Source organism: Spermophilus citellus (genome assembly GCF_964194105.1).
Source record: "Spermophilus citellus genome assembly, chromosome: 9".
Taxonomy (NCBI): Eukaryota; Metazoa; Chordata; class Mammalia; order Rodentia; family Sciuridae; genus Spermophilus; species Spermophilus citellus.
The window spans coordinates 119,168,356-119,290,251 of NC_138191.1; the positions used below are offsets into that span (position 1 = coordinate 119,168,356).

Genomic DNA, 121,896 nt, shown 5'->3' on the forward strand with positions numbered 1-121,896 from the left:
ACACACACGTGTACACCAAAGGGAAAAAAAAGTTTATAAGGGCCAAAGAAGGAAGATGCATCCTCCGGGGAGCCAGAGAAATCTTTCTGGAGGGGGGCTCTTGAGTTGAGGTTCAGTTGAGTCCATCTGTACCGTGGAGCTAATGGGCTCTACTACAGAGGACTCTGGTGAGAACTAAATTATATTAAGACTATAAGTATTAAGTGAGGAACCTGACACACTGGGAGGGCTAAATAACTCCTACCAACTTGTTCACTCCTTCCTCTAATAAGTACTATTTGTTTTATAATTTAAAAAAAAATTCCTTTAAAGACTTCCCATTGATCACACAATAAAGTCCATTTGTTGTTGTTGTTGGCAGTGCCAAGGATCAGACCCAGGCCTGGCACATGCACAAACCAGGCAAACACTCCACCATTGAGCTATATTCCCCAGGTCAAGGTCCAAAATTCTTGATATGCCCTGTACAATTCTGCCGAATCAGTCTAGGGCTTTCTTCATTCAGCTTCAATCTTTCTCATGTTCTCCCTGATCCTTCTGTCTCTACAAGGTTTTTTTCCTTTTTTCTTTTTGTTTTTGGCAGTACTGGGGATTAAACCCCGGACCTTTTGCATGCTAGGAGAGTTCTTTACCACTGAGTTATAGCTACAATTCTTTTTTAAATTTTATTTTCAAAAAGTTGCCGAGGCTGGACTCAAACTTGTGATCCTCCTGCCTCAGCCTCCAGAGTCTTGGGATTACAGGTATATGCCACTGCACCTAGCAAAAAGAGTTCTTCCTCGACATGTGAATTTGGACACTCAGAAATGAGACAGAAGCTCAAGTCTCTGTTCCAATAGGAGCCAACTGTTAGGTCAGAGGTGATCTGGACATGGGAGGAAAGAATTTCAGCTAAGACTTTTTTTTTTTTTTTTTTTTTTTTTAGGGCCAGGAGATCACACAATCTTGAGAGAAGATGGGACATTCTGGCACTATACTTAAGCTTCTCCCCAAAGAGGGGAAGAGGCTTGCCCAAGTTCTCCAGCCATGTGAGTGAGAACCTATGCTGGCCACTGCAGCTGTTGCCTCCAGCCTCAGGAAGAAAAAATTAAGGCAAGAAGTTGTAGGTCTCTGGCACAAAGTATTGACACTAGTGCCAGAGATTTAAAGGTCTGAGGTTCAGGCTTGTGGGACCTCAAACAAGTCATTCCCCCTGTTTGTAATAGAGAGTCTTAGATCAAGTACTCTGGAAAGCAGACTTAGATGGAAATTTGCATACAGGAGATTTACTGGGAACAATATCAGAGGACAGTGAGAAGCAGGGCTAGGCAGAAGTTGGGTTGCAATGCAGCTGCAGTGGAGGGCTCAGCTGATCTGACAGGGGATTCTAGAGCTGGAATAATCTGTCGGAATTGTTTCAAAGGAAGGCAAAGGGTCCAGGCCTTTCTTCATTCTCCTATCAACAAGTCATTGGAAGCAGACTATCTGGAGGGCATAACCATGAGTTAGTTTGCTCCCTTCAACCCAGGACAGTTCCCAGAGAGGGATTCAGGTCTTTCAGCAGCCAACACCCTCAATGGAATGGGGATGTGGGAAGGAATGTGTGCCCTAGACTGCTTGACACCCAAGCACCACTACAGAAGAATGCAGATGAGCATTTCTAACTGTTCAGTTTCATGAAGCCTTCAGGTTCCAAGAAGGTGCTTCAGTGGGTGGAAATCCTCTCTTCTTGAATGTGTTGTAGCTTCTGCAGAATCTAACTTATTTCCTTGAAAGAGGTCTCCACTGCTAGGTCTTAAATGTCCTCAGAGGCACCTCATTGCTTTTTTTTTTGGGGGGGGCGGTGCACAGGGGCACTTACCACTGAGATATATCCCTAGCCCATTTTTTTTTTAATTTTGAGTCAGGGTCTCACTAAGTTGCTAAGGCTGGCTTCAAACATGTGATCCTCCTGCCTCAGCCTTCCAAGTTGCTGGGATGACAGACATGCATCACTCTGCCTCACTCATATCTCTTGTGGGGTGCTCATCACAATTGTAATGTAAATAATTTGCTGAGTAAGGATCTAATATCTGTCTCTGCCACTTGACAATAAATCCCAAAGAAGCAGGAACCCTGTCTCACTGTTGCATCTCCGCGGTCTATAACATCTGTTGAATGAAAGAATATTAGAGAAGCTGTTAAAGATACACATTTCCCAGCTCTGCCTCCATACACTGATCCTCCAGGAGACTCTAAAGCACAAAAGGCTGTGAACCATTTCTCCAACCCACCTGCCATGACTCTGGTGAATGTTTGAAACTTGCCGGGAGACTCACCCAGCTTGTTTTCCTACTCACTCTCAGCAGCCCTCAATCGAAGCATATCTTCAAAAGCCAGACAAACAAAAGAATGCAGCCACTAGCAGACTTCCCACAAACTCCGACCTGGGTAGATGTGTCCTGGTCTTAAGACTGCAGGCTTCAGAAGTCTAAAACGTATTATATTCAATCTGTATCAGTTCTCAATTTCATGTGCAAATTGAATTGAACATGATAAAAAGTAATGCTGACTAGTTTGGAACAAAAGCAATGCCACATAGAAAACCCTGGAATCAGACTGATAAAGGTTCCAATTCTACCTCATTTGCATAATCTTTGGTAAATTTCTTCCCTTTTTGGGGGGTGGTGGTGGTGGTGGTGTACAAAGGATTGAACCCAGGGGCACTTTACCACTGAGCTACATCCCCAGGCCTTTTTATTTTGAGACAGGATCTAAATTGTTGAAGCTGGCCTTGTACATGTGATCTTCCTGTCTGAGCCTCCTGAGCTGCTGGAATTACAGGTGTGTGACACTGCACCTCGTATGGCAAATTTCTTAATACTGAATTGCTCACCAGTACGAGGCAGAGATCCCTGAACTGTGCTAGGCGGCTTTCATGCATTAATTTTTACAACCTTCCTGTAATCTGAAATATAAATTCCTTTCCATACATAAGGAAATTGAGGAGAGAGACCTGAAGTAACTTGCTCACAGTCAAGGTATTGGATGTCAAAGCTGGAATTGAATCTAGGTCTACCTGCTAAATTGATGTTCCCTAGATCTCTCTCATCTATGGTTCCATTTCCACATCTGTACAGTGGAAAACACCACTCCTTTCTCAAAGGGCTGTTGTGAAGATTAAATGTGAAAACATTTGATAACAGCCACACTCCACAAATGCTACCTAGAAAAGAAATGGAAATATTTTATTCCAATTTTTGTGGTTGAGGAGCCTCAAAGCCCAGTGAAATTAATTAATAGCCTCCCCACCCAGGGATACAAGTGGCTAAGTCAGAGCCAGAATCCAAGCTTTAACTCAAAGTCTGATTCACTTTCTCTCACACTCTCAAATGACTTTTGAAGGAAAAGCCAATGTATAGATATACTGCAAAAATAAAAAGCTACCTCAAGGGAAAAGTGAACTTGAGAGTCAATTGGGGGAGGCTTCCAGTAAGGTCTAGTTTTCAGTTTATGACTGTAGTGTTCAGAGCAAATGGGAAGCCAGAATAAGCTTTAGCTTAGTCATGATGTGGTTTTCCTGATGAACTTCTTAGTTCCTGGTGCCCAGAGAAGTTAAGAAGCTTGACTAAGGTCACACAGCTATAAATGGCATGGGCACAATTTAACTCCTTAAACCTGATTCTGTCTCCTTGGTGCCTCTAGAAAGGGAAGGATGAGAAGCAGATCATAATATGGTAGGGTGGGGGACCTCCAGTAGTAGGAAAAAACAAAACAAGGTGAGATGCCAAAGCCTCAGTGTCAAACAGATGGATCCTGGCATCTCCAATGACTAGCTGTGTAGCCTCAGCAATGTCATTTCACCTCTGAGTTAATTCCCTTGCAAGACTGTGGCAAATTCAGAGAAATGGCCTCCACATATCCACCCCAGGGCCAGGCTTGGTTGAAAATGATGTGGTCATTGTTAGTTCACCATGCCAGATCAGCTAGAGTTGGGTGGCAGGGCTGGACACCCAAGCCACAGAAGTTAAGACTTTCAATGTCAACAATTCCAACCCTGCAATCAATGACACAAGTAATCGGCAGGGCAGCGACTGTCAGGTCAGGTCCATGATGCAATCATAGCTCTCTGCTTGTGTTAGGAGATGAACCCTGGCCTTCAGAAAATGGAAAAACAGTCCATTAACAATGAGTACAAAACAAAACCTTGGTGAACTTTTATTTCTTACCATATGTAACTGTTAACAAGGTCAAAGATTTCTGCACTTGAACACTGGATACCCTTCCCACCCAACCCAGGAGACAATAACAGAGGCATCATGTCCCCTCTAGAACTCAAACCCCCATGCTGGGCCCCTTTCCCTCTGGCCCCCCTTCTTTGTGGGGAGGGCTTTCAGGCCTTAGGGGGTGCCCAGTCGCTTTCCCGTGCCTGCACGGGTATGAAATGTGGCACACTGGCAGGCTTCTCTCCTGCCCTGCCCCAGGGAGGAGGGTCAGAAGCAGCAGCATGGTGGCCCCTGCCTTTCTCAGGTACCTCCAAACTGGATCAAGAGGAGGCACCTACTGCTAAGAAGGGCAAGAGAAGCCATAATTCACAGTTGTTTGCTACAGAAAGTGCCTGGGATTAGTCCTTGGCTGCTTCTGCCTCCAAGCAAACCTAAAATTTAGGAGAGGGGACAGATCAGACGCCAGGATGGGGGTGAGGGTCCTTGGAAGGCAGCCAGGAAAAAACAATTACAGGAATGGGGGTCCCCAGAGGACTTTGTAAGATCTTATAAGAAAAATCAGCTTGCTGTTGACAGGTTGGCCTGAGATCCCAGGGCAAAGCCTCAGACACTGGGGAAACTCAAACCCACCCCTCCGTCTGCAACTGTGGTGGTCAAGGTGGCCTGGCAATGTGGCATGGTCACCCAATCAGTGTCAGGGCCCAAACAAGAACCCTGGTGTCTGCCTCTCTTACTGAGTCTCAGTGCCACCTCAGCCACCTAGAAAGGCCCCGCTTTTTGGCAAATATCCTTGGCAGAGCTCCAGCCTCTACAGGCAGCACAGCCTAGAGTGAAGAGGCTCCCTCTGCTCCTCCCAGATATCAACTGTGGCTCCAAGGGTGAGGCTGAGAAGAGGACTGGCCTCAACCACAAAGGACCCAAACACAGAGAATCTATCATCAAATACTTCTTCTTCAGAAGGCAAAGTGACCAACAGTGGCTCCAAATCTCCAGAAACAGTTCACTTCCAAAAGGTTGGGTCTGGCCTCTCTCCTGGGGTCTCCCACCTCAAATCATCGGAGAAAGGCATACAAGGGCAAAGAAGGTAAGAGAACTAAACTAGGATTCAGGCAACGAGGGTACCAGGGGTCTCCATTCTGCCCAACAGAAAAGGCTTTTGGGGAACAGGGCATACAGGCCAGCTGTGACCCTGGCTTTCACATTAATGGGTGTTCAAGTGGGAGGTAATGAACTCTGAGAATGATGGGGGAAAGAAGGCAAAGCTGCCTGGAGTGTTAGTCCCTGGAGGTCTTTGGCCCTCTCTCACAGGGGCTAGGCCAGGGACTTCCCAGTCCAGGAAGGCCACAGCACTTGTGGTGCCTGGGGCTCAGCCTGCTGGCACACAAGTCCGAGGTTGGCACATTTCCCTTCTATGCCCTCTGCCTCTGGGGGGCAGGGGAAGGAAAAATGCATAGCCCCTTGGGATCTCCTAATCCTCTTCCAGTTCCCAGGGACAGAGCCGAGATCCCAGAGTCAGTGCAGTGATCCTGTCCATTCCAGTGAGAAAAAAAGAGGGTGTGGCTCGGGGGCTGCACATCACACAATCCCACCCTCAGCGGGGTGGGGATGGGCATGGAACTAAAAGGGTCCCAGATCTGTCTCCAGATGGAATTCTTCCAGGGAGGAGGGTATCCCCAGGATCAGCTGCTCCAGGTATGGTTCCTACGTGGGAGGGAGTCAGGTCATGTAGCGGGTGATGGCACGGAGGGCATACAGCAGGGCAGCTTGCATACGGGCCTCCAGGAGTAGCAAGTTCACATGTACCTGGGATACAGAGCAAGGCTTGTTAAGGGATCCTCTACCCTCCCAGACTGCCACTATCCCTGACCACTCACCTCACCCTTCCCTTTTGCCACAGAGATGTCCTGACCTTTGATAGTGCTCTGAGCAATTTGGTACAATGACCACTGAAGAACTTCCAGTGCATTCTTCCTTATCATGATTAACTTCTTTATCCCACAGGGCTAAACAAGAGCTACTGTGCAGGATCAAGGGTTTACAATATATCTTTTCATTTCATCTTCCCAACAACCTTGATGGTGGCAGAATTGATTCCCATTGTAAAGTGGGAAAGCTCAGAGAGGTGAAGAGACTTGCCTCAAGTCACAGTGTTATGATTTGAACCTATGTCTACCAGCCTGCCACTGAGGACGCTGGGTGAAGCTGGTACCCGTGTTTCCATTTTACAGGTTTGTTAGCAGCTGAGGAGGATGTAAACTCAAGACAACATGCCCAGGTATCCCACCTCCCTGCCCTCTCTACTGGCTGGGCCCGTCTACCTCCATCCTGCTCCTCCCCATGGGTCATACCTTCTCTGAGTGGCGGAAGTGCCTCCAGAAGTGGTTGTACATTCTTCGGGTGGTCTTCTCTGGGTAGCAGGCTACTGTCTTGATATAGACCTTGAGGTTCCGTTCCAGGAGCTGGTTCACCTCCCCATAATCATAATCATCATATCTAGAAAGACCAACAGCATTGCTCATCCTCTGTTCCCAAAAGGAAAGCTCATTTCCCACCCCCACCCCATAGAAAGAGGAACAGAGAATGGAGAGAAAAGGCAGAAGGTAGGAAGCAACAAGAAGTCCAGTTCCTCTTAGAAGAAGTTAAAACCATATATCACAGGCCAACAAACTTGTGGGGGACCAGTCCAAGGAATGCACAGAGAATGAGCATGTTGAACTGAGTACCACCAATGTGCCATGTGACCAGGTATTCATGGAATTCTCAGAACTACTACACACTACTGTGATATACAGCTTTATATACAATACACTGTACTCATGAATCCCACTTTGCAGATGAGAAAATTGACACTCGAGGTGTCACTTTCTCTAAGTCAGACAGCAGGGAATGGGTTTGAAACCCAGCTCTGTCTGTCTCCAAGGCTGAAGTCACACTGAGTCACAGAGAAAAATTTAGAAGCAACGACCATGTTGGAGAGTGAAGACTCCTAAACCTGAGGGCCGGGAAGAAGCTACCCTTCCCACATTTTAAAATGCCATCTTGCCATCCCAGAGATGAAACTCCATAATAGTCATCAAGAGGATGGCCCAGTAGGTATAGCTCATTCAATGAAATACGATTTATAGCTACACAGAAAAACAGTTTTTCTTTTTTTAATATTTTTTTTTAGTTGTCAATGAACCTTTATTTCTTTGACTTATTTATATGTGGTGCTAAAGATTGAACCCAGTCGCTCACACATGTAAGGCAAGTGCTTTGCCACTGAGCTATAGCCCCAGCCCCAAGAAAAACAATTTTTCTACAAGCAACATGTACAGCAGAGCCTGTTTTTTTTTTTTTTTAAGTTGTAAATGGACACAATGCCTTTATGTGGTGCAGAGGATCAAATCCAGTACCTCACACATGCTAGGCAAGTGCTCTATCACTGAGCTACAACTGCAGCCTCTGGGGATAATTTTTTGATACTCAGTATAAACAATTAAATGAGAAAAGCAAGAAAAAAATCATGTTTACTGAACTACACTAATGTTTTTAATATGAGTAAAATATGTAAAAGGAGTAGGCAAGAAAATGGCAGCAGATCTTGTTTTTGTAAAATTATATATATCTTGGTTATTTGTGAATAGAAAAAAAAAAAAAAACAGAAAGTATCTTATGGTAATAAAAGCAGGTGGTGTCATGGATATTTTTTTTTCCTCCAGTGCTGGGAATTAAACCCTGAGCCTCACTCATGCTAAGCAAATGCTCTACCACTGAGTTACTTCCTGGGCCTTATGTTTTCTAAATTTTCTAAAAATCAAGGTCTTATTTCTCTTTACAAACATCCAGTATATTTTTTTAAGTGAAATAGCCACTATAATTTGAACTATATAAAAGCAACTACATAAGAAAGAAAAAATAGCAGAAAAACATCATGGGATATGGATGTGGTTGAACTGGGGTAGCAGATTTTTGAGAAATTTCTTATTTCCTTAATTTTTTTGTTGATTTCTTTTTCATCATGCTATCAGAGTAACTTTTTGTTTGTTTGTTTTCTTGGCAGTACTAGGAATTGAACTCAGACTTTGAGCAGGCTAGGTAAGTGTTTTACACATTATAGGTGTGTGCCACAGCACTGGCTTTTTTTTTTTTTTTTTAAATAACAAAATAATTGTTCTAGGTTTAAACCTGACAAGTAATATCCTATCTAGGATTTATCTACAAGATCTTGTGTAGCCAGGCGTGGTGGTTCACACCTGTAATCCCAGTGATTTGGGAGGCTGAGGCAGCAGGATCGCGAAAGTTTGGCGCCACCTTCAACCTAGTGAGGCCCTAAGCAATATAGTGAGACGCTGTCTCAAAGTAAAAAATGAAGGACTGGGGATGTGGCTTTGTGGTTGAGTGTCCCTGGGTTTGGTCTCTAACCAAAAAAAAAAAAAAAAAAAAAAAAAAAAAAAAAGCTTACTTATAAAGCCTAGTTGGTGAACATGGTATTTTTAACATTGAAAAACTGCAAACAGGGCTGGGGATGTAACTCAGTTGGTAGAGTGCTTGCCTTGCATGACAAGGTCCTTGATTCAATCCCCAGAACCCGCAAAAAAGAAAAACTGCCAATAATCTAAATATCCAACAACAGGGATATGAATGAATAATTATATATCCATAACAGAATACAATGCACTGGTTAAAAAACATTAAGAAATTTATTCATACTGATAAGAAATGTGGTTCATACTACATTATTAGATGTGAAAAAAATCAAACTGCAGAATATATTGACTATTATGCCATTCGTTTAAAAACAACAAAACAACATCTACTCAAAAGTTAAAAAAGAGGACCAGAGATGTAGCTCAATGATAAAGCACTTGCCTAGTAGGCACAAGGCCTTGGGTTCAAAACCCAGCACCATTAAAAAAAAAAAAAAAAAAAAAAACAGGGCTGGGGATGTGGCTCAGGCGGTAGCGCGCTCGCCTGGCATGCGTGCGGCCCGGGTTCGATCCTCAGCACCACATACCAACAAAGATGTTGTGTCCGCCGAGAACTAAAAAATAAATATTAAAAAAAAAATTCTCTCTCTAAAAAAGAAAAATTTAAAAAAAATCAGAAAATATTTAGTAAGCAACAAATGCCATTTAGCATGGTGTACTATACAGATAACCACCGTTAAATAACATTTTCCATGAACAAGCATTCAGAAAAAAAGGAACAAAAAGAAGATTTTGGTTGGTAAGCTTCTTTTCTTTCAAAACATTTTGAACGTTTTCCCATGGCAATATAAATAGATCTCTATATTCATATTATAATATTATAATAGTTGCATATTTCCGTTTTTGTTTTGTTGTTTTTTTTCCCCAGTGCTAGGAATTAAACCCAGGGCCTTATACCATTGGGTTATATCCCCAACCCTTAATTGCTGTACAATATTTCACTAAATGGCCATATCATTATTTAAAGTCCCCTATTGATGGGTATTTATGTTGTCTTTATTCGCTATGAGAAAATCTGCTATTCAGAATGGAAATATAAACTTAACTCTCTCTAGTGACATGGACATATATGTGTATGCTATATATGTAACATGTTTATGTATAGTTATCTCAGCAGGTAAGATTAAAGAGTTTCATTTACAAGGTTCAAGAAAGAAAATGAGCACTCCTATTATCTCTTAAAATTAGTTAAAATTAATTAGCTTTGAAAAATAGTAAGCAGAAAGGAAAGGCAACAATAACAAAAGCAATAAGAGTGAGCTCAGAGAGAAGACTTGTGTGTGCATGCCCTGACGGAAGGACGTGTGCTCACCTGATGCCGAAGACGCAGTGGATGTAGTTCCAGATGGCCCTGCGGAGCATGGAGGTGTCCACGCCACTGTGCATGGCGATGGTGTTGTAGGTGAGGCTATAGGCTGCCTGGAACTTCTCATCCAGCAGCTGCCCACCCTCAGGATACAGCCGCTGGATCAGTGAGTAGCCATGGTCTTCCCAGGTATAATCCTGAGGAATATGGGAAGAGTTCAGTTGATAAGGGAGACTTTGGAGCACAATGTTGGCCAGAGACCCTGTCCTCTAGACCTCTAGAGCACACCTTGCCTCTCCATAATGTTTATTTCCTACGCCACAAACCTAACATGCTGCTTGCTCTAGGCCTGAGAAACCAAGGTGGATATACCTCAGTGATGACTTTCTCCCTGTGATCAGGACTCCCTGAGCTTGGGGAATAGATGGGTCCCTCTAGGATACATGGGGTCCCCACTGCCTTTATGGGATCTTGAGTGGAGAATGTACTCAACTCTATAACCACTCAAACCATCTGTCCCTTGCCTGTTCATAATCTGAAGCAACAACCATGAAGGCATTACCTGAGCACGGAAGGTGGGTGGGGCCTGAGCCCCTCGCCGAGTGAAGTCTTCATATCCAAAAGTGGGGTCTTCCACAAAGCACAGCATGTCTGGGTGCGGAGAGGGCTCCAGGATGTCAGCTGAGGACCATGTCAGAAAGAGGTCACCGTGAGGTCGAGACATGGAGCACAAAGGGCTCCACTCCTGATTAATCATCAAAGGGGGGCATGGGGAGGCAGAGCAGAGAGCCAGAGAGAGTCCGTCGCTAGTGAGTGGGAGCAGGACTTCAGCTGGAGCCAGGCCTGGGGGAGGAAGAGGTAAGGCCCCCAGTAACACTAATGGTGGCAGTTCCATGGGGCTGCTCACCCTAGGCCAGGCTCTGGGCTTAGCACTTTGTTTCAGTTACTCTACACAACAAACCTGAAGCTGGCAACAGGAAGTGACTAGTCAGTGGTCACACAGAAAGGCTAAAGTGATGAGACTCAAAGGCAGGTCTGAACCCAAGGCCCATTCTTGGAACCTCTTGGCAAGGAGGCTGAAGGGTGGCAGCCTTTAGAGTTCAGAAAACACGATAAATGGAGGAGTCCACTCCCACCAGATGGTGAAAGAAGGGGCAGCCCATGGACCCTGGGCTACTGTGATCCTCTACCTGAGGGAGTCACCAGCAGGCTCTCCGACTTCTCCAGCTCAAAACGGCTCTCCATCTCCTCCTGGGAGGCTCCTTCATCCCGCAACAGGCTCTCCTGCAGCTGCCTCATGCGTTCCATTAGAGCTTCCACATCCCGGGCAGACTCAAAACCCTGAAGATGGATCCAGTAGTCACCATTTCTCCTCCCTCGCCCTGTGGAAAACTACTCACCCTTCCCACTTACCAGGACTGCCTGGATGATCGTAATGGACTAGGGCAGCCTCCGCGCCAGCCACTGAGCTAGACAAATCACGTGGCCTATGCTTCCCAAGGGGAAGTTTATAAAGCTACAGCAGAGACACGTATTTTCCCTAAGCAGCTACTCCCTCAGAGATAATTTTCAAAGCATCTGTTTTCTTCTTCTTCTTTTTTTTTTTTTTTTTTTTTTTGGTGATGCTGAAGATGGAACTCAAAGCCTCATGCATGCTACGACTGAGCTACATCCCCAGTCCTTCTTGATTTTAAGACAGAGTCTTGCTAAATTTCCAGGTTAGTCTTGAAATTGTAATCCTCCAGCCTCAGCTTCCCAAGTAGCTGGGATTACATGAGTGTACCACTATGCCTGGCTCAGGGTTATTTTTTTTTTTTTTTGGTGGTGGTTCTGGGGACTGAACCCAGGGCCTCGTGCATGCAAGACAAGCATGCTACCAACTGAGCTACACCCCCAGCCCATCAAACTTTGTATTTTTAAAGTGTTAATACCCACAATAAAAGTCCAGTCACATGATATTTCACTGAATCCTCACAACCCACTGTAAGTAGGGGTCTTGATTCTCATTTAACAGACAAGGAAGCTGAGCTTCAAAGTCAAATAATTTTCTGGGCATGGTAGAACACAGTTGTAATCCCAGTGGCTTACGAGGCTGAGGAAGGAGGATCATAAGTTCAAAGCCAGCCTCAGCAAAAATGAGGTGCTAAGCAACTCAGTGAGACTCTGTCTCTAAATAAAATACAAAATAGGGTTAGGGATGTGGCTCAGTGTCCCCAAGTTCAATCCCAGGTAGCTCCCCCCACCAAAAAAAGGTCAAACAATAACTTTTCTGTGGCCTTTCAGCATGAGGAGTTAAGAAAGTTATGGCTTCCATTCAAGGACCAGAGGCCACAACAGCCTTCTGCCCCACTAAGACCCAGAACTGTAACTTACCCCAGAATTGTTCAGTGGGTCCCCACTTGGAGGGCTGCTTTGCTCACTGGGGGGTGATGGTGCCAGAGGGGCAGGACTTCCCTCTGGATCTCCCTCAGGAAGGATGCCACAGCCAAACACGAAGGAGGCCAGTGAGTGGCAGTGAGTGAGTAGGACCAGGGCTTGGATGAGTTCGGCCAGAGACCAGCTATGTTCCCCAGTCTTCAGCAAGGCCTGGAGGGGAAAAAAGGTCAGATCTGCTCAGTGTCTGCCCCTGGGTTTCCTGCCCAGCCCCAGCCTGGCCACTGGGCTCCCTCAGGGCCATGCCTCTCAGCCCACTGCACCTGGATGTGCTCCTTGGTGATGAGCCACGGCCGATGTGCCAGTAACTTGTTGATTTCGCTAAGTTTTCGCAGCTTCTCCGGGGCCCGATGGAGACCCAGCAGCCACTCAGGGTCACCACCAGTCTGCAGAAATTCAGCCATGTGGGAGCCCACCAGGTAAGAACACTGGTGGCGAGCAGCAGCCTGTGGAGAAGGTTGATAAAGTCTGGGTCACCCTTGTCCTTCTGGGCTGTGCTCAGGGTGGGTCCCCCTTAGAAAGAGATAGTGTAGGGCTTATTTTTGCCTAAGAGGCAGGAAATTCAGGTCATGCTCTACCACCATCTTGCAAGTCACCTGACCCCTTTGTACCTCAGTTACTCAATCTACAGACACTAGTAGACGAAGTAGACACTAAAGATGTATCTAAAGATGCATCTATTCAAAGCCTAAAGTGTATGGATAGTTGGACAAAGTGATATTTTCCCCTGTCATCTATGATATAAACTCAAGAAGTCCCCAGCAAAGACATTCAAATACAGAAGCCCCATGAGGACATCCCTACAAGCATCTGGCCCCAGACAGGCTCACCATGATGGCAATGTAGTGGCGCCAGGAACTGGCCAGGGGTCCATCTGTGTGCAGCAGCAGATAGTGTAAGCGCCAAAAGCTGCTGAGGTAGTCAGGGTGCAGGCCCATCACCACGGCAAGGTTATCCACCCGCCCTGAGGACATCAGCGCCTCCAGTCCCAGGTGCTGCTCAAGGCTCTCAGTCCCCTCCCGAAGAACCTGCCAAACAAAGAGAACATGGTTTCCCTCCTGTCTTTCCCATCTGAGACCAACATATCCTTTGTGGTGCGTTTATAATAGCAAAAGACTGAAAACTACCATCATATCCAAAGAGGGAATGGGGAAGAAAAAATATTTAATTGATTAAATATTTATTTGGTACTTTATATAATAATAGATAAGACTTATATAATGGTCATTATCTGCCAAGTACTGTTGAAGTACTATGAACTTACTTAATCCTTACAACAACTGGGCTGGAGGTGTAGCTCACTGATAGAGTGCTTGCCTGGCATGCCTGAGGACTTGGGTTTGATCCCCAGTACCAAAAAATCTAAGATAAAATAATCCTCACAACAATGATAAAACTGAAGTTATATTTTCTCTTATTTTTGTGTTGCCAGGGATCAAACCCAGTACCTCAGGCATGCTGGGAAAATGCTTTAACACGGAGAGCTACACACTAGCCCCTTCCCCATTTTTAAACAGGAAAACTCAGGAACAGAGATTACAAGTATGGTTTTGGAGGCGAGGTTGTAGCTAAGTGGCATGCACAAGGTACTGGGTTCCATCCCAAACAACAATAGTCATCTCTCCTGCCTTCATGGAGTTTCTGTCTGAACCTTCATGGAGTTTCTGTCTGAACCTGGCAAATATACCCAGCCAACGGTGGAGAGGTGAAAACAGTTCACATTTCCTGAGCACTCTGTCCATGCCAAGTCCACAATTTTGAGCTTTCCCTGCATTATCTCTTCGAATTTTCAGAATATTTCTGTGAAATGAATCCTATTATTTTCCCCCCACTGACAGATGAGAAAATCAGAGAGGTTTTGTTTGTTGCTTGAAGTCACAGATCTGGTAAATGACAGAACCAGGATTCAAACCGAGATGAACTCCATAGCCTATTTTGTTCCTTTATTATAAAAGAGGCTACAGATACAAATAATCATTGTGTGGTTGCTCGCCTTACATTTACAAAGGAGGGGGAAATACAGAACTTAGGGGTTTGTTAACAAGTCCTTAACCATTTGGCCCACACATTTGGGAGAACAAGAGGACAGGAAATAAAAACTTATTCCTCTGTACTGAACGCTGAAGAAAAATGAGCAATCAATTTTTAAAATTTTCTGTGTGTTTTGAGGGTAATTCCCCCACACATATACACTAGAATGTAAGCTCCGTGTAGACAGATTTTTGTCTATTTTATTTTCTAGCCACAGTTCGTAAGATGATGCATCACAGATTAATAATTCAACAGATATCTGTTATATAAATGAATGGGTGGGGGCTGGGGTACAGTTCAGTGGTATAGTGTTTGTCTAGCATTCATGAAGCCCTGGGTTCAATCTCAACACTACAAATTAATAAGTATAAATAAAAATGAATGAATGAACAAACTCTGTAGGTGAAAGATGTCTCTGTTGTATTATAAAGTGAAAAAACAAAACAAATGAAAAACAAACTGAAAGCTATGATCTTGGTTTTCTGTACAAAAGTAACTATCTGTATAGAAAAAAAAAAAAAGCCTAAGCTGGATGGGGTGGCACATGCCTGTAATTTTAGTGACTAAGATGGCTGAGGTAAGATGATTTCAAGTTCAAGATAAGCCTCTACAACTTAGCAAGATCCTGTCTCAAAATAAAAAAGGGCAGGTCAGGGCTGGGGATATAACTCAGTTGGTAGAGTGCCTGCCTCACATGCACAAGGCCCTGGGTTCAATCCCCAGCACCACAAAAGGCGGGGGGCAGTTCAGCAGTAGAGTACCCCTGAGTTCAATCCCCGATACTGGGGGGAAAAAATCCAGAAAACAGTAGCAAATGGTAAATGATTAACAAATATAATGACTTGTGTGGGGGGTGTAATTACAAGACACTAGAGGTTTCTGACATACTGGAAGTTTTAAAATAATGAACATACATTACTTTAAAAACAAATCATTTTTTGTAATAGACATACAATCAAGGGTGAGAAGATACACAGAGGTAGTTCTATTTCATTAAGAAAATAGAAGCATTGATCTGGGAAGCTAAAGTATGAATAAGTTATATTACTTTCTCCAAGCCTGCTCTTCCTCAGGAAAATGGTGTTGGTAGTGCCTGCTCCACAGAGCTGTTTTGTGTGTAGATTCAAAGCTGCAAGTTAAGGGATAGGAAAAGACCCTGATCCACAATGTCTCATGTCTTTTCTTTCCAGGTACCAGATTTCTAACCCCTTCCAAGCTTACCTCCTCCACTGGGATGAAGGCGCTGGGCCCTCGGCCTCGACGAGACCGGCTCTCCTTCTGTTCCTGGGAAGAAACACATAGAGGTTAGCTGGAAGAAGGGAAGACAACGAAGAGGACTGTTTGTTATCTCTCCAACCTCCTCCTAAAACCATCTTTCTGGTCTACTCTGCATGGAGGAATCAGGTGGAAAATTTGTACCCATTTATTGGATGGTGAACAGGTAAACAGGAAAGAGGGCTCATCCCAGGCTGAATTGTTTAAGAACTGGGCAGGGACCCAGGAGCCCCAGCATTGCTTGGTGGGAGGGATCCAGAGAAAAGAAATATACAACCACCATGTTGGACATCTCGGGACACCACCATCTTAGCAGCCCCAAGAACACATATAAAACTCCCCATAGTGTGTATCCCAAAGCCAGTAATCAAATACCCTTGATGCCTATGAAGCAGCTTCAGTCCCTCTCATGATCATTTGACTACTACCACTACCTCATATACAACTATCATCTACTATCACCCACAACCCCACCAATTGTCTCCTGACCTCCATATCCCACCTGCCCCTAGTGATCCTCTATTCATCAGCCAGATTTTCTTTTTTGTTTTTTTAATATATATATATATATATATTTTAGTTGTCGATGGACCCTTATTTAATGAACTTATTAATATGCAGTGCTGAGAATCAAACCCAGTGCCTCACACATGCTAGGCAAGCGCTCTACCACTGAGCCACAACCCCAGCCCCAGACTAACTTTCTGAGTGTAAATCTGATCAATTATCTTCACCCCTTCCATGGTCTTCTAAATCAATTAGTGGGCCAGGCTCACCACCCTCCCTCTGGCTGTTCCTTTTGCAGAGCTTTTTTGGGAATACTAGGGATTGATCCCAGGAGTGCTTTACCACTAGCTACACCCTAGCCCTTTTTAATTTTAATTTTATTTTTTAGGGTCTCACTAAATTGCTGAGAGACTCTCTAAATTGCAAAGGTTGGCCTGGAACTTGCAATCCTCCTTCTTCAGCCTCCCAAGTCACTGGGATTACAAACGTGCATGGCCCAGCTTACAGAGCTCTCTCATAGTCCTTCAGGGACTAGAAACATTTTTCTGACCCTCATCTATGACCCCACAATCCCCAATGCTTTTGCTTCTAAAAACACTGCCCTCTGATGGTCTGTTTTAAGTTGTTCTTCTTCCAGATCATGTTTTGTGGAAAGGAGTGCTGGGTCATTCACCGTGCTCTGTGAATGAAAACAGAAAAAGCAGAGAGGCATGGAGGGAATCATGGCAGGTGATACAAGGCAGATGGTGGTGACTATTCACTATGATGGTATTTGAGCCTCTGTAGAAACCACCGGAATCAGCCAGGCATGGTGGTGCACGCCTGTAATCCTAGCAACTCAGGAGGCTGAGGCAGGACAATTGTAAGTTCAAGGCCAGCCTGAGCAAGTTAGTGAGGGTCTAAGCAACTCAGCAAGACCTTGTCTCAAAATAAAACATAAAAAGGGCCAGGGATGTAGCTTGGTGGCAAAGTGCCCCTGGGTTCAATCACTAATATCAAAAAAAAGAAAGAAAATTAATAAACCAGAATCACACACTCACTAAATCCGCTTCTCCTAGTCCTAGAGATGGGGTTCAAGAAGGATACTTATTTTGTTAATTTAAGGGGGACTAATCACAGACTTTGGAAAAAATTTACCCAAATAAAAAGTGATGCCTTCATGGGCTGGGGCTGTGGTTTAGTGGTAGAGCGGTAGAGCACTCGCCTAGCATACATGAGGCACTGGGTTCGGTCCTCAGCACCACATAAAATTAAAATAAAGATACTGTGTCCACCTAAAACTAAAAAATAAATATTAAAAAAGTTATGCTTTTATTGGAGAGGGAAAGTTCCCCAATCCTCCCTTCTCCATTAAGTTCTAGATTTAATATCTTAGGTGTCCAGGAACTAAAAACTATACTTGAACCTTTTTTTTTTTTTTAAGTTGGTCAAAAGCCCCCTGAAGTCTGGAAAACCACAAAGGAGAAACACTATTAGACCAGGAAGTCCCAGATGTGGCTACCAATTATGCCACTAATTTGCTGTATGGCTCTGGGAAAGTTATGTACACTCTCTGGGCCTTAATCCTAAACAAAGAAAGGGGCTGAGCTGACTGTTCAGGTCCTTTTCAGCCCAACTTCTAGGAACTATTAGGCCAGGTGTCCAAGGCCAGCATACTGACCATCATCAACCCCAAGCACTCCCTTTCCAGCTTCCCTCCTCCCTCACCAGAGAGAAAAAGCCCAACAGCTCTGTCTGGAAGATAAGGACTGCTGACTCCACAAACTGAGCCTCCCCTCAGGGAACCTGAGGAGAGATAGAGAACCACAGAAGGGAGGGCAGAATTGAGATGGGGTCATAGAGGGCCTCCAAGAGGTGCTGGGTAGAACCTGGGGAAACTCCAGGTTTAACTCACTCACTCCAAATTCTGACAAGGAAGAAGGTGTACCCCTAGATCTTTAAATGATGGGTCCAGATCCATCAACATTTTTATGAATAATGATGATGATGATGGCAATGATAGATAATGTACAGTATGGAGTACATGTAAAACTCAGGGGCTTTGGACATAAATTGCCAGAGCTCAAATGACAGCTTCATTTGTGAGCCTCAGTTTCCTCACCAAATAATAGCATTAGTACCTACTTTCACTATGTCACCATGGCAATTAAATGAGAGAATGCCACAAGGCTTACCACAGCACCTCTATCACCATAAGCACTTAATAAAAATCAGATGTCATTAACCTCACTGCTATCCCAAACAAGGGTTTCTTAGTCCAAACAGTACATCAGAATCCCTTGAGAAGCTTTTTCAAAAAATATCAAATGCCAAGGGATTGGGGTTTTGGCTCAGTGGAAGAGTGCTCATCTGGCATATGTGCAGCTCTAGGTTCAATCTTCAGCATCACATAATAAATAAGTAAATAAGTAAATAAAAGAAAGTATTATGTCCATCTCCAACTGAAAAAAAAAATTTAAAAAAAATTATCAATGCCAAGGTCCCACCTCCAGCAGTTCTAATTGCATTGGTATGAGGTGGGATCCCAGCAAAATGTACAGCCAGGGTGCAGACCATTGTTTGCACCTTTTATTCATCAGTGTGTCAAGCATAAAGCACCATGCTAAGTGTTTTCCAGGTGGGACTAAAATTAATTTGTTCATATGGGGAGGTGACCTTTGTGCTCATATCTAATCAATGAGAAGGCAGCAGGGCCTGTAAAGACACAAGGGACCAACCAGCACTCCAGACAGAGGTGAAGCCCTTAAAGCAAGACGGAGAGATTGGGCTCTACAGCTCTAATCCCTAAAGGCCTCCCCAACTTTGACAGCAGGGGAAGGCCAAGGGACTCAGGCAGGACAACGTTCACTGCCAAGAGATGACACCTCCAAATCAGCCCTCCATTCCCTGGAGTAGGGAGTCAATAATAATAATGATGATGAAGAAGAAGAATAGTAGGTAACAATACTGCTTGCCATTATTTTAGCATTGACTTCAGAGGCACTTCCTAGACATAAAGCCACTTTTTGGGTCCCCATTTTACAGAGTAAGAAGGCTCAGAGGGGACAAGTCACTTTTGGTCATTCAGTCAGGAAAGAGGTAGGAGATCTGGCAAACAGACAAGTTTCCTAAAATACAGGAACAATATTCCCCATTCTCTAAATCTCTCAAGGTCTCAAGAGTTACAAGACTTTTGCATTTGAGGTTCACTAAGAGAGAAAAGCTCCTTTTGTCTACCCCCAGACCCAGGGACAGGCTACCCCCAATCACAGCACCTGTCATAAAGTTTCTCACCTCAAGGCACACACTAGATCTTGTTCACTGTTGTTATCCCAGTGTGTGGCACAGAATAGGCCAGTGGGATTTTCTATGATGACCCAATATTTTTGATGGAATGTGTTATATCTGCATAAATAAATAGGATAGCTAGTCACTGTGGCTGGGCATTCCAAACATGACTAGAACAAAAAGTCCTGAAATGTTTACTTTTATTTAAATTTAAATAACCACACATGGCTAGGGGCTTCCATACTGAAGAACACACATTCAGCACACCTGATAAGGGCATGATTCTACCTGCACTTTATAGATGGAGAAAGGGAAACCCAGTGGGGGCAGGTCACTTGCCCAAAGTGACACAGCCAATGTGGAGCAGAAGGAGAACCAATAGGGGCTATTATAATTTATAGTTCTAACTCTGGCATCACAGGGGGCAGCAGGAACATTGAAGTCAAACAGCACTCTGGGAGACCACTCAACAGGAGGTCCTCAGACCAGTTGTGAAAAAGGATAATCAGCTCAGACCTCAGTGCCTGGCTCCTAATGCAATCACTCACTAGATGTTAACTTCTGTATTTGTTCAGCTATGTATAATGCAGGTTCCATCTAATCTTCATCAATCTGAGGGTACACAAGGAAAGATTAAAGGTCCAAATGTTAAGCACCAGAGGACAAATGATCAATCTGCAATGTGAACCCAAGTAATACCTATGGCATCAAAGGGCCTTTATATTCTACCATACAGCTTCTGGAAGTGGCCCCAGGCCTGAATATTTAAATGCAGCTCAGTCTGGCTTCCCAGGGTTCTATCCACTACCTGCATTGTCTTCTTGGAGTGGGCCAGCCTTTGTTCTTGGTAGGCAGACCCTGGGAGCATTGAGATTCAGCTACAGATTCTTATATATGCTAAGTTTCTACCAGCAGGGAAGGGGCAAACACTCCCTTCCCACCCCCAGTCAGCTGAACTCAGATATTTCCCTCTGTTTACACCTGAGAGGAAGACAGCACAAGCAGCCCAACCTCCATCCAGCTGTGGGGTGTGTTTGTGTGCATGAGTGGTGTCACACACTTGCATACCCACCCTGTTCTGGGTGCCAAGCTAAGTGTTTGACACACCTGAGCTCACGGATACCTCCCAACCACCCAGAGGGAAATAGATGTTCTTGTTTCTTCTTTAGAGACAGGTTACTGAGGCCCAGAAAGGCCCTTTCCCAGCTGGGTACAACTCAGATCTGACTTCAAAGCCTGAACAGTTCAAGAAGGTCAGCTAAGCCAACAAGGGGCAGATAATTGCAAGCATTTATGAGATGCACAGAGCAGGCTGGGATGAGACCTGCAGTTATGAAACACTTAACTGTTCCACATAATTGCACCCAAAGCTCCTATAATGGAGAAGAGGACTGGAAAAGGCTGTGCAAAGGGACTTCATTTGGTGGGGGAGGAAAAGCTTCCTCAGAGGAAGTGATGTTTGAGGAAGTTATTCTAGAGCCTAACAGAGCTTTGTATTACTAGTATTAGAGTGAAGCAGTGGGAAGTTTTTGGAGAGTCTCATATATGAAGGTCTTCGCACCCTGAAAGGGGGTGTGTGGTGAAGTAAGTTAAGGGGCTGTTCCTTAGGCCTTGAGCATCAGGCTCTGTAAGATCAGCACACTGTTGTCTTCTAAAGATTCCACTAAAAACAGATACCTTCTCAAGTCCTCTTTTCTCAAGGGAGAAGAATACATAGAAGCTGGGTGCTGTGGCACACACCTGTAATCCCAGCAGCTCAGGAGGCTGAGACAGGAGGATCAAAGCCAGCCTCAGCTAAGCAACTCAGTGAGACCCTGTCTTTAAATAAAATATAAAATAGGGCTGGGGATGTGGCTCAGTGGTCAAGTGCCCCTGAGTTCAATCCCTGGTACACCCCCCCCCAAAAAAAAAACCCAAAACAACAAAACAAAAACTACAGGCATCAGCAGCTTTTCCCACTGCTGAAAAGTGATTTCCTCCAAAGGCCACTCCCTCAATGTCTACTCAGACTAAGAGTACCTAAGGTACTCTTTCTTTTCTTCCTAGACCACTCTCTAAGCACAGTCCCAGAGAGCAATGTACTCATTCTTTTTTTTTTTTAAAGAGAGAGGGAGAGAGGGAGAGAGGGAGAGAGGGAGAGGGAGAGAGAGAGAGAGAGAGAATTTAATATTTTATTTTTAGTTATCGGCGGACACAACATCTTTGTTTTTGTATGTGGTGCTGAGAATTGAACCTGGGCCGCACGCATGCCAGGCGAGCACACTACCGCTTGAGCCACATCCCCAGCCCAGCAATGTACTCATTCTCACCTCAGGCAGGAGGCAACAGGCTCAGGAAGCCCCTTACAAGTCACTCTGAAGAATGGGGAATGTGTGACCACATTCTGACAGTAGCCCAGGATTTGGGGTGCAGTTCCTATGTTCAAGTCCTATACTTGGTCCTTTGCTCATATTCTGAGTTAATTCTCCCAACAACCTCTTAGAGATACCATCAATCCCCATGAGAAGAAACTGTACTCAGAGAGCCATCATTTGGCTAAAAGAACACAGAGAATTAAGTGGAGGGCTGGGACCAGACTGGACCATTGGGTTTTTTTTGTTTGTTTGTTTTTAAAATTTTTTAGTTGTAGATGGTCACCATACATTCATTTTATTTATTTATCTATTTTTATGTGGTGCTGAGGATCAAACCCAGTGCCTCATTTGTGCAAGGCAAGTGCTCTGCCACTGAGCCACAAGCCCAGCCCATCACTGGCCCATTCTAGTACCCAGGTGATCTCAATAATAACATTATTTCCATGAACATTAAAGTAACTCAGCTGTGAAGAGGCAGAAGAGGTCATTCCTCTAAATGGGGCTCCTAAATCATGGTATGAAAGGGTAAGGTAACTAAAAGAAAAAATGGTAGCAAACCATTCAGAAATCATGTTACACAGAGCAGAGATTTTCCCCAGGTCACCCCCTTTAAGACTAGAACTCTACCAACTCCCAGCAATACACCTCCATGATACCCCAGATTTGGAAACTGAAGAACCAAGCAAAATTCCCTGTAGTGCCGAGCCCACTCCAAAATCCTAGGCCAAAGAATGAGGTACTCTATGGGGTTAGTGAAAGAAGCCTCAAGCCCCTTCTCACCCTGGAAAAGGGGGCTATAGTGTAGCTTGTTTTGCTGTTTTAGAAGACTCAAAGCTTCAAGCCTGCTATCTAATAGGTGCTTAATAAATGATAACATGTTCATTATCTCCACTGCTGGTCGCGGGTGAGATGTTAAATTAGGTCCGACCTTATTCTTGCCTCCCCACAAAACCCCTCCACGCTCTGTGGGGGCAGGAGGAGAGTCCCTGCTAAACAAACTTCGAGGACCCCAGACCACTTAGCAGGGAGCAGCCTAATTAGCAACAGTCTTCTTCGGGAACCCTTCTCCCAGCTTTAGCTGCTGCTGCCGCCGCCAGCCAACCCCCCAGAACACCCGCACCCCGTTTCAAATCCGAGGTGTGATGAGGGCAGGGGAAGGAAGTCGACCTTAGCCGGCCAGATCCAGGTGTCCCATTCCCCAAGGCTCGGAGCCAGGACATCCCAGAAAGTCCTCTGCTGGCCTGCCACCGCCGAGAGACAGGGAATCTGCGGAAGGGGGCGGGGAGGAGGAGTGGCGGGGCTGCAGCGGCAGGGATTTGCCTGGACTTGAAGACTCTCTCGACAAGAGCCCAAACCCGGGAGAGCCTCGAGAAGGCTTCCCTCTCATTGGCCAAGGAGTCCGATGAAGCCAGGGAGGGCTCCGCAGCCCCGGGGGGTAGGGGGAGTGGAGAAGGGAGGAAGGGAGGGACGAGGGGAGGGGAGGGGAGGCCCAAGGCTGCCGGTTGATGCAACCCTAGTCCAGGTTTACACGCTCCACTCCCCCTTTTGAGCCCGGGGGGCGCACTGACTTAGCTCGGGCTAGCCTGAGGCATGGACGCGGCTCAGGGAAGAGTGTCGTCGATCCACGGCAGCTTACCTCTCCGGTCCCCGGGGCGCCTACGCCGCCCCGGGAGAACGGCAGATAGCCCTGGAGCTCCGCGCGGCACTCGGTGTCCGCAACGATCATGGTGTGTGCACCAGCACTCAGTCGCGGCTCGCCGAGATTAGAGCACGGGTGGGGTGTCTCGGACGGACGCACGCAGGAAGCTGGAGCTGGGAGTTGCTGGGGGAGGTTCGAGAACCCCAGGGTGTCTCTCGGGGTTCCAGAACGCTCGGGATCCGGAGACGGCTACTGCTGTGCTGGACTCTTCTCCCAGGCTGGCTTCTGGAACAGTAAATGGCCTTGGGGCCCTGGATTTGGTCGAGACGCAGGGGTTCTCACGGCCTGAGGTGCCTCGGAAGTCCGCAATAGCCAGCGCTGCTCGCGGACCCAGCGCTCCTCAGCATCCCCTCCGCGGAACTGCAAGCGCTCGTCTGGCTCTGACACCAGCAGCGCCTCTCAGCTCGCTGCGGTCCCCGGGGGAGGGCGGGGACACAAAAGCCCCGCGGCACAGCCAATCAGATGCCTGTTTCTCGGGAAGGCGGGGGCAACACCTCCCTCTGGAGCTAACTGTTCCTCCAATCGGCATCGGACAGCGCCCAGGAACTCTGGGAGCTGTAGTCGGCCTCCGACGAATGCTGCAAACTTTTGCAAGAGGGGTTAGTCAGATCACTGGCAATACCAGACAAGACTGACAGCCAACAGAGTCATTAGGGTTGCATGATGAAACGGGACTTTACCGGGCTGGACCAGACAGCCAGGTGTGAAATCCCTCTCAAATGAGTTCTTTAGCTTTTCAGTTCCTGGAGCGACGGGTTAGGGTTGGGAGAGGTTTGGCTCGTCAATTCCAGCGGTGCTAATTACAGCGTCGAATACCAGATATTTGGGGGCCAAAGGTCGCCACCCGCTTCCCCCAGACCCCGGGGAGGACTCCACCTCCAAGTGTACCAGACACAGGGAATCCACCTTATTCGTGGAGTCTCTGGAAACGCCTTCATGCACTAAAATGCCACTGGCAACCTCACGTCTAATCTCGATCCCTATTGCTGCCATTTCCCCCCTCTTCTTTGGTGCCTCCAGTCCTGTATTCCACACTTGCCACCCTCTTTCTCGAAACTTTGTAACAAGGTGTTCTGCTGGGTTTATTCTCACTTCTCCCTCTGGCCACTCCTTCTCTGACTCCTCTTTATGTTCCCACTCCCTAAAACGTGGGTGCTCCCCTAGTTTCAGTTTTTATCACTCTTCTCTCCACACTTCTCTGATCTCATCCATTTCCTGGCTTTCAACTCTCCTTTTGCAAGGAAGTTGCCTCTACCAGCACCTTAGCATCTCAAGGCCAAATCTCCTATTCACTTTTCACAGTTTCTTCCTTCACTGTTGTCTTTTGAACCCTTCTCTTTATTTCAATTTTGAAAGCTCTTGTTTATTCAGACTGGGAATCCTGGCAGGGGCCAGAGTGAACTAGGCCTCCCAGGTCCCCTTAGGCTTATGATTCCAAGATGAGCCTCTGGTGTGTTCTCTTGATTCCAGCTTCTTGGGAGAAAGAAAATAATCTCACCTTCTCCTAAGCTCCCTCTGCACTTGGGTTGGGTCTCTCATCACTTTTCACACTCTACTTTGCATTGTAATTTTCTGTGTATATGTCTTATCTGACCTTTTAATTATAAGCTCTTGGAGGGCAGGGTCCACCATTTTACATCTTTTTTTCTCCTGTTCTATGCTACCTAGCACAATGTCCTGACAATAGTATGCCTGTAGTCACTGAATCTTCCTATGAATTAAGTACTGTGTGAGCTGAGGAGGTAGCCCAGTGGTAGAGAACTCTCTTAGAAGCAAAAGGCCCTGGGTTCCATTTCTAGCAAAACACACACACACACACACACACACACACACACACACACACACAATCACTCTGTAATGTTAAATGTCCAGATCAAAAAGCTTCCCTGGTTTCTCATCAGCTACAGAATAAAGACACCCCCCCCCCAAGATTGATATCAAGGCCTGCCAAGATATTCCTTACCTTACTTTTTTGGCTTTCTCATCTGCCACACCCATGCTCCTTGTTTGGCCTTCAAACCTTTCTTTTAAGTACTTCTCTATGCAAATCTCTGCCCATTGAAAGTGTATCTGGCATTCAATGCCTTCATTCCTGTTTGTGGCCTGAATGAAGCCTTTGTTCAAATGCCATTTCCTTGCTTCTTCAGCTCAGCTGAAAGTAGTCCACCCACTCCTCAACACCTTTTTCTATCTCTCTTTTTGTTTTCTTTTCTTTTGGTGGTAGTGCTGGGGATCAAACCCAGGGCATCCTGTATGCTAGGCAAGTACTTCACCACTGAGCTAGATTCTCAGCCCATTTTTTCTAACTTTTTATACTGTTGGTCTCCAAACTTGACTCATTATCATGTCTATATGTCTTGCCCCTTTCCTCCAACTAACAATGGAATATCATTGACCATTTATACAAAGTGAGGGAACTTCAGCTCAGCAAGGTAAAATTGCTTGTTTTGTTAAGTTCACACAGTATTGACTTTTGACCGTACTAGGCTGTATTAGAATTCCTTTAAGATAGGAACTGTGTTGAATTGTCTCTGTCTTTTAAGAGAGTGGTCCTTAACACTGCATGGTGGTAGTATTTCACCACCTCACCACTACACCACCTCAATAGCATAAAGTGAGTTTTCTTTTTCTTTTTCTTTTTTTAAAGAGAGAGAGGAGAGAGAGAGAGAGAGAGAGAGAGAGAGAGAATTTTTTTAATATTTATTTTTTAGTTCTCGGCGGACACAACGTCTTTGTTGGTATGTGGTGCTGAGGATCGAACCCGGGCCGCACGCATGCCAGGCGAGCGTGCTACTGCTTGAGCCACACCTCCAGCCTCTTTTTCTTTTTCTTGGTGGAACTGAAGGTTGAACCCAGGGCTGCTATACCACTGAGCTACATCCCCAGCCCTTTGTGTTTTCTATTTTGGGACAAGTTCTCACTAAATTGCCCAGACTGGCCTCCAACTTGCAATCCTTCTGCTTAGCCTCCTGAATTGCTGGGATTACAGGCATGTGCCAGGCAGTGGTGCTGAGGATAAGACCAGGGACTCAAAAGCAAGCAAGCATTCTACCACTGGGCTATATCTGTAGCACCCCCAGTAAATATTTCTTAATATATGTGATTTACTCTTATAGAATCTGCAGGGAAAAGACTGAATTGTTCCCAAATTTTTACTTTCAAAGTCAGTGATTTTGTGAAAAGGAAAAGCAACAGGATTGATATTCTAAATTTGGTGATTTTTTGTAAACCAGTCTCCAAGGAAGGAAGGAGGAAGAGGCACAAGCATTAATATTTACTGAGCTTCAGTAAAAGTCCGGCATATATCCATTGTTCTATGTAACAAGGCATTATGTCCCCATTTGACATATGAGGAAACTGAGTTCAAGAGGTATGTTGGTTAAGATCAGATAATTAATGTTGAGTAGGTATTCAAACTCAGGATGACTCTATAGCAGAAACTCCACCACACTGGTGATGACAGAAGACTGTGAATATGTAAGAAGCATGCTGGCACATGTAACTGATACTTAAAGCAGATATATTAATTGAGAGTGAGAAACATAACTGTCAAGTGGCCTATAATTGATGGGCCAGCACATCCCTTTTCCAGAGAGTCTTCATGAGAAGCTAAGTTATCATCTGAAGATGGCGAGGGCAGCTGAAATCTAAGCAAAAGAACCAGCGAAAAGATGAATCACTGAACCGGCTCTACTCAGAACAAACCTGCTCTTTCCCTCCCTCCTTTATTCAGTAAATATTTATTGACCATCTAGTGTGTACCAGGTGCTGTGCTGGGCTCTGGAAATCCAGCCTTGAATTTATCAGTTTGCTGGGGCTTGGTGGGGGGCTGGTGATAATGGCAGGGGCACATTCCTCCCCTCCCCCACACCTTATATTTTTGGTTCACTCAAGATTTCCTCCTCTTGTTGCCATACTCTCTGACTCTTGCATCAGCTATGTTAAGGCCACTGATTGGCCAAAGCTATTTTTATTCCTCAATCACATTTCAGTCCTGAAGCCACATCTAGATTAGATTTGAAATGTTTTTGAGATTTCTTCAGCTTCAGATCCAGTTTCAGATTATGAACCTAATGGGATTCTCATCTGTTCTGTATTTAGTTTTGCTGAATTAATTTTCTCTCTCCAGTTCTGGCATTATAATTACCTTGTACTGTGACCATTCCAGGGGTCATGATTCATCACCCCAGAAGTCATTTTCTGAGCTCTTCGTATTGTTTTCCTTCCCCAGATTCCAATCTCAGAACACAATTTCTGCCTGGGGAGAGCTTTCAGAGAAAAAAACTCTACTCCAGTGGGTTTGATAAAGCCAAAGGGGACACACCTGCCAAAGCTTATTCAAACATTCATTCAATTACTCATTAAGCAGGCACTGTGTGAGGTGCTGAGTGAGGTCCTTCCTGCATGGAGATGACAGGTCCTGAGCTGTTAAGCCTACAACCAACATTGAAACTGTCCCTCAGAGTTGCACATCAGGAGGCAAGTTGTGGTTACAGACTCTAGGGAACAGAGCCAACTGTCTCCTAAAAGCACTTCTCAGGAGTCAAGCAACTCAAGTGTTAGTTTTCAGTCTTTTCGCCCAAAGCGATCCCCACCACCTCATCTTAGAGTCTGTTTATTCATCTGTAAAACAAAGGAACTGAAATGAGCACCAATCTTTAAGATCCACTGTGGAGAGAGCGGGTGTTGGGCCATGCATATAACTCGCTCTCTTCGATTGCATATCAAAGACAGAAATCTTCAAGTTTGGAAAAGTTCAATCCTCTTAAGAAAGAAAATGTGAAAACTAACCCACTGGATGCTTTCAGGCAATTTGCTGAAAAGCTCAAATTTAGTTTTGTCGGCGGAGTGAGCCCTTAGCGCCCCCTGCAGGCCGGACCCTGCTACAGCTTAGCCAGAATAGAAAAATCGTAGGGTTGGGGGTGGGGTGGGTGGCTGCAGCCCCAAACCGGTTTCAGTTTATTCGTTTGTTAGGTCCCTTGTCAAGGTCTTCAGTTCTTGAAAAGAAGCCAGGCAATAGCTAAGAAAAGCTCTGTGGTTACTGAAGAGTCTCCTGCTGCCAGCAAGGACCTCTCTATTGTTTTGGCATGTTACTGAGGAATATTGAACTCAGGGTGCTCTAACAATGAGCTACATCCCCAGAACCCTCCCTCCCGCTTTGGTCTCGTTAAATTGCCGGGGCTGGCCTCGAACTTGCCATCCTCCTGCCTCAGCCTTCTGAGCCCTTGGAAATACTACCACCATGCAGTGTTAAGGACCACTCTCCTAAAAGACTGCAGCCTAAGCAGACTTCCCATTGTTTGGCTTACTCCCTCATCCTATAAGCAATAAGCCTCAGGTACAGAGAGAAGGAAGAATTTGCCCCAGCTCCCCGAGAAACCTGCACGCAGGGCTGGGAATGTAGCTCAGTGGTAGACTACTAGCGTTGCATCTATGAGGCCCTGAGTTCAATCCCCAGCACCACAAAAAGGAAGAACGAAAGAAAAGTTGCCCACAGAGACGAGACTCGAATCTTGAGGTCCAAGGGCACCTATGCCTTAATAGGGTGCCCTAAGAACCTCACGTTTCCGGAAAGAACAACTTGTCCCTTGCTCTGTTGTCCCGCCCCTCCCTCCAGCCGCCACTCCCAAAAGCTCTAAACATCTCAATTCTCAGAGAGCAACCATGAGGCCTGTTCCTGGCTCTGGCTACAGAATGTTCCACTTCTCCTACCCCTCAAAAACTTCCGTATCCCGCCCCCACCGAAGGCTGGATTTGAAATCAAGGTATTGGAGTCTAAATTTTCCCAGTTCTAACCTGTTCTAGATGGGTGAACCTGGACAAGTCACTCCACCTCTCTGAACCTGTTTCCTGTTGTGTCAAACAGGGCGATAAAGTTTGTCTCCACGGGGGTATTGTACGGATGAGAGCTAAGGTTTGACTCGGATTTAAGTGCTCCATAAGTCGTAATTATTATTTATAATGTTGTGACTCTTTAAGGATCTAGCTCAGCGACTGACAGCCAGTGGGTAGTCAAGATAACTATTAATATTTTAAAGTTTGGAGTATGGATCCTGGCATTTAGCAGGAGCTGAATAAACTTGTGGCTTTTTTGTTTTGTTTTGTTTTGTTTTGACTCAAGGACGCCCAGCAGGTTTTCAGTCCTAATGTCTTCTCAATGAAAGCAACTGCACTTACTTTTTGCTCAGCAACAGGCTCCTCTTACGTAAACCACGGGGGCCAATGAGGATGAAGGTGGGATGGGTTTTTCTAGCAGCCAATAGCAATCTTCAGCGATGCGCAGGATAGGCTCCTGCAGGGTTTCCAGGCGTCTTACTTACCCAAGCGATCTCTGTGGCTGTTTGAGGGACGGGGAGTGTCTCCAGCTTCTCCAGGGTCTGCCCATCAACCGGACTCTGATTGGTGCAGACCTTGGCAACTCGCCTCTCCCTCTGTCTTCCCAGCCCCGCCTCTGCAGGAAGCATCCAAGACTGCCCTTCAATTCAGGACTGCTTTTGTTTGTTTGTTGTTCTAATCAGTTATAAATGACAGCAGAATGCATTTCAACTCATTATGCACAAATGGAGCACAATTTCTCATTTCTCTGGCTGTACACGTAATAATACATAGGGTAATAATGTCTGTCTCATTTCAAGACTACTTTAAAACAATTTTTTTAGTTGTATATGTACACAAACTTTTATTTTGTTTATTTATTTTTATGTGGTGCTGAGAATTGAACCCAGTGCCTCAACACTTATTAGACAAGTGCTCTACCACTGAGCACAATCCCAGACCCCAAGACTTACTTTTTAAAAAAAAAAAATATTTATTTTTAAGTTTTGGTTAGACATAATATCTTTTTTTTTTTTTTTTTTTTAAAGAGAGAGTGAGAGAGAAACAATAAGAGAGATAAACAGGGAGCCTACATCCTGGGAACAAATCTTTACCCCACACACTTCAGATAGAGCCCTAATATCCAGAGTATACAAAGAACTCAAAAAATTAGATAATAAGATAACAAATAACCCAATCAACAAATGGGCCAAGGACCTGAACAGACACTTCTCAGAGGAGGACATACAATCAATCAACAAGTACATGAAAAAATGCTCACCATCTCTAGCAGTCAGAGAAATGCAAATCAAAACCACCCTAAGATACCATCTCACTCCAGTAAGATTGGCAGCCATTAAGAAATCCAACAACAACAAGTGCTGGCGAGGATGCGGGGAAATGGGTACACTTGTTCATTGTTGGTGGGACTGCAAAATGGTGCAGCCAATTTGGAAAGCAGTATGGAGATTTCTTGGAAAGTTGGGAATGGAACCACCATTTGACCCAGCTATTCCCCTCCTCGGTCTATTCCCTAAAGACCTAACAAGAGCATGCTACAGGGACACTGCTATATCGATGTTCATAGCAGCACAATTCACGATAGCAAGATTGTGGAACCAACCTAGAAGCCCTTCAATAGATGAATGGATTAAAAAAATGTGGCATTTATACACAATGGAGTATTACTCTGCAATAAGAAATGACAAAATCATAGAATTTGGAGGGAAATGGATGGCATTAGAGCGGATTATGCTAAGTGAAGCTAGCCAATCCTTAAAAAACAAATGTCAAATGTCTTCTTTGATATAAGGGGAGTAACCAAGGACAGGGTAGAGACGAAGAGCTGGAGAAGAAGAATAACATTAAACAGGGATGATAGGCGGGAGGGAAAGTGAGAGTTAAGGGAAATTGCATGGAACTGGAAGGTGAGCCTCAGGGTTATACACAATTACATATAAGAGGAAAGGAGGAGTAGGAGAAAAATTATATAAGTGGAAGAAACGATTTATAGTAGAGGGGATGGAGAGAGAGTAGGGGAGGGGAGGGGAGGGGAGGGGTGAGGGGACAGTGGGGAATGGGATAGACAGCAGAATACATCAGTCACTAGAAAGGCAATTTGTAAATCAATGGAAATGTAACTGATGTGACACAGCAATCTGTATACGGGGTAAAAATGGGAGTTCATAACCCACTTGAATCAATCTGTGAAATATGGTATAATAAGAACTATGTAATGTTTTGAACAACCAACAATAAAATAATTAAAAAAAAATTTATTTTTAAGTTTTGGTTAGACATAATATCTTTTTTTTTTTAAAGAGAGAGTGAGAGAGGAGAGAGAGAGAGAGAGAGAGAGAGAGAGAGAATTTTTTTTTTAATATTTATTTTTTAGTTCTCGGCGGACACAACATCTTTGTTGGTATGTGGTGCTGAGGATCGAACCCGGGCGGCACGCATGCCAGGCGAGCGCGCTACCGCTTGAGCCACATCCCCAGCCCTAGACATAATATCTTTATTTCACATTTATGTGGTGCTGAGGATTGAACCCAGTGCCTCATACATGCTAGGCAAGCACTCTACCACTGAGCCACAACCCTAGCTCCCAAGACTTTCTAATTCTTACTTTGTTCTTCTTCTTTTAAGAAGATATTTGGTTTTAGCTTTATATTTCCCTTCCAAGTTGTAAATGACATAACTATTGCAGAAATCTTGGAAAATACAGAAATATATAAAGATTAAAAACCCAAAATATTTCCCTTTTTTAAATATTTTTTTAAAATATTTTACATTTTAGTTGTAGTTGGACACAATACATTTATTTTACTTATTTGTTTTTTTGTGGTGCTGAGGATCGAACCCAGGGCACTCCATCGTTGAGCCACAACCCCAACCCCTTTTTATTTCAGTTTTAAATTTTTTTCTTTCAGGCTTTCTGCCCTTAGCTAGTATTTATTGCTGTTCATTGCTCTATTATTGTAAATGTGAAGAACTGGCAGTGACCAGAATGCTCATCAAAGGGGTATGGTTAGAGTGATAAATTGATTTATTACACAAAGAAATAGAAGGTAGCTGTATATAGACTGAAATAGAAAGCGTGCAGGACTTTTGTGTGTGTGTATGTGGTACTGGGGATTGAACCCAGGGCCTTATGCATGCTAAACAAGCACTCTACCAACTGAGCTATACCCCCAGCTCAAGTGCGCAGGATTTAGTGTTAGGTTAAAAGGAAAAAAAGTTCCACAATGATTCATATAGGATGATTCCATTGATGTACATGTGGTTTACACAGAGGAAACAAATCTGGAAAAATGTGAAGTTTGCTGATGTTGTGGATTAAATTTGGAGCAGAGGGAAATGGAGAAGTTTCAAGACTATATACTTCTTTAATTTAAATGATAAGATTATTACTTTTCTGGGGGGTATCAGGGATTGAACTCAGAGGCACTCGACCACTGAGCCACATCCCCAGCCCTATTTTTTGTATTTTATTTGAAAACAGGGTCACACTGAGTTGTTTAGCATTTTGCTTTTGCAGAGGGTGGTTTTGAACGCAGGATCCTCCTCCTTCAGCTTCAGGAACAGCTGGGATTACAGGTAAGTGCCACTGCACTGGCTTATTATTATGATTTCTTTTTTTTCTTTTTTTTAATATTTATTTTTTAGTTTTTCGGTGGACACAACATCTTTGTTTGTATGTGGTGCTGAGGATCGAACCCAGGCTGCATGCATGCCAGGCGAGCGCGCTACCACTTGAGCCACATCCCCAGCCTCTGATTATTATGATTTCTAAAGTTTTTTTCTTAATTGATGATAGATCTTTATTTTATTTATTGAAGCAGGGCCTCAATTATTTGCTCCTCCCAAGCCCCCTGACTCTTTAATTTTTTAATGGTTCTCACTGGTGCTGAGAATTGAAACCAATGCCTCATACATACATGCCACAGTCCTGCCCCTGATTATTATATTTTTAATTTAAAAACTATGTGGGGGACCTTTTTAACTGTGTGGGGGACCTTCAAATCTGTTTTTAAAAGCTGTAGGTGGGCACAATACCTTTATTTGGTGTTGAGGCCCCAACCCAGTGCTTCACATGTATTAGGTGAGGGCTCTACCATTGAGCCATAGTCCTAGCCCCTATCATATCTTAATTTTACTACCAAGACAGAATCAATGTAATGGTTTTTGCTTCCCCCTCCCTCCTGTTCTTGTTCTGGGGATTTTACTCAGGAGTTATATACTACTGAGATTACTACTGAGCTACATGTCCAGACCTTTTAATTTTATTTTGAGATAGGGTCTTGAAAGGAAAGGAAGACCCACAGGAATGGGAATCCTGAGGGTTTTTGGTGGTGCTGGGGATTGAACTCAAGGCCTTGTGCACATGAGGCAAGCACTCTACTGCCGCAGTCTGGCTGGGCACAATTCAGGAGCCACTTGTAAAAAGAAACTAACTTTATTTTTAGAACTACAAACGCCAAACAAAACAGCTCCTCAGGAAAAAACCCTCAGAGCCCAACTGCCACCACCGGCTTCTCCAAGCCTCTCACCCCCACACAAACCTCACCACCTCCCACAATCCTCCTGCTCTTGAGGCTGATTGGCTGGGTCGTGTGGGCGGAGCCAAAGAAGTCCCCCAATGAGCAGCTCCGTGGAGGAGCCAATCAGCTAGATGTTGCTGGGGCCGCTGTGAGCCAATCATCAGCTGGCAGTCTGAAGGGCAGGGAAACAGCCCAATGAACATCACCACAGAGGAGCCAATCAGCTAGATGTTGCTGGGGCTGCTGTGAGCCAATCATCAGCCGGCAGCTGGAAGTTTGCTGGCAGCTGGAAGTTTGCTGGGGCCCCTTTGGCTGTGGCTCTCAACACTCTACCAATTGAACTATATCCCCAATCCTAAAATAGGGTCTTGATAAGTTGCATCTGACTCGTAATTTTTTTTTTTTTTTTTGGTACCAAGGGTCACTCAACCACTGAGTCACATCCCCAGCCCTATTTTGTATTTTATTTAGAGATAGGCTCTCACTACTGAGTTGTTTAGTGACTCACTGTTGCTGAGGCTGGCTTTCAACTCAGGATCCTCCCAATCTACTGACTCTTAATTTTTTAAAAAATACTTGTTTTTTAGTTATAGGTGGACACAATATCTTTATTTTATTTTTATGTGGTGCTGAGGATCGAACCTGGTACCTCACGCTGAGGATCGAACCTGGTACCTCTGAACCACAACCCTAGCCCCCTGACTCTTAATTTTTATTGGTTGTATAATGCTCATGTGCATTATAATATGTTCATTAATCTTTATTGCTAGATATTTAGATTTTTTCTCCCAATTTTGTCATTATTTTACATAAAGATAAAATTCTTATATATAAAAATATTATAATATATCCCTGATTAATTAAATTCCTATAAGTAAATTCAAAAGTTGAATGCTATGCACAAATATAACCAAAACTCCTGATGGAAATTATAAAATTTTATTTTTATTTCTTTCAGTGCTTGGGATTTAATATGCTAAGCACCCTATCACTAAGCTATACCCCAATTCTGCTTATAAAACTTTTTTTTTTTTTAGAGAGTGAGAGAGAGGAGAGAGAGAGAGAGAGAGAGAGAGAGAGAGAGAGAGAATTTTTAATGTTTATTTTTTAGTTCTCGGTGGACACAACATCTTTGTTGGTATGTGGTGCTGAGGATCGAACCCGGGCCGCACGCATGCCAGGCGAGCGCGCTACCGCTTGAGCCACATCCCCAGCCCAAAACTTAAAAAAGTTTACTTCTGGGGACTTTATTAATGCCTCATATGGGTGCTTGGTGGATGTGGGGGAGGAGAGTACAGAGCTGAATCATGCTTGATATCTGACAGCCAAGATCAAACAGGCAAGGACACAGAAACAAATATAAATAGCTCAGGTACGCAAAGGCATCTGAAAATACTCTGACCAAGTCACTACCACACACAAACCTTTTTGCTTGTATTGTCCAGGTTGAAGTTGGACATGTAATGGATCATAATTTGGCCTGCTAACATATATTTTTTGGTCCTCTATGTTTAAAAAAATTGAATAAGTTGTTAAGATTTAAAAATTGGGATACTTCACATTAAAATTCCTAATTCATGACGTTTCTTAGAAAACAGGAAGATCTGACATCAGAGTTTGAGTACCACCAACCATCAGCCAAAATGAGTAAGTGGGCTTGTCTTCTCCAGTTCTCAGTTCCCACTGAGACTGGAATACTAGACTCATTTACATTATCTAGCTGGCCTCTGTAGGAACAACTATACAGGGGGCTGGGCATGTACCTCAGTAGGTAGAGTGCTTGCCTCATATGCACAAGGCTCTGGGTTCAATCCCCAGTACTACGGAATAAAAAAGTGAAAATGAAGCACAAGACTATATTAAACCCCTCTAGTGGCTTGATTTTTTTTTTTTTTTGTGGTGCTGGGGATCGACCCCAGGGCCTTGTGCATACACAATAAGCACTCTACCAATTGAACTACATCCCAGTCCCTCACCTTCGCTTTCTTGTACACTTTTTTTTTTTTTAATACTGGGAATTGAACCCAGAGGCACTCTTACTAACTACTGAGGCACATCTCCAGCCCTTTTTATTTTTTATTTTGAGACAGGGTCTCATTAAGTTGCTGAAGCTGGCTTTGAACTTTTAATCCTTTCTTGTATGGCACTATGCCTGTCTCTGCTACACTTTTTTCTTTAATTTCTTTCTTTCTTTTTTTTTTTTTTTTTTGGTAGTTCTGGGAATCCAACTCAAGGCCTGGAACCTGTTAGGCAAGAGCTCTACCACTGAGGTACAACTCCAGTGCCAGCCCCCTACTTTCTTGGGCTCTTGCTCACCCTCTCTGACACATCCTTGCTCAAGGTCAAAGTGTAAAACCGTGGCAGAATGGGGAGTAGAATCAGCATTTCTGTTCTTACTCTCAAGGCTCTTTTAACTACCTTATTTGGTAGTTAAAATAAACACTCATTAACTTTTTTCTTTCTTTCCTTTTTTTTTTTTTTCCTGAAGAAACACGTCTAAACTCTAGGGCCCAAGGAATCCTCCTGATTCAACACCCCCGCCCCCAGGTAGCTGGGAATATCAACCGGCTCCACTGCACCCGGCTCTAACACTCATTAACTTCAATGTTGTTTTTTCTGGATAAGACCAGGCCAAAGTCAGCTAGTTTGCATAAAACTAAATGGAATAGAATGTCCAGAAGTAGAAATTTTGCTACTAGTTATACAACCTCACATATTACTCTCACCATTTTTTTTTTTTTTTTTTTTTGTACTGGATAGAACCCAGGGTACTTTACCACTGGGCTACATCCAGAGTCCTTTTTATTATCTATTTTGAGACAGGGTCTTGCTAAGTTGGTTAGGGACTTGCAAAGTTGCTAAGGCTGGCTTTGAACTCTGGATCCTCCCTCAGCCTCCTAAACTGCTTGGATTACAGGCATGTGCCACCACACTTGGTGCCATCCCCTTCTTTTTTTTTTTTTTTTTTTTGGTACTGAGGATTAAACTCAGGGGCGCTCAACCACTGAGCCACATCCCCAGCCCTTTTTTTTTTTTTTTTTTTTTTTTTATTCAGAGACAGGGTCTCACTGAGTTGCTTAGTGCCTCGCTGTTGCTGAGGCTGGCTTTGAACTCATGATCCTACTGCCTCAGCCTCCAGAGCCACTGGGATTACAGGTGTGTGCCACTATGCCCAGCACCATCCCCTTCTTTTTTCCTTGGTCAGTTACATTTCTCCCACCATCAGGTTCCTTTGAGCCCCAGGTCTGGATACTGCATCTGCCCTGTGTCCTTCCCTGGTATTCCATATTTGTTTCCATTGGAGCACTTCTCACATTATTATTTAATTCTCTGTTTAATCATTTGTCTTTTCCAATAGGCTATGGATGCTATAAGGAAAGGAACTATAATTATTTTGTGATTGTATTCCTAGCGTATACCCAGTGCCTGGCCTATAGTAGATGCTAAAAGTAAATTTATTGAATGTAATTTTTTTTTTTTTTTTTTTTAGAGAGTGAGAGAAGGGAGAGGGGAGAGAGAGGGGGGGGGGGAGAGAGAGAGAGAGAGAGAGAGAGAGAGAGAGAGAGAGAGAGAGAGAATTTTTAATATTTATTTTTTAGTTCTCGGTGGACACAACATCTTTGTTGGTATGTGGTGCTGAGGATCAAACCCGGGCCGCTCGCATGCCAGGCGAGCGCGCTACCGCTTGAGCCACATCCCCAGCCCTATTGAATGTAATTTTAAAAAAACTGAAAATGAACTCTGTAGGATATGAAACAATGCATGTCCAAGAACAGGAGAATGACCCAAGGATCCTGTATCTGAGAATTAGGCAAAATTGGACAAGCTGAAGAGATGCTACTCCTAAAATAGAGTATACTGCTTGGCAAGCAGGGTATGGACTGAATTTTAGTCTTTCCTGGCCCCTTTATTCTGGGGTCTTACAGGGTGAACAAACTGCTCAATGATATGCAGCTGAACAGTAGTTCTTTTTTTTTAACATCTTTATTTTTATGTGGTGCTGAGGATTGAACCAAGGGCCTCGCACATGCTAGGCAAGCAGCTCTACCGCTGAGCCACAGCCACAGCCCCTGGATAGTAAGTAGTTCTTTTCTTTTCTTCTTTTTTTTTTTAATAAATTTATTTATTAGGTTTTTTTTGGTGGTTCACAACATCTTTATTTTTTATTTTTATGTGGTGCTGAGGATCCAACCCAGCGCCCCGCACATGCCAGGCAAGCGGGCTACCGCTTGAGCCATATCCCCAGCCCAACAGTAAGTAGTTCTTAACTCTGGTCACATATTGGGAAAACCTAGGATGCTTTTTGAAAATACCAACACCCAGGCCCCAATCTTGGAGATTTTTTTTATTGTACTAGGGATTGAATTTAGGAGGAAGTCTACCACTGAGCTACATCCTGAGCTCTTTTTATTTTATATGATTAAACTAATGGAATTGTCATGGGAAAAGAGTTTATCTCTAGAAGAGGATCTTGAGGAGAGGCGGGAACTAGACTGAGGGGGTCCTCCTCCTCCTCCTCTTCTTCTTCTTCTCCTTCCTCCTTCTTCTCCTCCTCCTCCTCCTCCTCCTCCTTCTTCTTTTCTTCTTCTTCTTTTTTTAATGCTTTTGAGTACTGGGAAGTGAACTCTGGACCCTTTACCACTGAACTACATACATCTCCAGCCCTTTTTTTGAGACAGTGTCTTGCTAAATTGCTAGGCCTGGACTGAAACTCCCAATCCTCCTGCCTCAGCCTCCCAAACTGCTGGGATTATAGGCATGCTCTTCTAAAGGAAACTTGGGGAGAAGTATGGGAATATATATAAAGATGACATTAGTTTGTTGATCTCAAGATGGTTTATGGTGGTCTGGTTATTCTCAGGATCCTTAGGCTGAAGTGGATTATCTGATCAATATATAATGCTGGAAAATCCCCTAAATTATAAGTTTCTCAGAATATTGTATCTCAGGCTGGGGATGTAATTCACTGGTAGAATTCTTGCCTAGCATGTGTAGGACCCCTGGGTTCAGCTCCTAATACAGAAAAAAAATCATATCCTGCTTAACTGTTTAATATAGTTATTGGTGAGCTAATTAATAGCACAAAAGTTGGGTTTACAGATTTTCCAGAAAATTGGGAGTGACAGGTCTGGAAAAAAATATATGGTACTTTAAAATTTTATTTCCTTGTCCTTCCTTAAATCTCTTTCAACCTATTTTTCTTTCTGTCCTACCTTAAAATGTACATATTTCCCAAAAATATCTTGAGATTTAATGAGCAAATAATTATAAAGTGCTCCATAAATATAAATTTCTGTGCAATTGTTAAATAACTTCATTGTGTAAAATTCCTTAGAATTCTTTAAAAAAAAAAAGCACCTCAATGATTTTGACATAGATGGTTTAGAAACTTCTTAGAAGTATTTCTTAGAAGTATTTCTTCTAAGAAATACTCTGAGCTCTGCCTTTCCTGAGTCTGGTTTGCTCAAGTTTTGAGATTCTGTGAGATAATAGCCCCTATTCTTCCAATAAATTGTTTTTTCTCTCCTTCTTAAGCCAACCAGTGCTGGGTTTTGTTATATGTAAATACAAAGGATTTTAACTAATGAAATAACCAGTGTAGCCTTTCCTAGGTTTTATTCCATACAATATTGTTTAAAATGTTAATATGTTTCATAGAACAATTTTGGCCATATTTTTATCTTTTTAATTTTAAAGTAGCATTGATATTAAGAACTAGTCTGGGGACTGGGGCTGTAACTCAGTGGCAGAGCACTTGCCTAGTATGTGTGAGGCACACACACTGGGTTTGATCCTTAGTACCACATAAAAATAAACAAATAATGGCATTCTGTTCATCTATAGCTATAAAATAAATAAATAAATAGTAAAAAAGAACTAGTCTGGTCATATCACCCTGAATGTGCTTGATCTCAGAAGTTAATCGGGGTTCTGGTTAGTATTTAAATGGGAGACTGCCTGGTAATACTGAATGCTATAGGCTTTAAAAAATATATAAACATGTATAGTGTTGTTATTATTATACAGTCATCTTTCAGTATTGGGAGATTGGTTCCAGGGCCCAAAATCCTTGAATGCTCAAGTCCCTTATATAATGGTATAGTATTTGTATATAGCCTATACACTCTTTCTTTTTTTTTTTTTTTTTTTTGTAGTGCTGAGGATTGAACCCAGGGCCATGTGCATGTGAGGCAAGCACTACCAACTGAGGTATATCCCCAACCTCTCTTTCCCTACATTTATTTATTTTGGCATTGGGGATTGAACACAGGGGCACTTAACCACAGAGCCATATCCCCAGCTCTTTTTATTTTGTATTTTGAGGCAGGGTCTCACTAAGTTGCTTAAGGTCTCACTAAATTGCTGAGAATGGCTTTGAACTTGCAATCTCCTGCCTCAGCCTCGAAACTACTGGCATTACATGCATGCACCACCATGCAGGGCTTGAGTTTGTTTTTTCCCTACAGTTGGTTGAATCCTGGAATCCTGAAATGCAGGTCCTCATACATATTGAGGACCCACTATACTTAGTAATCTGCATTTAAAAATGTTGTTTGCCCAAGCATGTCAGCAGATTCTGTAAGAAATTGCCTGTACGACAATGATCCTCAAACATCAATGGCTATCAGAACTAACTGGAGGTTTGTTAAAACTAATTTCTGCTGGCTGGGGTTGTGGCTCAATGGTAGAGCACTTGCCTAGTAAGTGAGAGGAACTGGGTTTGATCCTTGGCACCACATAAAAATGGATAGATAAACATATAAAAAATGTTGTATCTGTTTAAAAAATAAATTTTTAAAAAGAACATTAAAAATAAAAAAATCTGATCTCTGGGTTCCCCTCTCCAGTTTGGGGGTAGAGTTGGGGCTGAGAATTTGAATTTTTAACAAAGTCCCAGGTCAAGGTAATGCTGCTGGTTTCGGAAGGATTGCTATAGTGTTTTTCAATTTTGTTTGATTCTAAAGAACAACCTGGGGTGCTTCTGTATCCTAGGTGAATCTTATGACCTGTGCTGTGTTGTTTGGTTATTGGGCCATATCACACAAATTATTTTAGGGTTTTCACATGTATTGTTACTCAATATGTGTATCTTACTTTTATTGCAACATGAGAAAAATTAAGCACAGGTATGTCATAATAAAAAGACAAGAGTTACCATTTTCAAAAGTATTTTTAAATTAGTCTGCTCTAAAATTACTCTTTTCAACAATTCAAGTTATGTTCATCTTCACTTTAAAGTTCCAACTTTTCTTGCTTTGTCCAATCATCAATAGATTTTTTTTTTTTTTTTTTTGGTGCTAAGGATTGAACCCAGGGGCTAGTGCATACAAGGCAAGCACTACCAACAGAGCTATATCCCCAGGCCAATAGACTGATTTTTATCTAATATTTTAAACTTTTCGGTTTTGTAATGTTGTTTAAAAAAAAAAAAAGCACAATGTATGAATTTAGGATTTTTTTTTTTTTTTTTTCCAGTGCTGGATTGAATTCAGGGCCTTGAGCATGCTAGGCAAGCACTTTACCCAACACTACATCCCCGTTTTCAGTGTGATCATTTCTTGTGGTTCATCTTGAGGTCATATTATTGCTGGCATTCCCACATCCCAAGTATCTATAAACCTCCCATCAGCAGATTTCAGTGTTCATGTGCAAGTTTAGGTTTTGAAAACAACCATCTGATATCTTGTCTGAACAAGCTAGGTCAATGACTTTTTTTTTTAATAATTTTTTTTTTTTTTAAAGAGAGAGAGAGAGAGAGAGAGAATTTTTTTTTAAAGAGAGAGAATTTTTTTAATATTTATTTTTTAGTTCTTGGCGGACACAACATCTTTGTTGGTATGTGGTGCTGAGGATCGAACCCGGGCCGCACGCATGCCAGGCGAGCGTGCTACCGCTTGAGCCACATCTCCAGCCCTCAATGACTTTTCTTTTGCCATTTTATCACACAAATGGCCCCAAAGGTCTTTCTGTACTATGGTCTTGAAACAAGAAACTCATAATTCTGGGTAAATGATGCATTGAACTGGTAAATTGAAAATGTTTTACTAGTGGCCCAATGTCATCTCAAATTTTTTTTATCTAGGTAAGTTACAAGTTTGTATATTTTCAGTCTTATGATCTAATTTGAGGGATGAAGCTTAGTGGTAGAGCTGAGCAAGTTCCTGGGTTTGATCCTCAATACCATAAAACAAACAAACAAAAAGGCTTGGAAAGGAGTCAAAAAAACTGGATACTAGTCTCAACTCCAAGGTACTAAGTGACTACAGGCAATGCTGTACATGTTATTATTTTAGTTGTCTCCATTTGCAAAATTAGAATGACTAGTTCATGAATACTTTTAATCCATTTATAAATGCAGTATTCTATTACTGATGCTTCGTCTTTTGAAATTATCATCCTTCTCCATTCTCTACATTGCTCCTGACTTTTAAAGCTTCACATTTTCTGTGAGCTCCCTGTTGCAGGAGCCAATCTAATTCAATCATTTTAGGAGATACATGGAGTCTTTCCCTCTACCATGTGTCTCCTAGAGAGAAGAAGGCATCAAACACAGTTCGATAATGACCATTTATTATCTACTGGCAGCACACAGAACAATTAAGTAAACCAGAATTATGTTTATGTAGAAGTGGGCAATGATATATGCCATTCTATGGGGAACTGTGTGCACTTAATCATCATTGTGTAGATGTTTAATCTTCTGCTTATGCCGCTCAATTTCTTTCTGCAGACGTTCAATCTCCTTCTTATGATGACTGATCTCATCTTCATGATGTTTCTTCAAGATTGCCAGTTGTTCTCTAGTCTTCTCTCTGTGAGGACACAGTGGCTTCAGGTGTGATTCCAATTTTTTACCCCAAAGAGATTTCTAAGCATAACCTTTAATACCTAAGGTAAAAAACCAGGTGTCCCAGCTGGACATAGGGGTATGCACCTGTGCACCCTCCCAGTGGCTTGGGAGACAGGAGGATGGCAAATTCGAAACCAGCTTCAACAACTTAGCAAGACCCTGTCTCAAAATAAAAAGGGTTGAGGATGTAGATCAGTGATAAAGCATTCCTGGGTTTAATCCCCAGTACAAAACAAAACAACAAAAAACAAAGACAGGCATCCCAATCCCATAGGAGTCGCGTTGCCATCCTCTTCTACCCATAACCCCCACTAGTCAAATACCTCATCCTAAATTAAGGTACATCCACCTTAAGGAGGATCATCAAAATGATTCAATTTTCCTGGTGCTAATGCCTAAAACTTCATCATTATAAACTATTCTTTTCAAATTCTTTGTTAACTAGAGAATTCTAGAAAGGTATAACATTAGTTTCTGATACCTTATCAGAAAAACCACCCTGAGAGTCAGAGGCCCTTTTTTCCCCCTTTCTTGTGGTACTGGGGATCCTACCCAGGATGCTACCACATGGAAGGCAAGCACTCTACCCCTGAGCTATATCCCCCATGCTTTTAAATTATATTTTGTTTTTATTTATTTATTTTTATGTGGTGCCGAGGATCAATCCTAGGCCCTATATATGAGAGGCAAGCGCTCTACCTCCGAGCTTCAATCCCAGGCCTTAAATTATATTCTGAATCAGGGTTGCCAAGACTGTCCTCCAACTTTCTATCCTCATGCCTCAGTCTACCCAGTAGCTGGGATTATATTATTATAGGTGTGGGCTAGCTTGCCCAGGAGGAAAAAAAAGGAGCAAAAAGGTGACAAAGAAGGTATAAATATCCATTAACTATCCCAATTTGACTAGAGAATGCATGGCTCACTGTAAAGTCCAAAAAAGAGAGGATCTCCTGCATGTTTAAGTGTTCAGCAGTTCAATTGGTTCTCAAGAAGGGAGAATATAAAAATGTTGGTATGGCCACATTTAGGCCTGTTTTCCTTAACTGTAGAATGCAGAGGCCCAGGGTTGGGGCTGTAGCTCAGTGATAGAGCACTTGCCTCACAGGTTCGATTCTCAGCACCTCATAAAAATAAACAAACAAATACATAAAGATATTGTGTCCATCTACAACTAAAATAAATAAATAAATAAGAATGTAGAGGCCCAATTAAATGGTCTCTAAGGGCTGGACCCTGGCTCTCTGGTATGGTGTTGTGATTATTCTACTCATTTTTGGTATCGGGGCTTGAACTCAGGGGCCCTCCGCTACTGAGCCACATTCCCCAGCCCTTTTGTGTATTTTATTCAGAGACAGGGTCTTACTGAGTTGCTTAGCGCCTCGCTTTTGCTGAGGCTGGCTCTGAATTGATGATCTTCCTGCCTCAGACTCCGCAGCTGCTGGGATTACAGGCGAGCACCACCACACCTAGCTGGTCTCCAATTTTCCATCCTTCTGCCTCAGCCTCCCAAATTGCTGGGATGACAAGGCATGTGCCACGGTGCCCGGCCCCATGATAATTTTTTAATACCTTTATTTTTTTTGACCTTTATTTTATTTATTTTTATATGGTGTTGGATCGAACCCAGGGCACTGTACATGCTAGGCGAATGCTCTACTGCAGAGCCACAACCCCAGCCCTAATTCCTTTATTTTGTTTATTTATTTTTACGTGTTGCTAAGGATGGAACACAGGGCCTCACATACGCAAGGCAAGCGCTCTGTCACTGAGCCACAACCCCAAACCCTAAATGATAATTTTTAAGACAAGGCACAGACCTAAAAGAAAAAGAAGCAAAATTAATTCCTTGCTGCTTCTCCCCAGTGTGAACAGACGTCAAAGATAACGCAGGGGCTGGGAAAGAAAGTAGATTAGCCCAGTGCACTCCTTACTCCTAATTTCCAGCCCAGGGTCTGGCCTGGGCTGAGAAGGGCAGAAATCTGCAGCATGGGTGAGCCCAACCATGAGCAGGTGCTACCAATTCCTAAAACCCTCTCAATCAGGCGCAGATAGAGACGCACAGGGTCTAGAAATGGCTGAGTGGGACTGAAGGTTCAGAGAATCTAAGGCGTTTAGAGTAAGGGAGAGAGGATGAAAAGTGGGTGAAGCCTGAGGGAGTCATCTTAGAGGGTCTACAAGTAATGAACAGTAGGATCTAGACACCGCGCTAAGAATCTGGAGGCGTTTCGCACCACACGGGGTAAGGAGGGTCACCGCAGGCAAGGAGATGGTAAATGGCAAAAGAGGAGTTGAGCCGCGGGCTAGGAATTCTGGAGACCCGTTGGGAATGGCTTGGGTTTGGGGCCCTGGTGCTGTTTCGAGAGGTCCTCGGATCGCGCTCTAGATGGCAAAAGTCCGGACCTCAATTGTCACGGTGTAATGTATTGGGGGTCCGGGTTTTCTGGTGAAGGATGGGGCACCCCAAGGCACCAGGTAGGGATGAGTGGGGCGACTGAGGCTTAAGAAGGATGGGAAGGCTCTGGGATTGTTAGCGCTGGACTTGGAACCCGGTGGGCCTCACCGGAAGTATCGTTCCTCTTCAGCCCGCTCTCTCTTTCCGAAGGCCCCACCGGCTTCCCGGATCGCTCCAGCGCTCCTGTCAACATCCTCGGACTGCGGAGAGAGACCCGGATATTGGTAAACATGCAGAAAGGAAGAGACGATCCGCCCACAGGGATAGGGCGGCAGAAACTGCCGCAGCGTACCTGGTCCGAACCAAAGCCTCGGGTTTGCATGGCTCTCATTCCCAGTACGCCGAGCCGCGCCCGGGCCGCCAACGCCGTGCCTGCCATTGTTACTAGCGCCGCACCTCTCCGCTCACTGGCTTGGCCGCTTCTCTCTACGCGCTAAGCTCGAGGATGCCCAAACAGCCAATCTATTCGGTGACGGGGCGGGACGAACATAGGAGTAACGAATCAGGAGAGAGAGGAGGCGGGGCTCCTGAAAGAGCAACTGCAAATCCAGAGAGAGGCTGGTCTATTTTTAGCCAACCTCTAACCAGGGTTGAGATGCCAAAGGACTGGAGAACACTGATAGAGCAGGTTGGATAAGAGGGTAATAGTGACTAAAGCCGAAATTTCGGTTCTTGGACCCAACGGACTGAGGCGTGGCATCTGCCCTTACCACGTACTTTCAGTCCTAAAGTCGATATTACTAAAAACTCGAAGCGTCCTTTTCCTCTTTTCCTGCTGGCATCGATAAAATGGGGAGCAGGAGGGTTTAGAACCTATTTCTAGGATGCTGAGGTCCAGTACACCGAACTCCAACACGCCCCGATTTAATACACAAGAAATCATGTTTATCTCGTAGGAGGTTTCAGTGTTCTCTTGTTGCGTTGACATTTCAGTCACAAGTCCCAGCTTAAATTTCACCTTCTTGGAAATCTTTCCTGACCTCCTCAGTCATTCTATGACCAGCGATTCTATCACATCCCCCTATTTTGTGCTTTCTGTCTCTCTCTACTTCCACATTTAAACTTGTGAAGTCATCAGGGCCTTAAGTAGGTAGTGAATTGATATTTGTGAACTGTGTTAATATGCTGTTGAACAGGCTTGATAACTGAACTTTTTGGTAATGTGGTTGAAGAATAGAAAAGCACATTAGTATGAGTCTAAAGAAGGCTTTGCCTTGACTTTCCTTCCATCTAATAACGTGAACAAGACAACAGGAGTCTTTATCTTCATGAAGTTCACAGCCTTTGCCTATGTCGTTTTCTATCTCTGGGCCCAGTTTCTTTTTCCTTTAGAAGAAGAGAAAAATGAAAGTGTCGGGTCAGATTATCTATCTTATTCATTATTGTGAAAAAACCTGTGTTCTATGAAATAGAACTGGTTTTTATTGACCATCTTTTGGTTGGGTAAACGATAGCCCTGGTTTATATGCCTTCAATGGGAGGAAATAGCTGCTGGGCATATTTTCAAGTGTATATTACAGATAATTTAAGAAAACCTGCAGAGAAGGAAGGTTGGAAATAATAATGTGTGTGTGTGTGTGTGTGTGTGTGTGTGCGCGCGCGCGCGCGCGCGCGCATGCCAGGGCCTCACACATGAAAGGCATCTACCCTGCCTCTGTGCTATATCCTCAGCCCTTTTTTTTATTATTAATTTTTTTTTTTTGAGACAGGGTCATTGCTCAAGTTGGCTAAATTGCCTAAGCTGGCCATGAACCTGGGAATCTTTCTGCCTCAGTCTCCTCAGAAGCTTGGGATTACAGGTGTATACCACTCCTCCTGGTGGAAATAACATCTTGTGAGACCACTATCTAGTTATAATAATAATTATGTGTGTTTCTAGATGAGTGTCGTGTGTCATTCCAGTTTAGAACTCTCTAGTTCTCAGATACTGCTTTTTTTTTTTTTTTTTTTTTTTTTTTGGTACAGGGAATTAAACTCAGGAGCACTTGACCACTGAGACACATCCCCAGCCCTATTTTGTATTTTATTTAGAGACAGGGTCTCACTGAGTTGCCCATTGTTCGCTGTTGCTGAGGCTGGCTTTGAACTTATGATCCTCCTGCCTTAGCCTCCGGAGCTGCTGGGATTACAGGCATGTGCCACTGTGCCTGGTGATACTGCTCCTTTTTGATCATCTCCTAGGCTGAACGTCCAATGGGTCCAATGGAAGATCTTGCTGAGCTTGTGCAAGAGATCTATCTAGGCACTGGGATGCCATAATATAGAATAAATAAAGGAAAATAACAACTGTTGGTGAGAATGTGGAGAAATTGGAACTCTGATACATTGCTGGTGGGAATGTAAAATGGACCAGCTGCTGTGGAAAAACTCTTAGTGGTGGCTCAAAAAATTAAATACAAAATTATCAGGCTGGGATGTGACTCAGTGGTAGAGTGCTTGCCTAGCATACATGAGGCCATGGGTTAAATCCCTGGGATATAGCTCAGTTGGTAGAGTGCTTGCCTCACGTATCAGGTCCTGGGTTCAATCCCCAGCATCACAAGAAATAAAAAAAAATCCCCAGCACTACAAAAATATAGAGTTATATAACTGAACAATTCCCCTTCTAGGTATATATCCACCCCCTAATTGAAAATAAGTACACAGCCTACTGTGGTGGTGCATGTCTGTAATCTCAGGAAGCTGGAGCAGGAGGATCACAAATTAGAGGCCAGCCTGGTCAATTTAGTAAGACCCTGCCTCAAAATTTCTCAAAATTAGAAAGGGATGGCTGGGGGTGAAGCTCACTAGTAGAACACCCCTGGATTCAATCCCCCAACCCCCCCCCCCAAAAAAAAATGACAGACAAGTGGTCAAATAGTGTACATGCCTGTTTAAAGCAGCAATGTTTCACAAGAGTCAAAAGGTGGGAACATCCAAATGTCCATGAACTGGTGAACAGAAAAACTGTGGTATAAAAATGCTATAGTGGAATATGATGCAGCCATAAATGGAATTCTGATACATAACAGACTTTGAATAAACTTTGAAAATATTATGCTAAATGAAAGGAACATATACAGAGAAGTCTCATATTGTATGATTCCCATCTATGTGAAATATCCAGAATAGGTAAATTCATTGAAACAGAACACATCAGTTGCAGTCAAGAACTGGGGAGGAGGGGAATGGAGAGTAACTGCTTAAAGGATACCAAATCTCCTTTTGAGGTGATTATTTTGAAAGTAGATGAGGTGGTGGTTGCACAACAGTGTCAATGTACTAACACCCACGGAAATGTTCACTTAAAAATAGCCAACTAAATGTTGTGTGTGTTTCACCGCAATTCAACAATGCGCACTTAAGGGCTGGAGCCCTTTAAGGATCGCGACTGGGTGGGGGAGGTGGGGCCAGAGAGGCGGGCTTGTGAGAATCACTTGAGGCAGCGCCTGCGCAGAAGGGTCACGTGGTTGCTGGGCCGGGGAAATGGCGGCTTCAGGAGAGAGCGGGGCTTCGGCCGGCGGAGGCAGCACAGAGGAAGCATTTATGACCTTTTACAGTGAGGTGAACACAGAATGAGGAATACTGAAGCTTGGAGATCCCACTCGGGCCTTTTTTCCCAGTGGACGGAGGCAGTGGATCTCCTGGCTTGGACCGTTGGCCGGCTCCTCCTGTCCGGCCTTTGGGGCAGCGGGGTCTGGGGGTGTGTGCGCGCCTCTGGCAGCTATAGCTGCTGGGGGAATCCCCTTGCATTGTACGAGTGATGGGTGCCCGACGTTTGGAGGGAAAATACAAGTGTGGCCAGCGAGGTGCCTGAGCGCGGGCACAGTGCCCTAAGACCTGGAGGCTTGGGCTGGCAGAGATTGGGCCCTTAGTGGGGGTGACTTAGCTGTCTTATTCTAAACAGAAGCCATGACTCCTCTGTAGTGAGTTGTATTTGTGATTATTTCTGTGGTTCATCAACACTAGGCACTGCATCATGACAGGTAGGCATTACATTCTCCCCCCCCCCCCCATTTTGCAGATAACAAACCGAGGTGTAGGGAGGTGAAGTAATTTGTTCGGGATCTTATAGCAGGTAACAACTTGGTGTCAGGACGGGAGCATGCTTGGTCCGAGCTTTATTTACTATTGCATCTCCAGCGCCTAGGGTACAGTAGATGCTTGCTAAGTATTTGTTGAGTAAATGAATGAATATATGAAAGAAAAACATACCGTTTGGACTCAAAGGCCCTCAGGTTGAAGTTTTGCAAGGCAATTAACTTGATTTGGGTTGAATTCTTTCAGGGCCTTAATCTTGACAGTCATCAGTTTACATGACTATAAAACAAGGAAATTAATATTAAAGCAAGAATTTTCATTAGAATTAAGGGAGTTAACATATAAGAAAGGGTTTTACAAAATATAAAGCACAAGAATCTTTCCCAGAATTAAATTAAAGCTGAAGATGGGATCTCTGTAAGAGGGTATGGATATGAGGAAATAGTTGTGAGCTAATTAAAATTGTGGACCATGCCTCATTTATCTTTTATATCTGATATTTGTAAACTTTTTTTTTTTTTTCCTTGTGGTACTGGAAATCGAATCCAGGGCCTTGTGTGCTAGGCAAGAGCTCTACCACTGAGCTACATCCCAGCTAACTCTGGGATTTGTAACGGCACTTGTTACATAGTATCTTCTTCATAGTATTACATTTAAAATCATGAATTAGCACATCCTTTTTAATCTGTCCTTTTGAAATACTTCACTTGAGTGTAAATATATACAGGTCCATGCCCTGATACTAAAGTTTATTGACTTCTAATGACTCAGCAATTATATTGGGACTTGTTTTACTTACCATCTTTTAATTTAAAAAAGTAGCAACCTTTGTTTATTTGAATCGGATGGGAGAAAGTGCCTAAGGAAGGTCTTCAGTCATTAACCACTATATAATGAGCACTTGCCATGCACTACTGTTCTGTTTAGGTTCTGGGAATATGGTAGTGAATTACAGGAAAAGATCCTGTCTTCATAAAGGTTGCATTCTGTAGAGAAGGACCGTAGACATATACAGTGTAATATGTAAGTAGGAATAGGGTTATGAGTATAAGTATTGTGAGGAAAATAAGTCTGGGAAAGAGAATTAGAGAGTATGACAGGAGTGATCCTTCTGTTTTAGAGTGAAGAGAGAAGATGGTGAGAAGGAATGGCTTTTTTATGTTATTGAAATTCTTTCCAACCTTGTTTTGACCATAGATGGTATAAAACATACTAGAAATTCATTCTAGCCAGCATTCCAACCCTGACAGTGGCACCTAGGATGTTTCCTCAGGACTACCTAGTGTTTGTTCTCCTTGGCATTGTCTTCCAGACAGGGATTTTTGCTAATTCTGTTAGAGATATGTGGGAGGAGTTATTTGCTCCTTCCCTTGGGGTTATTAATGCTGCTTATAGTTTATGATTCATTGTAACCATTATATTTTTTTAAAATAAAAAGTTGTAAATTAAGTGTGAACATATACAAGTGAATCTTTCATCATTAGAGTGGAAACTGAGGGTGGTGGTCATGACTTATTTATCTTCAAATCCTTTTTTTTGGGGGGGGGGAAGGCAGTGCTTGGGATTGAACCCAGTGTCTTACTCTTTGAATCTTTTTTTTTTTTTTTTAAAGGGAAAAAGAAGTTTGATGCCAGTTCTAGAGTCAAACTGCTGGGATAAAAATTCTACTTTTACAAAGTTAGGAAAAAGTTGGTTAACCTCTTTAAGTCTATTTTCTTATCTGCAAAATGGGGATAATAGTAATACTTATCGAGTAGGATTATTTAGATTAATAAATACATGTAAAATTATTATGTTATTGAAATTCAATAAATAGTAGCTGTTGTAATTATTCCTCAGTGTTTAGCAAAATATCTTGCACATGATAGATGTATAAATAATTGTTTGCTGAACATGTTACTGAGTATTATGTTAAGATAACTTTGAGCTTATTATTGAGGTTACTAATGAATTGTTTAATCCTCTTTAGGTGAAACAAATAGAGAAGAGAGATTCAGTTCTGACGTCCAAAAATCAGATTGAAAGATTGACCCGTCCTGGTTCCTCTTATTTCAACTTGAACCCATTTGAGGTGAGCTGATTGATGTTGCCATGGTCTCTCTGATATCTGCAGGCAGACTTATATCAGAACACACAGTTAATTTGTATCTGTTGGGATTCAGAAAATTCTGTAGTAAAGAACTTTATGCAGTAGGTAGGTTGTCTTTGAACTTGAGTAGTTTTACTGTGATCACAGTTAGGCAGCATGTTAAAGAAAATGAGATGGTCTTTGCCTTTGAAATGTTCTCCATTATCTTTTAAAAATTTTTTTTTTTCAGGTATAGATGGATACAATACCTTTATTTGTTTATTTACCTTTTTTTATGTGGTGCTGGGGATCAAATCCAGTGCCTCTCACATGCTAGGCATGTGCTATACTGCTGAGCCAAGGCCCTATCCCCTCCATTATCTATTAGCAACCAAAATATACAATATTTTCAGATGTAGAGGGGTAGCTAGCCTTAAAAATTTAGGGTCCTTGATTTAAACTACTCGTAAAACAAGGTGTGTAATTCCAGTGAGTAGGGAGGCTAAGGCAGGAGCATCACAAGTTTGAGACCAGCCTTGACAAATATAGGCAAAAAATAGAACAAACAAGAATAAATAACTGTTTAATCCCATCTAAGAGATATAGTCACTCCTGTTAAACTGTTTTATTTAAAAATAGGATCATACACTTCATAGAATTTTTTAGAGGGAGCTAGAGGAGCTGAGAATTGAATTCAGGTCCTTGGTAATGCACTTCGTCACTGACCTATAGCCCTAGCCCCAACTTTTTTTTTTTTTTTTTTTTTTTTTAAAGAGAGAGTGAGAGAGGAGAGAGAGAGAGAATTTTTAATATTTATTTTTTAGTTCTCTGCGGACACAACATCTTTGTTGGTATGTGGTGCTGAGGATCGAACCTGGGCCGCACGCATGCCAGGCGAGCGCGCTACCGCTTGAGCCACATCCCCAGCCCCCAGCCCCAACTTTATGCTATATTATATTGTTATAAAAATATTTTCTTACAACATTTTTTTTGAGAATTTTTTAATATTTATTTTTTAGTTACCGGCGGACACAACATCTTTGTTGGTATGTGGTGCTGAGGATCGAACCCGGGCCGCACATAGGCCAGGCGAGCTCGCTACCGCTTGAGCCACATCCCCAGCCCTCTTACAACATTTTTTTTTTTTTTAAAAGAGAGAGTGAGAGAGAGAGAGAGAGAGAGAGAGAGAGAGAAATTTTTTTTTAATATTTATTTTTTAGTTCTCGGCGGACACAACATCCTTGTTGGTATGTGGTGCTGAGGATCGAACCCGGGCCGCACGCATGCCAGGCGAGCGCGCTACCGCTTGAGCCACATCCCCAGCCCTTACAACATTTTTAAAAAGTTTATTATATTTAATAATTTCTTTATTGTGACAGGTTCAAACTAGCTTCTAACTGTTGATATTTATAAATAATTTTGAAGTGAATATTGTTATATTCATAATATTCATAGAGGGAAAATCTGAGATACGTAATGGGGTGATGTTTACATTTAACCTATTCACATTCTCTGTGTACTGTAGTATATATGCTATTTAAGTGGTCATTGTACTATATTGTTTAGGGGATAATGACAGGAAAAAGTCTTTATGTTTAATATAAATGCAGTTTTATTCTGAATGTTGTGTGTTGTTGTTTTTTAAATATTTTCTTAGTTGGGGCTGGGGATGTGGCTCAAGTGGTAGCACGCTTGCCTGGTATGCGTGCGGCCCGGGTTCGATCCTCAGCACCACATACCAACAAAGATGTTGTGTCTGCCGAAAACTAAAAAATAAATATTAAGATTCTCTCTCTCTCTCTCTCTCTCTAAAAAAAACAAAAAAAAAAAAAAAAGAAAAATATTTTCTTAGTTGCCAATGGACCTTTATTTAATTTAATTTATTTATTTACATATGGTGCTGAGATTTGAACCCAGTGCCTCACACATGCTAGGCAAGCTACAACCCCAGCTGTTTTTCTAAATGTTTTTGATCCATATAGTTGATTGAATCTATAGATGTAGAACCTGTGACTACAGAGGGCTAATTGTCATTGGCATTTTCATCTGTTTGATGAAAAGTGACAGATTATTGGGGACCAATGTAAAGGCTAGAATTTTAGTGCGCTAGTAGTTGATATCATTCTAGAAGTGGAACCAACTGCCTCATAGCTCTTGTTCTGAGCATAGTAAGTAGTTCTGAATATGTGAAGATAGATATGTTAAAGTTGCATCCTCAGGAAGGTGTGAGGTTATGTTTAGGCAAGATTCTATGACTGTCCTTTAGAACTATTGTCTGTTATGTTTCATATGAACATGTCAGCTACTTTGTATATGTGTTAGTATATGTGATTGCCTTACAAAGTTGCTTTTTTTTTGGGGGGGGGGATGTTGCTGTTGATTGAAATCACTGAGTTATAGCTTCCCAGCCCTAAAGTTACTTTTTGATTCAGAATTATGTGTTATTAGCCCATTAGAAAAATCTGTGACTTCTGTTTTTTAATGTAGTACCTCTTGAGACATTAAATGAATCAGATCTTCTACAGAGGTATGCATACTGGTCTTTTTCTAGTTAGAGGAGACACTGCAGTGATGGCTGTCCTCAAACTTTTTTTTTAATTGGTACCAGGGATTGAACTCAGGGGTGCTAACCACTGAGCCACATCCCTAGACTCTTTTTTTTTTTTTTTTTTTTTTAATTTTTGAGACAGGGTCTTACTAAGTTGCCTAGGGCCTTGCTAAGTTGCTGAGGCTGGCTGTGAACTTGCCATCCTTCAATAGTCTTTACTGAGCAACAGATAGAAACTGGGAAAGTTAGATTGGAAGTCTGAGAGTTTTATTGCAGAAATCTCTATCTAGGGAGCATTGTTCATGTGTTTTTCTTTCCTACCTGCCATTTCTTTCTTTCTTTCTTAATTTTTTTTTTTTTTTTTTTTTAATGTGGTACTGAGGAACCAACCCAGTGCCTCACGCATGCTAGGCGAGCACTGTACTACTGAGCCATAACCCCACCCCCTCCTTCCTACCATTCTTTATTTGGACACATTTCTTTAAGCCATTATGTAAGCATCTTTCTTAGGAATTCTATAGTTGTTACTATTATTATTTTCATTACTGGGGATTGAGCCTAGGGATACTTTGCCACTTAACTACATCCCTGGCCTTTAAAAAAAATTGTTTTGAGACATGGTCTTGCTAATTTGTGGAGGCTGGCCTCCAATTTGTGATCTTCTTGCCTTAGTCTCAACTCACGGGGATAACAGGTGTGCCTGGCTCTACAATTATTCTTTTTTTTTTTAAATTTGGTACTGGAGATTAAATCCAGGCGTTCTTAACCATTGAGCCACATCCCCAGCTCTTTTTATTTTTTATTTTGAGACAGGATTTCACTAAGTTGCTTAGGGCCTCACTAAGTTGCTGAGACTAGTTGTGAACTCACGATCCTCCTGCCTCAGCCTCCCCAGTAGCTGGGATTATAGGTATGCCACAAGCCCAGTTTCTGTGATTATTCTTAATCTAAAGGCCCTCCCTCCACTTCCTTAAGGTTAGATGTACTCTGTCCTTTGATGCTCCTTTTGAAATTATAAGGATCTACCAGCCAGATCCATAGACCTTTTCTGTTTATCCTGTTCAGTATTAGGATTTCAAGGTATTTATTTTACAGGACTCTGGAACTTACACATTATTAGCAGGTCATGAAGTTCAGGTGTGAACTAAGACCACATTCCTGAAAATACCAAAGGAGACTACTGTAATTGAGTTCAGGAACTTATCTGAATGCCACAGTAAAGTCTTCTTCCTGCCCCACAGTGTGATGATTTATTAGCTCTTTGAGGTTCAATACACTGCATCTCTCTCATTACTATATCTCCAAAGCCTGAAGCACAATGGAGTTACAATAAACCTTTGCAGAGTTGGAACACACAAAAAAAGTGTTTGCTTTTTTTTTTAATCCCAGGGATGGGGATTGAACCCAGGGTTCCACATATACTAGGCAAATACTCTACCACTGAATTACATCCCCAGCCTTATTTTTATTTGAGACAGTCTCAATAAGTTGCCCAGGCTGACCTTGAACTTTTGATTTTCCTGCCTCAGTCTCCCAAGTAGCTAGGATTATAGGTTTCATCTCTGCTCCTAGCACCTCTTTGTTTTCTTAGAGCCATACTAGCAACCTGGTGTTACTCATTATTGTCAGGATTACTTTTTATGTTCTACTCTAGAATCTTATGTTCTACTCTATCTCGCTGTCTTCAGTGCTTCTGAAGTTTGTACTGAATATAGAAAATTGATTTCAAAGAGGTTTGGGTGACAGGTGTAAAATATTTATTTTCACTATTTAATGGCTACTTTCAACTCTTCAAGACTGAGGGTTGAATTAGTTTTGTGTGCTTTTGGTGCTGGGGTTTGAACTCAGGGGCACTCTACCGAGCCCTCTTTATTTTTTGAGACTGGGTCTCATTCTTTATTTTTTGAGCTAGTCTCAAACTTGCAGTCCTGCCTTAGTCTCCTAAGTCACTGGGATTTTAGTTTTGAAGGCAATTGGTGAATATTTGTTGCCAGTGATTAGTGCATATATGATATAAAGTTGGAAAAATAACTTTTTGTGTGTGTCTGTGGGGTCTTTTTTCTTTTTTCTTTTTTTTTTTTTACCATATGTGTGAAAGCAAGCTGTACATATTCTAACACTTCATTACTAAATACCTTAGCATGCATCCCAAAACAAGAACACTTGGGCTGGGTTGTGGGTCAGTGGTAGAGTGCCTGCCTAACCATGTGAGGCACTGGGTTCGATCCTTAGCACCACATAAAAATAAATAAAAAAAAGTGAAGGTATTGTGTTCATCTACAATTAAAACAAAAACCAATAATACTGTCCCAAATAACCACAATACTATTACCACACATAAAAAAAAAACATTGATTAAATTATATCATCAGGCATGTCTGATGCAGTATGCCTGTAATTCTAGTGATTTGGGAGCCTGAAGCAGGAGGATCACAAGTTCAAGGCCAGCCTCAGCAACTTAGCGAGGCTCTAAGGAACTTAGTAAGACCTTGTCTCAAAATAAAATCTTTAGAGAATTTTTTTTTTTTAATATTTATTTTTTAGTTCTCGGCGGACACAACATCTTTGTTGGTATGTGGTGCTGAGGATCGAACCCGGGCTGCACGCATGCCAGGCGAGCGCGCTACCGCTTGAGCCACATCCCCAGCCCTCAAAATAAAATCTTTAAAAAAGGGCTAAGGAAGAATATAGCTCAGTGTTACAGCGTCCCTGGTTTCAATCCCAGTATCGTTAAAAATAAATAAATAAATAAATAAATAAATGACATCATCCAGCATATAATCCACACTCAAATGGCCCCAGTTGTCCCCCAGATCTCCTGTATAGCAATTTTATGCTTTTAACTGACCCACTATAGTAATTATTTTTCTATCTGTGTGTATCCCATGACATGCTACAAATCTCAAATATACACCATAATATATATATTTTAAAAGAACCTACCAAGATTTATGGAGTACATTTGGCATGATTAGTTCTAAACTGTAATTTTTTTTTTAGAGACCTTTTTGTGAAGATGAGAGAATTTCCATTTTTTATCATTCACTTTGGACACCTTTTAGGGTCCTTAAGCTTTTTCCCTAAAACCAATGCTTCTCCTTTGAATATTTTTGTATGTAAAGTTAACCTCCCCTTGTTGGTAATCTTAAATGGCTTTGCTCTTCCCATTGAGTGACTCCCAATTCTGTGTGTGTGTGTGTGTGTGTGTGTGGTGTGGTGTGGTGTTGGGGATTAGACCCCAGGTCCTTGTGCATGCAAGCAAGCACTCTACCAACTGAGCTGTATCTCCAGCCCCCAAATCTTCTTCCCTTGGGAAGATATCAGTGGGTACACTGACTCTTGAAAAATTTTTGTTTTGAAGTAGTTGGTCTCACTTCTCCCTTATCCTTGATTGTGTGCCTAGTATTTGAGAATGGGTATGCTCCTGTTATACCTTTTAAAAGTCTGTTAATTTAAAAGCCAGGTGTGCACCTGTAATCCCAGAGACTCAGGAAGCTGAGGCAGGAGAATTACAAGTTTGAAGTCAGCCTTGGCAACTTGGTAAAACTCTGTCTCAAAAACAAGAAAGAGCTAGGACTACATAGCTCAATGGTAGAGTGCCTCTGGATTCCATCCCCAGGATTAGGAAAAACTAGTTTATTAATGCAATAATGATTATTCTGCTTCATTGCCTACTCGTTGTTATGGCTGTTGGTGGACTATATATTTTAAAATCTTTATATTACTTGTTGCCAGGTATTTCTAAGACCCTGCAAGTGTTTGACTAAACTTAGAAGACCTTTTTTCAGTTTTGATTTTTCTGTTCTGTATTTTTATTTCAAGACTTATTTTCATTTTTTCTCTTTGCTTTCCTTATTAACCAATCCTCATTTCTACTAACTTTGGAATGTACTTATTTCTACCTCAGTCATCGTTCCTTATGGGTCTGTCTCAAACTCTACTATGATACAGATCATATGGGACTCTTGTTAAAATGTTTGTTATAATTTATTCAGGCCGAAGTGGGGCCTATTCTTCAGTATTTCTAACATTCTTTTTAACCTCTGCTTTTTTGGCACCATCCTCAGGCCCTAAATACCAAATTAACATGCTATGTGAAACCCATGAACTGCACTACGAACTCATCTACTTATACCACTCTCTTCTGTAAAAAGCACTTACTATAGCAGTTAAAATATGTGCCCCTGCTAGGTGAAGTGGCACATGCCTATAGTTCCAGCAACTTGGGAGGTTGAAGCAAGAGGATTGCAAATTTGAAACCAGCCTCAGCAACTAAGCAAGACCCTGTCTTAAAAATGAAAAAAGGACTAGTGGTAGAGTGCCCCTGAGTTCAATCTCCTGTACCACCAAAAACAAAAATAAAAACAAAACAAAAAAGTTCCCCCTATTTATTTTTGCATTTCTAGTACATATGAATATATTCAGGTAGTAATTATAAGATGAACATTTGAATGAATGAGTATATTTGTGGTGATGGGGTCAGAGTCCTTGATAGGGAATGTCAACACCAGAACGCATCAGGTTAGAGAAGAGTGATGAAATTTGTTTTTTTTGAAACGGTGTTGCTCAAAAAATATAGATGTCCCTGTCATTTGTCTGTACTCTACCTCTACAGAGTTGGAATCAGACTTTCCTAAAGTGGGTCCCATGTATTGCTCACAGGTTTCCACAGTGATTCTCATGTTCACTCAGGGTTGAGAGTCATTGGGCTATGTAAATTACAAAGTGACCTTTTCTTACTGAGATGAAAATCAGGTAGGGTGTAATTTTTTTCTCTGAGTTGCTGTGCTTTATTTACATTTGTAAAGAATAAGGGGAGGTGGGATGGCTGGTACTTAACAAATGAAGGAGAAATATATTTTCTCATGATATAGAAATGTCTCTAAGGCTATGGAGTAGCTCAGGGGTTGAGTGCTTGCCTTGAAAATAGATTCTACTTTCCAGCACCACAAAAACAAAACAAAATATGTCTCTGGGTGTAAGGTAAATCATTTTCTGATGGAAAGTTAGCATTATTTAATTGAGAACCTTAAATCAATATAGCTTTTATTCTGTTACTGACTTGATCATTTGTATTTCTTGAGCAATTTTTAGAACTATGTGCCAGTCAGTGTTCTAGAACAAAGGGTACTGTTCTAAATGCTGATTATAATTTTACTCTGTGTGTGTGTGTGTGTGTGTGTGTGTGTATGTATGTATGTGTATGTGTGTTGCTGGAGATTGAACTCAGGGCCTTGTGCATGCTGGGCTCTACCACTGACTGAGCTATATATCCCAGCTCTATTAAATATAATTATTGGCTACCTTTCAAATATAAATTATTTAATCTTTTTACATTTTTGATTTTGACTCTTGCAGGTTCTTCAGATAGACCCAGAAGTGACAGATGAAGAAATAAAAAAGAGGTTTCGGCAGGTACAATACTATTTTCCTGTAATAGAGTTTGAATCTTTTGAAAAATCTGTAAAACATATGATTCAACCTGATACTTTTGGGCCAAAGTTTAAACTTTTTTTTCCCACAACTTAAGACTAGATAACTGTTCTTTAAAAAACTCATAATGATAAAAGATATTAAATAATTTAATGACTTTAGCTTACCTGTGAATAGAATGAATTTTATATCCAAAGAGAATCTCTCCAGCCCCTTAATTTAAGAATAGACTAGTAGAATTTATATGGAGTCATGCTTACTAAATCCCCTGTCTTCTAGGAGAGAACACATTAAAGTGATTCATAACACCTTTTTATCTTTAAGACTTCGATCTTCAGGGGCTGGGGATGTGGCTCAAGCGGTAGAGCGCTCGCCTGGCATGCGTGCGGCCCGGGTTCGATCCTCAGCACCACATACCAACAAAGATGTTGTGTCCGCCAAAATCTAAAAATAAACATTAAAATTCTTTCTCTCTCTCTCTCTCTCTCTCTCCCCCCTCTCTCTCACTAAATATATATATATATATATATATATATATATATATTAAAAAAAAAAAAAAGACTTCGATCTTCAATAATTTTTTTTAAAGAGACAAGGATCTGCTTATGTTACCCAGGCAGACCTTGAACTCTCAGGTGATTTTCCTGTTTCAGCATCCTGAGTTGCTGAGTTGCGGGTGTGTACCATGGTGCCTGTCTTATTTTTCAGTTTTATCTCCCAACTTACGTAGATGCCTAAGAAATACCTGGTTTAACATTGAGAGTGCTTTTAACTGGAGATGGGGTCTCATTGTGTTGCCCAGGCTAACCTTGAACTTGTGATCTTCCTGCCTCATCCTCCCATGTAGCTTGAAATTGCAGGTGTACATTACCTTGCCTGACTTAAAGTTCTTTTTGAAAATTCCCCAGGAAAGTAGATCTACCAGCCTCTGATTCTTGGCCATTCTTATGTTTAATGACTTGAACTACAAAGTTTTATAGTAACTTTTTTGAAAATAGTCTCAGTTTTCACAGCTGAATAACCTAGGAGTTGAATGATGATATTCCTTATAATTTATCTTTGCAAATAGGGTTTTCTATTTTATTATATTTATTTTTTAAATACATTAATCATATTTTAATTTCATGCCAAGGATACTTCAAAGTTAAAAATTAGTCATTTTGCCAAGATATTTGCAATGTTATCTGAAACTGAATTCATTAACTATTACTGAAAAAAAGTGCCTGGATTTCTTTTTTCTTTTTTCCCCCCACATATTTGGGCTTTCTGTTTTATACTTTTTGGTAACCTTCCCTAACTTCTTTGATGTATTTCATATTTTAATAGTACCTAACCAGTCTGAATGTAATACTTCAGTTTTGTATGATATGCTTGTTAATATTCAGTATTATATTTGCTTCTTCAGTGAATTTTCTCCATATTGCTGACTCATAGTCATCTTTTGATCTACTGTTAAGCCAAAATTGTTTTTATCTTTGCCTGCTCAGTCATTTCCCATTATATAACTCTATAACTTTTTTTTTCTGAGCTCTACTCTGCACTTAAATTTGACTTTTTTTCCTTTTCCAAAAATCTTGTTTCCTCATATAATGCATTAGCAGTCTTTTCCAATTTAATAAGCAAGCATTCAAGTCCTTAATCTAAACAGCTTTTTATGTATTTAAGAACTCATTAAGAGTCAAGAATTTTTATTGAATTATTATATGGCCTTACAAGAGAGGCATTGGAGCTGTATGACTTTAGTTTAAATCTTGACTGTATCACCCACAAGCAGTATGAGTGAACTTGGGCAAGTTTCTTTAAACCTTTATGCCTGTTACTTTCTTTGTAAAATTCATGAATAAGTATTTAAAGCACTTAGAATGTCTTGGTGTTTATCATGTCTTCTTATATACTATTGTCAATATTTACGAGATGCTAATTTCTTTACTTATATTAATTTCATTCATTCAACAACCCACTTAGATATAGGTACCTAATATTCTTCCATTTCTAGAGCAGGAAACTGAGGCAGATAGAGGTTAGATGAGTGACTCAAGGTCTCATACTAGTAAGTGATTTAAGTTGGAAATTAGACCACAGGATTATGGCTCTAGTAATGCTCAATTTAGCTTTATATTCCTCTCCCGCCCTTTTGTATAATGGCCTAATTTCCCATTTGTTTTTGTTCCTTAACACAGTTCCTTTGTTTGAAAAAGTTGGGTTTTGTCTGTCAATAACATTATGTCAGGTATCTTAATTACAGATGTCTGGAAGAATCACCTGTGTAAGTTTTCTTTATTTTTTTCACTTTCTTATTATGAAATTTTTTTCCAAATATTTTTTTTAGTTGTTGATGGACCTTTATTTCATTTATTTACTTATATGAGGTGCTGAGAATTGAGCCCAGTGCCTCACACATGCTAGGCAAGTGCTCTACCACTGAGCCACAACTCCAACCCTTATTATGAAAATTTTATATTTTAAAAAGAAAGAACAAAAATACTCATATACCCAACATCTATGTCTAGCATTCACTTCATTAACTGTATATCTTTGAATCATTTGTAAATTGCAGACACCATGATGCTTCACCCCTAAATACTTCAGTATATATCCCCCCAAAATAAAGGACATTCTCTTGTACAACTGCTTATCTCATCTAACAAAATTAACAATAATTCTTTATTATTATCTGAAACCTGTTGTAATAGAGGTTTACGAAGTCCAGGTGCCAGATATTCAGGTCAGGGGGTGGAAAGTAGACATCTGTATTTTTGAAAAGATGTTTGTAGTGTAACTGGAACTGAGACTCACTATTTTATATTAGGGGTTCTTTTAGGAAAAGTTTCTTTTAGGAAAGATGATTTCTCAGACCTGCTTTGTCCCCTCAGTGCTCAGCATAAGGATCAAAATGGTACTTTTTGATATCCCTCTTCCTCTGAATTTTTATAACATCTTTGTGTTAGCCTTCCATTTGGTCTCAGATTTGCGTATATGTTTTCCACTTGTGCATTTACTTTTTGAATTTTGTTAAAGACCAATATTTTGGGGTATTTGATGAGATTTGTCAAAATTTTAAAAATGCTTCCTACTGAGCCTTTTTTGGTCATAGTATCTTAAGCATTTTGTGTAGTAAAGGGAATACAATGCATTCCAAGAGTTACTAAATGTTTCTCTTATTGATGATCCTAACTTTTCTTGTAGTTGTCCATATTGGTGCATCCTGACAAAAATCAAGATGATGCTGATAGAGCACAAAAGGCTTTTGAAGGTATTTGTAAATTTACCTGCTTCTGAGTAATATATTTTCAATGCTAGGAGCTAACTGTTCCTTGTTCTGAAAAAGAATGTTATAGTTTTATTTTCTGGTCATGAAAAGGCTGTGGATTTCAGTAAAACAGTTGTTTAATGTTGCTGTTTAAGCAGTAGACTTTGGGGGTTGGGAATGTGGCTTAGTGGTAGAGTGCTTGCCTATCATGCATGAGGCCCTGGGTTTGATCTCCAGCACTGCAAAAAAAGAAAAAGTAGACCTTAATATTGTTAAAACTTTTATGTGCCAACAAGACTGTTATTGCATAGGATATTTTTTTTTCTTTGAATATAAAAATATTTCCTATTTTTTTATATTCAATCTCTGAGTTTTAATCTAGATCTGGTGTATTTAGCCTTGAGGGTGTACTAATTTTTTTCCAAGGCTTTCAAGGTTATTGTTATAGATCAGTGCTTTTAAAAAAAAATTAGTTTAACAAGTAAATAATTTAACAAAGTAGGGAATGCTTTTAGACAGCACAAGTCCATTTACACTGCCTGAGTATAGTTCAGATTTTCAGAGGGTGTTTGCAGAAACAGTTAATTTCAATGTTTTGCATTAGCTGTGGACAAAGCTTACAAGTTGCTACTGGATCAGGAACAAAAGAAGAGGGCCCTGGATGTAATTCAGGCAGGAAAAGAATACGTGGAACACACTGTAAGTATTTATAGTGCTGCTGTGTTTATAGGAAGTATCAGCAAACCTTGGGCACCATGTAGGAGGGTAAATGTAACATAGTAGTGCCTACCAGCATTACTTCTGACTACTTATGTGGTCTCCACCACAGATCTGTTGTAGTGAAAAATAGTGTGTGCCTAAAGCTAAAATTCACCCCAAGAGAAGAGCTCAGGATAAGGAATGGCTAGGATACTGCTTCTCTCTTTCCCAAACAGTCCTGTGTTGTGGACAGAGCTGCTCATTACATGTTGCCACATTTCCGTTCATAGTAGAAAAGTGATTCAGCTGTGTGATATGATGCTTGATTCTTGATTTTTGTTCTTGTCCCTGTGAAGGGCTTGGAACGTGGACTTGAGAAGTGCTGGCTAGGAGATCTGAGTAAAGTTTTTTTTTTTTTTTAAAGAAGGTACATATTCATGTTAATAACAGAGTTGGAAAGGACTCAGTTGAAAGAAATTCAGATATGGCTGGTGTTTTTTGTCTTTGTTTTTTGCTTTTGGGGAATTTTATAAATCTTATAAGTGACGGGAAGAGGCATGCTTGAGGTAAGAAAGGTCTTTAATGTTTTACTTGCTGGAGCAAGAATCTCAAGGCTGTTATAAGAGCTGTTTCAATGGTGAGTGAATGTGGAATGTGACCTGCCTTTTGAAGAGCTTTGGAGTCTGAAATAGAACTTTAATAATAATAATAATAGGAGTCTGAAATAGAACTTTAATAATAATAGTAATAATAATAATAATAATAAAAAAAAAAGAAGAAGAAGAATTCAATTTAGATGAATAAAGTAAATTTAAAGAAGAGATGAAGGACCATAACTGCATCCCGCTGGTCATGTGTTGGAAATGGCACCTGTAGGTCCAATCCTAGTTAGATATCAGAAAAGTGCATGACCTTTTCTCCTTAAGTCATTGTAGTAGTTAAGAAACCCTTCCTTTTTGTATTTTACCTGTAAGAAAGTCACCCTTAGACTTCTTTACCACAAGGTGGCAGTAGGGCCTTTCAGAGCTTGGAATGCACTTGACTTGGATGATATAATAGGTTATTTAATGCAATGGTATCAATCTTGTGTGAATAGGTATATTTGATTTTTTTTTTAAGACTCAGTGGTGGCTAAAGTGATAAAAATATAAGTTAATGTGATGTAAAAATTATTGGTTTCAGGGAGTTTCACAGTGAAAAGGAATAAGAATGTAGTTGTAGAAATGCTAAAAAAAATCCTACTTACACTTATGCCACAATTTTGTAGCTTCTTCTAAAACGTGACAAGCAGTGTTTTTGTTGTTGTTGTAGTTTTTATTACTGTAACTGTATAACCACAAGTCAAGAAAAGTAAACAGGTAATCTATTCAGCGTAGCAAAGGCTATGTGGATCTGACTCAGTCTTAGGAGTTGCTGATCCTCCAGATCCTCTCTTATCCTTTCTGGTAGATTGGATTTTAGATGAGGTTAGAGAAAGGACCTAATATTCCTAGTTTTCCTTAGTTGCATTGCTAAGTTTTTTGTTTGTTTTGGTGAGGGGAGGCTTGCTGTTTCTTACTGTAAACTTCCTGTTATGTCTATATCTACAGAAAAGTGTACACATCAGATGTGTGCAGCTCATTGGTAATCTCAAAGTGTGGGTGCTCATCTTCTGATGAAAAAAATTCTTTTTAGGTAAAAGAGCGGAAAAAACAATTAAAGAAGGAAGGAAAACCTACAAATGTAGAGGAAGATGATCCTGAGCTGGTAAGTTAGATATGAGAAAAGCCACTCTATCTTGTTTGATTGGGTGCACTGATTGGTGGGTTTAAAGAGAGGGAGGCCTGAAAAAGATGCATATGTGCTGTAAACATTTTAACTTAAAATGTTATAATTGTACACTGAAACATAATTTTACATTCATTCACCTTACTCTGATGAAGGACTGTCACTACTACTTTGGGTGTACATCTGTTGACTGGAGTTTGCAGTTGACTATTGTATAAGCCACGCACACCAAATATTATCTACTTTTAATTTCTTTTGAAGTATACTGTAAACTTGGTTTCTTTTTGAAGCAATCCAATAAATGTGATTCATTTTTTAGTCTTTTCCAGATTTCTTGTATGTAATTCACCAGCAATTACTTTTTAGAACTCAAGTGCAATGGATCTTTCAAAGAAATAAGCATTTATTTTATAACTATATTCATCAATTTCTGAGATTTAAATCCCTGTAGCTATTATAATAATTATAGCTGTCGTAGAAAGCTTTGGGAAGAATATAGCCAACCCTTGGTAACAGTTGTCTGTCTGTTGGTCCTGGGTGTTCATGGTGCTTCAGGTGATGCTTTGCAGAGAAAATAGTGGGTTTTAGATAACCCATGGATTATTTAGTGGACATTGGTTAAGGGAGATTCTACTTTTTTCTGGGGAGGGGTGTTACTGGGGATTGAACCTAGGGGTGCTTGACCACTAAAATATAGCTGTTTTTATTTTTTATTTTGAAACAGGGCCTCATTAACTTGTTGGAGCTGGCCTTGAATTTGCAATCCTCTTGGCTCAGCCTCCCAAGTCACTGAGATTACAAACTGCGCCTCTGCACCTGGCTTTTTATTTATTTATTTATTTTTGTGGTACTGGAGATTGAACCAGTTGCTGGGATTACAGGTGTGTGCCACTGCACCCAGTTATTCTTAAGAACTCCTGAAACTAAAGAATTAAAAGCTGGTGGAAATCTGGGTATGGTAACATCCCTGTAATCCCAATGGCTCGGGAGGTTGAGGCAGGAGGATCATGAGTTCAAAGCCCGCTTTAGCAATTTAGTGAGACCCTAAGAGATTCAGTGAGATCCTGTCTCAAAATTAAGGGGAAAAAAAAAAAAGGCTAGGGATGTGGCTCAGTGGTTAAGTGCTCCTGAGTTTAAGCTGGGGTGGTGCATGCCTGTAATCCCAGTGGCTGAGGCAGGAGTTCAAAGCCAGCCTCAGCAATTTAGCAAGATCCTGAGCAATTTAGACCCTCTCTCAAAAAGAAAGAGAGAAAGAAAGGAAGGAAGGAAGGAAGGAAGGAAGGAGGGAGGGAGGGAAGGAGGGAAGAAAGGAAGGAAGGAGAAAGAAAGCTAGTGGAGAGGGAATTGTGTGTTGTTTTTATTTTTGTTTTTTAATACTTTTTAGTTGTAGATGGACACAACACCCCAATTTTACTTTACTCCTATGTGGTGAGGATCGAACTCAGTGCCTCACCCATGCTAGGCAAGTGCTCTACCCCTGAGCCACAACCCCAGCCCCGGGACTAAGGTTTTATTAATACCTTTGTGTGATAAGGGCTAGGTCACTTACTTTCACTTATTTCTCTGTAATTTTTATAAATTCTTTAAGGCTGTTATATAATTCACTTAAAATTTTAAAAAAATATTTATTTTTTATTAATTCTTTGGTGCTAGAGTGCCAGGGATGCTTCACCATTGAATCATATCCCCAGGCCTTTTTCTGTTTTTATTTTGAGACAGAGTCTAACTATTGCTTAGGGCCTTGATAAATTGCTGAAGTTGGCTTTGAACCTGTGATCCTGCTGCCTTAGCCTCCTGAGCTGCTGGGATTATAGGCATTCCCCACTGTACCTGGCTTATAATACACTTTTTAAAAAGGCTCTTTGTGGGCTGGGAGTGAGGTAGAGCACCTGTGTACCAGGTATCAGACCTTAGGTTTGATCCTGAGCATCAGAAACAACAACTACTACTCCTGTGTCTTTTCCCCAATGCTGTATTATCAGTTTTGTCACTGTGTTAGGTGCATACAACTGAGATACAAAATGGTGGTAGTTTGAACAAGATAGAGATTTGTTGTCTCTCCTGTATGATAGTGTTGGGGAGGGTGGCTGCTGGTGTGGCAGTTCTATACTGTGTGTCACCCATGGTCTTGGACTACTCTGTTCTTTGGCTTTATAAACAAGGATGTTGCCCCATCCTCATAGTTCAGGATGTCTGTCTCATCAGCTCACCCATGTGCCAAACAGGAGAATAGAGGAAAGGGGGAAGAACCTCAAAAAGCATTCCAGAAGTTGTATATATCCCTTTTCCTTGCATCCCATAGACTAACTAATACTTAAGTTATAGGGCCATACCTAGCTACCAGGAAACCTGGGGAATACAGACTCTTCTTTTTTTGGTTACTTGGGATTTAACCCAGGGGTATTTTACCACTGAACAAGCCACATCCCCAGCCCTTTTTATTTTTGAGACAGAGTCTTACTAAATTGCTTAGGGTCTCCTTATGTTGCTGTGACTGGCTTTGTATTTGCCATCTTCCTGCCTCAGTTTCCCAAATTGCAGGGATTATAGGCATATGCCACAGTGCTTGGTGGAAATACGGATTTTTATGTTGGGTGACTTTGTCCCTTAGGGGATTATAGTGGAGGGGTAACAAGTAGCTCTGCCTTATTAGTAGACCCTTGAGACTTATCAGTTTCATAGCAACCAGCTTACTGCCTAGCTTTGGTCTGGCTGAGTAGATAATTGTAAAATATTTTTGAAAAAAAGTAAAAATTATTTTTACAAGCTCTTTGGAGGAGAGTACCCTCTAAAACATCAAGTGGCAGTAATAGAGTATAGAATTCTTTTAAGAGCTTTTTGCCAGAGCCAGATTCCTGGTGCCATCTGTGTATGTGGTAGAAGAGGAAAGATCTCTTAGGTTGACAGATGATTTATCTTCTAAGAGCAGCATTGTTAACTGGTTCTCTCTGAAGAATCTTTTTTCATTGCTGGGTTTTAATCTGCTTTTTGTCTTGGGTTCCAAATGCAAGTACTTGATTCAAAGTTGTTGTAAAATACTTAATTTTATTTTCTTTTGTCTTTAATTTTCTTGTAGTTCAAACAAGCAGTATATAAACAGACCATGAAACTCTTTGCTGAGCTGGAAATTAAAAGAAAAGAGAGAGAAGCCAAAGAGATGCATGAAAGGTACACATCTGTACATTCCTTTGAGCTATATCTAAATGCCTAAATTAATTAACTTTGGTCTCTTGGGATTTTCCTAATGAAGGAATTGGGTAGTACATAATTTAAGAGGCTGTCTAAAATAGTTATCTGAAATTGCCAAGATTTTGAATTACCATGGTAAGAAGTGTTGTTTGACTTTTGGGAAATACTAAATTGACCTGTCCTTTAGGGATTTTAGTTTTACTCAGAAGTATTATGTGTTTCTTCCTGACTTTCTGGAATAAAATAGGCACTGTAATTAAGGCCATTGTTCTGAGGCCAGAACCTTTTATGGGACTTGTAGCTGCAACTTTGGTGAGTATATAATATTGTATAATGTAATCATTTATACTAATATATGATTTCAAACTAGCCTCCATATCATCAGAAATATGGAGGCTAGTTTGGTTCCTGTATTTTGTATTGTTGGTTGGAGTTCAGCAGTAACTAGATTTTGCTAGTTGAGGTTGTGTGATATGTTATTTTAGAATTGGGTGTTGTCCAGAGATCTTTTTGATAAAGAAACTCATTTCTCTGAAATAAGGTGATTCTCAACATAACTTTGTTGCTGGCTAAACCAAACATTTTAGATTACTAAAGGCCAGGTTTGATTACCTTATCTTTCTTTATAACAGGGATGGCTACGTCCTTCCCAAACCCCTGCCCACAGTCTCATTTGCATGTTTAGAATGAGACCTTCACAAAAATGTTTTGAGCCCTTTCCAGACAGCCATCTTTATAAACTTCTAAGGAATTGATTGACTTTATATGTTTGCTTCTATAGGGACATACCTTAAATTTTATAGTTAACAACACAATTTGTAAATATCACATAAATATTTTTTTATGTCTTTTCCACTAGGAAACGACAAAGGGAAGAGGAGATTGAAGCTCAAGAAAAAGCCAAACGAGAAAGGGAATGGCAGAAAAACTTTGAGGTAAACTGCTAAAGTGGCTAGGGATTCTTATTTCAGGATAAGGAAACTTGGTTCCTGGGGCATTCCCAGGACCTACTAGGGCAAACAGAGGGAAATGGGGTATGTGGGGAAGAGTAGGAGCTGTAGAGGTTGAGTTTGGTCTGACTCAACCTCATAAGCTCTGTAGTTTTGGCAGGGGCAATGAGGATCCCCAAGTGGTTTTTTAGAAATTGTGGTAGGCAAAGCTGCAAAGTGGGCCTAAGAAAAATGGATTGTGCATTTAATTTAAGGGGGTAAACATAGTGTAGTACCCTACCTAGAGGACTGTTAGTAGAAACTGAGGTCCTTGTGACCCCTGTCTCTTTCCTGCTGAGATTTGAGGTTTTTGAACTTGACTCTTCTTTGATATTCTTGGTTATATACTTAAACTGCTTGGTCAATTTCTGGGTTGTAGCATCATTTGATCTTCCTTCTTTGTCTTTTTTTAAAATTCTTTTAGTGCTAAGACTTGAACCCAGAGTCTGTGACATGCTAGGGAAGCATTTTTACCACTGATCTATAGCTCCACCCACTGGTCTTTCTTTTATACAATTTAGGACTCAGGGTTGGTTTGTGGGAGGCGGTCTCGCTGAATGACTGGCATTCTCCTTCCTGTGATCGCAACAGACTCTGTTAGTCACTTTCATAGTGACCTGGATATTGCCCCGATCCTCGAAGTAGCAGAATGTGTCTTTCCTGTAGCCCCATGGATTGAGCTACGATCACCTGTTCCTTTGTGATATTACCCCTTTGCCCTGTTGGGATAGAATGTTTCATGGAAATGCCCTTTGTGTGTCCCCTGCTCTTGCTCTTCCTTTGGGTGTGGCTTTCTTAGATGTCAGTCAACCTGCTGACAGGATGCATCAAGAAGCTAGACTCACAATCCTGAAACCTGACCCCTTGCCTCATTTGAATGGCTTTACCTCAATAAAAGGGTTCAGTACTCACTCTCTCTTTCTGTGGACCCTTAAGGTCAGAGGAGTCATCACAGGACCCCTAAAGAAAAAGGTATCTCTGTCTCTTGTGTGGTTATTTTGTACAGCCTAGTTCCCTGGAGTGACCCTGAGTGTTTTTGTCGCAAGGAACACTACATTGGTTAACTAGAATTGATGACTTTGTTTCTGTCCCATGTATGAAAAGAAAGAAAAGAGCATGTCCCTTGATAATAAGATATAGATTCTGTGGCCCTCTCAGCACAGCTGGCTTTGGTGCCTTCATCCAAGTTCAGGAGAACAATAGGAAGGTGTAGTGGAAAGAATGGCTGGGACTGCTGACTAGCTGTGTGACTTTGAGAAAACAATTTAACCTTTCTGAAATCCAGAGAAATTTGTGAAATGCTAGTTGCAGTACACACTGTAGTAAAGGTTAAAAATAACATATGCTAGGGTTGGGGATGTAGCTCAGTGGTAGAGCACTTGCCTAGCATGTCCCAGGCCCTGGCTTCTATACCTAGCTCTGGAAAAAAAAAAAAAAAAAAAAAAGGAGAACGTATGCTGACCACTTAGCCCAGAGGTCTCCAACAAATGAGGACCTCATTATTGTGATGAGTATTACTCATTGTGCCCTTCTCTTCCAACCTGTGACTCACTCTGCTTCTGGGAGGTGGTATTAGACTCCTGGGCCCCTGGAAGTGGGAGAAAGCTTGGCTCTGTTCTATTCTTGTATTATTCCAGAGGGCTGAACTGGGCTGGGCTACAGAGGGTGGACAGATGGCAAGGCAGGGTCAGGTCCTTCCTCTTATTAACTAGTCTCCTCATCTCAAACTTGTTTTGTTCTTCTTTTTTCTTTCTTCTTAGGAAAGTCGAGATGGTCGGGTGGACAGCTGGCGAAACTTCCAAGCAAATACAAAGGGGAAGAAAGAGAAGAAAAATCGGACCTTCCTGAGACCACCAAAAGTAAAAATGGAGCAGCGTGAGTGACCCTCCTGGGTCACAGCCACAGAAGCTTCCCCCAGCTCTCTCCTTCCTGCTCTGAAGGACTCATTCTTTTCCTCCCACCTCCACCCCAACATAGAATAGTTTTGCTTTTTAGTCCATTTTGTTTTCAATACAATTTAATATCGATCAGAGTAATTCTTTTGTACATTGAAATGAGGGGCTCTGTTTCAAAAAGACTCCCCCCACCCGTTACCCTTAGAACAACCAGGATTGGAAGGTGCCACCATTGGTGCTGCCTTCTTTCCCACAGCCTGTAACTTAATGTTTTGTACTTCACTGAATTGTGATGGTTAGAAACTCCATAGTTTGTGGAAATCATCCAATTAAACATATTGCTTACAGTGGTGTTGCTGTGACTTCAGAGACAAGACTGGGCTGCATTAGGAAGCCCCTTTGCCTCAGTTCTTGTTTCTGGGTGTGCCATCTTTTGAAGCCCCGGATCAGAAAAGGAAGGCAGTGTGGGCATACAGAGCAGTCGCTTGATGCCCTGAAGTCCTCTTGTATTTGGCATGTGCCCTTCTGTCTGACTGACCAATCAGCATGAAGCACTGAGCCACTTATAAACCTGTTCCAAAGAGCTAGCCATCTTCCATCCAGTACCATTGTATCCTAGCCTGTCTGCATTCGTTAGTGGTAATATTCTTTATGTATAATAAATTTTTATACCCAAACCACTGATGTACTCTCCCTCGGATGTTATTCCAAAGATGGGTCCCTTGTCTAGCTTGCTCTAGTCCTGAAATTGGGGTTGAACATACATAGCTCCCTACCAGTTTCTTCACCTGCAAAAGGAGAGCTGGGGATGTAGCTCAGTGCTTGCCTAGCATGTGTGAGCCCCTAGGCTTAATCCCCAGTACCTCACACACAAAGACTGTGGCTTCTCTTAGGGAAGGTTTATCCTTGGTGTGTTTAGAATAGCTACCATAGTGCAAATCAGTGTTGCCAGTGTACTATTTTTTCTGTGTAAAATGAGAATACTGATTTTTTTTGTTTGTTTTTTTGTCATTTTTTTTTTTCTTTATGATACTGGGGATTGAACCCAGGGGTACTTAACCACTGAGCCACATCCCCATCCCTTTTGTTGTATTTTATTTAGAGACAGTGTCCCGCTGAGTTGCTAAGTGCCTCACTAAGTTGTGAAGGTGGCTTTGAACTAGTCAATCCTCCTGTCTCAGCCTCCCGAGTTGATGGTTGTCATTTTTTCCTTTTTTTGAGATCAGGGGTCTCACTGTGTTGCCCAGGCAGGTCTCAAACTCCTGGGCTCAAGTGATCCTCCACCTTGGCCTCCCTATAGCCACAGGACTTTAGGCATGTACCACTGCACCCAAGCCTGAGATCCTGGTCATTTTGAGGATTAAATAAAACAATGGATGAAAGCACCCAGCTTATAGTATATCCTCAGACATTCTGCTTGCTATGAGAGAATGGATCAGCCCTCAGGAGGGGCATAAAGGGAGAAGTGAAGAAGATATGTGAAGGTGTGAGAAGCTGGGTGATTCAAAACAAGACTTTTTCCTTTTGTAGTATCAAAAGATGAGTAAACAAAATGATCATGAAAGGCATGATGTCTGCTGATATCAAGATATAACAATTTTAATTTGCTTCTTTGCACAAGGAAATAGAAAGTTGGTTATCTTACTGTCCTTTCAAGTACAGCTGAGCATGTCCAAACCTTTTATGAATGGGTGGGTGTGACTCTGACTAGTACCAGATTAAGGTAGAAAGAAGTTGTGTTCAGTCACCCTACCTGGCTGATAAGTGTCATGAGGTAGTACAGTCTGCAGGGAGCAGCATTTGATGGGTTTTAGGCAGGCAAAGTGACACCCTTCCAGCATGTTGGTGCTATTAAATCCACTCCTTCCTTAGAGGTCAACCATGGTTATTAGCTTAGCAGGCCTGAAGAGCACAGCTTTGCCATAAGTTGTGCTAGAGTTTTAATTTTTTTTCCTAATTTTTTTTTTGGCAGTACTGTGGTTTGAATCTAGGGGCACTTTACCACTGAACTACATTATTTATTTTATTTATTAATTTTTTTAAGTGGACACAGTATTTTTATTTTTACATTTAATAAAATGTATTATTTTATTAATATAAATTAATATACTCTATCACTGAGCCACAACCCCAGCCCACATTATTTATTTTAAATTTGAGGCTGAGTCTTAACTAAGCAATTGAGGTTAGCTTCAAACTTGCCATCATCCTGTCTCAGCCTCCCAAGTCACTGGTATTACAGATGTGTGCCACTGCACCTGGCAAGTTCCTGATTTGATTGAAGACTGCTGATTTGTGTGTGTGTGTGTGTGTGTGTGTGTGTGTGTGTGTATGTGTGTGTTGCTGAGGACTGAACCCAGTTAGGTGCTCTACTAATGAGCCACACCCTCAGCCAGAAGGCTGTGCTAGGAATCAGCTATAGATGTGCATATTCCTTCAACAGATACTCTAGAAATAAAATGGTGAGCATCACGGAGACCCTGCTATCTTCCTCACAGTTGGGGCACACAGATCAGGAGAGACATAGGCATCCACCGCTCCAGAGGGAGCTCTTAATCTTAGCAGTCACAGAATGCATCCTGGAGAAAGTGACCCATTTTAAAAATTGGAACCCAGAAGCAGATGCTGGTCTATTAGGAATGTTTTAGGAGAAGGTTTCATTTGACATTAAAGCAGATGGTTTCAGGTATTTTTCATAAATTCAACAATATCACCAAGTAAATAGGTTCTTACTGTGTTTCTTCATCCTCTTGGGAGGGCTTGTCCTCTCAGTTGCAGGAAGGTTGTGTCAGCTCCATATCTTATAATAGCTGTTAAGCAGAAGTCATCAGGGAAGCAGTTTTCCCAGTGGCCAGCAAATGGGTCCCCTGGACACTTCTAATGGAAAGTCTGGCTGAGAACATAGCAAAGGAATATGGGCAGGCCATAGACTGAACTTTGTTCCTTGGGACTGGGCACCTACTGTTTCCAATGAAGTCAAGTTTTGTCATCAAGGAGGAAAGGATGAATGTCTGCCAGGAGCAGCTTAGTGCCTGGCACAGGTGGAGAGGACCTGACAGAAGATGTTTCAAGACAGAGGGAACAGATAGGCAAAGGTCTGGAGATCAGAGCATATCCCCATTCATAGACTAGAAAATCCTTTGCTGTGCCTGGAGCTTAGAAGTGAGGGAAGGTGAGGCAGAATACACATGTTAAGGGATTTGGGTTGCAGTGAGGATAGCCTATTTTTGCAGAAGGACTGATTCCTTCCCATTTCCTTTCTGGCATATTTTGGCCACAGAATCACCTGGAAGATCAGCAGAGGTCCAGCCCTGAATTCTGCTCAGAGCAGTCTTTTTTTTTTTTTTTTTTTTTAAATAGTACTAGGGATTGAAGCCAGGACCATTCCATCTCTGAGCTACATCCTTAGCCCTTTATTTTTTTAAATTTTGTTTTGAGACAGTGTTTCACTAAATTGCCCAGGCTGGCCTTGAACTTGCAATTCTCCTACCTCAGCCTCTGGAGTTGCTGGGATTACAGGTGTATGCCACCATGCCTGGCACTCAGAGCAGTTATTTTAGTAATGACCTGGCTAGGGAGAGTGGTGTGTTTTGAGCATTGAGTTGAGGCAGCTTAGGCCAGATTGGCTTCCAGAGGGCCGTGGCAGCTCTGTATCCCCTTCACCCATGAAGAGGTTAACAGGAAAGGCTACTTGAAGGAATGCCAGACCCAGAGAAAATGAGAAGCTAGAGGTGCCACACCACTGCTCTTCCTGTGGTTTGCTATGAGTAATGGAACAAAGTCACTATTCCATACCTCCCACTGTGCAGGCAACTGCTGCTAAGGTGCCCCTGGGCAGAGGTGAAGTGGAAGGAGCCGGTCAGGTAGGGTGAGAATCTTGGCATTTGGACCAGTGATGACATAAGCTCAGCTTCAACTTCCTTGTGTGTAAAGTGGGAATTGTACCTTTAAAACAAAGTATAAGTACTGAAAAAGTCACTCATTGCCTTTGGTGGTCCAGACACCTGGACCCTTCTTCCCCCATGCCTTCGGCCCCTCAATTGCTTCTTAGGGCAGCCACAACCAGACTGTGACCCTTCTGGCCCCTCTCACCTCCCAGTGGAGGTAGAAGGAAGTGTGTAGGAGGTTGATGATGGGTCTGAGCCTGCTTGGAGGGTGGAACCTCAGAGAAACAGGATTTGCCTCTTTCCATTTCCTCCCAATCCCATCCTAGCACATCTGGTTCATGGACCCTTTGCTGGAGTTATCAGTACTTACTGGAATTGGGAGCTCAGGGTTCCACAGGTATTGAGAAAAGAGCACAGAGGGGCTTGGAGTCACCCTCTGAAGTATCTGCTTTGTCACTCATTTAGCTTCGTGACCCCAGCAATTCATTTCTTCTGGCTGGACTTTAGCTGCCTCATCTTTGACAAAATGAAGGTAACAACCCCTCCTGACTTTGTCCTGTGGACTCTAGTGAGATTCCATTTATTGGCAAAAGAACAAACCTCAGACGAGTTTTTGTTTTAAAAGTGCTGGGTATCAAACCCAGCTCCTTACCTGTGTTAGACATATGTTCTACTACTGAGCCACAGCCTCAGCCCTGTTTTTTGTTTGTTCACTTTTGAAATGCAGTCTTGCTCTGCTGTCCAGGCTGTCTTCACACTCCTGGACTCAAGTGATCCTCTGCCTCCCTTCCTTTAGTAGCTGGGGAAGTACATGTGTACCACTGCAGACTGGAGCTGGAATCTGCTGCACTACGAACTAAGATTCCTTATGCAAGTCTTGAAACTTGAGTTTCAGCTTCCTCATCTCTTACATATATTGCCCTGAGGACTAAGAAGATCAGGGAAACCAGGTGCCTGGCACAGCAGGGTACACAATGGCTGCCCCACTTCCCCAGTGTGGTGTATCTTTCCAAGAATTAGATGAAAGAGCTGGTGACTGAGGATATCAGGACACTTGTTAAAAGGTCATTCTGTGGTTTCCCTGAATATTCTGGCTCAGGATTCAGGATGTGTGTGTGTGTGTGTGTGTGTATGTGTGTGTATGTGTGTTGGGGGTGGGGGGATACAACTGAGTCTTTAACAAGCTCCCAGATTAACTCAGCCAGGGTTGGAACTACCGGGCAAGGTCAGACAACTCTTCACAAAATAGGATGTTGGGAGAGCTCTAGGTTCCCTCAGAGTTGTCAATATCCTCATAGCTGTGGTGTAGACATACTCAAGGTGGGAGATAGGTAAGTGGAGCTAGCAAGGTAGAACCCCCACATGATATAACTCTTCTTCCCCAATCCCAGACTTTCTCTGGGTCCCACCAAGTCTGCTCTGTGCCATAGACTGAGACCTTGGAATCCTCCAGGTGCTTGATAAAATTTCATTTCCTGGGGGCATTGTGGGATCAGAATGTTCAGAAATGGAATCTGAAAAACTGCCTTTGTGTGTGTGTGTGTGTGTGTATGTGTGTGTGCTTGTGTTGCTTGTGTTGTGGATTGAACCTAGGGCCTTGTATATACTAATCTGTGCCCCAAGCCTAACCTTCAGTTTTAAGAAGTTCTTCAGCTGAGTCTGATGTGGGGAAAGTAGTTGACCTCTGATGCTGCTGTGCAAGGGAGGAGCTTAGGTAAATTAAGTGATTATATATTTATATATTTATATATATATATATATATATATATATATATATATATACACACACATACATATATATATATTTTGGTGGTGCTGGGGATTGAACCCAGGGTCTTGTGCATGCAAGGCAAGCACTCTACCATCAGAGCTATATACCCAGCCTGAATTAAGTAATTTTCATTGACTAAATCCCTGTCATGCTCCAGGCATCATGCTGGGTATGATATAGGGAATATGAATCACTGTTATAGACCCAGGAAACAGAAGCTCAGAGATATTCATTGTAGAGCTCAATCTGAGAACCAGAGGTGGCAGTCAAATCTCAATCTAGTGGATTCTTAGACTGGTATTTAAGAATGTCCACTGTGCCATGGCCCAATTTCCCTTCCTCTATGCCTCCACCTCTGCTCCCTGCTAAGTTCAGTCAGATATTTTGGTGAGGAGGTGGTGGAAGTAGAGATAGGTGGTAGCTTTCAGGGCAGAACAGGTAAAGTTGGAATTCTGAATCAGTCCTAGGCTTTTGTCAGAACTAGGAATTTTTTTTGCCTTGGTCAGACTAGGGACTCCTCAGAGCAACTACTGAACTCATGAGTGAGGTGTGGCTTTTTCTCCCTCCAGCTGGAGGTGGCTTCAGAATTTTCCCTTTCCTAACAGACTAGACAACCCTGAAGGCAGGGCTGTGTCTTCCTTGGTTGGGGGCACCTGCAGGCAAGATATGTCACACCCATTGGACTGTGATCCTCTATAGGCAAAACTATATGTCCCCCACAGACAGGGGTGTCTTCTGAAAACAGCTTTGAGTCTTTTCTGTTGGGTTGGGGCTCACTGGATTTGGGACTGTGCCCATTAAAACTTGGACTTTTGAAGAGCTCCCTTTCCCCAACAGAAGAGAAGCCCACTTCCTTTCTCTTCTGCCAGACCAGGCCCAGCCCTTCTAGTGGGGCTCAGCATCAGATGGGTGTAGCCCAGTGCTGGCTGAGCTGATGTGCAGATTCCTGTTTGTATATGGGTATTTCTGGTGAACTTGGGGCAGGGGCCCTAAGGAGCTGGCTTCCTGGCCTGAGATGCCCTGCCCATCCAGTAGAGTCATCAGGCAGTCCTCCCCTAACTCTTCATGTTGCTGCGGCCACCAAAAAAAGATTGGAGGGTAGAATCACATGAGTAATACACTTGGCACTGGGCCTGCTTCTGCCTCCTCCTCATTCCCCACCCTGCTTCCTTAGCTCCCTGGGAGCATATCCAGAAAACTTACTCTCAGAGGCCCTCAGCCTCTCTGTCACCTCCCGGACCACTGTCCTCACTGTTGCTCAGGTAAGAGGTTTTGGCCTGGGTGAGAGGGTCAGGCTTGGCTATTTTGTCTAGATGCTCCCCAGAATCCTTAAGACTGCTTAGGTCTTAGAGGGGTCCTTGGAGCACGTTTGGATTTTCTAATTTTCCTTTATTCCCCCACCTCTCTTTGTCACCCATAGACATGTACACATCTTCTTACCCTTTATAGACACTAACCACACACCAATAGATGTAGCCTTCCTTTACATACAACACACAAAACACATTCTCACGCACATAACACACAGAACTTCATCATCCGTAGATATATATATCTCTATAACCCATGACCCCTCACTAAACAGAATATACAAACTGTCACCAACGGGCCTAGTATCTCCACATGTGATCCATATTGTAGCTCACAGGATGAAACACACATCTTTAGACATGTGACATGTACACACTACCATACGGAAGACCCTCCACTTACTCACATAAACAAACCTACTGCATGTGGTCACACAGACATCTCCCTGCCCCACCCCACCCAACACACACCAACAAAACACCTGCACAAATCACAGATCCCTCCTCCCAAGAAGTCTTTTCTTTTTTTTTTTTTTGTAATTGTAGATGGACAACATGCCTTTATTTTGTTTATTTTTATGTGGTGCTAAGGATTGAACCCAGTGCTTCACATGTGCCAGGCAAGCGCTCTGCCACTGAGCTACAGTCCCAGCCCCCCAAGAAGTCTTTAAGGTGGTTGGATGCTGCTGCTCAGTCAGGGCCGAGGCAGGTCTGGGACTGGTCAGAACACCATCCTCACTGTTACATGAGTCAAATCTCCATAGATGAGCTCTGTTTCTGGGGTCTCTATTCTATTCTTTTTGACTGTTTGTTCTTTTGTTATTGTCTCTCTGTCTTAATGTCTAACATTGTGTCCATTGGTAACTTTGTAAGAAGACTTCACATGTGATAGGGGAAGTTGGATCACATCCTTATTTTTCTTATAGCCTTGTTCTTCAAAAATTTCTTGACTATTCTTGGAACTTTGAATTTTCATTTGGAATTTTTGAATCAGTTCGTATGGTTCCTGGGAAAACTCTATTTGGATTTTTATTGGACTTCATTGAATGCAAAAAGTTAAATTGGGAAGAACTGATGTCTTGCTGGATGTGGTAGCACATGCTTTTAATTCCAGTGACTTGAGAGGCCCAGGCAGGAGGAGTGCAAGTTCAAGGTCAGCGTGGGCAATTTAGTGAGACCCTGTCTTAAAATAAAAAATAAAAAATGTCTGAGGATATATCTGAGTGGTTAAGTGGTAAAGTGTTGAAGCGCTTCTGGGTTAAAAAAAAAAAAAAACTGGTGCTGGGGGCAGTGGCGATGCCTGTAATTCCAGCGGCTTGGGAAGCTGAGGCAGGAGGATCATGAGAGTTCAAAGCCAGCTTCAGCAACAGCAAGGCACTGAGCAACTCAGTGAGACCCTGTCTCTGAATCTCTAAATAAAATACAAAATAGGGCTGGAGGTGTGGCTCAGTGGTTGAGTGTCCCTGAGTTCAGTCCCTAGGACCAAACAAAAAGAGAGACAACTTGTGTGTTTATAATATTGTTCTGCATAAATGTGGTACATCTATCCATTTATTCAATTCTTATTTAATGACTTTCCAATTATTCTTAAATTTCTTTCATCAATATCTTGCACATCTTAGACCAAGGAGGAAAAGAAAGAAAGAAAAATAGAAATAAAAAGCCAAAATTGTTCTCTTGCAATTATAAACTGACCCCATGTCTTTTAGCCAGGCATGGTGTCTCACACCTGTAGTCTTAGTACTCAGGAAGCCAAGGCAGGGGGTCACTTGAGCCCATGAGTTTGAGACTAGCCTGTGCAGCAGAGTGAAACCCCATCTCAAAAAATAAAATAACAAATATCTTTTTTAAGTGACATTTTCTGTTTTTTACTTCTTTATAGGAGCATGATTGCTTTTATCTGTTGTTTTATATCTAGAGATCTTGTTGAAATTCTTTGTCAATTCTAATAATTTTCCCATGGAATTACTTTAATTTTTTATGTAAATAATCATATGGCCTATCAAAATGACAGATTTGCTTTTTCTTTCTAATCTTTATAAACTTTTTCCCCAAAATCTCATATTCTGCACAACAGAGAAAGGTTGTATAGAAATCTATATGATTATCCTCATTTTGCAGATTAGGAAACTGAAGCATGAGGAGGTAAACTGGCTTTCTCAGGTTCATACAGAGTTGGTGGCAGTCAAGATTTGAACTCAAGGCCCTTTGATTCTAAAACCCATGCTCTTTTTCCTGTGCTATTCTTCCTCCCATGTTATCTTTCATTTATAGATTAGTACAAAGCTATTCACAAAATTAAGTGTCCATATCACTCTAGGTTAAGGACAGGCTGGGAAGCAAGGCTTTATAATAGTGGGATGGGACTGAAATAGGGTTTAGTGCATCTGGGTCTGCTCCTGCTATGTTACCTTAGATAAGTCACTTCTTCTCTCTGATCTTATTCATTCATCCAGTAAACTTTTCCTAACACCTGCCATGCACCAGCAATAATTCTAGATCTTGAGATATAACAATAAACAAACTCAAGGAGCTATAATTAAGATGAGCTGACAGAAAGTGAGTAAATAAGTAAAATAAATAGAATTTTAGATGGTTTGTAAGTGCTATCAAAAAAATAAAGCAGGGTAGAGGTCTGGGGAATGTTGAGGTATGACTGCAGTTTATTAGGGTGGTCAGGAGAGGCCTCCCTGAAAAAGTGGCATTTGAGAAAAGACCTGAACTTTGGATGTCCAGGGAAGTGTTCCAGGTAGAGGTGCAAAAGGTCAAGACAGGTGATTCTAGTGTGTTAGGGAAGAAACAGGAGATTAGAGCAACTAGAGTATGGAATTGAGAAGTAGAGATGAAGTCAGGTCTTACAGGGCCCTGCACGCATTTTAAAGATTTTTTCCTCTAAGTGAGATGAAGCCGCTGTAGGATTTTGAGCAGAGGAGTGATATGATCTGATTGAGGTTCACCTGTGCTGCTATGCTAGGGAGCATGGGGATAGAGGCAGGGAAGACCAGTGAGGAGGCAGGGAACTGGTCAGAAGTGGTAGGAGCTTTGACCAGGACTGCAGCAGTTGAGCAGTGAGAAGTGATCAGATTTTGGATCTCTCTGCTGGTCCGTGGTCTACCTACCTACCTACCCATCTATCTACATTCATATTCATCTCTCACTTAAATTTCCCATCCCCAGCAACATAAAAAAAAGTAAACTTAATTTAAATTTCCAACAAGTTTAAATTTGATGGGGAAATCTTTGAAATGTGAACCAAACATTGGGCAATCCCTAAAATAAATAATTCCCTATTTTGTGGTGCTGGGGATCAAACCCCATGCCTCACAAGCACTCTACCACTGAGCCACAACGCCGGCCCCATATTTTCTTGATGATAATATCCCCAAAGAGATTTTTTTAAAGGCCATCTGAATATATAAACTCTTAGGAATATAAAGACTACAGTCCAGAATGAATCCCAGCTTCATTAACATTTGAGCCAAATAGTTTTTCATTGTATGGGCTCTTCTGTGTTGTTAGCAGCATCCCTAGCAGTTAGTCAGCTTTTCTTCACTGTGACCAAAATACCTGACAAGAATAACTTAGAGGAGAGCTAGGGATATAGCTCAGTAGTAGAGCTCTTGCCTAACACGTGTTAAGCCCTGGGCTCAATCCCCACCATTGTAAAAAAACACACACACACACACACACAACTTCCTGAGTACTGGGACTACAGGTGTGAGACACCATGCCTGGCTAAAAGACATGGGGTCAAGAAGTTTATTTTGTTTCAGAGCTTCAGTCCATGGTCAGCCATGTCTATTGCTCTGGGCTGAGGTGAGGCAGAACATCATGGTGAAAGGGCGTGGCAGAGGAAAGCTGATCAGCTCATGGTGGCCTGGAAGGGGGGGGGGGGGAGAGAGAGAGAGAGAGAGAGAGAGAGAGAGAGAGAGAGACAGAGAGAGAGAAAGCCAGGGATCAAATATAATCCCTAAGGGCACAAACCCAGTGATCTACTTCTTCCAGCCACACCCCATCTGTCTACAGTTATAACTCAGTAATCTATTCAAATGATTAATCTGTTAAATGTGTTGATCCATTGATTTGGTTACAGCTCTCAAGATGTAATCATTTCACCTCTGAACACTCCCACATTGCCTAACTTTAGCTTTTCAGGGGACACTTCATATTCAGACCATAAAACTGGTCTTTACCCACCAGATGCCAGTAGCTCATGCACGCACGCACACACACACACACACACACACACACACACCCTGCCTGCTACTGTGGCCACCAAAAATGTCTCCAGATGTTGACAAATATCCTCTGGAGTGTAAAATAGCCCTGGCTGTGAATCACTGATATATTCAAATGCCTACTTAAAATATTTAATTTATTCCTTTAGTTATCCACACACTTAAATATTTTAGGAAATAGTTTATTATTTTATAAATATTGCCTTTTATTTTTTTTCCAGGGATGAGGACCAAATCCAGGGCCTCATGCATGTTAAACAAGCTCTCAATCACTGAACTAAATACCCAACCCCTAAATAGTGCTTTTTTATATCTCAAATTTTGAATTTTTGAAACAAGGTGATTCAAAATTTTACATCTTCAATGTCAATATCTCCATTGTTATTGTAGTCCCTTTTCTGGCATTAATTAATGTTCCAGAGGACATCATTTTCACTTCCATTGACATTGAATGAAATATAGCACTTAACAAATTAAAAAAAAAAGAAATATAGCACTTAACCTCCTACTAAGATGCTATCAGAGGAAATTACAGCCCATTATCCATTATTATAACATTGAAGCAGTTTTCTTTTCCATTGTTGTTTTGATCTCCAAAATCCAAACAAGTGTTGAAATGTTTTAAAAAACAAATAACGATAAAGGTTTTTATCTTAAAAATTGAAAACACATACAAGAGTGCACTTAATGGTATAATGGATTCCCATGTACCCTCGGCCAGTTTCAACAATAATCTATTCATTTTATTCCATTGAAGTGTGTTCCATCTTATTTTGAAGCAAATCCCAAATATAGAATTTCATCTGTATATGTTTTGTATGTCTCTCTAAAAGATAAGAATTATTTTTTAACGTAACTGTGAAACAATTAACATACCTAATAATAAATATTACTATCTCAATATAATTGAATGTCCAAAAAGTGTTCGCATTTCCTAATTTTTCATAAATTTCTTTTTTTCTTCCATTTGATTGAATCAGGATCCAAAAAACATTAAAATGTACTAATTGGTTGCTGTGTTTCTTAACTCTTATTTCATCTACAGTGTTTCCTTTCACCTTTTTTTTTTTCACTTAGAATTTACTTGCAGAAGAAGCGAGATTGTCGGTTCTGTAGCATTCTCTATTGTTTGAGCTTGTTGGGTGTGTCCCAACAACCTGGTCCTCTCTGTGTTTTCTCTAAAGTGGTGATTGAACTTGCTTATTTTTTTATTATTTATTTTTTAGTTATAAGTGGACACAATATCTTTATTTCATTTTTATGTGGTGCTGAGGATTGAACCCAGTGCCCCACTCACGCTGAGCCACAACTCAAGCTCCTGAACTTGCTGATTCTATTTGCACTTTTTTAGCAAGACTATTTCATAGATAGTGCTATAAGTTGTGCACACACAAGGACAACTTTATCAGGAAAAATTTCAAATATACACAAAGAGAAGAGTATGATAAATCTCTACACACCCGTATTGGTTTCCTATACCCACTGTAACGAGTTCCCACAGACTCGATGGCTTAACCACACACATTTATTCTCTGACAATTCAGAAGTCCAAAATCTCTGGGCCAAAATGAAGACAACACAGCAGGGCCATCCTCCCTCCTGAAACTCTACAGCAGAATCCAGTCCTTGTCTCATCTGGTTGCTGCTGGATTTCCTGGGTTATGGGCACATCACTCTGCTGGGTGGCCACATTACATTTTCCTCTTCGGTCTGTGTCAAATCTCCCTCAGGCTCTCTCTCATGTGGGCACTTGTGATTGTATGAAGAAGGCCCACTTGGATAATCCAAGGTAGTTTCTTCCACTCAAGATCATTAATTTAGGAACTGGGGTTATAGCTCAGCAGTAGAGCACTCACCTAGCATGTTTGAGGCCCTGGGTTCGATCCTCAGCACCACATAAAAATAAATAAACAAAATAAAGTTAAAAAAGAAAGATCATTAATTTAGCTGGGCATGGTGGCACATGCCTATAATCCCAGTGATTTGAGAGGCTGATGACAGGAGGATTGAAAGTTGGAGATCAGGGGCTGGAGTTATGGCTCAGTGGAGAGTGCTTGGATGAGGCCCTGGGTTAGATTTTCAGCACCACATACAAATAAATAAAATAAAGGTCCAACAACTAAAATATTAAAAAAAAAGAGAGAGAGAGAGAAAAGAAAGTTGGAGATCAGCCTCAGCAATTACGGAGAACCTATCTCAAAATAAAAAATAAAAAGGGCTGGGATGTAACTTGGTGGTAAAGAGCCGCTGGCTTAAATCCCTAGTATTTATCAATCAATCAATTAAATTGAATAAAAAATAAAAAGTAATCTTTACAAATTTCAGGGTTAGGACCTAATATCTTTTTTAAAAATGTATTTATTTATTTATTTGTTATTCTAATTTGTTATATATGACAGCAGAATGCTTTATATTTCATATTACACATATAGAACACAATCTTTCTTATCTCTGGTTGTATACAAAAAAGAGTCACACTATTTGTGTCTTCATACTTGTACTTAGGGTGATGATGTCTATCACATTCCACCATCTTTTCTACACCTATTCCCCCTCCCTTTCCCTCATACCCCTTTTGCCCTATCTAGAGTTTGTCTAATCCTCCCATGCGCCCCCACAACCCCATTATGAATCAGCCTCCTTATATCAGAGAAAACAGTCGGTATTTGTTTTTCTGGGATTGGCTAACTTCACTTAGCATTATATTCTCCAACTCCATCCATTTACTTGCAAATGCCATGATTTTCTTCTCTTTTAATGCTGAATAATATTCCATTGTGTATATATACCACATTTTCTTTATCCATTCATCTACTGGAGGGCATCTAGGTTCCATAGTTTATCTATTGTGAATTGTGCTGCTATAAACATTGATGTTGCTGTGTCCCTATAGTATGTTGTTTTTAAGTCCTTTGGGTATAGACAGAGGAGTGGGATAGCTGGATCAAATGGTAGTTAATTTTTTGTGTGTGTGTGTGTGTGTGTGTGTGTGTGTTACTGTGGATTGAACCCAGGGCCTGTGCATGAGAAGCAAGCACTCTACCAACTGAGCTATATCCCCAGCCCCACAGGACCTGATATCTTTTTTTTTTTTTTAAAGAGAGAGAGAGAGAATTTTTTAATATTTATTTTTTAGTTCTCGGCGGACACAACATCTTTCTTGTATGTGGTGCTGAGGATGGAACCCAGGCCGCACGCATGCCAGGCGAGCGCGTTACCGCTTGAGCCACATCCCCAGTCCCAGGACCTGATATCTTTAAGTCTGTTATTCAGACTACTATAATAACGTTTCCCAGATTCTATAATTATCAATGTTCAGCAACATTCTCTATTTCTTTTCTGTTTCTCTTCTTCCCTCTTGCTAGAATTCTCTCTTTTTTTTTTTTTTTGGTGGGCTCCTGGGGATCAAATCCAGGGCCTCATGAGCACTCTACCACAAGCTACACCCCCCAGGCTTTTAAAATTTTATTTTGAAACAGGGATAACTATTTTGAGATAGCCAACTAAATTGCTAAGGCTGGCCTTAAATTTGTAATCCTCTTGCCTCAGCCTCCTGAGTAACTTCGATTACAGACATGTATCTCTATGCCTGGTCTCTCTCTCTCTCTCTCTCTCTCTCTCTCTCTCTCTCTCTCTCTCTCTCTCTCTCTCTCTTTCTTCCTTGTTTCCTTTTCTTCTTTCTCTTTACTTTCTTTTCTTTCTCCTTTCTTTCTCTCTTCTTTCTTTCCTTCCTCCCTTCCTTCTTCCTTCCTTCCTTCCTTCCTTCTTTCCTCCCTTCCTTCCTGCAGTGCTGGGGATTGAATGCAGGGCCTTGAGCATGCTATGTAATGCTCTACCATTGAACTATGCTCCCAGCCCTCTTCTTAATTTGCTGTAATATTTTTACAGAAAATCTCTGTAATTTCATCCCTAAATATTTCCATATATATATTTCCATATGTGTGTGTGCGTGTTGTACACATACAGAGATTTTATTATATAATCACACTACCATTTTCACTTAATAAAATTAATAGTAATGTTTTAGAATAATCTGAAATACTGTCTATATTTCAATTTCTCTTATTTTCTCAAGTATGCCTGTGTCCTGGACAACTTGTTTCGTCCTCCAGACCCATTGTCCGCACAGGCAACAGAGGCAGGAGCATACCTCAACAGATTCAGTGATGCCATTTATTAAGCTGCAGAGTCAATCAGTCAGGCATTGGAGGGGCTCATTTTGGGGATAGAAAATGGCCCCCAGTTACAAGAGGGGTCTGCATTTTATAGGTTACAATGAGAGTGACTTAATCACTGGAGACTTCTGCAGAACGTGTGTGTTTGGGCAGTCAGGAAACAGGTTGTAAAAGTGTTGCTGGGAAAGGATGGAAAGTCCCAAGCTTATCTTCTTCCTCTGAGGTTCATTGTCACTGGGAAAGGATTATGTTTGCCTTTTCCCCAGGGATTGTCATTTTCCATATCTTTCACTTGCCACGTTCCATCTCACACTACCCCTGAAGCTGACTGTAAGAGTCAGCCAAACCGAGGCACAAGAAAGCCATGGAAGAAGACAGCAGCGGGGGTGTTTATTTCTTGTTTCCCTTCCTGCCGCAACACTAAGGGTCGGCTGCAGCTTTCTACCCAAGGTCACAGCTCCTGTCAAGTGGACCTCCCCAGACAGCCACCCTCTTCGGTTCCAGGAGCTGCTTCCTCTTCTCAGTTGTGCTATGACACAGGCTTCTCATCCTTGGCAGCTGCTGAAGACTACACCATTCCTTTGAGTCTCTGGCCTTGTCCACATCTCTCTAAAAAGAAAAGGGAGAAAGAGAGAAACCCTATGTCCCCAATTGCCCACTGTGGGTGTGCCGTCTCTGTCCAGGACCCTACCTGGTACTTATGTCCTTTTACAGTTGATTTGATGATCTGGGTTCCAAACAGGAGCCGTGTGTTGTCTTAGATCTTTGTATCTCCTATGTCCCTTTTATCTGGAACAGTGCCCTCCTTTGTTTGTTTTTTGTTTTCATGTGACTTATTTGAAATAAGTGGATCCATTGTTCCATAGAACGTCCTGCATTCTGGGTGTGGCTGATTGCTTCCTTGTGGGGCCCTCAAATTTATTCCTCTGTCCCTTTAGGTTAAATCTAGAGGTTTGATTAGATTCAAACTTGGATATACTTTAAAGTAGAGCTGATAGAATTTGTTATCAGAATGGCTATGGCATGGGAAAGAAAGAGCTGACCTCACTTTCCTTATTTGTAAAATGTTGTAGTAACGTCCACCTACCTACCTTGCTTTCTTTTCCCCCCCAGTACCTGGGATTGAACCACTGAGCCACATCCCTAGCCCTTTTTAATATATTTTATTTAGAGACAGGATCTCACTGAGTTGCTTAGGGCCTTGCTGAGTTGTTGAGGCTGGCTTTGAACTCATGATCCTCCTGCCTCAGCCTCTCAAGCCTCTGGGATTACAGGGTGGGCCACCGTTCCTGGCCTACCTTGCTTATTAATTTCAAAAAAAGATCCTGATACACAGTTGCTACATGTATATATGTGGAAGGGACTATTGGAAAACAGGCTGAGCCAAACAGTCCTGGACCTTGAGCTGGGAGTCCTGAAGATTGGCTGATGGAGGCTGGCTGATCCATAGGATCAGCTCTCCCAGACTTGGAGGCCAGGAGGGCTGAGGAGGCAATGCCATTTGGGGAAGGATGATTCAGGTTGGGAAGCAGAGCTGGGGCCTTGTCTTCCAGGGAAATAGTTTGATGAAGGTTAAAGGCAGCAAACAGACCAGGTCATGTTGCATCTCAGGGCCCTTGAGCAAGAGAGACAAGGAGAGATGACCAAATTGAGCCTGTTTGGAGATCTCTGACTGAGGTCTGGGGTGTGTCTTAGGACCTAAGAAGAATGTGTGGAGCAGTGTGGGTGAATGAGCATGAGGAAGGAGGTGTGTGGGGACAGATGCGAGTGATCATCTCCATGATGGTATTTACAAGTGTGTGTGGGAGGTGGTTTGAGTGTGTCTTCCTGTGATGGGGATGGAGCTGGGGAGAATGACTGGACTTTTGGCTCTGGTTTTTAGAGCTGAAACACCTGTCAAAGGAGCCATTTTTGGCTTTGATAAGGAACAGGAGAAGGGATCTGAACAGTAGGAAGTGGCAAGCCCAGACAACCAGAGTGGAGCTGAGGCTGGACACTGAATCAAGAGCCAGAACCCTGCACTCCTGACTGTTCTGCACCTGCCTCACTGTGAGACCTGGTCCTTTCTGGGCCACAGTTTCCCTCTCTGCTCAAGGGAGTATTAGATCAGCTTATATTTGAGGGACTTGTTTACTTAGACAGTATTGACCACAAGGGCTTCTCAGTAAATGCTTGGTTGATTGAATAAATGCATGGACAAGTGGATTAGAAACTTTGTTACCCCCAAATCCCCCCCCCAACACACAAGTTCACCTGTGTTCACCCTCTCAACTGCCCACACTATTCTCCATGAACTGTCTTGCTGCCAATCTCCAGCTCAGGGTCCTCCCCTGAGCCCTGCAGTGCTCTGTCCCCAAGGATTTTGGGGCCTCAGGGTTTCTTGGTCGCCAGGGCTGCCCTGTCCAATCATGCTGCTGACCACAGCAGTGCTTCAAGCTCCCTCTTCCCATCCTTCCTATATCCTGGTGGCCGCTCCCTTTCCTGGCTCCCTGGCTCTCAATTTCTCCCCGCACTGAGACACACAGACACTGATGAGCACTTACGCATCCGCAGGCACACACTCCACCTCTCTCTCTCTCTTAACTCCCTCGGTCTTGCTCTTTGCTCCCTCATGCCTCTCTTGGACTTCTGTTTACCTCCCTCTGTCCTTCTCCCTCCATCTCTTCCTCAGCCTTCTCCTTTCCTTCCTGACTCCCTCCCGCCCTCCCGGCTGGCTAAGTGTTTTTTGGTCTCTTCTCCTTTTTCCTCTTTCTCACTCTTCCGTCTCTCCTGAGCACCCCCCCCCCCCTCATACTTTTCTTGCTTCTCTCTCTTTGGCCTTGCCTCTCTGGTCCTGCGGAGCTGCCCACACTCTACCCCGCCCCTAGCTCCTCAAGAAGCTCTGCCCAGTGCCCAGGGCCTTGGTGGGTCAGCTTGGAGGTTCCTGTGGCATCTGTCGAAGAGGCCCTAGGGTCACTGCATTTCCTCCTGGGGGTGACTTGGCAGTGATATGTTCTCTTTCCTCACTTCTGCAATTGCCAGAAGACGGCATAGGGGCTGGAACTAGGGCCCAGACCCAGAGAGACAGGCTCCTCGGCTTAACGACTGGCCCTGTGACAGGTAAGCGGGGTCACAGTCCAGCTGGGAAAGGGGGAAATTTATGAAAATGTCTTCAGGAGGCCAAGATTGTGCCCACTGGCTGCAAATGGGTGGTTCTGTTTTTACTTTTCTTTCTTTCTTTCTTCTTCTTCTTCTTCTTTTTTTTTTTTTGTACTGGGAATTGAACCCAGGACACTTTACTACTGAGCTACAGTCCCAGTCCTTTTTATTTTTTACTCTAAGATTTTTCCATTAGGGTCTTGCTAAGTTGTCCAGGCTGGCCTTTAACTTGCAATCCTCCTGCCTCAACCTCCTGAGTCGATGGGATCACAGGCATGTGCCACCGTGACCACTGTTTCTGTTTTTAAGGGACTACTCCGGCATCTTTCTTAGGCCTAGAAAGAGCATCTTGTTACCAAACATTTTCAGGGAGCCCAGCACACTTCTTTTGTATTCTGAGACCAAGGCAGAGCTGAGGTGACCTCAGAGGACTCACTAGGAGGTGATGATGGTGATGAGAAGGGGTTACTTGGATTTAGGAAGCCGAATGCTATCTGCTTTACTAGCTGTGTGTTTTTTGGTCAAGTCATACCCACTTTCTGTGCAGTATCCCGAATTGTTAAATGAGGCTAATGCCATCCCCCTAGTGGGATTGTCAAGAGAGGAGGAAGGGTCTTGTACAGGGCTGGGTACTTAGGGACTCACAAAATGCTGAGTTTCCCTGGAGGATGATGAAGATAACCAGCATATAGGTACGAAGGACCAGGCCCGCCACCAGTTTTGCCATCATATTTCAGTTGCTAGTGACAAAGCTCAGGCTGGCAGCTCCTTTCCTTCATTGTCAGAAAGTCCAATTACGGGGCCAGTGATCAGAGCTTACTCACCTGGAATGAAGGGAAGATTGAGGGAACAGCAGGCTCTCTCTTAAACCCCAGGCGGTTTTCATGACCTCTAACTAAATGCCCAGCTGTGTCCCAGGTGCTTAAAACCTGGGATGGGGTAGGTTGGTTTCTGCCAGGAAAGCTAAAGAAAGAGACATTTGTCTTTCTTTGCGTGCTGACAACCTGGCCAGAAAGGGAAGTCGCCTCTGGAGGTGACTGGCTGTGGGCCTCTGGTGGGTACCCAGAGTTTTGATTGCTGACAAGCTGGGTCCTTGGATAATTCAAGAGCCTTTTTCCTTTTTTTGCAGATTGGGGATTAAAATACTGATCTTTTGGGTTTGTGGAGAGGATGAAGTAACAAGCTGGGTAGGAAGTGTTTTATTAATTGTAAAATGATATACTAATGTGAGCCAACATGCACTGCTAATAAGGACACTGTAATTCTTACTGTAAATGCCTTAGGATAAGGAAATGCCTTAGGAATTCGTTTTCTCCTTACCCTTAGAAGAGTTTGGCATGTAGTAAGAACATACCAATAACACTCATTGAACACCTGATGATAAAGTGGTATGCTGTAGTTTGTAGAGAATGAGCAGTGAACCACAAGCCCCGATCCAACCCTGACACTGTGGTCACTTTGGGCAACCCCTAGTTTCTCCATCTGATCAATGAAGGTTTGGGTAAGGGATCCTTAGTCCATGGTGTTAATGATAAAACGTGCCTCCAGAACTGTGTTTCTTCTTGATTGGTGTTGGGGTAGAAAAGGGCTATGACGAGAGACTGAGATCCTGTGTTTGTCCTTTTATGGGGACCAGGGACTTCCCTCTCCTCACCCCAGGCCTGTGAACAAGATTTTGTTAAAGAGGAGAGCTTTTTCTTTTTTTTTGATGCCCCCCCTTTCCATACTGGGCACCCTAGTGGGTGGAGGCTTGGGCCCAGGAGGGCAACAACTGAGCCACAGCCTGGGAGCTCTCCTGATGGGTCTTGGGAGCTCTCCTGATGGGTCCTGGGAGTTCTCCTGATGGGTCCTGGGAGCTGTGTTGGGAGTGGAGTCACTTCCCAAAGACAAATGCTGGGCTCCTAGTACAGCCACTTCCCTGAACGGCCACTCTTGGGTTCCCCAGCAGCATGACAAGAGCAAGAGAAGCCCCTGGTGTCTTTTTCTTGTGTATGGGTATCTGGTTGTGAGGGCCAGATAGGGAGTTGGGTCTGGTTTTTGTCCATGGTGCATGAAGTGGTGCCTACAGGTGGGACTGGTATTGCTCTGACAGGTCCCAGAAGCAGGATTGCCAACAAAGCCAGCTGAAAGGGTGGTATGTCTGTGTGTCTTCAGTCAAGGGGGAATATGGAGCCAGACACGTGTGTGTGTGTGTGTGTGTGTGTCTGTGTCTGTGTGTTTGTGTGTGTGTCTGTGTATGGGGGGAAGGGGAGAGAGAGAGACAGAGAGAGAGAAAGAATGAATACGTGAGAAGGACCCCACTCAGCTGTTCTTCCCCTCCCTCTTAGTTTTCAAAAGGGGGATCCTTAGGGCCCAGGTTTGAAGCTGAGCTCAGGTGGCTGATGACAGAAATGTGCAGTGCCCTTTCTGGTTTAAAAAGTCTATTTCAATTTTCCAAGTGCTTTACTGTTTACCAAACTTTCTGTCACCCCAACCCCCAATAATCTTACTTCCTTTTTACAGCAATGCATCAAGGTAGTCAGGGAACCCCATTTTGCAGATAAAAGTCCCAAGGCTCAGAGCTGGCAAGAGACTTACTTGAGGTTGTATATGACACTGTTGAGACCAGAGACCCAAATCCTCAATTCCAATTGCGGTGCTTTCTCTCCATCCACCCCTGGCTTCTTCCAAAAGAGACATAAATAGCTTGGTATACAGCTGATTTGCTTATTAACACATGTTTCTGAGAACAGTAGGTAAGAGAGTGTCTGGCTGTTAAGCAAATTGCTTCATTTGGCTGTCATAACTACCCTGTGAAGAAGGTTTTTTTGTCATCATTTTGTAGATGAAGAAAGTTGGGAGAACCTCAACCAGGAAAGAAGAGAGCTGAGAGCAGACTCTTCAGGGACAGTGATTGTACTCCATGTCCTCCCCTGGGCTAGGCCCTGGACTGGCCCTGAGGGCACCAGCAAAACCCAGGACTTCCAGGCTGGGAAGAAGTGCTTGCAATTCCGGATATAACAAAAGCCAGTACCCTGTGCTTGGGAGGCCCAGGGATGGAGGCATCTCCTCACTCCCTCTTCCCTGCCCAGGTTATTCCAGGAAGCAAGGTGAGGGAGAGTGACTCACAGACAGATACCACCTGGGTATCTGGAGCAGGAGAGAACCTGGTTAGGCTCTAGGTCCCCCAATTCTATGGGGATTTCCTAGACCAGTTGAGTGGAGGCTGAGTCACATCAGTGTAATATGCATACCTGGTGTCAAGGTGGGGTCTCCAGGGAGGAGAATTGGAAATGGTCTTCTGTTGCCTTTCATTTCTTTTCATAATGTTCTGTATATTTCAGTGTATAAGGCTTCAGTCCTTGACTAAGCCTATTCCTGAGTATTTAATTTTATTTTTGCAGCACGGGGGATTGAACCCAGGGTGCTCTACCACTGAGCTACATCCCAGCCTTTTTATCTTCTATTTTGTGACAGGGTCTGACTAAGTTGGGGAGACTGGCCTTGAACTTGCCATCCTCCTGCCTCAGTCTCATTATACGTATGCACCACTAGGCCTTGCTCTATAGGGATTGAACCCAAAGGGCCTCAAACCACTGAGCAACATTCCCCAGCCCAATCCCCTCCCCCCCCTTTTTTTTAAAAAGACAGGATTTCGCTAAATTGCTTAGGGTCTTCCTAAATGGCTGAGGCTGGCTTTGAGTTTATAATCCTCCTGCCTCAACTTCTCAAGTTGCTGGGATTACAGGCATGTGCCATAGCACCCAGCTTGGGTTATTTTTAATACTATTGTAAATGGAATTTTATTTTTAAATGAATTCTTTCTTTTTTTGGGGGGTGGTAGTGCTGGGGATCCTGGGGATCCAACCCAGGGCCTTGTGCATGTGAAGCAAGTGCTGTACCATTGAGATACATCCCCAGCCCCTAATTCTCCTTTTTTAAAGGTCCATTTTCAAATCTTCATTTTGCCAATGAGGAAATGGAGACTCAGGGTCACAGAATGAGTTTACTGTTTGAAGAAGAATTTGATCCCAGCTCTGATGCAAGGCAAGAGTCAGGTGGATACAGAGCAGAGCCTGTCTTTGCCTTTATCCCTTTCTGACTTCAGGTTATAAAGGTAAAATCAAGGTCCCAGATCAAAGGCATCTCTTTCTGGGGCTTTACAGCATCTGGAACTTCTATTCTTGGGCCACAGGACAAGCCTATAAGTGAAGGAGTTGCCAAAGAGCTGTTGGCTTCTAGCAGGGACCACACCTTGGCCTAGGAGAGTCAAGATGGTCTTTGGAGTTCAAAATCCCTAGGTGTGGTGACACATCCCTGTAATCCCAGCTACTTGGGAGGTTGAGGCAGGAGGATCACAAGTTCAAGGCCAGCCTCAACAATTTAGTGAGACCCTGTCCCAATATAAAAAATAAAAAAGACTGGGGATGTAGCTCAGTGGTAGAGTCTTGCATAGCATGCACAAGACCCTGGGCTCCATCTCCAGTACCAACATTAAAAAAAAAAAATATATATATATATATATTATAATATAATATAAATAATAATAATATAATATAAATATAATATATATAATATATATAAAATAAAAAAGATGTCCAGTCTGTCACTCTCTGTGACTATGCAAAAGTCTATTTTCTTCTCTAACCTCACTTTTTTTCCCCTGGAAAAATAGGCATTTTATTTGAAAAAAATGGATGTAAAACCATCTTGCAAAGCTGATTTGAGCTGGAAATATGATTATGAGTAAGAAATGTCTACATTTCACTGGTAAATGGTACTCAGTGCCTTGAGTTGACTCAGGTTCCCCTTCAACCACATACTCCCTACAGAGCAAGAGATTCTTGAATACAAGTGGGTATGCCCATAGGGAACCTGTATGTGTCCCCCAGCCCCAGCTTCTAGCTCAAACTCAACTGGTAAATGCACTCTCAGGCCTGCAGGGCTGTAAGGATTTGCTATATAAGGAATGTAGATGAATTTGGATATATCTGTCTTATAGCTTATACATATTTAGACATTTCTATTCTTGACCTCAACTGTCCCCAATGTTAGGGGCTGGCCTGAATGGTGAATCCAACTTCTAGACTCACAGTCTACACTGTGGAATTAACCAGCACATATTTTCTTCTGCCCAGTTCCTGATGGTCTCTCATGTTTGACCGTCCATTAGTGGATGGGAGCCCCTTCTCCAGGTTCATAGGTGCTGGGAATGTTTCCATTGAAGATGGAGGCTGAACGCTGTGCAGGGAAGAAGGTGGGAGATCCGGATGACAGAATTAGAATTCTTCTGTCTCTATGAATATTTATGGCCTCCCTGTCCCACCCCCAGCTGAGGACAGGGCTTGGGCTAGCTGCCCAGCTTTGATCCATCAGGGAACTGTGCCCATGTGTTAAATTGAGTGGTCCGAGCCACCTCTCCCTCCAAATGCTTGTCTTCTTCCTGAGCTTTTGAAAGCTTTGTTGGCATTAGCTGGAGGCTCTATCTGGAGCTGGTGGGAGAGCCAGTATGTGGGTCAGAGTTCCTGGGTCAGTGGTTAACCAAAGTCTCCCCTGGCTCCAAGCTGTTGGGCCAATGAGGAGAGGAAGACCTGGTTATTTGGGGCCCAGGTCCTGTTCTAGTCACTTTGCATTCATCTTTGGAATCATTTTTAGGTTGGTTGGATTTTTTTTTTTTTTTTGGGTGGGGAGTAACCAGGGATTGAACTCAGGGGCACTCAACCACTGAGCCACATCCCCAGCCTTATTTTGTATTTTATTTAGAGACAGGGTTTCACTGAGTTGCTTAGTGACTCACCATTGCTGAGGTTGGCTTTGAATTTGTGATCCCCCTGCCTCAACCTCCCGAGCTACTAGGATTACAGGTGTGAGCCACTGCTCCTGGAGGTTGGTTGTTTTTTTGTGGTACTGGGGATTGAACTCAGGGCCTCACACATATGGAACCATTTAACGAATTATAAGATTTTACCAGTGAAAAGATGGAGTTCACTTGCCTGGGATCCCGTAGCAAGTAAATGGTGATCCAGGAAGAAACCCTGGTCTTTCTGCCTCCAGAGCTTTGTTTTTCCCATCCCACCCACCCAGCGTGTACCTGCCCCAGAGGGACTGTGTCAGGATCCCTGGAATAGTAGTTGGAGGCTTAGTCTTTCCCTCTGTCCCTTCCTTCCTTCATTCCTTCCTCCTTCTTTCCCTAGTGCCTGACACTGGGGATAAGGGGATGAAAAAGATTAGTCCCTGCTCTCAATAAGTTTCCATTCTGGTGAGGAAATAGTCACAGAAGTCAATATTTAAAATGTATTGTGTCAGGGGCTGTGCTGAACAGTGCGCCCAGTGCCAGTGTCCTAGACAAGGAGGCAACTCCATTTTGCCTGTGGCAATCAGGGAAGGCATCCCAGAGGAAGCACTCTTGGCTTGTTTGTTTGCAGGACTCGAGATCAAACCCAGGGCATGTGCAAGTGAGGCAAACGTTCTCCTGAGCTACATCCCCAGCCCTTTTATTTTTTATTTTTTTATTTTTGAGGCAGAATCTTACTAATTTGCTGAGGGTCCTGCTAAATTGGCTAGGCTGACCTTGAACTTGTGATCCTCCTGCCTCAGTCTCCCAAGTCCCTGGGATTATAAGCATGTGCTACCTCATCTGGTAGAAGCACTCTAGATTAGGTCAGAGAAGGTAAGATTTTTCTAGGTAGACCAATAGGCAAAGGGCATTCTCAGTGAGGGTACAGCTTGTGCAAAGGCATAAAACAGAAGGATTTTTTAGGGAAGTAGCAAAGAAGTTCAGCACAGCTAGGGTAGAGTATGAGTAGTAAGGAATTGTGGGAGATGAGATGGGAGCGAAGCTTGGACTTATTCTGGGTAATGGGGAGCCATGGACAGTGTTAGATCAAACAAGTCTCTAGCTGGTCTGTGTTGAGCAAATTATCTCTCAGACTTTGGTGTGTATATGAATCACTTGGGAATCTTGTTAAAATACAGATTCTTAAATAGCAGATCTGGGTGGGGCATGAGTTCTGCAATTCTAACATGCTGTTGCTGGTCCAAGGACTGCTATTTAGGTAAAAAAGTGGTAGAGGGCTCGCTCTACTCACTCAGGCAGCTGCTCTGGGAGTACAGGTAATCCTGTGGGTTGCTCAATGGACAAATATTTCCCAAATTCCTACTCTGGCAAAGCTCTTATTGAGTGCTGGGGATGGAGAGAGGAATTGGAAATGCCACTCTCTGGTTCATGCCACCACAATCTCTTACCTCCAAAACAGTCTGTCTTTCTGTTTCCACTCTTGCCTCCTGCCCTCTATTCTCTGCCCAGCAGCTAATGCCAGGCAAATTGTGTGACTTCTCTGTTTAATAACACTCCAGAAACTCTGAGATGATCACAGGACAAGATGCAAACTGGGCCTAGGCCTGTTGCCGTCTGATCACATTTCAGCATTCCCATTTCTCACTGCTTTTTGCACATCCTTTCTCCTGGAATATCCTTCTTCCAGATTGCCCTCTGACTTATTCCTTCTCGCTTTTTAAATTTCAGCCCAGGGAAAGTACAGGCTTTGCAGATCCTTAAAGCATACAAAATTTGTGGGGGAACTCTATGAAGAAAAGATATCAAATACGTTATTATATATAGGACTGAGGAGGGGTCCTGGAAACTTCAGGGCCACAGACTTCATGGTAAATCTCTCTCTGGTTTCTTTTATGTTACCTTCTCTGAGCAGCCTTTCCTGACCACTCTATTTAAAGCAGTTCTCTGCCTGGTGTGGTAGTGCACACCTGCTATGCCAGCTACTCAAGAGGCTGAGGCAGGAGGATGACAAGTTTGAGACCAGCCTGAGCAACGTAGGGAGACCCTGTCTCAAAAAGGGTTGGGGATGTAGCTCAGTGGTAGAGCACTCCTGAAAGCTGCCCTCTTCCCAATCTTCATCATGTCACCATTTAAAAATTTTTTCTTTATTGAATTCATCACAATTTGAAATTATTTCTTTATCTCTCTACCTTTTAAAAGTTATTAATTAATTAATTTATTATTTTAGTACTAGGGATAGCAACAAGGACGTCCCACATGCTAGGCAAATGCTCTACCACTGAACCACACCCTCAGCTCTTTTTACATATTTTTAGTTTACTCCCCCAAGTAGAGAATAAACTCCTGAGAGCAGAAACCTCATCTATTTCATTCCTGCAGTCTATTCCCAGAGTAGTGCCCTCACCCAGCAGGATGTCAATAACTGTGAGGTGAATGAACGAACTTGGTCTCTGCTTCTGGAAGGCAGAGAGGACACATGCAGGCAATTTCAATAAGATTAAAAAGCCATGAGTGAAGGAAACCCAAAGGCCTGGGGGTGGGGACATGGATGTAGGAGGCAGGGAGAATGAGGAAAAATGATCTGGAGGAATTGAGGTTTGAACAATCTTAGGCTGTTCCATAGTCAGCCAGGCAAAGAGAAGGAGGGAGGGATGTTCTAGGCAGACAAATAGCAAGAATAAAAGCACACAGGTGTGAGCCCCAACCCCAGAGGAGACACACTGGTTACATTTTGGATGACTTCAAAGTTCTATTGATCAACAAGGTGCAACTAGGCACTAAGGGAGGAAAGACCAAGGGAGAAGGAGTCACATGGGGCCTAGGAACCTGGGATCGAAGGGAAGGCAGCAGAAATGGGATGAGCCAGGGTGATGGGTCCTGTGGGCACCAAGGGCAATAGCTTTGGGAAAGCCAGGGTTCTACCAAGGACCCCCACACTGATTCTGGCCCTGTAATTGGAAGGAAGAAGCCCATCTCTCCTGGCCTCCTGTGGGGGCCATGTGGACTGGGGAGGCTCCACAGTGAGACAAACCCGAGTGTCCACTCTTCAAGGTGGGGTTTCTGGGAAGCCGATTTTGAGCTGGAGGTTGGCATATAGGCCCATATTTCCTGGAGTAGGCAAATACCAGGTTGTATATAATTTTATCAATGAATACTTCAGTATGTGTATCAAATGCACAAGGAGTTAAAAAGTAATTATAACCTCACTATCATATCTAACATAATTAACATAAATATTTTTTGGGGTGGTGCTGGGAATTGAACCCAGGATCTCACTCAGGTTAGCCACATCTCAGCCCTGGTGCTAATTTCTTTTTCTTTTTCTGGCAGTACTGAGGATGAACCCAGGGGTACTGTACCACCAAACTGTATCTCCATCCCCTTTAATAATTTCATTTTAAGACAGGGTCTTGTTAAATTACTGAGGCTGGTCTTGAACTGGCGATCCTCCTGCCTCAGCCTTCTGAATTGCTGGGATTGCAGGTGTGCACCACAATACCCAGCTAATATCTTAATTCTAATATTTATTTAGTTTGTTCTTTAGTTTCCCAATTGTCTAAAAAACAGGGTTTTTTTTTTTTTTCAATTGGTTTATTTGAATCAGGATCCAAACAAGGTCCATACCCAGCATTTGGTTACTCAACTGAACTTCACAAATGAGAATTTGACATTCCCCTTGTTCTCTTCTCACTCACTCCTCAGCTCAGCCTTAGAAGCTGCTCTCTGATCACACAAGATGGATTTCTATATTGCCACATTCAGTGTTTGGTGTTTTTTTTTTGTTGTTGTTTGTTTGTTTATTGGTCTCCCTGTGGCTTTCCACATTGTTGACCACTTGATCTTATGCTTTTGAAATTTTCTTCATGGTAGATCTGGTTCTCTTCCAACCTCTCCAACCTACCTCTGCTGTCTCCATAGGTTTCTCTGCCTTTGATTCCTTTGATGTTCGGCTCTTAGGAGTTTAAACTTGATCTTCCTAAATGTTTCAGAGGCACCCCAAATGTGATGTCTTAAATGAATTCATTCTCCTCACCCCTCTATGCTATTCCTTCTCAGTATCATCTCCATGGAGACAGACCACCAGAGCCCCAGTCATCTGGCCCAGAAACCTAGCAGTTCTCCTTGATTACTCCCTTTCTCTCAATCAATATCCTATTTGTCACCATGTCTGTCCATCAAATTTCCCAAATAAATCTCACAACTATCCATTTCTGTCTATTCACTCTGCCAGAACCAGGCCTCTGGCTCTCCAGATAATTGTGGCTGACTATGTGTTGTCTCCCTGCCCCTCATCTGCAGCCCTTGAAGTTTATATTTTATATAGCTGAGATGTCAAAGCCATTTTCCCCAAACTCAGGTCCAGCCTTTTCTCTTCCTTACTCAGAATCCTTCAGTGATTCCACATTTTCTGCAGAATAGAGTACAGATGGCCCTTGGTTTACACTGGCTCAATTTAAGATTTTTTCAGCCTTGAAATGGTGCAAAATTGATGTGTATTCAGTAGAAAACATACTTCAGATTTTGAATTTAAGTGAAGACAGGATCACAATTAATGCCAGGGAAAAGGGAGAATCAGTAATACTCATTTTGATTTTAAAAAATATTGCATTAAAGTATTATTTCCCAGCTGGGCACAATGGTGCATACCTATAATCTCAGCTACTCAGGAGGCTGAGGCAGGAGGATCACAAGTTCAAGGCTAGCCTGGGTAATTTAGTGAGCTCCTGTCTCAAAATAAAAAAGGGTTGGGAAAAATAAAATAAAATAAAATAAAATAAAAGGGTTGGGGATGTAGCTCAGTGGTAGAGTGCCCAGCACTAAAAAAAACATTTTTTTTCCTCTTGATTACTGAAGTTTTAGTGCTCTGCTTTGCACTTTGTACCCAGTAAGTGCTTTACTTGCCTTACCCTCACCCTGGCCCTGAGGCGTGGGCAGGCCTGGCACAGTGGGCAAGACACATGATGTCCTAAAAATATTTCCAGAAATAGTTGCCCTCACCCTATTGAGCCAGAGCCCAAAGAAGAAGGAAAATCCAAAGAAGAGGAAGGCACTTCCTGTGTGAGTTGGGGGAAAGGGACATGACTTCTCCAAAGAACTAGAGTAAGCGCCTTGCCCTGTGGCTTCCCTCACCCTGACGTCCCTCAAGGCTGACCATCTGTGCGTCCTGCACAGTATGAGAGTCCCAGGTGAGGGCTTAAAGGAAAGGGGGGCTGAGACTGTGGAGCAGCAATATTCAAATCTCTCAGCAATCATTTTTTTTTTTTGAGGGTACCAGGGACTCAGAAGCACTCAACCACTGAGCACATCCCAGCCCTATTTTGTATTTTATTTAGAGACAGGGTCTCACTGAGTTGCTTAGCGCCTCACTGTTGCTGAGGCTGGCTTTGAACTTTTGATTTTCCTGCCTCAGCCTCTTGAGCCACAGGAATTACAGGCAAGCACCACCTTGCCTGGCTCTCTCAGGAGTCTTTTCTATCCTTAAAAAAATTATTAAAGGCACACTGGGAATGTAGCTCAGTGGTAGAACACTCGCCTAGCTTGGGTCAGACCTGGATCCAATACCCAGTAACACAGGTAGACATGCATGCACACACATACCCACACCCGTGCACACGACATGAGAAAAAAATTATTGAGAGCCCCCAGAAAGTTTTGGTTTATATAGAGTATATCCATCAATATTTACTATATTCAAAACGAAAGCTAAGACATTCTAAACATTTTCATTTTTAAATTTAGAAACCTATTATGGGGCTGGGGTTTTGGCTCAGCGGTAGAGTGCTCGCCTAGCACTTGTGAGACCTGGGTTCGACCCTCAGCACCACATATATTTATTTTTTTCTTTTTTGTGGTGCTGGGGATTGAACCCAGGGCCTTGTGTATGCAAGGCAATCACTCTACCAACTGAGCTATATCCCCAGCCTCTCAACACCACATATAAATAAATAAAATAAAGATATTGTGTCCACTACAACTAAAAAATATTTTAAAAAATTAAAAATCCATGAATAAATTCCTTCCATATTAACATAACTTTTTTTTGAAAAATAACTAGATTTTCTAAAACAAACAATTTAAGGAGAGGAGTGGCATTGATTTATATTTTTTATAAGCCTCTTTAGAATCGGGCTTAACGAAGACAGCTGGATCCTCATATCTGCTTCTACATTCTGTCTGTTGAGATGTGTTGTTTGGGTTGAAGTACATGAAGAAATCTGCCCTCATATAACTGTGCACTGTGCACTTCTTTTCTCCTGCCCCTGTACTAGGGATTTAATCCAGGGACAATTTACCCGCTGAGCTATATCCCCAGCCATTTTTAAGTTTAATTTAATTTTTTCTTTAGCAGGATCTTGCTAAGTTGATGAGGCTGGTCTTGAATTTGTGATCTTCCTGCCAGTCTACCAAATCACTAGGTTTATAGGTGAGTGTCACTACTGCACCTGGCACAAATGGTAATTTCTTAAAGATTAGTTATAATGTAGGACGTGAATCATATTCATGAACTTTTATTTATTTACATATATTTTTTGTAGTAAGGATTGAATCCAGGGGGACTCTACCACTGAGCTATATCCCCATCCCCTTTTTATTTTTTATTTTTTGAGACTGGTTTCTCTAAATTGCCCAGGCTGGCCTCAAACTTGCAATCCTCCTGTTTCAGCCTCAGGAGCCACTGGGATTACAGGTATGCACAATTGTGCCCAGCTGTAACCTTTTTGAAACCCTTTACACTATAGTATATTGGTTTATCTTGCAATTTGAATGGATCTTTAATCCACACAGAATTTTATGCAGAAAATATTGGCTCAGTGATTTACGCAGGTCTTCTAATGTCAGCCTTTCATTATATAATATAAAAATTGCATTTGTTAATATTTCCAGCAATCTTGGAAAATTCTTTTTATTTTATTTTTTGGTGCTAGGTATTGAACCCATAGGCTCATGTAATTCATGGGCTTGTGCTCTACCGTTGAATTATACCCCAGGTAGAAAATTCTTTAAGTATTAGAAAGCTGGGAAGCTCAAGCTGGTAGATACAAAAAATTCCTATTATTCCTTGAACACTCAAATTTCACCACTGACAACTAATCCTATCATTTGAGGTGACAGGCTTCCTTCATTTATATATGAGAAAATGTCTGCCAATTCTCCACATCTGAAAAGCCATAGTTTGTCAGTCATTTTGAAGGGCGACCCATGAAGAACGTTCAGTTCACAGCTCAAACAATCAGAGAAGTGCTGTTTGCTGACCATCATTTTGTTTCCATTTGCTATAGAAGTCTTTCATGTGTGTTTCTCATTTTACACACAGAATATTAAAGATGTATACTAAAGTTGACCAAAATAAGAACTTTCCTCACTTTATGAAGGACACTCAATTAATCTATTTATTTATTTTGTGGTACTAGTGATCGAACCCAGGGCCTTGCAAAGGCTAGGCAAGGGTTCTGCTAATGAGCTACACCCACAGCCCTTTTTATTTTTTATTTTGAGATGGGGTCTTGCTAATTTGTCCAGGCTGGCTTTGAACTCGTCATCCTCCTGTCTCAGACTTGAAAGTAGCTGGAATTACAGGCTGTGCCACCATGCCTGGCTATGAAGGAAATTTTAAAGTCAAATTAACTTTTTATTTATTTTTTCAATTATTTTTACACTGCCAGTCCATGGCTGTGAAGAATACAATGACTCCTAGTACGGTTTGGTCTCACTTCCTTGCTTTGTGCTAAGGAGCCAGCAGTTTTGCTTACCATTGCTTTTGCACGATTAGTATAAATGTCAACACAGTGGAAAGGAAAATAATGCTTTGGTATTATTGTGAAAATAGTTTTCTCCTGCATTCTTATCCTCCATCCCTAATTCTATGGCCTGCCCTTTGAGAACTATCATCCTGGATCTTTGAGATCAGATGGCAAGACTACCTTGGGGAAAGGAAAAGATCCCAGGAGAGTAGAAGCTAGCAATTTTGCTGCAGGGGAAGCAACATAAAATGTACCCTCTGCCAAGCATGGTGGCATACACCCATAGTGCTATATACTTGGGAGGTCTCAAAATTTTAATTTCAAATTCTGTCTATAGAAAAATATTCATATTTTATCAGAAAAAATTAAATTTTTTTGTGATATGGATTTTTATGGATTTTATGACTGGAAATAGATTCATAAAAACATTATTTTATGTAGAAAGAAAAGAATGCTGCCAATTATTTGGAAGATGACATTAATTTTAGAATTTAAAAATATGCAAAATTGGAATATGTAAATTTATTAGTCTGCTATAACAAAATACTTGAGACTGGGCAATTTGTAAAGAGCAGAAACTTATTTCTCTTGGGTCTGGAAGCTGGAAGTTCAAGGTCAAGATTCTATATATTCAACCAGAAAAATGAGAAGTTACATTCCATTTATGTATGATGTGTCAAAATGCACTCTACTGTCATGTACAACTAATTAGAATAAAAAATAAATGAAAAAAAAAGATTCTGTGTGTTGAGTTGTGGTGTCTGTTTCCAAGATGGCGTCTTGAACACTGTATCATGGTAGAAGGGATGGAAATGTCAAGAAAGATTGTACCCTTCAACCTTAAACCCTTTCATAAGGGTGCTTATCTTATCCATGAGGGCTCCACCTTTGTCACCTCCCAAAGGCTAGACCTCCTAATGTTATTGGGGATGAAGTTTCAACATAAATTTTGGAGGGGACACTATTGTTTCAAACCACAGCAGGGAGTCTTGGAGTTGATGAAATAGGATAGACTTTTCTTGGTTCTTTATTAACCAGTACCTTTGTATGGTCTTTCAGGCACACCCGGGACCCTATGATCAGCTGACCCTTTCAGCCTACAGCAATGGAGCCAAATGGCTCCTCCCGTGTGGATTCCGAGTTTCGATACATTCTCTTCCCAATTATTTACAGCATCATCTTTGTGGTAGGGGTCATTGCCAATGGCTATGTGCTATGGGTCTTTGCCCACTTGTATCCTTCCAAGAAACTAAATGAGATAAAGATCTTCATGTTAAACCTCACTGTGGCTGACCTGCTTTTCCTGATCACCCTGCCACTGTGGATCATCTATTACTACAACCAGGGCAACTGGATTCTACCCAAATTTCTGTGCAATGTGGCTGGCTGCCTCTTCTTCATCAACACCTACTGCTCCGTGGCCTTCCTTGGAGTCATCACTTATAACCGCTTCCAGGCAGTCACACGGCCCATCAGGACTGCTCAGGCCACCACCCGCAAACGTGGCATCTATTTGTCCCTGGTTATTTGGGTGTTCATTGTGGCCGCTGCATCCTACTTCCTTATCTTGGACTCCACCAACATAGTGACGCATAAGGCCGGCTCGGGCAACATCACCCGTTGCTTTGAGCATTATGAGAAGGGCAGCGTGCCTGTCCTTGTCATCCACATCTTCATCGTGTTCAGCTTCTTCCTGGTCTTCCTCATTATCCTCTTCTGCAACCTGGTCATTATCCGCACGCTCCTCCTGCAGCCGGTGCAGCAGAAGCACAATGCACAAGTGAAGCGCCGGGCGCTGTGGATGGTCTGCGCGGTCTTGGCGGTGTTCGTCATCTGCTTCGTGCCCCACCACGTGGTGCAGCTGCCCTGGACCCTGGCTGAATTGGGCTACCAGGACAGCTACTTCCACCAGGCTATTAACGATGCACATCAGGTCACCCTCTGCCTCCTTAGCACCAACTGTGTCTTAGACCCTGTCATCTACTGCTTCCTCACCAAGAAGTTCCGCAAACACCTCACTGAAAAGTTTTACAATATACGCAGCAGCCGGAAATGCTCCCGGGTCACCACTGACACAGGCACCGATGTGGTCATGCCAATCAACCAGATCCCTGTGGATTCTCTCAAAAATTAGTCCTTGCTTGTTGGGGTCAGGCCCCAAATCTTCTCTTTCATCCATATCCTGGATTGAGCTGGAGGAAGAAGGGATATTTGCTGTGGTCACCTACTCCCTGGCAGTGGTAACTTATTAAGCTTGGAGGCAACCTCACTCAAGCAGGGATGAGAGCAGCAAGGGACTGCTGGAAAAGCCAGAGCTAGAATGAGCCCCTCATATGCTTTTGGGCACATACTATGCTAACTTTGGCTGATGAACTTATCCTGAGCCCCTAAGTCTGATGGGTCTAGGAGCCAGGTTCTGACTTTGGAGGTAGAGTCAGAGCCACCCAGTACTCCCCCCAGGGGTTCAGTACTCCCCCCTAAAGCTCTGGGCAGTGACTCCCAAGTGCTAAAGATGAAAACAGGTATTTGGGAAAGAGATTTGCTGTGTGGAAGAATCTTTGGGGCAGAGTTTGATGTAGGATGGTGCCTCCTCTTTCCACCCACAGGTACAAGGCCTTTGTGACATTTCTCAGGGGAAGTGGCTCAGTGGAATCTTCTGATTCACACAGCAGCCTGTCCCAATGGCAACCAAAGAAGATAAAACATGAACAATAAAAAACTAGAATGGGAGCCTGTTTCCTGAGGCATATGTATCTCTCTGCAAAGGCCTCACCTCGGGCCTCATTCAGCTCTGAGTGAGGGGGAGAAAGATGGCCACCCCAGCCATCTTTCTTTCTTTCTTTTTTTTTTTTTTTAGAGAGAGAGTGAGAGAGGAGAGAGAGAGAGAGAGAGAGAGAGAGAGAGAGAGAATTTTTAATATTTATTTTTTAGTTCTCGGTGGACACAACATCTTTTGTTGGTATGTGGTGCTGAGGATCGAACCCAGGCCGCACGCATGCCAGGCGAGCGCGCTACCATGAGCCACATCCCCAGCCCCCCAGCCATCTTTCTGTCTTAGCAACTCCTAGGCCTGGCCATGAGTTCACAGCCAGCTTCAGCAAAAGTGAGATGCTAAGCAACTCAGTGAGACCCTGTCTCTAAATAAAACACAAAATAGGGCTGGGGATGTGGCTCAGTATCAAGTGCCCCTGAGTTCAATCCCCAGTACCCCCCCCCCCAAAGTCCCCCAAACAGCCCCTAATTAAATACCTTCTGTGGAGCAGCCACCCACACAAAATTTGGATTTGTCCAGGTCAGGGCACCTTGATGTCCAGAGGCTTCAATTTGAAACAGGCACTTAGGCTAGGAAGAGCCAGAGGTTTCTGCATGGAAGGAGCCTGCTTGGTCTCTGGGAGGACCCTCCCAATCAAGTCTCCAGGAGGTGGAAGGGACGATTATAGTCCTAAGGTCTGGCAGGGGTCAGATTCTCTTGAGGATCTCTGGATACCTATTTATGATTTTTGGCAAGTGTATTTAAAAGAGACTCAAATCTTACCCTGAGACAAGTACCTGTTGTGTGAGCCTGTTAGCCTTAGATTCAAGGGATTGAAGGAGGCTTCTCTGGATTTTTAGAGCCTTGTACTCCTTCTAAGAAATCTTCATTCTTTGAAGCCAGTGTTCCCATGAAGCTGGGACTCTTGTTTCTGCTTTGCTAGGCAAGCAGTGGCTTGCTGATCTTGATAAATGTCTCCCATTTGGTCAGTAACCTGTTTTGGGGACAGTAGCTATGGGCTGGACCCTAGCTGATGGTGACCAGGTGGTTAGAGCAGTGTATTTGAACTATGGTATCACATAGAACTATGGTAACACATATTTGAACTATGGTATCACATATCACATAGACAGTTTTGGCTTTTCACTTCCTGCCAAGGGACCAGGAACTCACTTTTCTACCTCTTCATTGTTACCTGTGGAGTAAACCCTACCTCGATGGGTTTTGAGCAGTGAGTGTTAAGGCAGACACCCCTTGATCAGGGTGACTGCTTAAAACAGAGTCACCCCTTTTCTGAGAACTTGACCCCCTCAGTCTTCCAGTTGGAGCTGAAAGGATGAGAGGTGGGCACTAGATTCAGGGATGCTGTTTCAAGCTTTGCAAGAAGACATGCAAACCTTGGAGCTGTGAATTTGTCTGTGTGTTCGTCTGTGGATGTAGGGGCTGGGGTGGCCACTGTGTGAGTGTAGTAGAGAAAATGGCTCTGCCCAAGAGAAGATGTGCAGAGAGAAACCACAGGAGCCTGAAGAGAAGAGGGGACAGCGCTTCCAGGGGCCTGCTGGTTATCCTCTGTACTCCTTCCTTTGTGTCCTATGAAATTCCCTTGTCAGGATACCTTTTCTTATCTTGCTTAATCTAATCTGAATAGGGTCTGTTACTTGCAACCAAAAAAGTCCCAAATGAAGTAAGTGTTTATTGCCACTGCACAGTATTTCCTGAATGTCAGTCATTTGCATATCTTCTTGTGATGTTTGCAGTATGGCTGTATCATCTGGATGTTTACTTAATAAATATTTTCCTGCAGTCAATTTTTAGAACTTATGTTTATTGAAAAGAAAAAAATTAATATTGAAAATGAAAACTAAATGCCACCAGCCACAAGTAGAAGGTAAATGTGAGCATGAAAACATAACTAGGAAACATGTTTCTCTGTGTTCTATCTGAAGTTACCACATATGCCCCAGTGACTTGTATAGCATACCTCAGGGAACCCTGCTGTCGTGTGGATAGTGCCCAGGATCTGCATTTAGTAATTGCTCAATAAAAAACAACTGATATTCATAACATGGTAACTTATGATTACCCCATTGCTTCTCCCAGGATGTTGTCCAATACACAGATGAGGATCTTATGTCCACCCTGGGGCCAGGGTCTTAGAAGGAGTATACAGTTGCCCCTCTGTATCTATCAGTTCCACATGCCCAGATTTAACCAACTACAGATTGAAAAATATTTGGAAACAAAATTGCATCTGTACTGAACATGTACAGTAAAACAACTTTTTGGGGGGAAGGGATGGGTAATAGGGTTTGAACTCAGGGTTTGAACACCTCAACCACAGAGTCACATCCCCAGTCCTATTTTTTGTACTTTATTTAGAGACAGGGTCTTCACTGAAGTGTTAGCCTCTCATTTTTTGCTGAGGCTGGCTTTGAAATCACAGTCCTCCTGTCTCATCTTACCGAGCCAATGGGATTACAGGCGTGCACCACTGCGCCAGGCTAAAATAACTATTTAATATACCGTTTACATTGTATTTGGTATTATAAGTGATCTAGAGTGACTTAAAACATGTGGGAAGGTGTGCAGAGATTATATGCAACAACTATATTATTTTATTTGAGGTATTTGAACGTCTGTGTATTGGGGTATCTGTGGGGGTCCTGGAATCAATCTCCTTTGGACACTGTGGAATGACTGTAGTAGGTTGTAGCTGTGCCCCAGCCCAGATCTCACCACCCCAGGACAGCCACACTTACTCATCCTGTAGTCTTTGCCTGGTTGTGACCTCAGGCATCTTTTTTTTTTTTTTTTTTTTAGAGAGAGTGATAGAGGGAGAGAGAGAGAGAGAATTTTTTTTAAGAGAGAGTGAGAGAGGAGAGAGAATTTTTTTTTTTTAATATTTATTTTTTAGTTCTCGGCGGACGCAACATCTTTGTTGGTATGTGGTGCTGAGGATCGAACCCGGGCCGCACGCATGCCAGACGAGCGCGCTACCGCTTGAGCCACATCCCCAGCCCAGGCATCTTTTCTTTGTGACATCCTAGAACACCTCCAAAGGGCAGGCTTCCCAAATTCCTCCAGGCAACATTTTAGAGCTGGGAAGACCCAACTTTATAGACCTTAATTATCATGATTATTGAGGTCAATCCATTTTAATGTTTGTCATCCCTATCTTGTGGTGCAGGAACTAGATTTTAATCATCTATGTATCCAGTTTCTCACACCTGCCTGTCTCCAAAAAGTGTGACTTCCCCAGGGTGTAGAGTAAACACATGCATGCACTTCAAGTGGGTTTAAAGAGACTCTGTGGGAACAAATGGGGAAGAAATTTAATATATGTTCCAAAGTCCATATTTTAATGGACAATGTGGAGGATTCTCAGAGGATCAGAACAGTTTAGAGCTGGGGGGGAGTCTAACTCCTTCGTTTTGCAGGGGGAATAAAGGACTCAGAGGGGCTAAGTTATCACAGAAGTTACATAGCATGGAACTGCAGCAAAAACAGGGCTGGCTGTTCACTTGTATCTCTTTCTTCTTGCAGTGGTGTCAGAGGTGCTGGGAAAAGCTGAGTTATAATTCTTTTTATGAAACGTCACCAATTAGGATTTCCAAGATGCCCTGTGAGTCAGGAAAGGCTCACCCTACAATTCACACACCATCCCCTACCTATCTCATCCTTTGACCCAAGAAACCAGTGTGATCTCAGTTGGTGAACTGTTGGCTCACACAGACCTGGCTTCATCAGGATGAATTACAGACACTAGTGTAGTAAGTGCAGGTCATGGTGACTAGAACTGGGTGTGTTTATACCATATTTTTACTCATCTATGTTAAATCCGTGCTCAAGACCTAAGGCTGCAAAGAGATACAACAAAACCCTCTTGTAAAGCACCTGGTTTTGTACAGAGTATATATTTCTGTAGAACAAATCATGATCCTCCTGACATCCTGCCAGTGAGCCATCCTACCACCACCCATCCATCCATCCATCCATCCATCCATCCATGCATCCATCCATCCGGTACCCAGCAAACACCTGTGGAGTCCCTTTTACAGGTTTGTTTTTGCAGTTCTGGGAATCAAACCCAGGACCTTGCACATGCTAGACAAGCACTCTACCACTGAGTTACACCCTCAGCCCACTTTTTAAATTTAACTTTATTTTATTAAATAAAATAAAACAGGGTCTCGCCAAGTTGTCCAATCTGGACTCAAACTTGTGATCTTCTTTCCTCAGCCTCCTGAGCAGCTGGAATTACTGATGTGTACCACCATCAGTTTTTTTTTTAATCTGTTCTCTCACTGAAACCTTATACCTTCCCTGAAAGATAGGTGGTTTTATCAACATTAAAGAATAAAATGAACAAGGACCCAAGTTGACTGCATAAGACACAGTGGCTACCTCCCGGGTGTGCAGAAGGGAGGGGGCCTATTTTTTTCCACTGAGCCCCAGATATTTGCTTGCCTCTTTCACATATCCTGTCTCACTGAGCATTTACTGAATAGTTATTTTTATGCCCATTTTACATATGGGTAAAATTAGGCTCAGAGATTGGTAAAGGTAAAAAAGCTGGTAAGTAGCAGAATAATATTGAAACCTAGATCTTCCTCAGAAAGTAGTGTCCCTTCTCACCTCCCCTCTTGACCATGTGATGTAATCCTCATCCAGTTCCTCTAGATAGGTTGGTGGGTGCTGGGGCAGGAATCTACAGAACGGCAGCTAGTGGGGGCCTCTATCTTGCTAATTCTGGCTTCCACTTTGAGGTCTCTTGCGCTCCTCATGCAAGCTGAAGTCCCCCAGGGACTCTTCCATAGTTACATGAAGGTTTCTCTTTCCTTGTGTCCCTCCCTACACTTGGCATTCTCCAACTTTCAAACTGCAGGTGGGTGTGAAGTTAAATCCAAATTTCAGTTTGAATTTCTCTCAGATGACTAAAGAGTAAACAGGTATTCACAAGTCATTTGAACTGGAATTGAATTAATTCTGACTCTAAAGCCTGTGCAGTGTCACAGAGTGGTCAAATACAATGGCCTCTGGGGCTCAGGGTCAGGGTTCCATTTCTGGCTTGTCTATGATTTAGGGTAAGCTATGAAACCTCTCTGGGCCTATTTCTTTTTCTGTAATATGGGAATAATTACCCTGTTTACATAATAAATGGTTTTGTGAAATTAGAATTGCCCAGGACAATGTGTGGCCCAGAATAAAAATAGTAAACATTGTACCTATCCTAATGGATTGTGTGTTCTCCACACAGCCTCCCTTTTTACTCCAGTTCATAAACCCAGGGCCCTGCTTCTTTTTGCCAAGTTAATATTGTGTAACCCTGTACTTTCCTTAGAATGTGAAACTGTAGATAGGAACAGAGTGTGACTAGTCAGGCTTTCCTTTTATTTGACATCCCAGGTCATTCTACATACATTCAGAGAGTGTTTTAAGAAGTCACAATTGCCACATGTATGAATCAGGGGATTGTGATCTTTGAATGGAAAAGATGAATTAGTTCCTTTTTTTTTGGTGCTGGGGATTGAATCCAGATGCATTTTACCATTGAGCTACACCCCCAGTCTTTCGAAGTTACTGAGGCTGTCCTTGAACTTGTGACCCTCCTGCCTCAACCTCATAGGTCACTGGGATTACAGGCATATGCCACCATGTTTGGATGAATAAGTTCCTTGAAAGGGAGGATAGAGCATCAGAAAACATTATCGACAGAGTGAAAAGGCAACCCCCATGGAATGGGAGAAAATATTCGCACATTACATATCTGATAAAGAATTGGCGGCGAAGGGAGTGCATCACCCCAGTGCACCGTGTCACTGTGCGGGAGAAAGACGAGGTGAAACAGCTGAAGGCTATCTTGTTGGGAATTTCCAGTGAAATTGAGGTGCTCCAGAATCTAGTGGATGGATTTCCATCCCGCGAGGTTTGGCTGCGGGGGCTCAGACGCGGGCGATTTCTCCGCACGGAGGGTCGCGCCCCGCAGCTGGAGTCTGCAGTGCGCGCTGGGAAGCGGCGAGGTGCCGGAGCGGGGGTGCAGCGATGTGGATTCTGGGGGCTCCTGCCAGTGGTGCAATGGCCGTGCTTAGTGCGGAGTTCCGGCTTTGAGACAGAGGAGAGAAGCGGTCCAGTTCGGTTCTCGACACTGGTCGGACCACGGAGGAGGACAGCAGCCGCCATCTTGGAGAGCTGATGTAATCATCCCTGTTTTCTACTGATCTCAGCTCATTCAGCTATGGAACAGGTGATTTCAGGCTGGTATTTGCCTGTGACTCGCAGACAGATCGCTCAGGCTCGGGGCTGGAGAACCAGTGGAGAATACTCCTAGGGGCTCGCTCCTGGCAAGGCGTGCGCCGGGCTCTGAGCAGCCGGATTCTGGTTCCCGGGGCTGCTTTGGCCCAGGGCTGGGGAACCTGCGGAGACTGCGTGTTGAGGCCAGCTCCAAGTGGAGCATGCACTGAGCTCGGGGCGGCTGTGTTCTGACTCCCGGAACAGTTTTGGCCCGGGGCTGGGGAGCCCGTGGGGACTGCGTCTTTGAGCCTGCTCCCAGCGGAGCATGCACCAAGCTCGGAGAGCTTGGAGCGGATGGGCTCTGGCTCCCGGAGTTGCTTTGGCCTGGGGCAGGGGAACCCGCGGGGGGTCGCTCCTTGGAGCCTGCTCCTAGCGGAGCGTGAGCCAGGATTGGAGAGGCCGGGTTCTGGCTCCTGAAGCTGCTTTGGCCCAGGGCTGGGGAACCTGCAGTGACTGCTTCTTGGTCCGGGTCCTGCTGGGTGCTGTGGGGGCCAGGGGGGCAGAGTGGAGCTGCCGCCTGCGCCCAGAGCAGGCCAAGTGACCCGCCGGCGTGGTATCACGACACCCCAACTGCAGCTGGGGCCGAAGAGAGTAGCCGCCCATGCCTAGAACAGGACCAGCGACCCGATGGCGTGGTAGCCAAGTCACCCCATTTGGAGTAGGGGCTGTACAGAGCTGCCGTCTGAGCCTGCAAGGTAGGCAGACCTGCGATCCACTGGCAGGACAGGCCTGGTAGCCTGCCAGCGTGGTGGACACGTAGCACCGAGGCAGTCACGTCACACTGGTTGGAGTGGGGGTGGAGCAGAGCCGCTGCCCGTGTCCGGAAAAGGCCCAGCGACCCGTTGGAGAGGCAGTCAGGTACCCGCATTGGGAGTGGGGGCTGAGAAGAACTGCCGCCCGAGCCCGCAAGGTAGGCAGACCTGTGACCCACCGGCGGAACAGGCCTAGAGGCCTGCCAGCGTGGTAGACACGTCACACCAATTGGAGTGAGGGCAGAGCAGAGCCGCCACCTGCGCCTGCAGGGTGGGCAGACCTGCGACCGACCAGAGTGGTAGACAGATCACCCTAATTAGAGGAGGAACACAGCCACTACCCGCCCTGCAAGGGAGATTTCCCAACTATACAAGAGCAATATAAATACATAGGGGGAAAATTTCAAAAACACAACAGTTTCACCAAGCAGAAAGAAACGCGAGCAGTATGAAAAGACAAGGAAAGAAAGGACCACAAGCAATGCAGGTCAACTCAACTTTAGAAGAGGTAATAGCTGCAACAGATGGAATGTCAGAAAAAGAGTTCAGGATATACATGCTTCAGATGATCTGGAGTCTCAAGGAAGACATGAGACAGCAAAATCAGACAATGAAAGATCACTTTGACAAGGAACTACATAAACAAATCCAGGAAATAAAAGATCAATTACACAGGGAGATAGACGTAATAAAAAACAAACAAATAGAAATCCTAGAAATGCAGGAAGCAATAAACCAACTTAAAAACTCAATTGAGAATACTACCAGCAGAGTAGATCACTTAGAAGATAGAACATCAGACAATGAAGACAAAGTATTTCAACTTGAAAAGAACATAGACAGCTCAGCAAGACTGCTAAGAAACCATGAGCAGAACATCCAAGAAATATGGGACAACATTAAAAGACCAAACTTAAGAGTCATTGGGATACAGGAGGGCACAGAGCTCCAAACCAAAGGGATAAACAATCTATTCAATGAAATAATACGAGAAAACTTCCCAGACTTGAAGAATGAGACAGAATCCCAAATCCTAGAAGCCTATAGGACGCCGAATGTGCAAAATCATAAGAGATCCACACCTAGACACATTATAATGAAGATGCCCAACATACAGAATAAGGAGAGAATTTTAAAAGCTACAAGAGAAAGGAAGCAGATTACATTTAGGGGTAAACCAATCAGGATAACAGCTGATCTCTCAACACAGACTCTGAAAGCTAGAAGATCCTGGAATAACATATTTCAAACACTGAAAGAAAATGGGTTCCAACCAAGAATCGTGTATCTGGCGAAATTAAGCTTCAGGATGGAAGATGAAATTAAAACCTTCCACGATAAACAAAAGTTAAAAGAATTCGCAGCTAGAAAACCATCTCTTCAAAAAATCCTTGGCAAAACATTACAGGAAGAGGAAATGGAAAATAACAATGAAAACCAACAGTGGGAGGTAGGACAGTAAAGGGGGGAAAGTAATCAAAGAGGAAAACAAATCAGGTTTAGTAACATTAATAAACAAATATGGCTGGAAGAACAAACCATATCTCAATAATAACCCTAAATGTTAATGGCTTAAACTCACCAATTAAGAGACACAGGCTAGTTGAATGGATCACAAAACAAGACCCAACAATATGCTGCCTACAGGAGACGCATTTGATAGGAAAAGATATACATAGACTGAAGGTGAAAGGTTGGGAAAAATCATACCACTCATATGGACTGTGGAAACAAGCAGGAGTGTCCATACTCATATCTAATAAAATAGATTTCAAGCCAAAGTTAATCAAAAGGGATAAAGAGGGACACTGCATAATGCTCAAGGGAACCATACACCAACAAGACATAACAATCATAAATATATATGCCCCAAACAATGGTGCAGCTATGTTCGTCAAGCAAACTCTTCTCAAGTTCAAGAGTCTAATAGACCACCATACAATAATCATGGGAGACTTCAACACACCTCTCTCACCACTGGACAGATCTTCCAAACAAAAGTTAAATAAGGAAACTATAGAACTCAATAACACAATTAACAACATAGACTTAATTGACATATATAGAATATACCACCCAACATCAAGCAGTTACACTTTTTTCTCAGCAGCACATGGATCCTTCTCAAAAATAGATCATATATTATGTCACAGGGCAACTCTTAGACAATATAAAGGAGTAGAGATAATACCATGCATCCTATCTGATCATAATGGAATGAAACTGAAAATCAATGATAAAAGAAGGAAGGAAAAATCATGCATCACTTGGAGAATGAACAATAGGTTACTGAATGATCAATGGGTTACAAAAGACATAAAGGAGGAAATTAAAAACTTCTTAGAGTTAAATGAAAACACAGACACAACATATCGGAATCTATGGGACACACTGAAAGCAGTTCTAAGAGGAAAATTCATTGCTTGGAGTTCATTCCTTAAAAAAAGAAAAAACCAACAAATAAATGATCTCATACTTCATCTCAAAATCCTAGAAAAAGAAGAGCAAAACAACAGCAAAAGAAGTAGAAGGCAAGAAATAATTAAAATCAGAGCTGAAATTAATGAAATTGAAACAAAAGAAACAATTGAAAAAATTGACAAAACTAAAAGTTGGTTCTTTGAAAAAATAAACAAAATCGACAGACCCTTAGCCATGCTAACGAAGAGAAGAAGAGAGAGAACCCAAATTACTAGCATACAGGATGAAAAAGGCAATATCACAACAGACACTTCAGAAATACAGAAGATAATCAGAAATTACTTTGAATCCTTATACTCCAATAAAATAGAAGATAGTGAAGGCATCGATAAATTTCTTAAGTCATATAATCTGCCCAGATTGAGTCACGAGGATATAGACAACCTAAACAGACCAATAACAATAGAGGAAATAGAAAAAACCCACCCAGGACCGGATGGGTATACAGCAGAGTTTTACAAAACCTTTAAAGAGGAACTAACACCAATACTTTTCAAGCTATTTCAGGAAATAGAAAAAGAGGGAGAACTTCCAAATACATTCTACGAGGCCAACATCACCCTGATGCCTAAACCAGACAAAGACACTTCAAAGAAAGAAAACTACAGACCAATATCTCTAATGAACCTAGATGCAAAAATCCTCAATAAAATTCTGGCGAATCGGATTCAAAAACATATCAAAAAAATTATACACCATGATCAAGTAGGATTCATCCCTGGGATGCAAGCCTGGTTCAATATACGGAAATCAATAAATGTTATTCACCACATCAATAGACTTAAAAATAAGAACCATATGATCATCTCGATAGATGCAGAAAAAGCATTCGACAAAGTACAGCATCCCTTTATGTTCAAAACTCTAGAAAAATTAGGGATAACAGGATCATACCTCAACATTGTAAAAGCAATCTATGATAAGCCACAGGCCAGCATCATTCTGAATGGAGAAAAATTGAAGGCATTCCCTCTAAGATCTGGTACAAGACAGGGATGCCCTCTCTTACCACTTCTGTTCAACATAGTCCTCGAAACACTGGCCAGAGCAATTAGACAGACGAAAGAAATTAAAGGCATAAAAATAGGAAAAGAAGAACTTAAATTATCACTATTTGCAGATGACATGATTCTATACCTAGCAGACCCAAAAGGGTCTACAAAGAAACTATTAGAGCTAATAAATGAATTCAGCAAAGTGGCAGGATATAAAATCAACACGCATAAATCAAATGCATTCCTGTATATCAGCAACAAATCCTCTGAAACGGAAATGAGGACAACTACTCCATTCACAATATCCCCCCAAAAAATAAAATACTTGGGAATCAACCTAACAAAAGAGGTGAAAGACTTATACAATGAAAACTACAGAACCCTAAAGAGAGATATAGAAGAAGACCTTAGAAGATGGAAAAATATACCCTGTTCATGGATAGGCAGAACTAACATCATCAAAATGGCGATATTACCAAAAGTTCTCTATAAGTTCAATGCAATGCCAATCAAAATCCCAACAGCATTTCTTGTAGAAATAGATAAAACAATCATGAAATTCATATGGAATAATAAAAGACCCAGAATAGCAAAAACAATGCTAAGCAGGAAGTGTGAATCAGGCGGTATAGCGATACCAGACTTCAAACTATACTACAGAGCAATAGTAACAAAAACAGCATGGTACTGGTACCAAAACAGGCGGGTGGACCAATGGTACAGAATAGAGGACACAGTAACCAATCCACAAAACTACAACTATCTTATATTTGATAAAGGGGCTAAAAGCATGCAATGGAGGAAGGATAGCATCTTCAACAAATGGTGCTGGGAAAACTGGAAATCCATTTGCATCAAAATGAAACTGAATCCCTTTCTCTCGCCATGCACAAAAGTTAACTCAAAATGGATCAAGGAGCTTGATATTAAATCAGAGACACGGCGTCTGATAGAAGAAAAAGTTGGCTATGATCTACATACTGTGGGGTCAGGCTCCAAATTCCTCAATAGGACACCCATAGCGCAAGAGTTAACAAATAGAATCAACAAATGGGACTTACTCAAACTAAAAAGTTTTTTCTCAGCAAAAGAAACAATAAGAGAGGTAAACAGGGAGCCTACATCCTGGGAACAAATCTTTACTCCACACACTTCAGATAGAGCCCTAATATCCAGAGTATACAAAGAACTCAAAAAATTAGACAATAAGATAACAAATAACCCAATCAACAAATGGGCCAAGGACCTGAACAGACACTTCTCAGAGGAGGACATACAATCAATTAATAAGTACATGAAAAAATGCTCACCATCGCTAGCAGTCAGAGAAATGCAAATCAAAACCACCCTAAGATACCATCTCACTCCAGTAAGATTGGCAGCCATTATGAAGTCCAACAACAACAAGTGCTGGAGAGGATGCGGGGAAAAGGGTACACTTGTTCATTGTTGGTGGGACTGCAAATTGGTGTAGCCAATTTGGAAAGCAGTATGGAGATTTCTTGGAAAGCTGGGAATGGAACCACCATTTGACCCAGCTATTCCCCTTCTCGCTCTATTCCCTAAAGACCTAATAAGAGCATGCTACAGGGACACTGCTACATCGATGTTCATAGCAGCACAATTCACGATAGCAAGATTGTGGAACCAACCTAGATGCCCTTCAATAGATGAATGGATAAAAAAATGTGGCATTTATACACAATGGAGTATTACTCTGCATTAAAAAATGACAAAATCATAGAATTTGGAGGGAAATGGATGGCATTAGAGCAGATTATGCTAAGTGAAGCTAGCCAATCCTTAAAAAATAAATGCCAAATGACTGCTTTGATATAAGGGGAGTAACCAAGGACAGAGTAGGGACGAAGAGCTTGAGAAGAAGATTAACATTAAACAGGGATGAGAGGTGGGAGGGAAAGGGAGTGAGAAGGGAAATCGCATGGAAATGGAAGGTGATCCTCAGGGTTTTACAAAATTACATATAAGAGGAAATGAGGGGTAAGAGAAGAATAATACAAGTGGAAGAAATGATTAACAGTAGAGGGGGTAGAGAGAGAAAAGGGGAGGGGAGGGGAGGGAAGGGGAGGGGGGATAGTAGAGAATAGGATAGACAGCAGAATACATCAGACACTAGAATGGCAATATGTAAATCAATGGAAGTGTAACTGATGTGATACAATCTGTATACGGGGTAAAAATGGGAGTTCATAACCCACTTGAATCAAACTGTGAAATATGATATATTAAGAACTATGTATGTGTAACGGACGTGATTCTGCAATCTGCATTTGGGGTAAAATTGGGGGTTCATAACCCACTTCAATCTAATGTATGAAATATGATATGTCAAGAGCTTTATAATGTTGTGAACAACCAATAAAAATAAATAAAAAAAGAACTATGTAATGTTTTGAACGACCAACAATAAAAAAAAAAGAATAAATAAATAAATAAATAAATAATTGATATCTAGGGGGCTGGGATTGTGGCTCAGCAAAGAGCTCTCACCTAGCGTGGGCTGGACCCGGGTTCAATCCTCAGCACCACATAAAAATAAAGGCATTGTGTTGTGTCCATCTACACCTAAAAAATAAATATTAGAAAAAAAAGAATTGATATCTAGAATATATGGAAAACTCCTACAACTTAATAAAAAACCCAAACAACTTGACATTAAAAAGAAAAAAAAAACAGATAAAGGATTTGAATATATATTTCTCCAAATAAGTTAGACAAATGGCTAAAAGTCACATGAAAAGATATTTAATACCACCAATTATTATGAGAAAACAAATCAAAATGTTAACAAAATTAAAAACAGAAAATAATAAGTTTGGTAAGGATGTGGAAAAACTGGAACCCTTGTGCACTGTTGATAGGAACAAGAATTGGTGCAGTGGCTGTGGAAAACAGTATGGTGGTTCCTCAAAAAATTAAACATGGATTTAGTAATTCCATTTTTGGTTGTATATCTAAAATAATTGATAGTAGGGATATTATAATTTGAATTTCAGCTCTGTCACATACTGTGTGATCCTGGGCAAATCACTTCATGTCCTGAGCCTCAGTTTTTTTTTATTTGAAAAGTATGTATAATAAATGTTAATTCCCTTCTCATCCCGATGAACCCGGTCTAATTCCATTTTAAGATTGGGAGTCATCTCGTCACAAAGTCATGAAAAGTTAATTTCTGTTTTACTATAAAATACTGAGAATTCTAAACTTGTTTGGAATTCCTGCCTGTGCTCTGAACTCACCCATGCCTGGCTCTCCTTGACCAGATAGCTACCCTCCCTAAAACCTTAGTGGCACCTCATAAATCCTTGTTCTCCCTGACCAGATAACAACCCTCTCTAAAACCTTAGTGGCGCCACATAAATTCTGATGTTGGGATCTGAAATAACTCCCTACCTGGAAATAGCATGCCATGTAGATCATTAATCTACTCTCTGCCCTTGTATCCCGTTTGCCAGAACCCTATTAGCTGTAAGTTCCCAAGACACCCCTTTGCAACTTTTTGTGCTTTAAAAACCTTTTCTTCCCTGAGAGTGGGGCTGTCTTCAAGTCCTGAAATTTTGGGCGAGGAAGCTGCTGGCCAGCTCTCTTTGTGTACACAATATCAGCTTGCTTTAATTTGGTTTAAAATTGGAGTCAGTGGTCTTTTCTTTGTGTCGTGGTTCAACATCCCTCTTGGAGGAAGAGGGATAATTTGGCACTGGATGGGGGGCATTGATTGCTCTTGAATGACAGGGAGGCTGCCTCTCTTTAGGTTATTGTTGATCCCCTTCCCCCATCTCCACAGTTACCATCAGTGTTGCCCCATCTGGAGGTTGGCCAGAGAGGCAGTGTCCCAGAAGTAACTTTACACACACTTATTGTGTACACTGTGGGCACAGGGGAGCTGGGAAGGGTGGGTGAGGGCGGGTGGCAGGGAGAGGAAAAGGAAGCAGATGGTTGAAGGTCTTCGAGGTCTGTTGTTTCATTGTTTATACTTGATCATATGGCCTGATAATGGCTCTTAACGTTAGGAATGTTTTACCACAAATGACCTTGAACTATAGCAGAGGTCAAAATTAGTTCAGGAAAGCCAGAGGGGAAAAGGGAAAGAACTTGGGTTTTGGATTTAAATCTGAAGTTGTCTTCTAGTTCTGCCATTCCTAGTTGTTTTGCCTTAGGTAATATCTGCCTGTCTCTGAATCTCAGTTTCCCCAACTGTAAAAATGCAAACAACAATAACTACTACACAGTCATATTAGCAGGTTCTGGGGAGGGAGTAGAGAGAAAGTCATTTTGTAATCTGTCAAGGACTATTATTTTATCATAAAACATGAACAATTATCTGTAGTGATTAGTGGCCTAATATCTATTCTCTCCCTCTTCCTAAATTACAGAACTTCTATTTTAGCAGTAGCCATGTACCTCGCCAGAGTATGACATTTTCTTGAAGCTAGTTCCCCCTGACTAAGTTCTGGCCAATGAGATGGAAGTTGTAGGGGAGAAAAAGAATTTTCTCTCTACCCTTCCTAGTTCTTAGCTAGGACAGAGCTTTATTAAAAAAAGAGAGAGAGAGAGATTAATAAGAGAAAAAGAAACGGGGCTGGGGATGTGGCTTAAGCGGTAGCGCGCTCGCCTGGCATGCGTGCGGCCCGGGTTCGATCCTCAGCACCACATACCAACAAGGATGTTGTGTCCGCCGAGAACTAAAAAATAAATATTAAAAATTCTCTCTCTCTCTCTCTCTCTCTCTCTCTCTCTCTCTCTCTCTCTCTCCCCTCTCTCACTCTCTCAAAAAAAAAAATTCTCTCTCTCTCTCTCTCTCTCCTCTCTCACTCTCTCTTTAAAAAAAAAAAGAGAAAAAGAAACAAGTTTATTTACCTGTGTATCTCACCTTTACATGGGAGATACCCAAGGAATTAGTAATTCTCTAAGAGGGCCTAACCATGTAACTCACCCACTAGGAGTACTTCTCTGGCTTCCCTCTGCTTTTTGGAGAGAAATCAAAACTCTTCCTTAAAGCTCTGAAGGATCTGCTCCCTATTTCTCTCAAACCCGTCTTCCATCATGTTCTGGGACTCTCTACCTTTTTTCTTTCCCTCAAACTTGCAGTTCTTACCATTTAGCCATTGTGTAGTCTGTGCCACCTGCTAAGACACTGTCAGATTACTTCCAACTCTTCTCTTATGGTTATTTCATGGATCCTTCTTCAACTTCCCAGACTAGATCAAATCCTCTCAGTGTGCCCTGTTGCTAGGCTCCGTTACAGACCTTAAACACTGTATATTTCACCTAAGTAGAACTAACACAATTCTAATTGTTCAGGAATTTGTATTTATCTGATTAATGTCTGTTCTCCTCAATACAACCTCTATAAATCTGTAAGCTATAGGGGGAAAAGGACTTGGCCCACATCTGTTCACCACTAAATCCTCAGAATCTTGATCACACGATCATTTTCAGATCAGAACAGTGAGGCTTGTCCCAAGTTTGTACAGCAAGCAGAGGGGATTTGACTCTAAAACTTGCCCTTTTATCTTTTCACTCTCC

General features: G+C 42.4%; 4 protein-coding genes across 10 annotated transcripts; 2 read left to right on the forward strand and 2 right to left on the reverse strand.

Annotated features, from left to right (window-relative positions):
- Positions 1-4,221: 4,221 nt before the first annotated feature.
- SESN2 (sestrin 2) lies at positions 4,222-23,979 on the reverse strand. Of its 2 annotated transcripts, none has more exons than XM_081308422.1 (10): positions 23,463-23,979; positions 15,645-15,707; positions 13,223-13,420; positions 12,656-12,838; positions 12,333-12,545; positions 11,150-11,300; positions 10,522-10,802; positions 9,966-10,156; positions 6,533-6,677; positions 4,222-5,987 (listed from the first exon to the last, which is right to left on the reverse strand). In XM_081308422.1, the coding sequence occupies exons 1-10, from the start codon at positions 23,550-23,552 to the stop codon at positions 5,901-5,903; spliced, it is 1,602 nt and encodes a 533-aa protein (XP_081164548.1). In that variant the 5' UTR covers positions 23,553-23,979; the 3' UTR covers positions 4,222-5,900. The 2 variants fall into 2 exon arrangements, with proteins under 2 accessions (XP_081164548.1, XP_081164549.1); XM_081308423.1 differs by having other exon boundaries at positions 4,223-5,987; positions 10,522-10,640; positions 23,463-23,974.
- An 18,455-nt stretch (positions 23,980-42,434) lies between these two features.
- ATP5IF1 (ATP synthase inhibitory factor subunit 1) lies at positions 42,435-45,635 on the reverse strand. The gene is made up of 3 exons (XM_081305156.1): positions 45,476-45,635; positions 45,292-45,383; positions 42,435-42,693 (listed from the first exon to the last, which is right to left on the reverse strand). Exons 1-3 carry the CDS (start codon positions 45,560-45,562, stop codon positions 42,552-42,554), a joined length of 321 nt encoding a protein of 106 aa, XP_081161282.1. The 5' UTR covers positions 45,563-45,635; the 3' UTR covers positions 42,435-42,551.
- A 2,982-nt stretch (positions 45,636-48,617) lies between these two features.
- On the forward strand, positions 48,618-71,721 carry DNAJC8 (DnaJ heat shock protein family (Hsp40) member C8). Its single transcript, XM_081306774.1, has 9 exons — positions 48,618-48,726; positions 51,173-51,274; positions 59,178-59,234; positions 62,439-62,505; positions 63,107-63,201; positions 64,876-64,947; positions 68,045-68,136; positions 69,017-69,092; positions 70,907-71,721. Exons 1-9 carry the CDS (start codon positions 48,649-48,651, stop codon positions 71,027-71,029), a joined length of 762 nt encoding a protein of 253 aa, XP_081162900.1. The 5' UTR covers positions 48,618-48,648; the 3' UTR covers positions 71,030-71,721.
- Positions 71,722-77,412: 5,691 nt separating this feature from the next.
- Positions 77,413-105,910, forward strand: PTAFR (platelet activating factor receptor). Of its 6 annotated transcripts, none has more exons than XM_081307857.1 (3): positions 89,291-89,521; positions 90,690-90,747; positions 104,138-105,910. In XM_081307857.1, the coding sequence occupies exon 3, from the start codon at positions 104,184-104,186 to the stop codon at positions 105,210-105,212; it is 1,029 nt and encodes a 342-aa protein (XP_081163983.1). In that variant the 5' UTR covers positions 89,291-89,521; positions 90,690-90,747; positions 104,138-104,183; the 3' UTR covers positions 105,213-105,910. The 6 variants fall into 6 exon arrangements, with proteins under 6 accessions (XP_081163981.1, XP_081163983.1, XP_081163982.1 ...); XM_081307856.1 differs by lacking the exon at positions 90,690-90,747 and adding an exon at positions 92,385-92,649; XM_081307853.1 differs by lacking the exon at positions 90,690-90,747 and adding an exon at positions 101,683-101,760.
- The last annotated feature ends 15,986 nt before the right edge of the window (positions 105,911-121,896 follow it).

Excerpts from the sequence above, each read along its gene's own strand:
- SESN2 (XM_081308422.1), bottom strand. The coding sequence starts at position 23,552 with ATGATCGTTGCGGACACCGAGTGCCGCGCGGAGCTCCAGGGCTATCTG. Across the intron at positions 15,708-23,462 it reads GCGCCCCGGGGACCGGAGAG|GAACAGAAGGAGAGCCGGTC; the intron begins GTAAGCTGCCGT and ends GTTTCTTCCCAG. Across the intron at positions 12,839-13,222 it reads GCCACTACATTGCCATCATG|GCTGCTGCTCGCCACCAGTG; the intron begins GTGAGCCTGTCT and ends CCTTCTCCACAG.
- ATP5IF1 (XM_081305156.1), bottom strand. The coding sequence starts at position 45,562 with ATGGCAGGCACGGCGTTGGCGGCCCGGGCGCGGCTCGGCGTACTGGGA. Across the intron at positions 45,384-45,475 it reads GAGGCTTTGGTTCGGACCAG|TCCGAGGATGTTGACAGGAG; the intron begins GTACGCTGCGGC and ends CTCTCTCCGCAG. Across the intron at positions 42,694-45,291 it reads GAAGAGGAACGATACTTCCG|AGAGAAGACTAGAGAACAAC; the intron begins GTGAGGCCCACC and ends GTGTCCTCACAG.
- DNAJC8 (XM_081306774.1), top strand. The coding sequence starts at position 48,649 with ATGGCGGCTTCAGGAGAGAGCGGGGCTTCGGCCGGCGGAGGCAGCACA. Across the intron at positions 64,948-68,044 it reads AGGAAGATGATCCTGAGCTG|TTCAAACAAGCAGTATATAA; the intron begins GTAAGTTAGATA and ends ATTTTCTTGTAG. Across the intron at positions 69,093-70,906 it reads AATGGCAGAAAAACTTTGAG|GAAAGTCGAGATGGTCGGGT; the intron begins GTAAACTGCTAA and ends CTTTCTTCTTAG.
- PTAFR (XM_081307855.1), top strand. The coding sequence starts at position 104,184 with ATGGAGCCAAATGGCTCCTCCCGTGTGGATTCCGAGTTTCGATACATT.